The 144,179-nt window shown below is 41.3% G+C and overlaps 4 protein-coding genes across 7 annotated transcripts; 2 read left to right on the plus strand and 2 right to left on the minus strand.

Moving 5' to 3' along the window:
- The first annotated feature begins 26,624 nt into the window (after nt 1-26,624).
- Nucleotides 26,625-33,874, plus strand: SGK1 (serum/glucocorticoid regulated kinase 1). 2 transcript variants are annotated; one of them, XM_065733600.1, is made up of 12 exons: nt 26,625-26,896; nt 28,585-28,660; nt 29,281-29,356; nt 29,789-29,893; nt 30,299-30,382; nt 30,495-30,626; nt 30,910-31,022; nt 31,197-31,320; nt 31,622-31,717; nt 31,832-31,987; nt 32,099-32,188; nt 32,652-33,874. In XM_065733600.1, exons 1-12 carry the CDS (start codon nt 26,863-26,865, stop codon nt 32,817-32,819), a joined length of 1,254 nt encoding a protein of 417 aa, XP_065589672.1. In that variant the 5' UTR covers nt 26,625-26,862; the 3' UTR covers nt 32,820-33,874. The 2 variants fall into 2 exon arrangements, with proteins under 2 accessions (XP_065589672.1, XP_065589665.1); XM_065733593.1 differs by lacking the exon at nt 26,625-26,896 and adding an exon at nt 28,332-28,473.
- Nucleotides 33,875-60,619: 26,745 nt separating this feature from the next.
- SLC2A12 (solute carrier family 2 member 12) lies at nt 60,620-89,454 on the plus strand. Of its 2 annotated transcripts, XM_065733614.1 has the most exons (5): nt 60,620-60,869; nt 68,769-70,088; nt 85,141-85,263; nt 87,333-87,465; nt 88,270-89,454. In XM_065733614.1, the coding sequence occupies exons 1-5, from the start codon at nt 60,752-60,754 to the stop codon at nt 88,364-88,366; spliced, it is 1,791 nt and encodes a 596-aa protein (XP_065589686.1). In that variant the 5' UTR covers nt 60,620-60,751; the 3' UTR covers nt 88,367-89,454. The 2 variants fall into 2 exon arrangements, with proteins under 2 accessions (XP_065589686.1, XP_065589694.1); XM_065733622.1 differs by lacking the exon at nt 85,141-85,263.
- Nucleotides 89,455-94,593: 5,139 nt separating this feature from the next.
- On the minus strand, nt 94,594-108,117 carry TBPL1 (TATA-box binding protein like 1). Of its 2 annotated transcripts, XM_065733635.1 has the most exons (7): nt 107,867-108,117; nt 101,575-101,761; nt 100,926-101,008; nt 99,759-99,822; nt 98,162-98,265; nt 97,981-98,075; nt 94,594-95,909 (listed from the first exon to the last, which is right to left on the minus strand). In XM_065733635.1, the coding sequence occupies exons 2-7, from the start codon at nt 101,707-101,709 to the stop codon at nt 95,839-95,841; spliced, it is 552 nt and encodes a 183-aa protein (XP_065589707.1). In that variant the 5' UTR covers nt 101,710-101,761; nt 107,867-108,117; the 3' UTR covers nt 94,594-95,838. The 2 variants fall into 2 exon arrangements, with proteins under 2 accessions (XP_065589707.1, XP_065589715.1); XM_065733643.1 differs by lacking the exon at nt 107,867-108,117 and having other exon boundaries at nt 101,575-102,421.
- A 9,792-nt stretch (nt 108,118-117,909) lies between these two features.
- TCF21 (transcription factor 21) lies at nt 117,910-120,151 on the minus strand. The gene is made up of 2 exons (XM_065733656.1): nt 119,455-120,151; nt 117,910-118,445 (listed from the first exon to the last, which is right to left on the minus strand). The coding sequence occupies exons 1-2, from the start codon at nt 119,902-119,904 to the stop codon at nt 118,356-118,358; spliced, it is 540 nt and encodes a 179-aa protein (XP_065589728.1). The 5' UTR covers nt 119,905-120,151; the 3' UTR covers nt 117,910-118,355.
- Between the last annotated feature and the right edge of the window lie 24,028 nt (nt 120,152-144,179).

Here is a 144,179-nt window from a genome sequence, read left to right on the forward strand (position 1 = left end):
AAATTAGTTTTTAATCTGATCTAAGGAAGGTTCCAGCCAAACTGGATGTTGCTGCATGGCTGGCCAGCATAAACAACATCAATACAGATAAGAACTATGTTTATACAGAGTTTTACAGCTTGAGTCTCGCAATTTATTTATTGGGTAGAATACTGTTTCACAGTTTATCTTTACCAGCAGTATCATGTTTTTATACCAACATGTGCATTTACATTAACATATGTATGTGTTGTGCTGGAACCAGGGTGGCTGACAGCAAGAGCAAGTTGGGATAGAATGTGAGGTAATTTGCCTGGCAAAGCAAACTGAAAAAGGTGTTGGAAACCAATGCCAGTACATGCCAGTAGTGTGTGAGACTGTACTGAAGTCACTCAAAGGACGTCACCAGCTGTATCTGATGCAGTGGATGTAAACTGCATATGAAGTTTATCTAACTCTAATCCACATGAGTGACCCAGCAACTTTTGTCATGAGAGCTAGAAGAAACACCTTGATAATAGCTAATCACATTTCTGACGTAGCCATTGTCCACTTTTATTTGCTCAAGTTATTTCAGTTTCTGTTCCTGTTTTTAAATAGCAAACAACAATCACTGCCCTCCTTACCAAGCCAGTATCACTCCTGCTCCATGATCTCCTGCAAAATGTGGGTGTAGGATAACATGGTCTTGTAATAGTTGTTTACAATTCTATCTCAGATTTTGTACACAGCAGACTGCATTGGCATTATGTAGACATCTATTAATATCCTATATACAGCTTGACTGCAATGACAGAAATAAAGCTTTACTTCATTTCTTTCTCTGCACATACATACTACTAACACTGCAACCTGAAATGAACCCAAGCGTAAAAAAGGACACTTTTTGCTAGTTTGCTTTCTTTCTCTGCAGATGTTTGTAACAGAGGTCCACCAGCTAAAATGTCAATTGATTTTTCACATTTAACATGAATAAAGGTATAGCTCATGCCAGCTAGAATGTGTTCTTTCATTTTTCTTTTCCCCAAGAGATCAACTTTCTGTCCTGTAAATCTGAGTGGTATTTTCCATTGTCTTAAACAGAGAACAGAATCAGTTCTTTGCTATGTCCTTGAGCTGTCAGAAATTAATGAAAATATGATTTAAAGTACAGCACAGGTAGACAGTCATCCTCCAAAAACTCATTGCTTCTAACCAGTTTCATTTCCTTTTTTATTTTCAGGTCAAATTTGCCTTAGCAGGAAAAGTGAAGGGAAGATCAAGTACTAAGAAAAAAGGACCAGATATAACTATGGTCTGTTAATTCATGCACAGCAGACAGACTTTTGTTATGAAAATACTTGCTTTAACTTGTCATTGCACTGAATTAGAGCTTTATGAATACAAATATTTCAAAATTAATAGAACATTTAAGATGTCCATACAGCAAAGTACTATATGTTTCGTCAGAATAGGTACAACTCTGTTGATATAAATGGAAGTCTGGATCCAGCAGGACAGTCAACGGGTGCACTGCACTCTTGCTCCTGAGGGCTAAAGTATGTGTCTGTCCCCCTACTCTACCCAGCTTTCGTACTTCACTTTCTGTAAAAGGACATGATTTCCATGAAGATTATAGGATTTTCTCCCTTCTGAAGAAGACAGTGTCTTTGTACTCAGGGATGTCTACAGAGAGCTCTCTACCTTTGCTCATGTAGGCACTGCACAGGGCTAAGTGTCCTTAGGTTGTGATGGCATACAGGGCCAGAATTAAAAACGTAGCCACTACCAGCCTAAGGAAGACTCATATAACCCACAGCACTCCTCAGATAAGTTGCTTCTGTTTATCCCAACAGCTGCAAACCACAGCTGTCTCAGTGTGGGTCCGGCACACAATTGGAGCTGTTATCTTTCACCTCTTCTCACTAAGCAGAAAAGACCTGGAGATGTGCTGCAACAGAAGTAATCATTCAGAGACAAATTTAGCTCTGTTTCTGAGTAATTCACTACAGTTTCTGAACAAACTCCATACACATAAAGAGTTTTTTAGTCATTTTAGGAAGATTTATGAGAGTCACTGTCTCTCTAAACTGAATTCCGTTTCATGTTATCTGAACACATGGCAGAAGCACAGACCTTGAAAAAAAGGATTCCCGTGTGCTTGATGAGCATCAAGAAAACTTGCAGAAGAAATAGAGTTTCTCCATTGGCATAAAACACAATGTATGTATAAGCTGATTGTCATACTTACAAAACAATGAATTATAGGGTTTAATTGTGAAAATTAGTTGGAGAATTGGGAAATAGAGTCTATTCCAGGTCCTTTGAACAGAGATTTAAATTGAAACAAGTTTTCAACCTCTTTGTTATTTAGATTTTCCATCCATAAAATGCTGCTAATAATTATACAATTATTCTGTGGGCATAATGCTTGTGGAGGCATCCTCCACCACACAAGTGGACACTTGTGTTTCCCTTGTGCTAAATTTCAAGATTGTTCTACTCCCAGTAAAAGATTTCCAATTCATCTATGATTTCCAATTCCATCAGTAGTTACTTGTATTGCATAGCTCTTCAAAGAAGCAACTTAAGTAAAAACAATCAGTAATAAAAAAAGTTAAAAAAATTCTTAAATAACTCATGTAAGGAAGGGTACATTTTCCATCACTTGAAATCCTGAACACAAGATCAACTATGAAATGATGCAAGAGATTGGGGGGGAGGGGGGTGATTTAGCAATTAACCCATAGCTGCATCAAACTAATCATTATACTGATTACTTCTGTCTTTACAGCAGTTGTGATTGTAACTCTGAAATCACATAATGTACCTGAATTTCCACCAAATTCAGAATGAACCTCTGTTTCTCCTTTCTCTGATAATTATAGGAGGAAAAAACTTTGTAACAAATAAGATCTCCCAAAATTTGACAATTGCCAGTGTGAAGCCAATATATTTATTGGAAATGAAATTTGCAGCCTGAATAAAAGATTTCTTTTTATGAACGAAGGACATTTTTCAATAAGAAGCACCTGTGCCAAATGCTTCTTTGTTATATAGCAAAGACATGATGGGAAATGACTGAGTAAATAAGTGATGCAGCTGAAGAACATTATTCTTGCTATTGTTGGTGCTTCTCCTTGGAAAAGAATCCTTCAGATCTGTATGATAGCTATTCTGAAGAAGAAAAGGTATTTTGCAAAGCTAGGTAACTTGCTTCTTCTCAGACATAAACAATTTCACCTCCTGTGTATGCTGCAGTAGTCCAGACTTCTTCCCATCTTACTAACGGAGTCCTTTTTCACATGGGCCAATGCAATCTCATCTCCAGCTCTTGAAAAAGTACACTTCCCATAAAAGAAAGTTCAGCTTCTGCAAAACCATTCAGCAGGAGAGAATTTGACCGCTGGGGGTGAGAGAACCAAAATAAATTCATGCTCTTTTAATCTCTTAAACATTAGCAGGGCAGAGAGACTTCTGATTTGTCACTTTGGCTATATGGCTCTTCAGAAATTATGATTTCCACCAGGACATAAGGAGAAGCGTATCTAAAAAGCATGTATTTTCTGACCTTTACAACACAAGCATGGGACTTTGTGTAGGCTTGAATCCTTCTGAGGGCTGGAAAAGGAGAATAGGATTGTAGATAGGTGTCTTAATCAGCATATGTGTTGTGTATTTATGGTTGTAACAGTCTGGAAAGCTGTGTTAAGCCTATTTCCATTGGGCTTAGGGCAGGTGCCCCATGTAGAGATGCAGAGTAAGCCTGCAGAATGCTGTGTGGAGAAACATAGTGGCTGGAGAAACAGTATTTTAACACCTGGAATAGAGACAATGGGCTTCTCTACTCTGCAACTCACTTAATTATGCCTCTTGAAGCTGGTTTGATCTCAACATAAACAATCCCAAAGCAAGTTACAGTTTTTTTATGGAAATCCACCTTGGTGTTTCTTCCACCCACAGGCAGAGCTCCACCTATGTAAACCTCTGCACATGCCTGGGAACACCTGCTGGAAAGATGGTACAATAGCCATATTCTAATCTAACAAGCAAGATTTCAGACTCACCTAGGGTTCCTACTTTGAACAACAGCACAAAGCAGTCCAGGCCACTCTTCATTTCAGATGCTATGGCTGACTGCAGTTACTTGAAGTGGTGGTAGCCCTTCCTGGGCACTGGGCGCAGTGGTGGTGTTTTCGTTGCTGCTTAGGCAATATGTGGCAACATGGCTTGGCTATGGAGATGGCAATTTTTTAGGAGAATGACACTGCTGAGACCTCAGCAGTGCTGAAGAGTTGCACTCCTTCAAGAGAAATGTGGATGGCTTCCATTCATTTTAATGGCTAATTAGCTGTAAAGATTGATTAGAGACATTTTAGTGTCACAAACATTATGAATCTTTTCACTTCAGGCTAGCATTTCACAAGCACAACATACAGAGATAATATATGCTCAGCTCTGTCACTTCCTGTCATTCTCCGTATTTGAAGGGATTGTCTCTGGAATGAAGCTGTAAATCTCGTTATATTAAATGCCATCCAGAACTCAGTGGCTTATTTGAATAAGTGAGAACCTCCAGTGAAAACATTGTGATCCCACTGGTAGAAATGTTCTGGATCCCAAGACTGTGTATTGCTCAGTAGGGCAGATTTTCCACAGCCCTCCACAAAGCACCAACGAAGGCAGATAACTTTAATTAAGGAATATCATTTGGTATCTGTGAGAAAAATTTTCCCTTTGTAATACAAAGTGGCTGTGGTGTCTAGTCTAGATAATGTATTCGGCTTTCATTGTTGGTATTGATGTCCTTTCAAGTATACAGAATATGTAGCCATTAATGAGCTCTTCCTATTAAGATGTTCAGCAATGAAATAATTAACAATGTTGATGCGTAAATTAGGCTTCAGATTTGTAATTGACATTTAGGATGAATAAGGCTGATCACGTTTCTCTAACTGTTCAGCAGAGGAGATGAGGACTGGCTGTATGCTAAATACAGCAGTACTCCCAGTAAAAGCACATGCAAGAACAGGCAATCTCTGCCTACCTTGTCTCTCTTCCCATCTTTCTTTTCCAGGAAGCCTCCAGACTTAGGAAATACCAAAAGATACTGCAGTCAGCTACAAAACAAAACAAAACAAAACAAAACAGAATTTTGTAATTAACATCATGTTTGCACCAAATATATGAAACACTGAAAATTGTTTTATATTTTTCAGCAAAAGCAGTCAAGTGTTGCTTGCACTGGCGTATAAACTTCTGACCTCCACTTCTCTTTATCTTCTTCCAGTGGCACTGAGATCACAGTAATCCCGAAACTTAGATTAGCACCTTTAAACTCTGCTTCAGAGACAGATCCTCTAACATGGTTTACCCCTAACAAATGAGTGGCTGCAGTTTTCCATAGCTGACTCCTATGGCACGGTCATTCATCAGGGAGATTGGCTTTTCATGGTCACATTCTCTGAGAACAAGAAAAGTGGGAAGGGAGAAGTTCCACTTCATGAGATGAAAGAATACGCTGTTTTCTACAGTTAGTCACTATTGTATAGATATATTTTTTAAAATATTTGATCTGTTTAGATCTTATCTACTGTGGCTTAAGTGTACTTATCTGGCACAAAGGCTTGGCCACTACGTCTCCTCTACACTGCGTCTCCTCTAGAACTACAGGCTTGAGCAAGGTCACCTGGAAAGTAGGCAATCTAGCATTTTTCAAATGCCATGATAAGCATATTCATAGTTATTAAAAAGTAATAATAAAATTTTAAACAGACCCAAACTAATAATCTGCAAATAATATTAAGGAGAAAAATAATAAAAATCAAGCACTTGATATTTTTTCATTCTATAGATGCGGTGAACTTGCACATTTCATCCTGCTAATATGTAAGAATCAGCAATGCTTATACTTCATATGAAATATTTAGAGAATGGTGACTACTTCCCTACCTCTAGGGCCTCTCTATATATGCAATATATTTTTTGCATATATTGTTTTGCACGTATGTAAAGGTGTACATCTGTCTGTAGGGACAGGTTTCTCTTAAATGATTTTCACTGAGTTTTCTGAACCGGTGTTCTTCTAGTCATAATCACAGTTCTGCCTGGAATATGTCAAATCAATCTCTTTGTCTATCCCTTCATCCTACACTTTCTATTCCCATGCAGCTTCAGTCCTATTGTCCCTCTGGTTCTTAACCACAGAGCTTTACAGTGGCAACAACATAAGCTGTCTCAAATGCCTACTTCTTCCTTGTTATTCATAAAGTGATTAATCTCCAGAATAGAGGTAGTCAGAAATATGTAATCAGAAAAGTGAGCCACCTCTTCAATACTTCGCAACCGTGGGCACCTTCCTTCCAGCTTCATTTTTGGAGTGTGTGTAACAGTAGTTGAAGCTGCCATTTGAGCTGGGAATCTTTTGAATGAAAACATTTCTTAAACTAAAAATGTAAAGAATATCAGAGTTGAAAAGTCTACTTGAGTGACTCACCTTAGCCCCAGATTCATACTGACTATCTCTTTAATCCTTCAGCACTGCAGACTTAGAGAACATTATGTCTGTATGAAGATACATCTAAGGTTTTGTGTTAGCAAGAAAAAATACACTGTCTTTGGATACTAGAAGTGTGACCTATGATCATAGTGAAAATTCGTTACCTTGTTTTTCTGTAGGAAATTATTTGCTGTTTGGCTTCTGCTTTCCATCTTGACACTGGATGCAGCATTTCAGTGGGGTAGAGAACCTGTGAGTCATTTTGGGATAGACAGAGTTAAGAAATGAATGGTCCTACTGGCTATCTCTACACTCAGTCTGTTTCCAAGAAGCTGGAGTGCTGAGGTCAATGGCCAGTGCCCTTGTAAAGGTGTTACTATAGGACAACCCAATTATCCCCAAATCTTGTGCAGTATGAGCAAGGGAAGTGCAGAGGACAAGCAATTTGATCTACCATACTAGCAGGGATGAGGATGAGGTGAGCACATGTTAATTAGGAAAGGAACAGTGGCCTGTAGATTCCAGGCTGAACATACTCAAGAGTATGTGGACCTGTCCCCACTGAGGTCATCCCAGCTCTGTGTAATAGAGCAGTTCTCTGCAAGCAATGCCATGTCAGAAAACAACCTCGTGTCAGAAAACAAACCCTTCAAGACCTGCCATTTCCTTACCCGTTCCCCACCTCAGCAGAACCAACACAGGAGAGTGGGGCCACCTGCCTGGTCCACAGAGATAAGATTCACATGCATGCTTTGTGTGGAAAATGCAATTCAAATCATAGTAAAGAAAAGAGCCTTTCTCTTTTCTGGAAGATCTTAGTACCTGGCACCTCATAAGTATGCCCCTCATTGCCGGAACAGACAGAGTAGGACCTTGCACTACCAGCTGAAACACTTTCTTGGTACGGAAATTAACTTCGTTCTTCAGTGCTGTAAAACAACAACCCAGTGTAAAAGGCAGCTCTGGTGACTCATGTGGTCCTCCTGTTTTGTAGGTGAAGGAGCCCCATGGAAGAGGAGAGCCGCTGCCCAGGCCTGAGCCTCTGCCCCTCTGGAATGGCGATGACGCAGGTAGGGGACGAGCTGCATGCAGGTGCTGTGGGGGCAGTTTTGGCCACAGCACCATTTTGGGTTGTAGTGCTTTGTCCCAAAGCCAGGCTTCACTAGAGGGTGTTTTTCTTGTTGAAATGAGAAATGGGCTATCACTCACTGTTTACCAGAGAACAGCAGCAACAACAGCAACCACTGCTTGTGCGTAGGATGGCTGAAGTGCACAATATGCTGCACAAGAGCTCCGGTAGAATTACGCCATGGCATGAGGAGAAACAAAAGTATTATATAAAATCCCTTGAGTAAGCCATCAATCATGTTTCATCATCAACCTGCTGTGTGGGCAGAGCTCACATAGCTGCTTGGCAGGTGCAAAGGGGCCAGGGACATGGGCACTGTGCTTGGAGGGGCAGCATTACCTTTTACTCATTTCTGTTTTGGGGATTTTTTTTGGAGGGAGTGTTGGTTTTGTTTGTTTGGTTCTTGTGATTTTTTAAACATTTCTCTTTGCCTTATCATAAGCCTAGATATTATTTAGAAGTTAAAAGTGCAGCAGATTAATGTAGATTCGGTATAGTGGTTGAGTGGTATGTCAGAACTTTAGAACTGCATTGAAGCCAAGGAAAAGATGCTGTGACTACAGACTGCAAATGTCCTGATAAACAAGCACTGCCCCAGCATGATGAGTATCTGTCAGATTCTGAGGCAGATTTCATTTGAACTGTTTGGGCATTTTCTTCCTGTTCTCTCTGCCATTTTTGCAACTGTCCTCCTGGGAAACATCCCAGGAGCCTTTGTCCCCATCAGAAGGATATATTTCACTTCTTCATTCTGATTTCCAGTGCTTAATGGTCCTGGGTAATTCCCTTGACCTATAACCAGTCGAGGCTCATGTGTGTACAAAAGAAATGTCAATCTAGATTATATATTTTATGAAACAAGTTTAGAAATATATTTAAGTAAGCACTCTTTCCTGTGTGTGTTGTTATTGTGGTGTGTGAATGTTGCAGGCTGTATTGATTCCCGGCCAGATTTAGCTATAGTCATAACACTTTCTAAAATATGCGAGCCCACATCAGATAGCCTACTGATTTCACTAAACTGGATGGTGTATTCTTCTGTCTGAACAGTAGCAAAGCAGTGGCCCACTTGACTTCTCTGTCAGCAGCATGATCAGTGCAAGGGCTGCCAATGCCCCTCTCAGTTGCTCCTAGTCACTCTTCTCTGACAGAATCTGTGCCTTCAGATCAAGCTCTGGATACACATTAAATTGACTAGGTTAAAAATACAATATTTAGGGGAATTTCTTGGCAGTGTGGGGTACTGTTCTTTTTATTACCTGGATTGTTTAAGCGTCTAAGATAAATTCAGTTGAAGTAGAAATAGCACTCATGGTTTACTACTCTAGAAACTAGTCTCAGGGAATTTTAAGAACCTTTCTACCATGACCCAGCTCCCCTAAACTGCTCCTTCAATGTTAGCTTGCACTAACTGAGTGGCTGGGGGCACTTGGTACAGTACATTGATTCACCTTTGATTTTTAATGTTTTCAAATGCTTCTACTTAAGAAGCATTTAACACATACCTCACCATATCAATCAAATAAACTTGATTAAAACCCAACTGCTTCACCATAACAAACCTTATAGCCAAACCTTAGGCACATGCAAGAATGACATTAGGGGATCGTAGCAGTATTTCTTTCAAGGCTTCTACAAGAACATTCTACAGTAATCTTGCTGACCATGATCCCCTTGGTTAGGACTGAAGTTGAGTGTTTTTACTCTGCATCCATCCTGGTTCTTGGTTATGCTAGAGGACTTAAACTCCTCTGAAGCAAAAAGTGTGAATTCTCAGGTTCTAAGCCCAAAGTGCAGTGTCTTATGAGTTGGTCATTTTGTGCTGTGTTCACATGGTAAAGTTTGAGGTCTCTGGGAATGACTGCAACAGGTAAAGTAATTCTTTGGTCAGAGGATGAGGAGCAAAGAACAACAATATGTAACCATGAGATTTTGTAATTTCTCAAAATGATCTTAAAAAGCTTTACGGAAGATATATCTGTCTTAATGAAATAGCAGTTCTAAGACTACTGTGGCCCTTGAAAGAAGAGTGTGAATTGTCTACAGATTCAAACCACAGTTAACATTTACTGTATTCTCCCATTATTTATCTTATAAAAGCATATGTATCTCTTGAGCTTTCAAAGGAAATGGAAACAGAAACAAAGATCTACCAACTATGCTTTCCACCACTAGATAATCTGGAATTGTTGTGCGTAACATCAAACAGTAGCACAGCAAAGAAGACATTGCCTCACTGATGTCTTTGCCTCCATCAGCTCTTAAACCATAGAGGGCAAATGCCCTCCCCATATCACCACCAATGTGACAGGAAAACTGCAGGAGCTGAGAGATCATTCCTGCAATATCTTGCATTTCCACCCATATTCATCAAGCTCAAACATATGCTTGTTAGCAAGAAGCAGCTCTTAGTTTTCCAAATCATTTATCTCAAATTGTTCTTAATAATTTGGATCTGAAGTGCCCAGTAAATAAAGCTAAAAAAATGTGTGATATTTAATGCTTCTAGTTTGTATTTCCAAGCTTACAGAAGTCTTGCCAATTCTTGCAACTTGATGATGAGTCTCATGATATTTCAAGTTTCTTTTGCATATCCCTACCTGCTTATGTTTAGGTATTTAATACTTGTGGCTGAAAAGAAGAATGTGAGATATTGAGGCACCTGGAAGCTCTGAAAACAGAGAGCATGAAAAACAAACTTACCTCTTGTTATTTTTTATTAAAAAGTGATGTTTAATCCAGTTTTATTACCTGGGGAGAGTATATGGACTCATGATTTTGGAATGCTTTATATTGGCAGCACCATTCCCATATTGACCATTTCATTTAAAGTTCTCTGCTCCTGTCTACTCAATTCAATTCATTGCATTTTGCAACTGAGCTGGGAGTGCCACTTGCACATCTAGCACAGGTTTGCTGTAGTCTGAAAAGTGAACACTTACTTGTGTCACAAACAAGAAGAAATCAGCTGTTCCTGGACCAAAATAACACAGTTCATGAACTCAGCTCAGGAAGATGGAAGGAGGCAGGCAGGGAGGGAGGAAAGGAGGAAGAAAGAAAGGGAGGAAGGGAGGAAGGAAGGAAGGAAGGAAGGAAAAGAGATTTTAATGAGACTTTCATATCTATTTACAGCTCCTGGGCCTGATTCTCTGCTGATTAGCCCAAAGATCTGCAGAATGCTAATGTTAAGATTTGAAAACATTTTGCACACACCTTGATGTTCAGTCTGGCAGTTATCAGTGCATGTCCAAGAAGCAAAGCAACATATAATGTCTGTTTGGTTAATGCACTTGGTAACATTGCTAACTTTATGCTCTCAAATACACTTTGAAGTTAATATTCCCTTGAACAGAGTGGGAAGACAGGTATAAGCAGCTGAAGTGTAGTTCCCATGTTTGTCAGTTTATCTACAGTGGAGATCTGCATTTGCCATAGAGATGGATGGACTGTTCCCTACTGTAATGAAAACATATGGCACCTCTAGGGAACTGCAGCCAGAGAGACAGAGACATAATAATTGGAGTATTTGATGGAAATTTTCCCAAGTGCTACACCTCATCTTGCAGCTCCATCTTACATTTCTGCAGATTGCACTGCAGAACATGATCTGCAGTATCCACAAAGAGTAGATTCAATAAATAATCAAACCAACCATTGAACAAATGAGGTCAAAGAGTAGACTAAATAAATAAATAAGTACTTAAATTAGTAATTCTACTTCTGTGCACACAAAATCCAGAAGGGACAGTAAAAGCCATTGTTTCTCCTCTCTTCCCCTTGAGAAGTTAAAAATCCCTCCACCAAGGTCGTTGTTTACTTGACCTGCACAATGCTATTCTATGATACAGTGTAGATTTTGAGCACAAAAACAGTCCTCTGAAGACCCCTGTCAATATTCTTGTCTGGAAATACCCAAAGATTCACTTCACACTTGTGGAGTTTGCACTTATGAAAACAGGGCTTCTACCTCCATTTGGGAGTTCATAACCATTATTCTTTGCTGCCCATGAGGACTGGCATTAGAGGCCTAATTCCTAAATGAAACTGTGTTCATAATGGAGAAGCACAGCATTTTTCCCCATTCTCATCATATGAAGCTCCCTGATCTCACCTGAATAAGAGGACGAGGAGCACTCACCAACCCAGCTCCACTCTTTCTCCCTCTTGGCACTCTGCTATAGCTGCCCTTTGTGTGCAATAAAACCCCTGCTTCTCTGCAATAAATCCTCAGTGTTATTCAGGTCATTCTGGAAACTAATTGTTTTTCAGTCTGATTATCAGGATGGTCATTTTTGTCTCAGTTTCCAACATCAGCTGACCATCATACGTGTTTAACTCTGTCCTTTCAGAACAGCATCCTAAAAAATCGATCTTCAAATGGGCCTTGATATTGTTCTTGACAATATGTGTCTCTTTGAGAAAAGTAAGATTTCACTTCCTCAAAACCAGCAGTTGAGAAATTTGATTTCTTAATTCAAAAGTTGTGAAGATTACAATTTCAAGCTCATAGCATCTCTCAGCTTAATGAAACATCAGCTTTTTGTTCTATTTTCCCCTCATCTGTTCCAATAAAGCTCTTTACCCTGACACAAATGCTAGAATAATTAAAAATGTGATGAAACTGATCTAAAAGCATGGCTTGAAATTCAGCTCTGCAACTTAAGAAGATAATTATTTCACATTTTCTTTTCCTTTAATGTATTTATTTAGACACTACAACATGGTAGCAGATCAAAGGTCTAATAGAGTTTAATTGCAGTTAATATAAAAGTCTCCCTGTGCATCACACTGAACTGGCACCAACAAAGAAATGTAACAGTCCAGGTTGAAGGCATATGAAGTCATTTTAGATTTACCTGCAGGATAGCCTCATGCCAATCAGCAGCCACCAGCAGCAGGTAGGAAGAAGAGCTCTGTGGCGGCTTGAGAACACTCCAATTTGGAGTATATGTGGTGACTGCCCATCTGAAATTTTTGGTGAATAAATAGTGTTCCCAGTACTCATAGCTCTGAAGAATTATTCACGAATACAAACCAAAACCATTTCACCACCAGTCTTCAGGCTTCTGCAAAGTGATGTTCTGATGTCACAGGTTGCTTCTCTGTCTTTTATGGCCAAGTATGAAGAACAGCCATAGTTTTTCTGACCTGCAAGAGATTTTCTGTCTGAGGAGAAAATGAATCAGCCCCCATCTGTGTCCTTTTCTCTCCTCTCACAATGAAGGAAGGATAGACAAGCTGGGTTTAGCTTCTTAAAATGCATCAGGGGTAGGGATTCCCTAATCCTACTCCTTTTCTTTCCTATTGCAAGTATTGTTATTGTACTTGAAGTCCCGTTTTCTTGGGAAATTTGTGCAGATGTAATACAGAATTAAGCATTTACATTTTTATCCTTTTTTTTTTTTCCCAAAACTTCTTATTCTATTGAGTTGTAAATCTGGGGCTGATTTACCAGAGAATACAGTGAAGGAAATGAAACTCAAATTACCCAGAATAGGGCCCTTCCAGACTGTGGCAGAGATTTCTAGAGAAACTATTGTATTGGCACAATAGTATGGGACAAAGGTGAAGAAAAGCAGGAGGATAGAAAAGGGGCCACCAGAGAAAATAGCAGAGTGACAAGGAGACAGCACCTCCACCTCTCTCCCACAAAGCAGCAGGATATCCAGATCTGACCTTTCCTCTTGCCCTAACATTTCCCTCACCATGTTGAGTTTTCCAACCACTATCTAAACTGCAGCTCTCTCCTGCCTGAGATCCTGTTAATCCTGCAGGGATCCACATGTTGGCTGGCAAGACCTCATGGAAAGCATTTTGTCTGGAGTCTTGCCAGTGAAAAAAACCCAGGCCATGTACAAAAGTGTTACATTTTTTAAGAGCAATGAGGGGCATCATCCACAAACCTGTTGTGTAGTTACGCAGCTAAGCAATAAATCACACAGAAACATGGATTATTGCAAGAGTAATAGAGAATAATAGCAGTAGAAAACTGTGGCACAGAAGAGAAGCTGACTATCAGGAGTCTCCTGCGTATTTATTTGGATTGCTTGGCTCCTGCTCAAAGAGAATTATTGTTATGTATTTTATAGACATTGAAGGATACTTCAAAAACAAAAATCATAAAAAGGCCATATTGAATGATACCCCCACAGAAAAATGAAAATAATCAGTTGTTCTATTTTTTTCTGTATTTTTGTTGTTGTTTCTAAAGGTGACTTTGAAATCGGGAATGTGCCCAAGTTTCTTCCTTACAATAGAAATTGTATTTGTAGTACAAGTGTCAGAACTTTATGTATTGTATTTCTCTGCAACATATTTTTCAAGGTAAATCTGTGCAACCACACTTCATAAAGTGTGAGGATTTTTTGAGAGGAGGAACATAACTAAGGTTGGACACTGCATAACAGCATGTTGGTAATCATCAACCATCATGAAGCAGAATTGGATGTTTCAACAGAAAAAAACCTGACAGGATCATTTAACTCTTTTCCTACAGTTGCAAAGATTCTGAGGTAAAAATATTTTAGAAGAGAGAAGGGCTAACTAAGGTTTGCTGTTTGTCATTCCCTAGTACCTGTGAAGGCCTTGTGCAGAGAGTTGGCTGCACCCAGACCGACTGATGCCTTCCTCAAAGGAACCTGCTACTTTCCCTGTTCCGACATAGAAAGTCATCTTCAGGAGATGGAATGCTTTGTTCATTTGATGAGGACACTGTGTTGTCAACTTTTTAACTTAAAAAGTAACATTGATTGGCATCTTTAGTGGTAACTTCCCACTTCTTAGAACTAGGGGAGAAGGAAGTGATCACTGCAGCCAATTTGAAAAATGATTTACTTTAAATGATGTCAACAATCATAAGTTCATAAGTTCATAAGTTCATAAGGTTGGAAAGGACCTATAAGATCATCTAGTCCAACCATCCTCCTATCACTATCTCTACCCAACTACTAAATTAAGTCCTTTAGCACCTCATCTAAACGCTTCTTGAACAGCATCATTTTCTTTCTTGACATCCTGTCATGAGAAGATATTAATATCCACATTACAGTCACTGTACACTTGAGAATGCCAATTAGTAAATACCATTTCAGTGGTTAGGGAAATTAATTCAAAACCTTTCGTTATAATCAGGCTTTAATATTTTAGAACAAAATTGCTTAGTTTACCTGAGATACACTATCATTTTCATTTAGCCTATCACATCATTCAACCAGCATTGTCTGGAGATAATTACTGAAGAAGACAAGCTCCATTGTCGGCCTAAAACAAAGCAGCATGGACTTATTTGCTGCAAATTAAAATAGATGAAAAATTGTTACTGCCTTCAGTACAGTTGCACAAAAATAATTAGTTGTACTAGTATGTTAAAAGTAATTGCAGCAAATGCAAGAATGTGGCTTACAACCTATATTCTGAACAAATATTTAAGGCATCTCAGTTAAAATAAGTGGATTTATACATAAGAAGAAATCAGAAACTTTAAAACAAGTACCTCCCCACAGGAGGCATTGGATACCTGTGGGCAATCCCAGAAAACAAATGAACAAGCACAATTTTTGAATACAGATTTTCTGAGAATAATTTTGAGAAAAATCATAAATACTGAAACAACAAAGAAGTTTTACTCTATAAGCACGCATGTATTATCACATGGATAATACATCACACTAAAACTGAGGTCACTACTTGCCTCCTTAAAAATAAAGGCACCAGTTTCTAGAACTGAGAGTAGGTAAGTTCTAATACAGGGTGACCTACTGAGAACTGAGATCTATACATATCTTCTAATATGAAGTGTGACATCATCTGCAATACCACGTTTACAGACAGAAGCAGAAGCCTGACTGAGAGACAGAATTGTCTATGTTCACACAATCTTTTTGCTCTTACGTTTACTGATGATTACATTTTCTCTTACATTTACATGACAGATCCATTAGAATTTCAAGACAGTTTTAACCACAAAAACTACAGGTTCTGTTCTGCTGGCACTTGTTTGCTGGGCTCTCAGCATTGCTCTATGTTTGAACATCTTTTAACACATTAAAAGTTCTGAAAGGAAGTGAAAACTAAAAGGACAATACTTGTATGAAGTACATTCAGTTTAAAAAAAGAGATAGAAGTATTTGTAAGTATTCCACTAATCCCAGAATTAACAAAACTGTTTAGATCAGATTACTTTCCCTTCAAAAGAAAATAAAATCCCTCCTCTTCCAGATAAAAGACCTACCTGTAGCTCAGAAGGGACTGGCTAGATGAGAGAGAGCATGGTAGACTCTACACTAAGTGTTCTGAGAGGGTAAGTACAACATTTTGCAGTTATAGTGCTGTTTAAAGCAGCCATCCCATCCTATCTAAGGCGAGCCTATGACCAACATTGGAGCAGATCAGCATGAATTTGCCTAGCTGAGGTTTGGAAATGTGTTTGGATATTTCATTTCCTAATGTCCAGACTGTTGCCATTACCCCTTTTTGCACCTTTTGTTACCACTGAGATTTTGGCTCTGATGTCATTGTAGTTCTTCTTAAAGAACTTGTAGGCATAGGCTGCTGTTCAACACCCTTTAACTTCCTCCTTATCAGATTAAACAAAGCCAGCTCTTTAGCCTCTCCTTGGTGGTACCATGCAGTAGACAAGTGGACCATTCTGGTAGCCCTTCACTGAAGTATCTCCATTTTCTTGACACCCTTCTTGATCTGGAAGCAGTTTTCATATTATAATTCTCATCTTATGGCACACGTAAAAATTATCTTTTTCACTTGAAATTATTTTGAAAATGACTTTGAGATAACAATGTTATTGCAAGGTAAATGTACTTTCAGAGTCCTGTTTTCAAATAGAAGTAGGAAAGAAAGAAGGGTCTGAGAAAGGAGATAAAGTGAAATACAGGAACAAATTAGGGAAGAAATATCACTTGGAGGAGGAGGTAGGGGCTGCCCATCTGGCAGATGGCTTGGCAGATGAGGACAAAGTTGAACATAAGTCAAGAATGTGCCCTTGTGGAAGAGAAGGCCAATGATAGCCTGGCCTGCATTAGGAAAAATATTGTCAGCAGGCTGAGATCACTGATCAGATTCTGGGTTCCCCAGTACAAAAGAGACATGTGCATACTGGAAAGAGTACCGAAGCATTTAATTTCTGCCATGTCACTACTGTTACATTGTGATCCAAGACATAGATTAATGCGATCTACTCAGCAGATAGGGATGGACCATATTTGAAATCATTTAAGCTAGTATGGTTCATTCTCTTGAGAGAGGAAAGCCAGTGGAAAAAGAATCCTCAGAATAACTGCATCACTCCATATTTCACTGAATATGTTGCCCAGGAGCTTTACTATGACAGTCATTTAAATATACCCTTTCTTTACTTCAATTACTGTATAATTCTGTAAGAACATAACACCTCCAAATACCCTTCTATTAGGGATTTTGTCTCAGCTTCCTGTGCTGCCCATTCTCATCAGCATATCCAAGCTGGGCTGAGGAATGTCTGAATAGGAAGAACCAGGTCTGGAATAGGAATTGGTCCTGCCACTGGAAATGGCACTTAGAATTATCCAAAGCAATTAATAAATTGTCCATAAAAGGACTTTCCCTAGAAATGACATCATCATGTTGAGGGCAGTATGCTAACTTCCCTACAACTTTGCAAAGACCTGTTGAATAACAACTAGCTTTAGAACAATTTCAGCCTCGGCAGAACTTCACAAGAAAAATGATCATATCGTTGGACTCAACTCCTGTGAAAAAAACAATCTTATGACAAAATTGAAGGAACAAATAGGCCTAACACCACAGGGCTTCAGACTCCAGACCAGCCAACAGCCAATGTTTGTGGAAGTAGAAAGGCTACACTTCCCTCCTATCAAATCTGCAACTGGTAGAGAAGAGCTTTGCCAGTCAGGGTCAGAAAGTGCTTTCATCATGTTCAAACCTTGCTGCTGCCTTGCAGTTTTTGTAGTGCAGATGGGGATGCACTGCAGCATTTATAGAGGCAGAATGAAGCAGTTCCAGTCAGAAAAGGCAGCCTGGGAGACAGCTTTCTCTTTATATAGAAACCAGTGGGCTGTTTATGCTTGATGGCAGTTCAGAGTAGCTCTACAATAATCATCAGTTTCTATGGGATGTTGTGTTTTGGATGTCCAGCTTTCAGCTGTTGTGTGGTATTGCTATGCGTTAATGCTGACAGCTGCTGTGCTGCACTCCAAATTAGTGCCTTCCTCTTGAAGTGAGTAATACCTATGCACAGGGCCAATTTCCAGTTCACTATGGAAATACCCCCAAACAAGTGAAAATACTACCAACACAGACGTTTTGTGCCTGTTTCCTAATCAACAATGTGATACTTCCTGTTTCTATATGGAGTTTCCCATTCACTCCCACACAAGTTCTTTTTTTCTTTTTAAAAAAAAATCCTTTCTTTCTATTCTTCTTTTTTTTTTTTTTTTTTCCAGCAGTCCAAATATTTTGGGTTGTGAAAAGAATTCAGTATCTCAGTAGTTCCACATTTCTTACAAGTCGGCCACACAGAACTGTCAGGATGCTGAGCCATGCTGGTAAATGATGGCATACAGCCTGGAAGCCTGTTTTTCCTCCTGCAGAGCCAATTCAAAGTAAAATTCAATTTTGAATGCTGTTTGAAAATCTTCGGAGAAAATGATTGTGAGTGATGAAAGAGGGATTTTTGCAAGTCAATAGCCATAATATATTGATAAAGGGGAAAACAAAAAATATTTTAACTGCTTTAGCGTTCTTAAATTGCTTTGAAAACATTTGAATTACTGCTTTGATCCAATTGAAGTCCCACTTGGCTCAGGATCTATCTCCAGTCATGCCACTGGCAGGTGTTTCTCAGCCTGTGGCCTGTGCAGTCCTGGCAGTCTGTTAAACATCAGATGGTGACCTGAAAAGTAGTCACTCTTTTTTTTTTTTTTTTTCTAAGTAATCAGTCAAGCAAAGGTAAGAAGAATATCAAAGTAATAATATCTTCAAAACTTTTTTTAAAAAATAATTGGAGTGAACACTTAAAGTGTAGCTTAATTGTAACTGTATTAAAATGCTACAGATTTATCATGCAAATAGCTTTCCCAAAACCTAAGTGACCCATGAACTAAGAGACTGCAGAGACACTGCTAAAAGAAAAAATGTAAGAAATTCAGAAACACTCAGAAGCTTTTTCCTGTCCTGGCAGCCAGAAATAGCTGTATACAACAAAACTGGACCTGGTGCCTCAGTCTCATAACATTCTTTTACATTTAAAAACACCACATCTGAGGATAAATGTGTGAATTAAGAAAAAAAAAAACCTCATTATATTAATGAATCAATGTTGGTTCCCACTGTTTCTAACACTGTAACAGCTACACCCCAAGAACAAATCACATTTTCCTATTAAGCAGCCTTCAACAAACTCATTCATTTGTTCATTAGTCATTACTGTATATACAAGTACTTTTCAGGGAACACGAATAAAAGTCCTTTCATATTATTCTATGACTCAGGTCACACAGCCTAAGCAACTTGAAAGTTTGCTAGTTGTGGTTGCAGCACCAAAGACAAATACTTGGAACAGCTAGGGTGACTGCTCTAGGGCTTGAATGATTACAGATCTTTCATCACGGTGACCCGAAACTAGATGAAAGAGTTAGAAGTTCTGTGTTTATTCTATCTTAAACAAGACAGGATAAATATATATTAATTGAAAAGTATGGTCACAGAAATAACATAATACATAAAACTAAAGATGTGAAGAATGTATTCTGTAAAAAATAGCTTAGAATGCTGTCTCCATACAAAACTGAGCATATTTTACTATGATGTACTATCTAATTTGAAGTAGATAAAATAAAATCAAAAAAGGATTATGCGGATACAGAATTACTATTTGGTTGAACCCAACGTATGCAGCTCTGTGTATTTTATACTTTCATGTCTCAAACAGTGGTAGAAATACATTTTCTTCCTGAGAAACCAGCTTACTTTCTTTGCTCTTTCCTGTATGGCAAGTCTGTGAAAAGCACTAAGAATCCCAAAGTAAGGGGAAGAGACAAAGCTAGAGCATTATTTGTAAACTTAGGGAAAGTGGGCGAGGACAGCATTTAATTGATTCAGAGTTCAATAATTTGGATTTCACTGACTGTTTTGAGTCAGTCAGGCTGAGTCAGTCACTAAATGAGCAAAACCACTGCCAGTCTAGTTCTGCATCTAGCACAAGGTGGGCTCTATGCATAAAGAATGGAGCATAGGACCAAAAGTCACATGCCCCACAAGATGCTTATTCTATTTTGGGATCATCATATGACAGTGACCCAAGTAATCCAACTTCCCCATGTCTTCATGCTTTGAAACATCACTGTTAATGCTTGTTTATGTGAGATCTTAAAGATCTTAAGATAAAAACATGCATAAGTGAATATAATTGCAATGTAAAAATCGGCACTAGCAGCACAATTTCATGTAACTGTAGAAAACTCCTCAGTGCTATACTTTGGAAGTAAATGAATCTTCCAGTGGTAGCTACGTTGGGCATAGCCTTTCTGTATTTAAACTGTGTATTCGTCGTTAGTTGTGAACTTGTGAATACAAGTGGTAGAATACTGAAGGCTAAAAGTCTTGCTTTCAATCCCCTTTCTCAGTGGACAGTAATTTGCTTAGCATTTTTATTTTTTCAGTTTCCTCACCTGTAGCCTTATCTGTACTTCTAATGTCTACAAAATAGGAACTGCTGGATAATATTTCCTATATTGCAGTAGACTGAGACACGTCTGGAACTTCCTTGAGTTCCAGAGGTTAATTTTCTAATGCCCTGTTAAAAATACAAGGACACATTTGTTTCTCCTTTTTCCTTCCCTTCCCTTTTGTTTATTATACCGGTCTTGTATGGAAGATCAATATGTGAAATTATTCAGCTAGGCAGAACAGGGAAAGGCTGTGTTCACCTCACTGCAGGTATACAGCTCAGTGTCATGCTGAGAATTATGTACCAATCACACTACATTTGGCAGTAATTCTCTCTTCCAGACATGTTCTTCCTTGTTCCTATATGCAAATATTTTCCAAAAAAAGTGCTATGAGTGTCTGATAGGAATTGTTACAGAAGTATCAGTAAACATTTGGAGCAGCACGCTTCCAATCTGCATCCTTTTTTAATGAAGCTAAAGTGACAGCACAGCCGACATGCTGAAGATCAGTGGATTTATGCTCCCTGCTTGTGTCACGCACTGGCTAAGCAGGCTGGGATGCAGGCTTGCCTCCAGCTCCAGCTGTGCCAGCTGAAGCGGCTGTACCCAGGTGTTTATCATCTGGCTGACTCAGGTGTTTTTCATCTGGCTGATTCAGGCACCTGAGTGGGAGCTTGCACTTGGAGACCTGCCAGCTGATCCACCCAGCACCTGGGTGCCGACGAGCAGCTGCAGGTTTGCTGGCGTGAGGAAGACTCTGGTGAGGGCTGAAAGGGTCATGTACTCACAGCTTGGGGTCGATTGCATGATTATGCATGGGTTAGTGTCTATGCTTGTCAAAACCTCCTGATTATTATCCTGGAACTGGAAGAAAATTTTGAGATAGTCAAGCTTGCATTAAGGGGAATTGGCAAGAAACTTGGACATAAAGTTGCTGATAGACATAGGAGCAAACACAAGCCAGCATTACGTAGACAGCAAATCCTTTTGGTCCTGAAGGGTAGTAAACTCACAACCAAAACATTCAAGCTCAGCTGCCTGAAGTTAAGCTCTGCTTGGTGGAGTCATGTAAAGTACTTAACAAAAACAAAAGCAGCTTCTATCAAAGAATGAAACCAATATCAAAGCTTCCCTACTTACTTCAGGGCTTAAGGTGTTAAAAAGATTTGGACTAATTGGAATACTACAAAATGATTCACAGTGTAGTGAATGATTGAGCAGGTTTAAAAACAGCATCTGGAAGTTAAAAAAAAATTAAAGAAAGCTGCAGATGTTTGTGGCCTGTTTCTTTCTGTGAAATGGCTGTGGGACTTATGTCTTTGTCTTATGATAATATTCTTTGCGGTGATCCTGTGCTGCAGAAAAAGTGCTTCCCCAACATTTCTGACGCAGTGAACAGTGACAGGTGATGTTACCATTTGCCAGTTGAGTGTATATATTCTTATGAAGGATTCTCTTCCCCACAAATTGGGGTTCAAGTCATTTCCTGAATAACAAGAAAAGTTTTTAAGTGTTTCTAAGTCCTACCTATTTATTTGTTGTCAGTTTTCTTGCTGGGATGGGAACCAGAGCTACAGTAATTCTAGACAGATATCTAAGCAGGATCCACAAAGGTGCCCACAGTACCTGCTCTGGCTGAAGGTGATCTTGCTATCCTAAATTGTCTATTTACAATATGTGTAAATGAGCAAATGAGGTGGGCAGGTGTGGAATAGATATTGCTGCATAGTAATCACAGAATTATTTAGGTTGGAAGAGACCTCTGGAAGTCATCAGGCCCAATCTTAATTTGTTTATTAGAGTGGGGTAAAGTTAAATTTGCACTTAATTTTTGGTTCTGCCACAGACTTCCCTGCAATGAGGCATTTGTCTTCCCTGTGGTTTAATCCCTGCTTATATAAAATAGTACGAATGCTTTCAGATTTCACTGAGATGTTATCAGGAACAGCACAAGGCAAGATATGTCAATTAACTTCAGGAGAGCTGGTATGTCTTGCCTACCCGGCACAATACAGAAATACACACAGGGATACTAACTTGAAACCAAGGTGTATAATTGATCCTCGAGGAGCACTGCAGAGTGTTATACTCTTGTTACAAGGCTTCTTCCAGGTCCATAGCTAGACTGAACATGTCAGGAATTTATCATGTATGGTATTTAAACTTGCCCTAAGCTTTCATCTTTTTATATAAATACACATAAAATAGGGAAAAAAATGGCCAGAGTTTCAGCTCTCTCCTGGTATGCTGAAAAAAACGATTCCCTAAAGTAATTGCATATCTTTTACTTCTGAAGCTTCAGAAATAACAAAAATATTGCTATGATTAAAAAGTACTTCTACCTACCTGTTGGTTTCAGGCTCAGATTCCTTCAACTAAACATTAGACATTGCCTGAGTCAGGCCATAGACTCACCAAGTCACCTCTGGGGAGTTTATTTCTCTCTTTTGACCAAGGAGGGTACCTTTGGTGACCTATATGCCTGCTTAAAATGCCAAAATTTAAGAAAGATAAATGTGCAGTAAATGATTATATAAGCATATATTTTGACTCTACTTTGGACCACTTGTCTAGGGCAATACTAACACTTCTTCTCTAATACTAGTTTAAACTAACTGCCCTACTCTCAGAAATACTGTAATTACTCCACTAAAAGCAACGAAACCAGGTAACCAGGTAGTAACTATGTCCTGAAACTATAGATCAGTGGAGATAAATCCCCACAGATAAAGGCCTGTTTAACATACATGTTGAACACCCTCCTGCCCAGGAAGCCTCTTACACTTTCTGAAATAAAATCTCACAGAAATAGCAATGAATATGAAAGTGGTTGACATGATGGCAACAGATACAGCAGTATCGACAAGAAAAAAAGCATTAATACCTGACAGTGTAGACCTGCCTTTAGCATGCCTCTGTTTGCATGTTCAGCTCACCTCCGAGAATCCACGTTGCTGCTTCAAGTTATCAGCCAAGTGAGCCTCTCTTGCAAAAATTCCTCTCTTTGACTAATTTGCTCACTATTTATGGTTCCTAAACTCCGAGGCTCCTGGAGGGCTTACAGGCCTGAAGAGATCTTTCTTTTAAGATAATGAATGACAATGGTGATGATGGGGGGTTGTATACACATAAAAGGGATTGAGATATCAGGGTAGAAAACACCTCATAGAACACGAGATGAAGAGATAGGGGAAAGGCAGATGATCTGATCTCTAGGTTAGACTGGATATAATTCGTATTTTAGCACAGATGTTTAAGTGAGGGATATAGGAAAACTTGTTCAATTTGCCTTCTCAAAAGAAAATGCATAAATCCATCTTTACTATCATCAGTAGATGAAATTTTCAAGGGAAAATCTCTCAGAGTAAGCAGACAGTGCATGCTTATACTCTTTGTTCTGGAGCATGCACCAGCTGCTCACACCAGCCTGTCTTGTGACCAAAGGAGAGCAGCAGCACTAAGAATCTTAATCTTCCTCAAAAGCCTTTTTGTATCACCTTTCCATCTTATGTTTTCATCTCAACTACCATACTGGCATTGTTCATTTCTGTTAAGACCATCACAGCAAGTTATTTTAAGTTCATAATGACAACAATGACAACCTGTTTTTAGGAGGACTCTGAACCAGAGAAGCTGCACAATAACACAAGGATTTACACTAATCTGGGCTGAGGGGGCACACTCTGAGGAACAAAGTGGCAACATTGGCTCATAAAGTTGCAGGGACATCTACGTTAGATTGAAATCAGTGTGCTGAAGTTAAAATAGAAGCTAGGGGCATCATTTATCAGCTATTTTAGTCAGAGGTCAGTGCATCTAGAGGATGCTGTAATTTTCCACTGCTTTCTACAAAGATGGGAATTACTTTTTTCTCAGTACAGCTCTGCTCTACTCCGTGATCCTGTGAGCATAATCCCTTGGCACTAAAGCCTCTTATTGACAATGCAGTAAACCTGCTCTACAAGCATCAGAAGAGTGAAATAAAAGATGTTCCCAATTTGGGTTTGGCAAAACATGACATCGAAATCAACTAGATATTTCCAGATCAATAGGGCCTTCAGTCAATAACTCTCTTTGCAAAATAACGCCAGCAGACCTGTTGACGGCACTCAGAACCTGTATTTGGGTTATTATTAAAGCTGTTATTCAATTCTTATCTATTTGTTGCCACTCAGAGACACCATTTGTGGGGACAGTTTGAAGGTCTTGTCTGAATGTTTTGGCTGTTATGCATGAATCTTAATCACAAGGTCAGAGGCTCATTTGTTGGGGATTTACAGGAGGAAAGTGAAAGCTCTTGAGGATTTGGTTCAGAACTCAGATACTGTCAGGAGCACAACCTCCTTTTGCATCTGGGGCAGTGTCATTCCAGCAGTCCAAGGCCTGAATTCCATCTTTGTTTAATTAACCTGAACTCGACTGTCGCTGAAAATATTTGCAGAATTTTGGGAAGCTTCCGCTCAGAGTCAGCCAAGAAATTCTAGGAACAGCTCAACCTGCCACATCCTAAAGTCAAGATCCAGTAAGATAAGATGCAGGAATTCATTCCCTTAGCACTGAACTCTGTGCCAAACTGAAATTCAGAAGCTATCTGAGAATCTAATTCCTGAAGGATGGAGGCATGAAGGACAGGCATAAATCATTCCACAGCACACAATGAGCACTGGGACATAATCAGAGGAAGAGAGCTCACGGATTCCAACTACTGAATGGGCTATGGGAGCATCTGACCTTCATGAAGGACAAGAGGGAAAAGTTTCTGTGCATCCATGAACACAGCTGGGCAGGATGAGCATCCATTCACTGCAGATGAGATTCTCCCAGTGAGACTTCTCCAGGGAAACACATTTCCACAGGCAGCATCTGCTGAAGGTGCTTCCAACACAGGACCATGCCTTATGTCTAATGAAGTGCGGCTGAGGGAATTGGAATTGTTCAGTCTGGAGTACAGGCTCAGGGGAGGTCTTACTGCTCCCTGTAACAGCACGAAAGGAGGCTGTGGCAAGGTAGGGCTGTTTCTCCCAGATAACAGATAGGATGAGAGGTAATGGCCAGGGGAAGTTCAGGTTGGATACTAGGAAATACTTCTTCCCTGAAGGAATGGTGAGGCACTGGCACAGTCTGCCCAGGGAGGTGGTAGTCACCCTTCCAGAAGTGTTCAAGAAACGTGTGGATGTGGCTTGTAAGGACGTAGTTAGAGGGCATGGTGGTGATGGGCTGATGGTTGGACTAGATAATCTTAGAGGCCTCTTCCAATCTTAACGATTCTATGATTCTAAGAACAGGCAACTGCTCAGTGATGTGCCTCTGAAGCACCCCTGGCTCCCAGGAGTTTGTGGTTCAAGAACACTCTGGGTCAGACACGCTGCCTTGGCAGTCTAGAGTGCTCAAGTCGTTTTTTTCCATTACTTTGTGCAGCCACTCTTGAACCTATCCTCACTTCTGGAGTTCCATAACTTCTCACCTTCCATTTCCTTTTTTCATTTTGAACATTCTCCTTGAACTTTTATTTTAGAACTTCAGGAAGATTTGCCAAAATTTCAGTCCCAGAGAGAAAAGGAGCGTGAAACATCATTGTATTTGTTGGATTCTTCCCTTGTGTGTACTTATCAGTGCACTTCTGACCCACCGCCTGCATAAGTCATTGGTGGTGCAAACCGTTGCAGTTTATTGAGGCTCCTGATGCTTTTCCAGGCAGAGTAACGGGATATCTCTTGGCTACCATTTGCTCCCCCGCGCTCTATCTTCCATTTCAACTGTATTTTTCTGCCACCGCTGTAGAGAAAAACTTCAGAACGCAGCCTCGGGGCACTGGGGCTTCTGAGAACCCAGTTCACGGTTTCAGAGAAATAACACTAACGCGCTCCATGCGAAGGAATCGCTTTAAACGCACCCGCGAGGCGACGCACGGGCCGCTTCCCGCCGGCGGGGAGGGGGCGAGGGGCGGGTACCCAGACTCATCCCTCGGAGCCGCGCAGGTGGGCGCCGGCACGGGCGGGCGGACAGCGGCTTCCCGCAGCGGGGCGCGACCGGGGTGCACGGCGCCGGGCCGGGCGGGCGGGGGGCGCCGCCGGGGCGCTGCCGGCGGAAGGCGCTGGGTGCCAGCTGGGAGCGGAGCCCGGCCCGCCTCGGCGCTATCCGGCCGCGGCCCCCCCGCAGGAGGAGCGCCCGCCCCACCGCTGCCTGCGCTGGCTCCCTGCCTTTTTTTATTATTATTATTCGGTGGGGGTCGGGGGAGTAGCGCCCGCTTCCGTAGGTCTGGGAGGGCAGGGCCACCCCCCCCGGCGCTGCCTGGGTGTGTGGGTGTGTGTGTGTGCGCGTCGCGGACTCCAGCTGATGGCAGTAATTTTGACGGCGATGTTGCAATGGGGCAGAGTGTGCGGGGCGGCCCGTGAACTTTATAACGCTGCCGCATGTAAATCGCCCTCGGCGCTGCGCTCATAAGCGGGGCAGCACGAACGGTGCTGGCCCCCCCCTCCCCGCTCGTCGCCTCCCTCCTCCTGCCCCGGGGCCGGCCAGGCAGGGCGCGCAGTCGGGATTACGGCAGCCCGCACGCAGCTGCAGCGCAGTGCACAGCCCGCATCCCCGCGGCGATGAGGGGCAAAGAGGAGAAATCTTCGTTGAAAGGTGGGCTGGGCTCCGCTCCGCGGGGGCTTTTCGTAAAGCGTTGTCGCTGGGGAAATAAAACCCAGCGCTGTGTGCGGGGCTGGAGCGTGGGAAGGGGCCAGCAACAAGCACAAGGAGGCCGCGGGGGAGGGGGGAGTAAGGGGAGGGGGCACAGGTTGTGCGGTGAAGCGGGTGTAGTGCCTGGGGGCTGCGGAACGGCGGCCGCCCGAACGGCAGTGGTGTAGAGCGTTGGTCTCATCGCAGCCTCGAGAGGGCAGAGGAAGGGGAGTGCTCCCGCCGTGGTCCACCCGGCGATTTTTTTTTGTTTGTAGTTTTGTTTGTTGCCCGTTACCGAAAGTGGCGGTTTTAGCAACAGAGAGGGAGGAAAGCAACAAGCGGGAGAAGACAGAGCCCCGCCGGCTGCACGCAGCCTTCCGCACTGCTCCGTCGCCCCTTCCTGCTCTGGCGCCGGCTTTCCTCCATCCCCCGGAGCGCGACTGCCGCCCCCCCCACCTCCCCCCGGCTCTGCTAGCCCTTTCCTCTGTCGCTGTAAAGCTCTTTGAGAGAGCCGCGACCACCCCGCGGGGTCCTCCCCATTGCGGGCCGTGTCTGTCACTGCTCGGAGTGAGCCCGGTGCTGTGCCGGGGTGCTCCCCGCTCCCGGCCCCAAGGAAGCAGCCAAAGGATGCCGCCCAGCGGCCGTCTGGGGTTTTGGGACGGGGGGTTGGGGGGAGGGAAAGAAGAGAGCCCAGGCAGAGGGTGGGGGATGTGGGGGTACGGTACAGCTCAATCACTCTAAGATGCGAAGTGCGGGCGTGCGTAGCGTCCGCCGTGCGGAGAGTATCCACGGGGCCGCGGGTGCGCGGCGTTCGGTGCAAGGGGAAACAAACTGTGGACGGACGGTCCCCCACTTCTCTTATTTTTTTGGCTTGTGCGGTGCGATGTCCTCCGTAATTTCCCCGGCTTTTCCAGCAGTAGAGCTCGGCCCTCTCCTCCTCTCAAGTTCAGGGAACGGATTATTTCTTCCCCTACGTTTCCCTTTCTGGCATGAAAAAAAATGAAGTGTTTTTTATTCTTTTCCTTTTTCCCTTTAGTAATGTCCCAACCGAGCAACCGGGCTTAGGGCCATTTGTTTGTTTTATTGAAAACCCGGGGCAGGAAATCTCCTTCTGACTCACTGCGGCTCCTTCAAGGAAACGCCAAAACGCCGCGTTTATCGCAGCTCCCCGGAGCCGGCGACTTTCCCAAGTGCCTCTTTAGGGCTCCTGCACCCAGCCAGGGAGGGCAATAAGGACGGGGCGGTTACGCTCGATTTCTCCCCCCCGCCCCAAGCGACGTTATCGGAGGCCGGCAGTCTCCGAGGACGTCGCGGAGGAGGGGGGGGGAGGGGCGCGATCTGAGTTGCCCCGCCCCGATCCCGCCCCGCTCCGCCGGCACTTAAGCGCTGTCGGGTGCCGCTCCTGGGCAGTGCGGTGTTGGCAGCGGAGCGATCCGTGGTAGTGCAGCCCCATCCCAGCGCAATGACAGTGAAGGCGGCCGAAGCTTCGGGTCCCGCTTTGACTTACTCGAAGATGAGGGGAATGGTGGCCATCCTCATCGGTGAGCGGGAGGAAGGATGCTCGCGGATCGCGATTTTTTTTTCGGCAGAGCAAGCGGATCGCTAAATGCTTTTTTTTTTTTTTAACAGTCTTTTTTGTTGTTGTTTTATAGCTTTCATGAAACAGAGAAGAATGGGGCTTAATGATTTCATTCAGAAGATAGCCACCAACTCCTATGCATGCAAGCAGTAAGTATCAGCATTTTCAGATGGGTTTCAGTGATGAGGGAGGGTCAGACTGGGTATCAGGAAGAGGCTCTTCATTAGAGGGTGGTCGAGCACTGGAAGCTTGTCAAATTCAGAAAGCTTTTGGACAGTGCTCTCAGACATATGATCTGATTTTCGGGTGGTCCTGTGTGGAGCCAGGAGTTGTATTCTGTGATCCTGATGGGTCCCTTCCAACTCAGGATTTTCTATGATCCTAACAAATACCACTATTGGTTAAAAAAAAAAAAGTTTACTGTAATGCCTCTGACGTGACAATTACGGAAGAGTTAATTGCCTTTCTTTAGGTATTACTCATCTTGTGGCAAATCTTGGCGAGCAGGGTTTGGGTGAAATCAGTTGGATGGGATTTCTAGGGCCCCATCTGTGTTTTAATCTGCATGTACAGTATAAATGCATTTCTTTGTATGTCAGAATTCTCATTCTGTAGATGAGTTTTCCTCCTTAAGCCAAATAGATCGTTGCTTTCAGTAATAGCTCGAGCCCGAACTCATCTTTCCCCAGCGCAATCCTTGCTTGCCCTCTAGTGGAAAGATACGCCTGATGTTTATGGTAATGATTAACGCATGCTCTTTTCGTTGCAGCCCTGAAGTGCAGTCTATCTTGAAAATCTCCCAGCCCCAAGAGCCTGAACTTATGAACGCTAATCCTTCTCCTCCGGTAAGCAGATTTCATGCTCTGTGAAGCATTTTTAGAACACTAAATGAGCTGATAATAGAAGTGTAGCAAAATTAGCATTGTGAGTGTTACTTCTGTTTATGGCATACTGATGTAGTTGGGGAAATAGTAATCAAATTAGACTGGAACTTGTTCTCAATGTGGAGAAGATTTTTAAAATAACCTGTATTAGTTGCAGCTTTGTTATGGAATATGACTAAGACTTTGGAAAGAATTCTTAGATCAGCTACTGCTGTTGTACTTTTACTGAGTAGTACGAGAGAGTGTAAGCCATCTGGTAGAAGTTTAGATTAAAATTCTAGCGATAAGCAGAGTGTTTATCTTCACTTTCAAAGTTACTTTATCTATATTAAAAAAAAAAAGTTTTTCTCGCTGTTTTAATAAATCTGTTTTCTGTGTGTTTTGTTTTTCTAGCCCAGTCCATCACAGCAGATAAATCTTGGTCCATCATCCAATCCACATGCCAAGCCATCAGACTTTCATTTCTTGAAAGTTATTGGAAAAGGAAGCTTTGGAAAAGTAAGCTTAACTTCTTTTTACTGTAGTTGAAGTACTCCTTAGCTCATATATGTGATGCCTGAGGGCTGTGTTTGTGCTTTCTTTGGTGAATGGCAGCGCTGCTGATGCTGCCCAGTGCCTGGCTCTGCTGGGCTGCAGGGAAGGGAAGCAGGGTGCTGCATTTCTGTGAGTCACAGTAGAGCAAGGGAGGGAGTGGGGGTGGGAGGGTATGTGTTTCCCTTTTGGAAGGGAAGGACACTAAGAGTAAAAACTAGACATTTAGGCACTGCCAGCACAGAATTTGCATGTTTAGCCAGTGGAGTGGAGCAGTGCTCAATCCTTAGCAGAAGGGATTGTTTCCTGTTGTGTTTACTCTTCATTCTGTAGTTCAGTGTTGCTCACTTCTGGGAATTTGTCTTCTTTCAGGTTCTTCTTGCACGGCATAAGGCAGAAGAGCAGTTTTATGCTGTTAAAGTCCTACAGAAAAAAGCAATCCTGAAGAAGAAGGAGGTAAGCAACTAACAACTTCTTAGTTGCTGCTGTTGTGGTGTTTGTCCAATCAATTTTTACTGCTATTGCTTAGAAAATAGTGTTGCTAAACATTGATTTCCTGTGTGTTCAGGAAAAGCACATCATGTCAGAGCGCAATGTCCTGTTGAAAAATGTGAAACACCCCTTCCTGGTCGGACTTCACTTCTCCTTTCAAACTGCAGACAAACTGTATTTTGTCCTGGACTACATCAATGGTGGAGAGGTAAGCAGTAAGAAAATCGAATAGTATTTCCTATCATGTGCACTGTGGTAGGGTAGGCTTTTTCACCCTTCCTTTTAAATAGAAAGAGTTCCAAAGGGAAAAACCATGGGGAAAAATTCCTAGAATTAATGTTTCCGGCCTGCCAAGGTTTGGACTACCAAAGGATCGTTAGGCCATTTCCTGCCATTGTTCTCCCTAGCTATATATGTTGAGTCTAATTAAACTCATTGTTAACAGGCTCTGGCGCCACTTACAGAACTTTGTTCTTTCTTGTCTCCTGCAGTTGTTCTACCATCTCCAGAGGGAGCGTTGCTTCCTGGAACCAAGAGCTCGATTTTATGCTGCTGAAATTGCCAGTGCGCTGGGCTACCTGCACTCCCTGAACATTGTTTATCGGTAAGCAGTGCTGTTGGACTAAAAGAAACCACATCTATTCCTTAATAAGCATTAAAAAGTTCACCTCAATATTAGCTCAGAATTGATTTTAATCATTTTTTATGACTTGAAGAGTAAAAACTCTTCTGATCCAGCTTTTCTAATGAACGTTTCTACTTCTGTCTTTTCCTACAGTGACTTGAAGCCAGAGAATATTCTGCTTGATTCACAGGGGCACATTGTCTTGACTGACTTTGGACTCTGCAAGGAAAACATAGAGCACAATGGCACAACCTCCACCTTCTGTGGCACACCTGAGGTAAGTCTAGTCCTCAGCATGCAGTCACAGCATATTCCTATGCGCTTTTGTGTTGGATGAGAGTGTGGGAGTCAGTATGAGTCTTGTGATATCAGACTGCGGTGAGGACCTGTGGCACACAAAGAGCTTATTGATGAAGAGAGAATGGCTTTAAAGCCTGCTGCTGTTTTCAGAAGTACTCACATCTTCTTGGTAGTTTAGATACTGTTAAGATTCAGTAAGATGTTTTCATTCAGGAATGAGGGAAATGTCAGGACTATAAAGATCCCTTTGGCTAATGTCTCTCTTCCATCTCTTCCAGTATCTCGCTCCTGAAGTTCTTCACAAGCAGCCCTATGACAGGACTGTGGACTGGTGGTGCCTTGGAGCAGTCTTGTATGAGATGCTTTATGGCTTGGTAAGCAATGAATCCTCGTTGACAGATAAAATGAGCTCACTCCTGCACTCTGAGAAGCCTCATACTCACGTGTCAGCCCCAGTAACCATGATCTCTCTACTGTTGTTCCTACAGCCGCCTTTCTACAGCAGGAACACGGCAGAAATGTATGATAACATCTTGAACAAACCTTTGCAGTTGAAGCCAAATATTACCAACTCTGCTAGACATCTCCTGGAAGGCCTTCTGCAGAAGGACAGGACAAAGAGGCTTGGTGCCAAGGAGGACTTTGTAAGTGCCAACTGGGCAGTTCTTAGTGTGCATAGTACAGGAAGATGACTAGGTCATATTACTTGCATTAGCTGGGGCCTGAATTAATCTATTTTTTTCTCTCCCTAACAGACGGAGATTAAGAATCACATCTTCTTCTCCCCAATTAACTGGGATGATCTCATTAATAAGAAGATTACCCCCCCTTTTAACCCAAATGTGGTACGTATCATTTCTAATTATAGAATGTAAGGAATTGTCTTCCCACATCTCTCTGTGGGGTGCCCAGGACATAGAGAAAACTGGTCACTTGTAGATGTGTTTGGGCAACACTTCTTTCTTCGTAGCTGTCCAGGCAAGATTAAAAATAAGCAGTAGCTGACTTTTTGCTGATGGATTGTCTAAATTTAGATTTCTTTTTTTTGGCTCCTGACAAATACTTCATTTGTGTGGCTATTTTAAAATAATCCCCACCATCCCCATATTACCAAAGGGGAAGGTAAGGTGCAGAAAGTTTGTAGCTTCCCATGCATAGATTACAATTGTTTTGTTAGTAACTAAGAGCAGGTATCTGGTTATGGAGGTTGTTCTCTTTTACTGTTAGAGCACTTCTTCCTCTTTTTCTGGGGAAAAAAATGTGGTCTAAATACTGTATTTTTTTTTTTTCTTCTCTCTCCTTCCCCAGAGTGGCCCCAGTGACCTGCGACACTTTGATCCTGAGTTTACAGATGAGCCAGTCCCCAACTCTATTGGCCAGTCTCCAGACAGCATCCTCATCACCGCCAGCGTCAAAGAAGCTGCTGAGGCTTTTTTGGGCTTCTCATATGCCCCACCTGTGGACTCTTTCTTGTGAACATTTTTTTCTTACTTTTTTTTTTAATAATAATAACTATTATTTTTATTTTTGTTTGGCCTTCTGGTGGAATTGCCAGTTGAGCAGTCATCTTGAAACAGAACTTGCACATTTCCACCATGGCAGCTTTGCAGCCTTACTTTCAACTACACTGTTTGCTGGAAGCTTTTTTGAAGAGCACATCACTCTCTGGATGAGCTTTGCAGGCTTTTCATCTCTGTTTTTATTTTTTCTTCCCCCAAAGTGGTGCTGTCTCCTTGGGAAAGAAAAACAAAAGTGACTGCTGCGATGGACTGCTATGGCAGATTGTAGAGTAAGAACATGCAGTTTTGAAATCGTGCTCTGAAAAGCCTTGCCTGAAGATCTTTCTAAACGTGATAAGGATTTTATGAAATGTGCCTTTTTCTGATGAGATCTTGTTAGCTCCAAAGCTTTCCTTGTTGCAGAGTGTGTTTCTCAGTTCATTTATGTGGGTTTACTATGTGAACAAATGGTATGCGTGTGGTCTGCGTACTACAGATGGACTTAGTGTAAAGCATCAATGTGACACTTGCAGGATACCACAATGTGGGGCATTGTTTGTTTCTTCCATATTTGGAAGATAAATTAAGTGTAATTTTGAATTTTTTTTTGTAAATCTATACAGTCAACTGAAATTATTGAAATGGGCTCTCAATTACTTGTATCCAAATGCTTGAAGAAAGCATTGCTGCTATGAGAAGATTTCTATTTTTAGAAAGGGTTTTTATGGACCAAAATGCCCCAGCTGCAGTCAGTCAAAGCTGTTGGTTTCTTTTTTTTTTTTCTTTGTTTAAAAATGTCATCTGTAAAATGGGCATTATTTATGGTTTTGGGGGTTTTTCATTCCTGGTTGTATGTATTGTAAAAAAAAATAAGATCTGTACATTCAGTTGTAACTCTAGATGTATATTTAAACTCAAAGACTTAACTTGTAATGTATACCATCCTTGTAATGTAATATAATTAACATGGTTATATGTATCATATTTTTTTGTGACCAAACCCATTGGTTTGCAGTAAAATCTTGAAAAATACTTCCATGAATTGTTTCCTGATGTAGACAAAGCATAACTGCACTACACTGCAAGAACCAAGTCAAGTCACTAAGTCAATTTTATAGCAAGGACTAGACTTATTTTACTGCTGTCCTGCAGTCCTATGCTAAAGCAGATTTTTCTAAGGCCAGTGGAAATTCCCCATCTGGCCCTCTATCATGGAGCGTTGAATATTGCTGCAGAATGTGGTAGGGTACAAAGCACCTTCAGCTTATCAGTGGTGCAAAAAAACTATCAGGAGGACAGATTTCATCACTTGACTGTATGCTTACTTGAATGGGCTTTATCTTAATTTAAAACAGCTGTTAAGTATGAACTTTTATTACTGACTACTGCTGGGTGGCTTGCAAGAGGGACTTGCTATGAACTTTCAGCCAAGAATTAAGATGGATCACTCCAAAAGCTCATTCAATTTTATTTTTATTTTTTTCTGTGTGGGTTGAGTGCCTGCAGCTTGTTGACAGCTTCTGTTATCCTCAGGTTACTGCAGTTGGTGGTCTTTGCAGTTTGGAGAATCAAAATGAGCAGTTGCTCAGAAAAACCTGGATAGAACCTGCTGTAGCTCAGGTCATTGCAATAAACTTTCACAGGGATGGAAATTCTGTTAGCATGTTTCTGAAATACAAGCATGCAGTAACTTTCCATCTTTCGTTATCTGTTGGATATAGAAGGGGAAAAAAGGGCATGTCTTAAGCTATAAGCCATGTCTTTGGGAAACCACACTCACAGTTGAAAATGCTAATGTATAGCAGCCAAGAAACCCCTCCCCTTACAGAGCGTGTTAGGATAGGAAAGAGATGCAACCACCTCCCCCTTAAATTTCAGCAACTCTTGAATTCATGACATCATTAACTCTTTGAATAATGTCCTGACAGGCCTTGCAAAGTCTTCCACAGGTATAATGTGCCTGAGTCATCTTTTTTTGTTGGCTCCTAGGCCTCTTAAAATATGTGTGCTATTTATGAAGTGCTAATTTTCTCCTATAGAAAATGAAACTGGACTTGCTAAGCCATGAAGTTATATGATATGTTCTATCTTTGCCTTCCATTTTCCTCTCACTAGCAAGGTGCTGTATGTAGATAAGTAAGCAGAGAAGTGCAGCCCTCACGTAACAAAACAGAACATGCTTTCTACCATATTCAAGAAAAAAAGAAATAACTGGAGGCATTAATAATGAAGAAAGGAACTTCAGTGACTCAGAGGTGTACCCAGAGTGCATTTAATCTCTGCCAAGCACATAGTATAATTTTAATAGGTTACATTTTAAAGACAGTATGATGGTAATTTTAATGATTCTACCATGTATAAGGTCATTACGCTGCTACTGCTTTGTGCAACAGTCTGCAGCTGTTAGCAATGAATATTCAACGCAGTGCCTCCATTTTTTAAGTGTAGAAAGTGTGAGTAATTTGTCTGCGTTTTCAGTGTGCCTGAACTTAACATATTAAAAGCATGCCTGATGGGAGATAGTCTGTAAGCATCAGCTGTGTTTTAACTGCCACCAACTTGGGAAGCTTTAGTTAGCAGAGTAATTGAGCCAATGAACCTGAAACCAGTCATTATCATGTAGTGAGCATGGTATGTTCCTTCTACACCCATTGGATGGCTTGCATTGACTGTACATACAAACATTCAAATGTCCAAGTTCAGGCATTTCATGTGGTTCATTCTGTATCACTTATCCTTACACATCATAAGCCATGTATTATTTCATGAACCTAAGGGAGTTAATTGAAACTTACTGGTGACGAGGGCACTCATGTTCCCTCTAAAATCAACAGTGGCAGGAACTTCTGGTAGGCCATCTTTATCTTAAGCAGGAGATGCCCCTACATGCTCCAAAGGTCTTTAAAAAGTAGTCTGTGACCATCATTTATTTTGAAGATCCTCCAGAAAATAATTAAGAACAAGACTTCTGTACAGCTTTGCACCTGAAGTGAAAAATTGTTAACAGAAAAAAAAGGAAAAAAAAACCAAAACCCGAGAAAAAAGAGAGGATATGGCTCAGAATATAGCTTTGGGGTGGCCCTAATTAAGATACTTAAAGCATGATGAGATGGATTGTGACCAATCTGCACTCTTCTACGAAGTGAAATCAAATATTCAACAACATTACTCTCCTATTTTACTATAGAAGTAGCTCTATAGATGTTTTTGTGGTACCATGTGGCTACAGTTATCCCCAGTAGAGATGGCAAGATAGCTTATATTAATTATGGTTTCTGACACTCCCCATATCTACTATTTCTGATGTCAAAGCCAACATATGAAGACTGGAATAAACATTTCCAGGTTGGCTGGAACTGTCTCTGGAAAGTTTTTGCAAAAATGTTTCCAAAACTCCTCTTAAAAGAAAACAAACAAACAAAACAACACAGAAGGCAGATAAGTACAATTTTGAATTAGAGGCAAAATCTGGACAGCAGATTCTTTTATTGTCAGGTAAGGCACTAGATGGAAGTTGTTTTTTTTTGTTTGTTTGTTTGTTTGTTTTCCTATGGGAGACTGAAGCTTAGCAGTTTATGTTTTCTCTGTAAAGGTAGGTTATTATAATAATTTTATATGATGACTACACATTTCCATTTAGTCACCTCCAGTTGAGAAATAAGTTTTCCAGCTTTGCAGTCTGGAAACCCTGAAGAGAGATGGGGCCTACTGTTTATTCAGGAGTTTCCTCCCATGTGTCTGAATATTTAAAAGTGATGAGAGGGAAAAAAAAAGAAGTGTGGAGCTCTGTTCTCTACAGGGTAAACACAGTCTAAAGAGCTCAACCTGAGCCCACCTTGTGCTGCACTGCCAAAGGACCTTTGTACTGATATCAAAGGGTCACAGCCAGGTCTGGAGAAGGCATTCAACATCCACATCCACTCAGTATACGGTCTTTGCATGAGGCGCCACAAGAGCCATGCTGCCCTGCTATGGGCTCCTTGAGTCTCCGTGCAGGATGAAGGCCTGGGCTCAACGTAAGCCTGGACCAAGGGTGACATCGTGTGGTCAGACCTTGCAGCGTCCAGCTTCAGCGTGGTAATTCACACGGTAGTAAAAAGATCTTTTAGCTTGTGTATCTGGAGGATGTTGTCATTCTGTACCTGGCTTTAACTTGCTATTAGGAGACAAGAGTGGTCTCAGAACTCCAGTCCTTGTTCCACACAGGCTTCACCTCCTGATGACAGGCGGTTTTCTTTTCTGAAGCTAGGTAGGATGCGGCCAGCCTAGACAAATACTCCCTTCAATCAGGTACAGTCCCCTTTGTAACACCCCTAGCTAGATCCACCAGCCTCTGCAATGCACCCAGCTGATACAAGTGTTCCCTCCATGTTTTTAATCACTCACAAGAATTTCCAGCATTTTAGTGTTTTGGTACATAGACTGCTACAAAAAATAGTGTCCCTACCTGTCCTCTACCAGGTAGGCCCAAGCTGTGACAACAAAACATACATTAGGCTCTTCCAGCAGCTCCTGTCTGGGACAACTGAACTGTTCAGTGAATGGGCTACAGACTGCACTGGTTTGTTCAGGGAGGGTCTGTTCACTGACTCAGCCCTCTCCTTTGTGCAGGGGAATGTGAGAAACACAGTGGTTTGTGCAAGGTCTCATTTATGAAGAGAAGATATCCCATTGCTCAACCATCTTTTATTAATATAACATATGAAGCACACGAATAAGTGGTTAATAGGATAAGACCTAAGCCTACTTAAACTTCATCTTTCTTTTTCAGTACTCATAAACATCCCTCCTGCTTCTTCTAGTCTCTAATCATGACAATTCTCTATTAGTTTGATATTGAGATTTTCTGTACTGCTCTTCCTTTGAGTCAGAAAACACAAAATTAACATTAGTGTACTGAAGTAGAGATGTAATACAGAGATCAAACTGTTTAAAAATATATTTTAAGTCAGTTACCTTTTTTTGCTGTTCCCAGAGAGATCAGTTCATTAGTTCAGGAAAATGAATAAGTTGCTCTGAAGACAGCTGTGCAGCTCACCTATCTCCAAGTACAAAGTATATGCTATTTAGTGCAGTTTCCTGCTGAGAACTGTGCTGTACCAATTCAGTTTTATATGCTAAAAATAGCCCTTAAGTGGATTTGAACAGAAGTAATAGATGCCATACAGCCATAGTTAAAGACTGACCATGCTAAGGCACACTGAAATAAAAAATAGAGATTACGTATGACTCTACTTTTCCAAACGGATAAAATAACATGTTGACTTCTTTTAATTGATGGGCACCCAACATTCTATGGGAGATGCTTCAGTGGACAACGGTAAAGAGGGTCTTAGATGTGTCATGTATCCAGCTTTGGGTACAGAGTTGCTCAGTGCTCCAGGATCACTTGCCTTCAGGGTTGGAAGCACACTGCATATCCTGGGATATATGCCATCCTTAAACTCAACAACCAGAAAAGGGTGGTGTAATTATAAGCAATTTATCCACTATAGTTGGAGCCTAGAGGCTGTAGGTAGACTGATATAAAAAAGATGCAGAACTGGAAATCATGCAGCTCACTAGGGAGCTGAAGTACTTCATAGTCTCAGTTGCTGGTAAGTATTGTAAGAAATTGAAACAAAATTAGCAAAGACAAGCTATATTTATTTAAAACATCACTGCAAGCCAGTGGAAGGCTTATCAAATGTGACTATTAGCATACTTGCAAAGCATGGATTTTTAAGTTGTGGTTAATAGGTAACTAGTGATATATTACTCCTTATTCTGTGATCACTAAAATGAAATATCAGCAGTTGAGAACCAGGAGAGAAGGAAAACAGGCATTCTATAAAATGAAAAATCCTGGAGAATAAGAAATATGAAAACACAGGAAAAATGTATTTTTAAACTTTCTAAAGCATATTGGCAGCCTGCCCTGAAATGTATGTTATATATAAAAATTAATAATGTGACACTGAATCTCTTAGCATGTTTCCATCATGCAAAATATTGTGACAGATAATGGTAGAGTGCTGGAAATAGGTAAGATGCTGGAAATAAATAAAATACTGGGACACTTCTTTAGACAATCATGTGCAGAGCTTTCCATGGAAAAGTGAAATTATGTCAGAAAGTGTGTAAACAGTTAAACCTCTTCCTGCTATTTTTTCATGCAACATGACAGCATTGTTAGAGAAGCCATATTGCTATACCAATCAAACTAATCAATCCAAACATTTGATGAGGGTGTGTTATTACCATCTGGGTCAAAAATAATTCACCAGCTGTTCATAATAAAATGCTTTGGTTAATTACTACAAGCCAGATTATAGAGGCTGCTAGTGTACCACATACACAAAGCACTCGCTCCAGTTCTGCCTTTGCTTTCAGTGAAACTGTTTACATGAACAGAAGTTAACATCAGTGAGTACCTGCTCCACCTCTGAATGTTTGATGGCTCTTGCTGATGTATTTAAATAAGCATTTTTTGTGTGATTCAGTGTTTTTCCTTCGTTCCACCTCAATAATGGACAGGCTGGACAGCCATTGATTTTCATGTCATTTTGATTATCGCTGATTGATAGGAAACATTTGATGGGAACCTGCAAATTACTTTGCCTTAATGAGGTAACGCCTATCAGAAGTGTAGTGGTAGCCTCCACTTTGTCCTTGACAGAAGCTGCATAGTTATCTTTACAGGGTTCATTAATGGTTCATTTACCCAAAATGTGAGGGCCTCATAAGTCCTCTCTTCTGCCCTACTCTGGGGCCAGCAATGTGGAAGGGAAGCTGTAAAGCAGGGGCTGGGCTCCACTTTGGCAAAAGGAAGACTTTAGTTTGGCTCACCATTCTCATGAGCATACCACAAGTGATTTTCCATAAGCTACAGAAAACTGATCCTTTTGAATAGCATGACTGTGACTGCAGATTATAGATGGCAGCTAGAGAGTTTGGGTGTGTTGCCAGCTGTGGGCAGCAGCAGACCCTTCCTTGTTTCATGTGTCACTCCACATATCAGGCCCAGGGCTGCGGACCACAAAAGCAATGTTGCAGCACATATTCACAATTCTGATGAACTTTGCAATATTTTAAGGGGTTCCCATGTTTGAGCTGTAGTCCTCACATGAAGGCCCTTAGGGAAACCATATGATCTTCTAAATAAATATAAACTGAATTTAGATAACCTCTTAAGAGTGTCCATGCATCTGAGTTTTTCTTCTTACCATTACACAGTCAGGCCTCAGGTCACTCCAGAAATCTAGGAAAGCTCAAATGAAGTGTTGGAATGCATTTCAATTTGCCAAAATTATTTTGGAAACTTCATTGATAGTGAAATAAGGAGAAGAAAAACAACATTTTTGCCTCTTTCTGACAGTTTGATTCTGGCACAGCAAGGGTGACTATTCTAAAATTAATCTGAGATTCTGCTGTGAAATAAAAAATAGGCCTACAATTCTTTTAAAACTATGTGCAGGTTGTTATAGTGAGAATAAAATTTGACAAGATATACTTACCTTTTTCTGCTAGAGACAATTTTATGTGACAGATCATAGTTTTAAAGGAGACAGATTCCAAACCTCTATGAAGTGTGAGGAATTGCAAACGGGCTACTTGCATCTATTTTATGAGTGGATATGAACCAAGTAGTTCTTTTTTTTTTTTTTCTCACATGTAGCAAAGTATCTATTCTCTATGTGTTTCTTCCATTTTAGTTAAACTCCTTCATCTGTTGCAGCAAGTACACCTTCATATTATCGTGTCATTTTATGGGTCCTCATCAAGTGAAAAACAAACAAAAAAAAACCCACAAGTGAACAGGTTCCAGAATTTCCTTTCTGAAGATACCATTTAAAAACAGACATCAATACCCCTCTGCGGATGAGACTTCAAGAGCTCAATTTTCACTGCTGTTATACTCCTGACACAGTGCTCGTGGCTGATGGATGACACTCACCTACACTGCATTATTCACGCAAGCACACACAAAAGCTGTTACATGTGGAGATAAAATACACGTTGTCTATAATTAAAAATCCAACAGCTATCTATTTAACCACATATTAAAACCAGGATCTATTTTACCTCCCTACTTATCCAGCACTGAGTAGTGAATGAGTCAATGAAACTGCAATTGCAATTTGGTTTCACAAAGGTTACAACTAAAAACCCATTATCCCAGCTGCCTGTGACCCTCTGTATGGTCTTAGGTGTGTCAGACCCCTGTGTGTCTCTCAGATTCAGAGAAGGGTATGTTCTGTGGTGCCAGGAAATCTCACGTTTTCTTGTAGGTAGTGTCTTATTTTCTTACCAAAGGCATTACAGTGTACTGCAGACAGCTTTTTTTTTGTGAGGTTTTTGATTCAGGTCATGTGTTGATCATGCATGGCATAGCAGACCTAACAGCCTGGTATTTTGTTTTTCTTTTCTTTAAATTGCAGACAACATTTTTAACAATATGCTGTTGGCTATAAAAAATAGGAATCCATGTATTTCCATGGCCACAACAGTTTTTCCAACATCCTTCTTCCGCTTATTACTTATTGGAAAGCTTTTATCCTGTCTGAAATCTCACAGAACTTGTAGATACTTGCTGTAGAACCATTAAGTTTCACATTAGCCCTGGAAGCTCTAAATTAAAAAAGGAATTTATTCCTATTTGAAAGAATACAAACTTTGTTTCAGTCATTTTTTAATTGACCAGTTTCCAGAAAGGTAGACATTAAAAAAGAAAAAGAAAAAAGAAAAAAAAAAAAGGGGAAAAATCTTCTTTTGTGTATGTCCACATAAATTACAGTGACCCCAATGAGTCATAAGAGATTACCTGGGGTTACACAGCAAAAACTGAAAGCAAGATTTAGCCATCATGGTCACTGCTACTTAATGGGTGAGTCCTGCTGAAGAACAAAATAGCTCAACAGTAATCTGTTCCCACGATGCTACTGATTTTGTTTTTAGCTCTAAGTACATTGCTTTCCATTATCCTTCCTTAATTTAGAATATCTCCCTTTATAGGTTTAGAGTCTTTTCTTACACTTGCCATAGATCAGGAATGTTTTGCAACAGCCCTAAATAGAGGGAGGCTCTAATGCTAAATTACTCACTGCCTAAGGACAAAAATATACCAATTACATGATCAGGATATAAAAAGGATGTTAAGATGTAAAGATTGCAAGTGTGGTATTTCCAGGAAGCTAAGTTGTCTATTATGTGTCCTCTTTTTGATTTGTTACTGAAATCTGCACCCTGAAAAAGCAGCTGGAAGATTGTTCCTAAAATGAAAAATCACTTCAGAAGCTATCAGATGACATCATCTACTTTCTTCCTTTGCACACAGTATTAGCCTGCCAATATATTCCTGAACAAGAATTATTGATTTTTCACACTATGAATTCTTCATCAAAAAAGCATTTTAATTCCGTTTGTTTAAAATACTGCATTTTGACTTTTCCAAATAAAAGCCCTTTAATGACATCTTCATAATAACTGGAATGACAAGTTAATTCATGTTCCTAATTTGATAAAAGAGAATTTTTCATTGCAAACACAATTACTGCAGATGCATCTGAAATTAACAGAGATGTACTCTAAACTTTTCTCACTCTGTGCATAAGAGTTTAGTCTTCAGAATTCCTATCTCAGCAATGTTCAGAGCCACACAACAAAACAGGTTTTTTCTACTCCAAGTAATTGAGATGAAAAGCTCTTACTTTGTGAGTTCACCCAACACTACATGACAAAACTCTCAGTTACTGATTTAGGAGGAGGCATAGTATTACATCTTGGAAGCAGGAATTCCTATCTTCTTACTTGAGCCTGACTCTGGAAGCATGTATACCCTGCAGCTGGGATGTGACTGCATGAGCATGTAGGCATCCTTGAACTAGATTTAGGATACCTGCAGGCTGCTCTCCCTGGTAGCAGGCTTCTTGGCTGCTCAAATACATATTCTCCTTCCAAGCTGTGTTGAAGTCTGAATTAAATTCTGCCATTGGAACATTGCTAGCTTGATCAGTTCTTCTACAGAACTAACAGGTACAGCAATCAAGGCATGACAGTCTGGCTTTCACTGTAGGTTCACCAAACCTACACGGGAGATATAGTACTCTCTTCAGTGATGAGCTTGTGCAGAAAACACGTGTTGTTTCTCATTACTGTTTACATTCAGGTTCACTAGATGAAGTTTTGACCAAGTGAATTTCACTGTCCTGCTGTCATACCTCCAAATGGCAGCAGATTTCTCAGCTTCTTTGCTGATTCATAAGAAAAAGGGCTGTCAGGTCATATGCCACAGCTCATGTCTTGCTGCCAGTTCCTGCCACGAGAGGACAGCATGGGAGTTGGATTGTGGCCATGTTCTGCCTCTACTCCTAGACCTCCCTTCTATCTCTCATCTCCTTAATGACCTTAGTTATCACTTTAAGGAAATAGTGAATGCTCAGTCTCTGCTCACCCTCTCAGTGTCACTTGTGATTTATAGGCAAGCAGCTAAAGGTGAGGAAAAGCAATTACCAAGGGAGTGAACAACCACAGTTCAGTGAAAGGCCAATTTTTCTCCATCCTGGCATCTTTAACCATCTACAATGCCTTGTTTTTTTTGTTTTTTTTTTTTTGTTTGTTTCTATTGCCTCTGCAGCTGGGGTAAAATGTTGTTGGCAAGGACTGAGAGAATGAGAGGAGCATCATGTTCTTTTGCAGGTTTTTCCTGAACTACATAGACTTCACTGCAGAGATACTGCTGCTGAGAGGTGTCAGCTGCCATGGGTCAAAAGCAACTGATATCTGTCAAGTGCTGTAAATAACAAAGCTGTTCACATTCATAGTGGCTTAGCTGTTCTGTCTGAAAATGTGGTGCACAGTGCAGCATTGAAAAGAGTCTGCTACAATTCCTTCTTGAGCTGTTCCAAACATGAGTGGCCCAGCAAAGCAGGTGGGGGTTTTGCTGACCCTGTCAACTCTGAATGACTGCTGCCAGAAATGCCTTGGAAGTCTTGCAGCTAACTTCTTTAGTTTCTTGCCATGCTCCCCTCAGAGCTGCAGCCTGGAGGCAGAGAGATTTTCTACATTCTGGAGAACAGTCTACATAGAGGCAATACACTCAGCACATTCGGTGCTGTATCATGACCCCCTATAACTTGACACTTCCACTTCCTTGCAGGCAGATGCTCAACTGCTGCACAATCACAGGATCTATGGTGACCCCCAGTTTTAGGCAGAGACATGAACCCTTATCTCCTTCCCTCCTTGCTGGAGCACAGGTCAGGGCAATGCCCCATGGAAGGGATGAAGATGAGAGGGCTGGTAGACCCCAAAGTGAACTAACAGACAAGAAGATAACTGGGGTAAGGCTTTGAAAAGGGTTGAAGGCAATTCTTGGAAGAGGGAAATATCAGCAATGATGCTTATGAACTCATTAAATGGTTTGTGCAAGCCATCACTCCTGGAGCTGTACAGAGTTTGGCAGCAGTGTTTTCTGCTGATATCAAGTGATGCATGAGCGACACAGTTTCTGGGAAAAGACTCATTTTGTTTCCCATTGCTTGGCCCGTGACACAGTCCAGCAGCAAAGGTGAGTTTCCCCGTGGTGTGCTCAGGGCTGTGGACCAGGACTGTGGGATATTGTATGTCATTATCTCCTGCTGCAGCAGGATGTGTGGTGTCCTGCTCCCCCCAGAAAAGCACGCAAGGCCTGAAATTTCATTGTGAGTGGAAAAATACAAGCTGCGTGTAACCAAACCAACCTACATAGCCTGTGTTTCTGCATAATGACCTGATCCTTTTAAAGGATGAGGTGTCAAGGTGAGGCCATGCTAAGGTCTTGAGATAACAGGTTAAATCAGGCTTGAACCTGACACAGTTACAACACCAGAAGAGATAGCTGCACCATACAGCTATGAAGGGGGGAAGAGCACTGCAATATTTCTGTGTTGCAACATGAGGAGAACTGTGGGTGGCTTCAGGCTGCTGCAGGGAAAATGCAGGTCAGATTTGTTGCTCCTGTTGCTAGATTTGAACAGCTGTTCCAGAATGGTTTCTTGGTCAAAACCATGATCATTCAAAGTCATCTCTACTCAACTGCATCAATGACTTGATATTAAGAATGATTTTCCAATACCAAACTCAGTTTTTACATTTTATGCCTGTATTCTCTTACAAGTTTTCTTGTTTATTTTTTTTAATAAGCACTTCTTAACAAGCTTGGATTTTAGTGAAACTGTTGAGGGTATGTTCTCAGTAGCCAAGGTCTGATGATTTGGAGCCAGTGTGGTCATAGCTGCTGCAATGGGTCTCAAGGTACCTAGGGGTTTCAGCCATTTTCCATTCCCTGGAGAAGCCAAGGAGAGGAGGGTGACCTGGAAGCAGGAGATAGCTCACCAAACATGCACCCAGTGCTGTAAATAGAGGGAATAGAGGGAATACTGGCTGTGTAACTGTTAAATGTGTGTGCTATAGAAATGTTACCTGTGGAATTTCATTCCCTGCTTAAACTAATCCTGTCTTGCTGGGGTACATTAGTTAAGGCTCTTGCCCAGGGAATTCAGTGTTCCCGTGCCCTGGGGAAGTAGGCAGGCTCCATTATTCAGCAAAAAACACAAAAGATTTTAACTCAAAAGCTAATACCAGCAAAGATAAACTGTTGTTAAGGAACAAAGAGTGTCTATAGACATTCAGAAAATGACCTCTCTGGGTTGTATTTTAGCTCACTGTCTCATGGCTGGTGAGCCAGGGGAGACACTGAATAAGAAACAGGGAACATAAATTAAGTAAGGGGACCAGTTTTTAAAAGTAAGTATTCTAATCCTGGGTGTTTGTAGAAGAACTGTATTGTTTGGGTTTTGAAGGAAGTGGGACCAACTGTTTTGATGGTATATAGAAGTGTTATTGTTGATGGTACAGAAGAGTTAATGGCATGTGGAAGTGTAATTGAGGGAACGAATTGTGGGAAAAAAAGCAAAAAGAAAAACAGTGTGTTTGAGATACTAGAGCTTGTGATTTGCACCAACCAAAGCAGAAGTGTCCTGGCACTTCAACAACTCCCCACACCACATAAGCAAAACTCTTGGTGTGAGAGGCAGAGCCAGGGCCAGAGACTCCTGCTATAGCACCGTGTTGCTCATGAATGGGTGCGGATGGGATGGGACACTGGAAGCAAGAATAGCCATAATCTGCAGAGATCTAGGAAACCCAGTGTCCCAGTGACAGCACTGCAAGCCTTCGGGGGAAGTAAAACTTAAATATAATGTTAGTAGTTTTTGTAATTATGGAAGTTTGAAAAGTGAAAAAGGTTTGGGAAAGACAGAGGCTGAGGAAGGCAAAGATGAGCAAGGCCTGACTGGAATGAAGAAAAGGGATCTGGAAAAATTGAATGAGGAACAGAAATAGTGAGTAAACTGGGAAGAACGGCAGCAGCTACTACTGTTGGTGCACTAGAGCAGGGCTCAGGGAGAGATTCCTTTGGGAAGAGGTAGGAGGGGGCTGGAAGTGCCCAGGGAAAGTTCTTCCCTCACTGGACTGAAAGCAGTGTGCAAACTGCAGGAAAATGGGACATTGGTGGAGAAATTGTCCCAGGCTGAGGGTCAGGGAACTGTCTCTGATCACAAAAGCCGAATCATGGGAGCCTGGGAAGTTAATCCCCTTGCAGCTGGGGGAGCAGAGTGAAGAGGCTAACTTTCTGGTGGATATGGGTGTCTCTCACTCTGTGCTATATCAAAAAATTATTACCCATAGATGCTGATTTTGTAACAGTCGTAGAAGCTACTGGCCAACAATAAAAGGCTTACTTTTTGAGACCAATTAAATAGAGGCTGGGAAAACAGCACTTTATTAACCAAATTGAGGAATGAGTAGGTGGGGTTTGCCATTCTGGATCTGAAGGATGCCTATTTCTGCCTGGGTTTTAAAAGTTTTAAAGTTATTTGTCATTGAATAGGAAAACCCCAATACAGGGAGAAAAGACTCAGTTAATCTGAACAGTGTTATCCAGAGTTATAAGAACAGCCCAATGATTTTGAGAATCAGACAGCTCATGAGCTTGAGACTTTGTTTTCTCCATCCCAAGATGAAACTTTACTGCAGTACATGGATGCCACAGTAACAAAAGAGGTCTGTGTACAATGGACTGTGAGTTTGCTGAATTTTCTTGGTTTAAATGGTTATCAAGTTTCTCAACAAAGCTCAACTGATCAAAGAAAAGGAAGGAAGCAATTTGCCAAATACCCAGAACACTGACGCAGAGCTACCTCCGAGCCAGCAGTGTGTGACTGCTTAGAGACTGTCTGTGCCAGTTGGCCACACCTACAGGAGGAACCATTGGATGATGCTGAGGATTCCTGGATTCATCAACGGATGCAGTTTTGTGAGACAAGGAAACCATAAGGCGGGATGTGCAGTAACTATTACTAACAAGGTAATCAAAGCAGTCATTACCTGTGGGGACTTCCACTCAGAAAGCTGAAACAGTTGCCTTGCCAAGAGTTTTAAATGCATGGACAGATTCTAAGTATGCATTTGGGGTGGTGCACGCTCATAGTACCGCCTAGAAAGAGCAGGGATTTGTCACACACAAGGAAAACAAATTCAGCATGGTGTAAGTCTACCAAAAAGTGTGGCTATTACATACTGTGAAGGACATCAGAAAGGTAATATTGTGCAGGAAACAAAATAAAATGGTAGATCAGGTGGCAAAACAGGCAGCTGAAGGCAAAGAGATTGGTGAACTGGCTTTAATTCCAGATGGTAAACTTCATATCTCTGAATCTGAGTCAGAACCTGTAAAGTATTCTAGAGAGGATAGGAATCTAATTAATGATTTAAAAGGAAAGAGAGGAAGCTGACAGATGGGTGCGTACCCAGATGGATGCATTGTTGTGCCTTTTAGTATCTTATGGATATTGGTTCTAATCAAACATAATAAAATATATTGAGGGAATAAACACTTTTATAAGTATTTGAACAAAGTAGTTGTACAATCCTAGTACCTGGAACAGGGTACAAGTTGGGCCTGTTGGAAAAGGGAACCTTACAGGACAACAATGATAAACAGATCATAATCCCCTATGAAAGGGGAGTATTGGTACTTACTGGTGCTGACAGACACTGTTTCAGGTTTGCCAGAAGCCTTTCCTTGAAGAAAGGGAGATTTCATGGATAGTACTGAATGAAATAATACCTAGGTTTGGGGTGCCTGACATGACATCAAAGGATAAGGAAACTCATTTTGTGTATGGGTATAACAACAAGTTAGTAAGTCCCTGAGAATCAGCTGTCAATTACACGCCCCTTATAGACCCTAAGCAAACAGTCAGGTAGAGAAGATGAACCATCTATTTAAAGAACAATTTTCCCTCCTGTGAATAAGGGTCAAGACTCTGACTTGAGGCAGGGGACTAGATCGTCTGATCCATTCTATTAATCCAGCTGATTGGGTGCAAGTTAAGAATTTTTCAGGTGATCTACTGGAAGGAATCTGATAAGTGAAAGACCAACAACTTTTCAAAGTTTTGTGAGATAGTGTTTACCCTCCCTTGTGGTTAGCGAATTGGAGAAGGCAATTTTCAGTATTTTGGCCACCATGGAAGAAATAGAGAATGTGACTGCAAGAGCCCTAGAAAATCTGCAAGAAGTTTCGTCTCTAAGCAAGGTAGTGTTACAGAACCGAGTAGTCCTAGACATACTAGCAGCTAAATAAGGAAGTGTATGTGCACTAATTAATATTAGTTGTTGTGCCTGTATCAATAAAGAAAAAAGAGGCAAAGACTGATATACAAGCATTCTGTTGGGTTTACAGACACATGGCTGGCTCCCTAAGTTTGCTTGGCAAAAGCAGCTGTAACAATAGTTATACTAATTATCTTCATAATGTTAACTTGCATACTTGTACAGTGCTCTCTCTGGTGCTGTCAGAAAGGTCTAGAAGATCATACCACTTGGAAGAGACATCATATGAACCACCAGGTGGAAACAGGAAAATACTTCAAGAATGGACAATAGGGTACTGCAGGCAAAAGATTTTGCTAGGATATGGGAAAGGAGGAATTGAGTCATGAGAATATTATGAGAACAACTTGAGCAGATACAAGGTGAAGGACAGGAGGCTCCAGAATGAAATGTAGAGTCTGCAAAACTTATTGTCAAGTGAAGATAAGAACATAGATGTCCTGTTTTTGAAGATAAGATGGCAAAACAGATGCTTCAGCTCAATGTAACATCAGTGGGAATTAGTTTGAGCTACCTCCACTTAAAGGTTGAAAATATACAGTGAAATGGCTTTTAGCTTTAATCCCACGACCACCAGAGATGTCAGTCATTTCTTGGAATTTCTGTCCATGTCCTTGGAATGTAATGAATATGTATGTGCTATGCTTTTAAATATGTAGTTGTTTCACTTTGGTGTGCGTGTTTTGGTGAGAGATCCCGATACACCCAGTACTGCAAACAAAGTGACATAACTCATTGGCGTGTCAAGTTACTTGGTTGGTTTTCTCAGCTTAAGCTGTAAGCAGATCTTAAATGCTGTGTCCATACTGATCAGCAGGGTTTCAGCTGTGCAGAGTTCTCAGTCAGGGGGAAGAGACGCCAAAGACTGGAGAAGGTGAGTGCTGCTCCAGGCTGTCACTCTGCCCAGGAAACTTGAAAAAGACCTGTGCAGGCAAACATGTAGCCCGGACAGGATGCTCAGTCAGAAGAAAACACAGTAGGAACAGAAAGTCACTGTTCAAAGGCCTCAAACAACACTAAGCAGAGTTGCACACTTAAAAATAGCATTTATAATAGCTGTAGGCAACGAGACTGCCTCATTATTAATGGAGGGAAAAAGGCAATCTCTAATTCTTCTGTTAAGTATATTAATTGGGTTGCCAGAAGCCTTACAGTGTGTTCTTGCAGCAGCTAAGCCGTTTGCAGTGCCCTTCCTGCTGTCGGCATGAGAGGGAAACCCTGACTTCTCTACCCTCTTGCCATATAGAGGAACAACAGCAAGCACTAGGCTTCAAATAAGGCTTTGAGGGAATCATCGCTGCAGGTTCCTTCTTTTCATGCACAGTCTTCGGTTAAATGTGCTTTATAAATGTCACATACCCTCTTTGTGTTAATAATAACACCATATCTTCACACAAACACAAATCACTTGGGACTGTGAGCTCCCAAGAGCAGGTTTCATAGCACTGATTTGAGTTCCTTCAACATAAAAGAAGTGAAATAAATTCCCATTTTATAGAGATCAGATTAATGAAGCTTGAAAAAAAAATCACTGATTTTAATAGGGATTTAAGGGTCTGTCTTAAAAGAAAAGGTGCTTATTTTTTTATTCCACTAGATGTCATCAGCACCATATTTTTCCAAAGAAGGCCGTGGGAAAGACAGGAATTATGTCAGTTCAAGAAATTCACTTATAAGACTATATAATGAATTTGTCCAACAAATTAATCTGGAACATCCATTGAACAGCTCTGAGTTTATCCCCAGGGTCACTCCAAGGCCTGCAGGCTGGCATTGCCCCTGCCTGCAGCAGTGCAGTGATGTCTCAATAACCTGACCCCAAGGGGCAAACTTGATCAGGCATTGCTTTTGCTGTTGTGACTTCTCTGTGGGGCTTGGGGACTGTGCTCAGCTAATGGTCATCACATCGCTATTGTCAGTGTTTTTGCAGATGGTTAATAGCAATTTTACTGCAATATGCTATGCAACGCGGATGATCAGAGCAAGGGTTGGCAGCAGCAGCTGTTAAATCGGCCCATGTCTCTAACACATCCAGCAATAAGAGCATCCCACTGGGAACACCAAACCTGACCTGCCTTTTCCCTGCAGCAGCCTGAAGCCACCCACAGTTCTCCTCGTGTTGCAACACAGAAATATTGCAGTGCTCTTCCCCCCTTCATAGCTGTATGGTGCAGCTATCTCTTCTGGTGTTGTAACTGTGTCAGGTTCAAGCCTGATTTAACCTGTTATCTCAAGACCTTAGCATGGCCTCACCTTGACACCTCATCCTTTAAAAGGATCAGGTCATTATGCAGAAACACAGGCTATGTAGGTTGGTTTGGTTACACGCAGCTTGTATTTTTCCACTCACAATGAAATTTCAGGCCTTGCGTGCTTTTCTGGGGGGAGCAGGACACCACACATCCTGCTGCAGCAGGAGATAATGACATACAATATCCCACAGTCCTGGTCCACAGCCCTGAGCACACCACGGGGAAACTCACCTTTGCTGCCGGACTGTGTCACGGGCCAAGCAATGGGAAACAAAATGAGTCTTTTCCCAGAAACTGTGTCGCTCATGCATCACTTGATATCAGCAGAAAACACTGCTGCCAAACTTTGTACAGCTCCAGGAGTGATGGCTTGCACAAACCATTTAATGAGTTCATAAGCATCATTGCTGATATTTCCCTCTTCCAAGAATTACCTTCAACCCTTTTCAAAGCCTTACCCCAGTTATCTTCTTGTCTGTTAGTTCACTTTGGGGTCTACCAGCCCTCTCATCTTCATCCCTTCCATGGGGCATTGCCCTGACCTGTGCTCCAGCAAGGAGGGAAGGAGACAAGGGTTCATGTCTCTGCCTAAAACTAGGGGGTCACCTATGACTATGCAGCAGTTGAGCATCTGCCTGCAAGGAAGTGGAAGTGTCAAGTTATAGGGGGTCATGATACAGCACCGAATGTGCTGAGTGTGTTGCCTCTATGTAGACTGTTCTCCAGAACATAGAAATTCTCACTGCCCCCAGGCTGCAGCTCTGAGGGGAGTGTGGCAAGAAACTAAAGAAGTTAGCTGCAAGACTTCCAAGGCATTTCTGGCAGCAAGCAGTCATTCAGAGTTGACAGGGACAGCAAAACTGTCTTCTCCTTCTCTTTCCTTTTTTCTGTTCCACCATTCTTCAAGTGGATCATGATCACGGACAGAATCATTTTTGTTTCTGGAAGAGAAAGGAGAGGGAAGATTACAGAAGTGTTCGTAGCAGATGATGGGACATATACACAGTATCAGAATCAAGAAGTCATTTTTCCAATATCAGTTATTCTGAGGGAGAGTTCTTTTGCCAAAAAAAAAAAAAAAAGATACATTATATGAAGTACAGTCTCCTTTGTCCCTAAGGTGGACAACAATCCAGTCTCTTTCCTTCTTTTAATATAGTTTTCCCTCCTCAAAATTTTCATGGCATTTTAATAGTTACCTATTGCACCCTTCATTTAAAATTTTAATCCAAAATCTAGTGCATAAAAAAAGATGAATCTATTTGCTCAATTAATGACCCCTGAGAGTACAGCATCTTTCACTTTTTTTAGAGGAAACAAGCCTACATAAAAAACACTTTCGTAGTTGTAGTCATGGTTGCAAGACTTCCAAGGCATTTCTGGCAGCAAGCAGTCATTCAGAGTTGACAGGGTCAGCAAAACCCCCACCTGCTTTGCTGGGCCACTCATGTTTGGAACAGCTCAAGAAGGAATTGTAGCAGACTCTTTTCAATGCTGCACTGTGCACCACATTTTCAGACAGAACAGCTAAGCCACTATGAATGTGAACAGCTTTGTTATTTACAGCACTTGACAGATATCAGTTGCTTTTGACCCATGGCAGCTGACACCTCTCAGCAGCAGTATCTCTGCAGTGAAGTCTATGTAGTTCAGGAAAAACCTGCAAAAGAACATGATGCTCCTCTCATTCTCTCAGTCCTTGCCAACAACATTTTACTCCTTGTGCAGAGGCAATAGAAACAAAAAAAACAACAAAGCATTGTAGATGGTTAAAGACACCAGGATGGAGAAAAATTGGCCTTTCACTGAACTGTGATTGTTCACTCCCTTGGTAATTGCTTTTTCTCACCTTTAGCTGCTTTTTTATATATCTCAGAAAGATTTGATGAAGAAGGCAGAGCTTAAGGGCAACGTTCAAAGCTCCTTTCCTAGCAGGGGAGAGTGTGAAGGCATTACCAAAACTGATCACAGGCATCCCTAGAAGTCATAAAGATTTGTGTAATCTCTCTGTGATGGTACTGGAGAAGGAAAAGGGTTCTTCTGCTTTTCCAAAGAAGCTAGGAAAAGCCTCTCGTGTTCCTGTGGTCTCATAAAGTCACTTACAAGTAGCCACCCTGGTGCTACACTGGTTGATGATTTCTTCTCATAATAAGAAAATAACCTTTGGCTAAATCAAGTAATCCCTGCCTACTGACTCCACGTGAACAGCACAAAAGCTTTCTGTAGCCTTATGTCTGTACAAAGCACCACACAGCATGTGTAATGTGCTTTACCACTGACAGTGTGTTGGCTTTTGACAATGTGCATTTCTTCCATGTTAATTTAGACAATTAATGATTAATTCTCAGTGATTAACCTGAAACAGGGATCCTTTGGCCAAATTTAGCAGCACAGAGTCTGAATCTGAACAAGAAGGGAGAGAGAAAGGTCTCTTACAGATGAGGTTGGTCACAGGCAGACAGTCCAAGACAAGGAGAAGTCAAAGGGGTGTACCAAGACTGCTGCAGTCTGAGGGGAAGTTCAAACCTCTCCTCACATAATCCTTGGGCCCAACTATGTGCTTACTGGGGGAGGGAGGGGAGCAGTGCCTCAGTGCCTGAGTGGAAGCGCACAGCACCTCAGGGGCACTGTTTGTAAAAGTCACACTGTTAAAACAAAGGGACACAGCTTGCTTCTACCCCAGAGTTAACTAAATCGGCTGCCTTAGGGGTGACATGGGCCTGCAGGTTTTAGAAAAGCAAATAAAGTGCAAGCTCCTGAGCAACAAACACCAGCTCCCCATCCGCAGCGAGCCACAACTAGTCTGGTGCTGCAGGTGGGCTCGCAGGACCTGTACTGAGCATGTCACAGGGCTGGGTATTAGATCTTCTTTATTTCTTGCAACTACCAAGAGGAATCTTTGTATTTTCAAAGTGGGAAATGAGCTCACAGTTTCCCTGCTCATCGCAGGCCAGTCAAACATATGCCTAGTACAGGGGCTGGGCAGCTGGGACAGGAATCCTTCATGGGGCCACCCTGTCAAAGCCCTGACAGCCTCTTGTCTCCTGCACTGGTACTGAAAAGACCAAATGTCAGTGGATGCAGAAGCAAAGGAGGATATTGGGGCAGAAGCCCTCAGTTAGTTCTCAGTTGCCTCTGGTTTGTTGTCCTGGCAGATAGGGCTGTCAGCCCATTTGCTGAGCTCTAAGTTTCTCCTGCTGTGGGAGATGCTAAAAGTCAAACCCACAGCAACTTTCTTCATCAGCCACACATCCATAAGAACTGCCAAAGCTGTTTTCTTTTTGTGTGGTGATGACAATACCCCAGGAACTCAACTTCTTCAAAGCACAGACACATCATGGTAACATCTTGGCATAGCACAATGGGAGATGGTCTCATTCCCCATCTGCCTGCGATGGTCTGAGTGTTTTGCTGTGCTTTGGAAAGCTTTACTTTGACATTTGGTATTAATGAACGCCTGTAAGACTTCCTTCGGGTTGCCAACTGTGGTCAAAAAACAGCGAGACATTAAAAAATTGAGGCGTTAATGACATTTAGTTGTTTATTTTTGCAACAACAAGATTTGCAGGAGAAAACAACATTTTCTCAGCAGAAATAATGAAAACCATGAATATGACTGCATTTCCTGTGTGACTGACATAGATTATGCGGGATAAAATGCTTCTCAGCAAACAAAAATACATTATAGGGGCTCACATTTCTCATTACACATCCTTTTCCCTAACCAGAGCAAGCAAATTGAACTACAGGCTGCACATTGTTAACAATTCCTCACATGAGGAAGCAGCAATACCCTTTTTCCATAGAGCAGGAATCTAAAAGGCTACTATTCTGGGGACACCTTACTTTCATTTCCTAAAAACTTCCTCATGTCAGGCAGCAGGTGATATTGTTAGCTCACTGATATGAGCCCAGCCATTGCCATGGTGCTGTACCAAATATGTCCTGGCCCAGGCCCTGACACATGAAACGATACTCTGGCCATTCCTATAGGTTACCCAGAAGCTAACAGACCTTGCAGATCTGTTACCTAAAGAATGTATTCATGGTGGATAATCTTCACTGCTATGAAAGTGAAAAAAAGGGAAAAAAAAGTAAAAATCTGTTTTTATTTCTCCTCTCCTCTCCTCTCCTCTCCTCTCCTCTCCTCTCCTCTCCTCTCCTCTCCTCTCCTCTCCTCTCCTCTCCTCTCCTCTCCTCTCCTCTCCTCTCCTCTCCTCTCCTCTCCTCTCCTCTCCTCTCCTCTCCTCTCCTCTCCTCTCCTCTCCTCTCCTCTCCTCTCCTCTCCTCTCCTCTCCTCTCCTCTCCTCTCCTCTCCTCTCCTCTCCTCTCCTCTCCTCTCCTCTCCTCTCCTCTCCTCTCCTCTCCTCTCCTCTCCTCTCCTCTCCTCTCCTCTCCTCTCCTCTCCTCTCCTCTCCTCTCCTCTCCTCTCCTCTCCTCTCCTCTCCTCTCCTCTCCTCTCCTCTCCTCTCCCCTCCCCTCCCCTCCCCTCCCCTCCCCTCCCCTCCCCTCCCCTCCCCTCCCCTCCCCTCCCCTCCCCCTTTCCCTCTCTTCTTTTTCCAGCTCACTTCTGTTTGTATTGTACTTTTCAACCTCGTACTCATAACTTCAGTTTTATTTTAAGCCTTTGCCAAAACAAAATTTTTTAAGTTGCTGGCCCTGACATGCTGCACTTTTTATTAATGAGTACTTTTATAGAAGATGTTGACAGAAGAACAGCAGAAATAAATAATAATAGTGACAATACTTATCTTTTCTGTATTCAAAGCATCTTAATTATGGATCATTTCATATTCTGAAGATAGTTCTCACTGTCTTGTTAATCAGTTTTCCCTTTCTCTGTGACTGGAATGTTGGTAATTTTTCTCCCTTGTGTGTATGTCCACATGTCAATGCAACTAATGTAACTTTTAGATTGGTACTTTCTTTTTTATTTCAGGAATAAATAGTGTGCTTTCCTTGGCTTTGTTGCTCTGCTTCCTTTTTATTTTTCCTATATGTCTTTTTCCTCCTGTCTTTCTCACAGCTTCTCTCATGTTGTCACTTGCTGGCTAACTTAGGCAGCTCATTTGTAAACAGTGAACAATCTATCCTGAGAGCAAAGCCCAGAACCACAGATTCAGGAAACATAACTTCAGCTGATATATCAACTAAATCTCTTTCATAATTTTGCTTCTAGTCTGTATTTCCATATTTTAGAAGAAATGAATTGGGAGACTTCCATTATTTTCTTTCCATGAGTCATAAAATCTTTAGGGAACTAAGATGATCTTCTTTATTCCACCTCTTACAAAAACAGCCTGAGAAAATTGATTCAGAAAGCTGTTCAGCTCTTGATACATTCCTATTGGCTTAACGCTGACATTTCCATCTCTCCACTGTCCCAAATTTGAGGTATTAATTGACTGGAAATGCAGACAAACACAAATTAGGACCAGAGAATTTAGAAAAAATGCAGACCTTAACCCCATAGATATTCCAGGAAGATTATTCAGCAATTTAATGAGAATATCTTATATTCTTTTTCCAGCTTTTTCATGTTTCTAATTATAAATTTTTAATCAGTTTTGAAAGCAAGGAATTGTAGGAATATCAGAAAGACAATTCCTTGCCAAATGCATTTGGACAAAACAAACAGTGGAATTGCATGGCAGTGGTACACTCACATTTCTGGACTGTCCCCTGATTCTCTCCGGTTTTTGGCTGTTTTATCTTTTCCACTTATTTTTTTTCCTGAACAGTGTGGCCCTCTCAGCCTCAAATTGTGCATTTGTGGAACAGCTGCTTATGTATTGCTTGGAGTGTCGTGGTTTGTCTCTCCTGGTGTTTGGAATCTTTCTGGAGTATTCCCCACTCCCTGTTTCATCAGGACTCCTTATCCATGTAGCAGCAAGAGGGACAGAGTGGTGTCAACACATTCCCACTTTGTAAATCTTCTGGCAGCCCCTTGCCACCTTATTCTGTTTGTAGCTTTTGTACTAGACTTATGCTTGGCTGTTTGCTTATTTGTTTCTGCTTGAAAACACTGGGGGAATAGGGCTCAAGGACCAGGATGCTGGAGCCTGCCAGGAAGTGTTTCACCGTTGCTGTGCCTTGAGATTCCTGTGCTTGGCTACAGGACCAGCACAAGCTGTTTGCTTTCCTTCCCTCTGTCCACTTTTGTTGGCTACAACCAGCCTATTTATGGGATGCCAGTTTACACCAAAAATATTAATGTCTCAGTTTTCCAGGCACAGCTGTGAAACTGGACTCATGGACCTGCTGAGCTGTGGCCCTTCATTATCAGAGGGCTACCAATAATGTCTCAAAAAATCCCTCCTGCCAATTCCACACATCGGATCTCAAAATAAATTATTTCACATTTCTACTTGGTGTGTACATTTTCCCTAAAGACCTCTTGATAGGGAACTGTTTATCATCCTCACATGATGTGTTTTGAATGGGGTATAGCTGAGGGAACAAGTCAAAGGGACCCACAAGGATCCAATTCTAGCTCCACACAGCACCACCCAAAATTCAAACCCTATGTCTGGGAGTGGTGTTCAAAGGCTGCTCCAACTCCAGCACTTGGGAGTCACACACACTGCCCTGAAGAATTTGTTCCAGGGCCTGACCACCCTGTGGTGAAGAACTTTTTCCCAGTCTCCAGTGTGACCTTCCCATGACACAGCTCCATGTCATTCTCTCAGGTCCTATTGCTATCACCAGAGAGCAGAGATCAGCACTTGTCGCTATTTTCCAGCCTTCCAATTTGTCAAGATCTCTCTTCAGAGGGAGTCAACAGCTTCTCACAATTTAGTGTTGTCTGCAAACATAGTATACCTTCAAGTTCTGTATCCAAGTCGTTGAAAGCATTGAAGAGAAACAGCCCTTGCACAGCCCCTCTAGTGACCCATCACTTGCAGGAAAGGCTCTGCATGGTGAGTGTGCACTGCCCTGGGTGGCCAGGCTCAAAATGTCTGCAGAGTCCTTAGCCCTTTCAACACTCCCAACCCACCAGTACCTTCCTTCATTTCTGGCTGGACATTGTACTTTGTGCTCTCTACTGGCTTCTTGATACATAAGAGCTCACTGCATCCTGAGTTTACCACAGGAGGAAAAGTTTACCACTTGCTGTGTGGCAGCTGTCACAAGTATCATGAAATAAAGGCAGAGTTAGGAAGGAAAGATAGAGTATGAGATGTTAATTTTGAGGAGAAGAACAGTCTCCCAGCTATCTGAGTAAACACAGAGGTGAACATTTCAAAATCAGTCAAGCCTCTGTTTTCTGAGGGGAATGTAGATAGCACCGAACTCCAGGTTGAAATGCAGTTGAAACAAATCCCACTGTTTGTCTAAAATATCTTTTTTTCCCCCTATATCATTCAAAAAGTGAATGGAATGTACTGTGTATTTACTTAACATTCATCACTTGAAGTTTGCTCATCACAAGATCTGGAAATCTAATGAAGAGCAAACTTTACTTTGTATTACTCTCTCACAGGAGTAGTATATCTTTGATGATAAACTTTAAGCTCTCCCAAAGTATATAGGGGCTGGCAACTGTAAATAATCAGTATATATTTATTTGGAGAACTACACGTAAAGTTGAAGCTTTGAACATTTAGGGGGCTGCAGTCACATTAGACCTCTCACTTCTGTAAAAATTAGTAACAGCCTCAAGCTGATGAATTTGATTCAGCTCACAGCTGAAGGATGTGATGTGATGGAAATGAAGACATTATGCACAGGCAATACTAAACTTTTTCAGGACCATTTCTGGGTAAAACAGGGGAGTAAGAGGACAAAGGGAGGCTGTAGATCTTCACAGATGTGAGGCCTGGTAGATACTTCCAGTTCTACAGATGCTATTCTCCAAACTTTTCTAGATAATTTCACACAACAGTTCCAATTTCCAGCAAAGCAGCCTCTCATCAGCCAAAAACTAATAGTAGAAGTAAATAGTCAGTTCTGCATATCTGATTATCTGAGAATGGGGTATATTATGGAAATACATCTGTTCAGGCTGTTTAGGATGCCTAACATCCCATTGGATGTTTCTCCATTCATTTTGCAAGAGCTCACCTTTCACCACTTCTCTGTGAAGCTGAACCTGCCATTAATCTCAACACCTATCTGAACTCTCCTGCTGGCTCCTTGGTAAGCAGTGGGAATCACAGCCCAGGGTGATCCCTTCCTGGGCAGCGGCTCTGGGCAGGGGAGTGTGCATTCTCCTTGCAAAGCATCCTCTAAGGGCAAGCACCTGAGAGGATATGACAGTTCTCTTGACTTCTCCAGGACCAATATATAGAAAGACCCCTGGGAGGTTGGAACAACTGGAGATACGATGTTAAATGAGTTTCCAGGGAACAGGCACTTAAGTCGAACTATGGGTTTCATGAGGTATGGGCCATATGAGGAGATTGATCACAAATCAGTTCATAACAGAGGATTCTTGTCATAGATAAATTTAGTTCTTGGAAAGACTTCCTCTCCTTCCCCAGTCTGAACAGCCTCTCAGAATATACTCTTTAAATGTTGACATCGTTTATTTCTGTGTAGCACATGATGAAGCAACATCTTTCCAGAGGAGGCAAGAAGTTGTTACCAGCCCTGATAGCATCCTGTCCTATCTGGCAGGTGGGCATTTTACATAGAAAATACATTGCACATTAGAGCAGAGCTAGCCTGACTCATTTATCTCTGTGCCAAAGGTGCTACCAATACCAAACCCCCTGGAATCCACACTCCTGTGGCATCACTGCTTCACCAGTGTCTGAAGCTGACAGCAGCATAGCTAACAGAAGGGGAAGTATCAGTGTCTTTTGTCACATTTCCGTGTTAAGCAAACACTGATAAGGATGTGTCATGTCTACTCTAGGAAAAAAAATGTTTAGGACTCCTTCTTAGAAACACTGTCAAAGCAACCAACTTTCCACATCTGCCCTCCCTCCCACACTGCCTGCATACATGAGTGTGTTAAAACAAAACCAACCAAGACAAAACAGCGAGTCATGAAAGAAAGAGAACAAACAAAGAGCCTGCAGTGCTGCCAAATTATAAAACAGCAGTTCCCACTGGGGTTAACTTGGACAATTCGCCATGCTGAGCCCAATGGGTTTGCTGAGAGCGTGCAAAGGCTTCTGCACCACAAGCAGGGCCAGCACCAGGATGAAGCGGGCAGCCCACATAGATGGTTCACGTGCCCCTGCTGTAGCCTTCCTTGCTGATGTGGTCCACCCCTGGCTACTGCCTCTGCTGAAGCTGGTAGTCATGGAGCAACACCATTAGCTCTCAAAATCCAGCCTTTGTCTACATGTAACTGAGACAATCTCGACTTTTCCATAAATGCTACAGGAGAGATATTGGCTTGCCCTTGTATTTGGTTGTATAATAGCAGGTGCATCTATGCCATGAAAAAGTCCTGCCTCTTACTTTCCTGGAGTGCAGAGGAATGACATAGATTTCTTTCCTCTCTGCTGTTTCTCAGCACAACTTGCTTACGCCTCACAAGAATGAAGTGTCACTGCATGTGTGTGTGCTCTGTGCTTACAATTCAGCTGACACAGCACACACTCCAAATCCTCCCCTCCATGTGCCTTCTCTGCTAAAAAAACATGTGTAGGAGCATGAGGGAGAAAAGAAAAAGAGAGATCCCTTAAGCTAGTGGGTAAGGAATGCGCACCGTGCTGTGCATGAACGTTTGATGTCTCCAACTATTTGTTAAGAGGCAACAGCAATGCTTCCGACAGATGTCCCTCCCCTCGCCTGCAATAGGCTCCCAAGAATAGCAACAGCCTGTGTCACTGGAAAGGGCAAAGCCTTCTGAAATAGCAACAAAGTTGTGCACAAACCACTTTGCGGTCTGCATTTGGTTTCAGCCAGCTTCAACAACTTGTTGCAATGAGTAAAATCAGCTGGGCTTTCCTGGCCCTCCTGGAGTGGACAGCCACCCTGTGAGGGGCTCACAGCTGAGGCGACGATGGCACCCGGGCAGAGTGCAGAGGAGCTGGGCCAGCAGTGCCAGGCGATGAGAGCAGGGGAGGATGAGGAGGGAGGCAGAGGCAGCGGGCAACTCCACCAGCTGCCGGCTGCAGCAGGTAAGGTGGCGGGGCCGGGTGCCAGCTGTTGCTGTTCAGCAGCATGTGTGCAGCTTGCAGGGTTGTGGGAAGCCTGCAGCAGCATCCGTGGATTTGGGCACACGCTGGCCCAGTGGGGGAAGAACAAGTGAGGAGGGAAACACTGCAGTTTTGATTGGTGGCATATGCAATACTTTTCCCTCAAGTGCTATTGTTTGTGCATGAGTTGTCTGCTGTGTAAATCCCTTTCTTTTATGAGGATCAGTTATCTGAGTAATCAGGGGACCCACTGCATTCAAGATAGGAGTGGTGCTCCAACCCATGCATTCTTGATGCATCCCCAGGAGCAGAAGTCCAGGAAAGATATGTAAGAATCTCACTTGCTCATGCAGGGGAAGTTCTTGGGATAGGGTGCCAGGGGCTCCCTCCTGTCTCTTATACCCAAGTATTTCATGGTGAAGCAGCATTTCCATGCTGACACCCAGGGAAATTAACTGCAGAATTTCTTCTGAAAAAGATTTTCAAGTGCTGTAGATGAATTTCATAGGTCTTCATCTTTGCTGTCCCACCTAGCCTGTGTTTATAAGGCACACATGGTTTTGCATCTCAAATCTCTAGTGAAAATGGTCCACAAATGTGACTTTTCTCATACACAAGGCAGCTATGTCCAAATGGAAAAGCACCACTGCAAGCCAGAAATGACTTTTTTTGTTCACTTAAAAGTGAATGAGCTGAGTGACCCATGCATTCTCATATACCACAGGCACAAATGCTTTGTTGGAGCACAGCAACAGTCAGTTGAGCAGCTTCTATTGACAGCTGGGCGCAGAGGAAATAGAGGTTAATGAGGAACAGAAAGCCAGTCGGCAGGCAGATGTATTTAACATTACCCTAGGGTATGGGGGAGCAATACACATTGTTACAGTATGGCATTATCAAAGGGAAGCACAGCAGTTATAATAAGCTGAGACTGAAGCCATTACAGCATGAGAGCTATATTTAAAAGTGTATGAGTAAACTACACGCTTGGCCTTTCCCTCAGAAATTAAAGCAGTAACCTGAGAAATTCACAATCACCTTGCTAGGAATTAAAATTTCTGATTCTTACTAGAATATAACAAAACACCAGATCTCATTTAATGTAATGAAGAGCCAGGCTGCCTGTTGGCATAATGAAAATGCATGTCAGAGCACTAAGAAAGGTGTCCAGGCTCTGCATTGCACTCTTTCCATTGATTCCAGGATGATTTGTTCATGAAATATCAATATTACTCACACAATACATTAACCAAGCTTACAATGTATAAAGCACACAATACTTCCTACCATTGTAGGAATGAAGATGCATGAAAATGTGCAGTACAATTGCTTCCTTCTCCCTCCTTTTTTACTTTAATTTACAAAAAAAAAAAAATATTAAAAATTGCTCTGAGTTTGTTTTTCATACTCAGGTGGCAAGAGTTGTTTGTGAAAGGGTTACGACACTACCTGGCCCTGATGCTATTTTAGGGTAAAACTAATATTTTATGAGATTGTCTGGCTCTGCTTGTAACAACATAACTTCGTCCCAAAGCAGCAGTTTATTTCTTCCCATAGGGTTTTGTAGGGTAATGATTTCACATCTCATGCCAAACTTCTAGATAGATGGTTAGTTCCAAGTTATCTGACATGCTCATACAAGTAGTGTACCTATTGGGCAAGCACTGATTCTAAAGAAATTTCAGGCATTAAAACACATCAGTGGGGTAAAAGATATCTCTTTATACTGCGTGTCTATATGAGACAGAAAATAACTATGACAGTGCAGTAAAGATCATGTTGGCATGAAAATGGGGTAGTCATCTTTGACAAGAAACAAAACGATTTAATTATGCAGTGATTCCCAACATATGCTATCAAATATTTATGCTACAGAACCACGTGCTCCATATGCTACATGCTAGCAAAATGCTGCTCTGATGACAATTTGGGGAACTCTGAACAATATTTCATCATCAAGGCAAAAATGCCAATCAGCACCCAGATGAAGAAAGAAAAAAAAAAACAGTTCTTAAAAATTGCTTAAAATATTCAGATACAAAAACTGTAGTTTTAAGATTTATCATGTATAAAAGTAGATGTCCTTGGCTCGGGTCATTTATCCATGATGCCAATGAAATACATGAATAGACTGAGTATTTTGCTTTTGGAAAGTGTATTTTCCCAAGTTTGTGCTTGAATATAAGTAGTATGGGGCACACCCTTACTAACTTGGCCCCATCCTGTCCAATCAGCTGCACGCTCAGCTAAACTGCAACTGTTCTCAGTCTCTTTTTCAGGAACAAAGTGTAAGCAGTTCCAGAAAATGTTCTTGAAGATAAGTTTGTTTGCCAAGTAGTGCTGCTTTTGACCTAAGTAACAGTTATGAAAAAGCATTTTGTTTATATGGGAAAACTAAACAAGAGACTTTCTAATCACTTGTCACATACCAGCCACACACTGGTTAGCCACAGGGCTTGATGCAAGCAGGAGAAGAAACTTCTCTCTTCTCTGGAAGCAATCAGTAAAGCAGATTTTCCCCTGGGTTGCGTTTTGCAGGCATCTCCTAAAATGAGAGGAATAAACATTTTAGGAATAAAGGAATAAAGCTCTCTTAGCAGCGAAAAATATCCTTTCCTTCACTACTGCACCTTATTCATGTCATTGCTTTTTGGCAGCATGCACATTTGTGAAAAAATTGTCAAAAAAAATCTGCTGAAGTATAGGAAGAATAAAATTTCAACACAGTTCTTTGTTGTTCACCCTGAGAGCTTACTAAGAATTTTAACCATTGATCCAGAATGATGCATTAGTTTTCATTAGTTCTGTGTTTTGGTTTCTCTCTTTTCTAATGTTTTGAGAAAAATATTAAAAATTAAACTGTTTTATTACTTATATATTAACAGTATTGTACATTTTAGGAGGGCTGCTCTGAAAGTAATGCCTCCTATTTTATTTTGTTGGCCCACAAAATCAGAAGTGGATGTTGGTGGTATTGCAGTAGAGATTGAATCTTTCCAACCAGTATTCCATTGCATTTTGTTGCCGTGTGACAGATGGCCGCAGAGGAACAGTCTGACAAAATGTTTTCTGACATGGAAGCACTTATGAAGGTGTGTCATCGAATTCCCCCTTGCAGCAGAAATGGCACCCACTGACGTTCGTTGCTGCTTACTGAAAATTGATGGAGACCAAACAGTGAATGTGAACACAGTGAGGTGGTGGGGGTGCATTTCTGCAGTGATGACAGTGCATCATCTCTGCTGTTGCAGATATTTATGAACGCAGCATGCACGCTCTTGTTCACCGTTGGTAAAAATGCATAGCTAATGGTGGTGACTGTGGAAAAATAATTTTTTTTTGTAGCTGAGTACTTGCTCTATCAGGTAGTGTTACTGTGTACTTTGTATCTATTACTGTTTCCATAGAAACAAATAGGAGGCATTACTTTCAGAGCAAATTATGTATATCCAGACCAAGACAATTCCTCTTTACTCAGTGCAGTCCAGGCAAGCTAAAAGGTTGGAAATCCATGCATTAGAACCTTCTTTCTACCCAGAGGTCTGCTTTAGATGCATCCTACAGCTAACTCTAAACTACCGCAGGCATTTGTCACCAGCAGGCCAGCGAGGGTGCCAGCTGACACAGTGAAAAACAAATGTGGATACTTTTATGATGCTGCTTTACTTGGGGATACAAAACATGTATATGATCTAGAGTCATTCATATATTTCTTCTCTAGCAACTTCCAAGTGTCCAAGCTCCATCTTCAGATTATGCAGTTTCTCTGATTTAAAAAAAAATATCCACCTCCATTGCACTGCTCTAAGGGACCAGGGGTTGAGGAGAGGATAGTCTGGGATGTGAAGAACAGTGCTAGTGGCAGACTCCTTTAAGATATTTGTCTTGGCACTGCCATTTTGAATAAGAAACTGGAACCATACCAAAGAGACGTTTGTACATTTAAATAATTAAAAGCTGTGCAGAACACATTGTTCAAAGCATAAATACGAGACACTGCCCAGGCTGCTTTGTTTCTGCTGGAGATCCTTAAACTCAGTTTCTGTTCCAGTTGCTTAACACTTTTCTCAGTTGCCTGGAAAAAGATAATAACATTTGTGGGTGATAAAGGTGATGGGTAATTAATAAATGGGATATATCATTGATTTAAGGAAATTTGGGTGGCCTGGCCTGTTGTCTGCAAGTGAATATCATGTCCAGGGCTCCTCACAGACAGCTTTAGGGATCTGCATCTGAGCAAGCAACACAGACTCCTTTTATAGTTAGTGGAGAGAAATAGGCATCTTACCTATTTCAAACATCTAGAAGTGCCTATTTTTCATTAATAACAGAAGAAATCTAGAGATACTGTTAATTTCTCACAGTTAGGGAACTTGAACCCATACTGTGTCCTTTAACTCAGCCAAATGTAATAGTTAGGATGGAAGACATCAAGCCATGTGTAAAGGAAAGGCACTGAGTGCCTCAGAGAGAACTCGATCAGTAAAGAAATGGGTTGTGCTGGAGAGTAACCAGCTGAAGACGAGTTCCTGTACACCACTGTGACAATCATTTGATAGGCACAGAGAGAAATCTGCATTGGGCAGCACAGTTATAGAGGACTCCCTTTTGTCACAGTGCAACCACTACAGAAGTACTAGGTCCTGTTCACAATTTATTAAAGAAGTTGACAATCTGGAGAGAGTTCAATGAACTGGGCTTTGAATGCTTTAGAGACTGGGAAACTTTTAAAGACTCACAGGCTAAGTAGATTATCCAGGAGATATCTGTTGGATGACTTGATGACAGGATATACTTTTGTACTTACTGAACAAGGCTAAGTGAAGGCAAATGGAGAATGAGATCTGATGGCTCTAAGCTGAAGAAGCAGAAATTATGGCTAGAAATAAATTACATATAATTATAATTAAAGCAATTAACCGTAGGAACAATGTATGACTTAAAGACTTTGATTTTCAACCACTAGCAATTGTTAAACCAAAGCTTAATATCTCAATGATCTAATTAAAATAAGAAGTCATTTAATTGTGTCTAAAGTGGTATGTTTCATGGTTCCTGTTAGACCACAGTGATTCCTTTTGGCTTCAAACTATATAAATAAACCAAAATCTTAGATTAAATCTTCATGGGCCAATGTTGTAAAATACAGGGTTATCGAAGCAAACACAAATGTCAGCACTGAGAAGTAGTCTGGGCAGAGCACTGTGAAAAAATTAACAGTCTACTTCTGATACCCAACCTCATTCATTCAGCACAACAGTGTTGTATCATCAGCCCTGATTTTCAGTCAAGATTTATTGAAAGGGTATGTTTTCCAGAGCTAGTAATATATAAAGTCAGCAAGCAAGACAAAACTGGAAAAGAGCAGGGAGGAATGGAGAGATAAGGTTTTGCAACAATAAAATGAATATTTCATGCATAACTTTACACAACTCATGTACGTGACCCATTGCCCAGAGAGGCTGTGGATGCCCATCCCTCAAGGTGTTCAAGGCCAGGCTGAGATGGGGCTCTGAGCAGCCTGATTTAGTGATTGGGTACCCTGCCTGTGGCAGAGGGTTTGGAACTAGATGATCTTTGAGGTCCTTTCCAGCCTAAATCATTCTATCATTCTATGTTTCTAACTCTGCAATCAGTGCGCATGCACAACCATGCAGTTTTTGCTTGTCTCTTTACTAGCTGACTTGTATCAGAAAATAGTGTTGCCAGCAGGAGCAGGGAAATAATCATCCCTCTGTACTCAGCTCTGGTGAGTTCACATCTTGAGTACTGTGTTCAATTTTGGGTCCCTCACTACAAGAAAGACACTGGAAAGCCTTGGAGCATGTTCTGAGAGGGGCGACAAAGCTGGTGAAGGGTCTGGAGCACAAGTCTTATGAGGAGAGGCTGAGGGAGATGTGATTGTTCATTCTGCAGAAGAGGAGGCTCAGGGGTGACCTTTTTGCTCTCTACATCTACCTGAAGGGAGGTTGTACTGAGGTGGGAGTCAACCTCTTTTCCCACGTAACTAGGGATAGGACAGGAGGGAATGGCCTCAAGTTGTGCCAGGGGACATTCAGGCTGAATGTTGGGAAATACTTCTCCAGAAGAGTGGTCAGGTACTGAAACAGACTGCCCAGGGAGGTGGAGTCACTGATCCTGGAGGCGTGCAAGAAACATTTAGAGGTTATCCTAAGGGACATGATTTAGTGGGAAATACTGGTGACAGGTGGATGGAGGTAATTTCCAACCTTGGTGATTCTGTTATTCTACCTGCAGCCTGCCAGCATGCTGTGAAGAGCAGGCTAAGGTGCACTGGGTATGTTCATTGGTATGGAGCTGCTGCCTCTGAGCTTCTGCATGGCAGAAAGGAAAGGAAACCAGTGGCCAGGGAGGAGAACTGACACACAGTAGCTGTTTTAACACATTTAACAGGCTTACACGTATCTCCTGGCCCTGGCGGCATGGCTTGTACTCGGACACCTAAACTATTCTACACTCTTAAATAACTAAGACTCCTGTGGGCTGGCTGCAGGGTGTGATGCTGGCTTTGTGCCGCCAGGCCACATCCAGGAATTGTTAGCAACGTTCAAGGTGGCATAGGGCAAAACTATGCCAGAGTCTGTGCCAGCAATTTAATAGGATCCATGGCCCCCTTCCAGCGTTGGGGCCTGGGCTCTGGCATTATTTGTTTTAGTAGAGCAAACATCCTGCTGGGGCTGCTCTCCTCCTCCACTCACCTGATTTTCCTCAGAAATGTAATAAACCCTGTCAATTGAGGCTAATTCTCACCAATGCATTCAAAATTATTGGCAAAGAACTTCAGGCAGTCAGCATGAACAGAGAACCTTAACGCCTTAGAAAAATAAGCTAAAAATAAACAGTCTGTGTATAATTTTAAGTTAGGCCATGTAGCAGGAGAATTAACTAAAATACGGACTCCATTATGCTGCAAAAACTACTTCTCCTCAGGCACATGCAATTTCTTGAGCTAAGCAGGAAATCAGAAGTCAATTTACTCTTTTCCTAGTGTTACAGCCAACATCATGGTGAGGGGAAAATCATGCTGGGAGAATAAACAAGACCAACAACAGCAAACTGAAACATTCCTCAAAGTCTAGGGTGCAAAAGGCTTCACAGTTAGCAGAACACGATCAATGAAATCTATCTTGCAACAATAAACAATGAATCGTAGTTGCATAAAATGAGTTTATTTTAAAGAGGAGGTTCAAAGGCATATGATCTCCACTTGGTTTATGTTTTTGCCATCTGTTTTTTATTCCTAACATTGAGGTTGTCCTAAATATGTGAAATATCTGTTCCTGATATTCCAAAGAAATGATGAGCAAAGCCCTTAAAGTCTGTTAATTTATACCTCAGAGGCTGGTTTCCCTCGAATATACTAGCTGTGTGCATTAAGCTTCATATGGGAAAGAAAAAACACTGACGCCAGCAGCTGTCATTGCATCTCTAGGTGAAACAAAGGAATGGAAAAGTGGTGAGGGTTTATTTTATTACTTATTCAAATCAAGGTTGAAACGATTTGCCTGGACTGTTATTACTTTCCTCATCTTGAGAGTGTCACAAAGCAAAAATTGTTTTCCCATCAAAAGGATGTGCCTTTTGCAAAGGTATTCTGCAGAAAGTTAGATTATTTAGGGCTCAATCAGAGTAGGGATATCAGAAACCCAAAAGCACTGAAATTGAAGGAAGTGAATTACAAATTACACACGCACATATATATAGCATTGTGTACAACTACTGCTTCTGGGTTTGTTTGTACCTAATTGTTTTGGCTAAAAGTTATAAAATAAAAATGTTTAGTACTGGTTATATCTTATGAGCTTATTACTGGTTGTGAGTGTTGCAGAAATCACACTTTCTTTTTCCCTCTTATTTCAGGCTGTGGAACATTTACTTTACTATCTTCTGCCATTGCTGCTGTAAGTGGACTTCTAATGGGTTATGAGTTGGGCCTTATCTCTGGAGCTCTTCTTCAGATGAGTAGTGTATTAGCGCTCTCTTGCAAAGAACAGGAAATTGTTGTGAGTTCCCTTCTTTTTGGGGCCTTGTTTGCATCACTTACTGGTGGATTCCTGATAGATCGTTTTGGAAGGAGATTTGCTATTATTATTGCATCATCTCTACTTGTGTTGGGAAGTCTAATTCTACTGCCCCATGAATCCTATGGAATACTTATTGTGGGACGAATTGCCATAGGTATTTCCATATCATTGTCATCGATTGCAACGTGTGTGTATATTGCTGAGATTGCCCCACAGCACAGAAGAGGCCTTCTCGTTTCGTTAAATGAACTCATGATTGTGATAGGCATTCTCTTTGCCTATATTTCAAATTATGCATTTGCCAGCGTATCTCATGGCTGGAAGTATATGTTTGGCCTTGTAATTCCGTTAGGTGCCTTGCAGGCTATTGCCATGTATTTCCTTCCTCCAAGTCCTCGTTTTCTTGTCATGAAAAATAATGACGAAGCTGCAAGAAAAATACTGGAGAGGTTACGGGAAACTTCAGATGCTACCAAAGAACTCACTGTGATCAAGTCTTCCCTGAAAGATGAACATCAGTATAGTTTCATGGACCTGTTTCGTTCAAAGAACAACATGAGGGCCCGAATGCTGGTAGGGCTCACACTTGTCTTTTTTGTGCAAACAACTGGGCAACCCAACATTTTATTTTATGCATCAACTGTTTTGAAGTCAGTTGGATTTCAGAGCAATGAAGCCGCCAGCTTGGCTTCTACTGGAGTTGGAGTGGTTAAAGTGGTCAGCACAGTTCCAGCCACAGTTTTTGTGGATAAAGTTGGAAGTAAAACTTTTCTGTGTATTGGCTCTTCTGTTATGGCAGTATCACTGGTCACTATGGGCTTAGTGAACCGTAACATACACATGAATTTCACCAACATCTGTAGAAGCCAGTCTCCAGAGGATACCTATCAGAGACCAGGAAACCTCACTGGTGTCACCAATGGGAGTCTCAAGGATCTCTTTTCTAGTATGACTTTACCAGAAAGACTCTTATTTGACTTACAAAGGAACCTTGATGTCACCAGGACAGGAGAACTGAACAGGACTACCCCAGCAGTAGGCAAAAGCATGATGGGGTCTCACATAGAGAGTGGGGATGTTCCAGCTGTCCTGAAATGGATCTCTCTGGCCAGCCTGCTTGCTTATGTTGCTGCATTTTCCATAGGTCTTGGACCAAGTAAGTGTTTCTTTTCTCTGATTCTTTGTTATTATTTATTTACAAGCAAATTAAGTGCTTGAATGACAAGCCCACAGGCAGTTTCCCATGTAAGCAAAACAGTGTTTTCTGCTAACATTCATTGGTATTGTTACGCACTGCTCTGATGGGCCTACAGTATACCCTTTACAAAGAGGTTTCACCCATTTGAAATTATTGGATTTATCTTCCTTCAATTCAGTGAAATTAATTGTTCATCTTCAGTGAAGCTAGGAACTGATATAAACCTTGTACAGAAAAGTTGCAGGGCTCCCTTCATGTTCTGATGTTTCTTTATACTGGGAAGGTTGATATGTAGTTATTTGCTGCTGCTAACCCATACATACAGCGAATAGCTCTCGGCATCTGCATGATCAGGCACCACCAAATCAATGAAAAGGCAACATGCCTTAGTCCAATTGAGGATCTGTCCTCCTGACTGCTTAACAGTCTTCAGAGATAGTGAAGAAATTCAAAGCATCATAGTGAGCACACTTTAGCAGAATCACCATTACTGCCCATACTGAAACAGCACAAATGGAGGAACATGAAGGGAGGTTACCTTACAACCTTCTCCTGAGGAGAACATTTCTGCCAGTCCCAGGTACCAGGATCCACATCTCTTTATTCTGTTTTATTTTAATTTGTTTCAATAGCACTTGCATATTACTGTATTTGAAAGGGCTGATTTTTTAAAGCCATGCTGCAGAAAACACATACACAGAGTTCATTGTTTATTAACTGACTCTGTGTGCTCCTGTGCTCTGGCTCAAACCTGACTTGCAAACACACTGTACTTCTTCTGCACTGAATAAAGCCTAACAATTACAGTAACAGCAGCTCCCCTGCAGTATTTATTTATTTTAAACATTGCTCACTGGGAGAGCCATGTGAGATAAATATTCATTGCCAGGGCAGCGAGCTTGGCCTTGTTATTGTAGTGCTGTTCCCTCTCTTACAGACTCTGTGAGGGCTAGACTCTGTGTTCAGTGACACAAGTTCAAAACCAGGGCTGCAGTCCTGAAAAGAAATGTTACTTGAGCTTTTTCTCAGGTGTTTCAAACACAGAGTTAACGATCCTTAGGGCAGTGATACAGATTCAGGCTTGAACTGCTGCTGTAAGCTACTTTCCTGTTGACCTGGCTGTTACTGGGTTCCTGGTCATTTGGGCTGGTCTGGCGTGACACTATTGATAACAATGCCCACTTTCCTGATGGTTATGGAAACTGAGGTGTGTTGCCAGGCTAATCTGAGAAGCCTATGAGGCTATTGTTTGTTTCCTGACCTCTTTCTTTACTCAGAAGGTGCTCTCAAACAGCAAACAGGGAAAAGCAGGCACCAAGTGAAGCAAAGCAAGGTGAAGCAAAATGAAGTGAAGGTCCAGGAAAGATACAGACATTTCTAAGTGCAGGCACACAAAAATACAGTGCTCATTCTAAACTAGCTATGTATAGAAAATGCAATGGTAAGGCAGTCAAGAAGTTGGAATTTGCAGCGGTTCTCTTGTGGTTGCATAGGCTGGGTTGGGGAGGAGGCTATGATTTCTATCTCATATGCGGCCTTCAACATCTGCTTTGAGTCCAAATGCCAGGATATATTTTAAAAGCCTAGATTTCTTATCTTTAGTGTGTCTTTCTTAGTTTAAAGAAAAAGTGGGTCTGTTAGCCTCTATAAAGTTAACAAGTTTTAACATGTTTTTTTTTTATTAATCTCAGCCTGATTTGTGGCTTAGACCAGATTGTTTGCCATCACCTGTTCTGCAGAAGGAAGAGGCATCAAGGCTGTGGCACTGCTTCCACTGCTCATTGAGCCTCAGCTGGATGCTGACTCTTTGTAGGCAGAATTACTGCCAACCCACACCTCTGGATTTTCTGTGTTATGGTCTCTTATACATGCTGGCTGTACTAGGGATGTGTGATCCCATCAGGCTGTTTTGGACAAATACCAGGGAGGTCTTGCGCTCTTTCTCCACCCTGTTTCAATTTCTGAAACAAAATCAGCCACTTTGTATCCTTGCTGTGCTACCTTCTGCAGGGATCTTAGGTGCTCCTCAGGGGTTGGTGCTGTGTCCAGTCCTACTCAACATCTTCATCAATGACCTTGATGAGAAGATAGAGTCCACCCTCAGCAAGTTTGCTGATGATACAAAGCTGGGACGAATGGCTGACATGCCAGAAGGCTGTGCTGCCATTCAGCGAGACCTGGACAGGCTGGAGAGCTGGGCAGAAAGGAACCAGATGTGGTTTAACAAGAGCAAGTGTAGAGTCTTGCACTTAGGGAGGAATAACCACATGCACCAGTACAGGCTGGGGCATGACCTGCTGGGGAGGAGCTCTGAGGAGAGAGACCTGGGTGTCCTGGTGGATGACAGGCTGGCCATGAGCCAGCAGTGTGCCCTGGTGGCCAAGAAGGACAACGGGATCCTGGGGTGCATTGAAAAGAGTGTGGCCAGAAGGTCAAGGAAGGTGATTCTCCCCCTCTACTCTGCCCTGGTGAGGCCTCACCTGGAGTATTGTGTCCATTTTCTGGGCTCCCTGGTACAAAAAAGACAGGGATCTCCTAGAAAGAGTTCAGTGGAGGGCTACAAAGATGATAAAGGGTGTGGAGCACCTTTCTTACAAGGAAAGGCTGGGTCTGTTCAGCCTTGAAAAAAGAAGACTCACAAGGGATCTGATCCACGTCTACAGATATCTGAGGTGCAGGAGACAAAGGGACGAGGCTGGACTCTTCTCTGCAGTGTGTAGTGATAGGATGAGGGGAAATGGCCAAAAACTGATGCATAGGAATTTCTGCACAAATGTGCATGCAAACTTCTTCACAGTGCAGTGACGGAGCACTGGCACAGGCTGCACAGAGAGGTGGTGGAGTCTCCTTCTCTGGAGATGTTCAAGACCCACCTGGATGCCTACCTGTGCAACCTGGGCTAGGGAGCTGCTTTGGCAGGGGGTTGGACTTGATGATCCCTAGAGGTCCCTTCCAACACCTATAGTTCTGTGATTCTGTGATTAAAGGAGAATCTGTGTAGTGCCACTAGGAAAATGGTACACCCTTCTTATGTCAGATCATACAACCTGAGCTCTATAATCTTTTTATAAATTATTTTTCCATTTTACTTTTCTGGGATTCTAGTCAAAGAGCTAGTTACTGTTCAAATGTGCACAGCAAACATTTCTAAATGCTGCTGTATTTTTCCATTAGTTCTCATTTATTCTCAAATTACATGAAGTAGATGGATTTTTAATGAATGAAACATACACTAAATGTATTCATTGCCATTTACCAAAGCACTCAGGCAACACACTGATGAGTACTCATAAGTAGAGAGTGAGAGATAAAAGCCATTTTTGCATTATAAAAGAATTCACAGATTAGTGCACATCTGCATCATCACTTTTTTGTTTCCGGGGTGTTCTGTGTTTGTACCACTAACCCTTAGGCAAGATGAAAAGGGAATTTCTGGTGCTCTGTTTTGGATTTATTATGCTTGATGGAATGGGATCTGCTGCTTGTTCACACTCAATTTCACACCATCATAAGGCTGTTTTGTAGGTGCAACAAATGAGTGTTCTGTCGTGCTGCAGAGCAGCACATGCTGTCTCTTCAGGGGTGTTTGCAGAGGCATTTACAGGCAGTTACTAGCAAAGAGATCTTATTTGCCAAGTAGCCTTGTCTGAGTTGACTTTTTCTGCACACTGAAAAGATCATATGAAGATGGAAGATACTTACAGAGACTAGGAGAAATCTCCATCTACATGATGAGTGAGGAACATGAAGGTCTGTCTCTGCACTGCATTCCATTCCATGACTATTTGCAGAGGCTGCTGGCACCACTGGAAATCTGAGCCTCAAAGAAATAGTCTTGCCATACCTTGCACAGGGAGCTGTGAGTGCAAGCAACTGAGATGAGTGCAGTGCGGAGGTAGATCACCAATTTGTCACTGAAGCTAACAGCTAGGTGTGACCCTCAAAATGATTTTAACACAAGGAAAACACTGAGGACTTCTAGTCAGGGCCAGGCCCACATACAACACAGATTAAACTGGAAGAGCTGTAGGAATCAGGAAAGCCAAACTCCTGGAGTAGCAATCTTGCTTTCCAAAACAAAGAAGCAGTGAATGTGGGACTGTTGGAGTTGGATGGAGCACATGCAAGAGAGTTTTCAATCTTAATAATTGTAGAGCACCTCTGGTCCTTCTGAAACAGAAAGTGTCAAGAATCCTTCTGCTTCTCTCACTGACCTAACAAACAATATCCAGGTTTGGGTGTTGGATGGCACTTGTTTACTAAAGATCTGGTCCTCTGTCTTCATCTACTCCTTTTGCATCATCCAGGATCAAAAGCTAAATATCACACATGTGTGGACAACTTGCCTCCACATTTTTTCATATATCCACAGGGATCTTTGAAAGCATACGCCCATGTCTTTTCACTGGGTGGTCTCACCAGTAAGTAGGTGAAAGTATGATTGTAGCACCATGCACGCTAATACAGAAATGCATGCGCCCTGGAGCTAATCCTCTTCATCCTGCAAAATCCAGACAGGTTCCAGCAAGCCCTGGGCTGAGAAGAAAGTAACATTAACTAGGTCTGCACATAAATGGCATCTGTTTCCTAGGCCTAAATTTGTTATGGCACGTGAAAAGTAAAAGTAAAACAGGACTTGGGCAGCATCTCTTATGTGTAACACAGGAGCCCTGCATGCAGTTCAAGAGATGAGGCCCAGTGCTATGCACAGGATTTTTTAATTTTTTTTCTATGGATTGGGTAATGATTTAATTGAGAGACAGGTGTTGGATGCATGTATTTGGATTGGGTGTACAGCACTGGTGTCTTGCTCAAAAGAGCTCTTTCCTCCTCCTCTGCTAGTCCTTGTAACAGTTTCCTGTACAACTGAGAAGTCTTTTAGGCAGTTGGGCAATGAACTTCAGGACAATGAGTTGGTGCAAACTGCATCATCTGTGTGGGAGATGTGAATGCAAATCAATGGAAATATCTATCAGTGAGGCCTGAGAGGCATTTTCTTGAGAAGATCCATCCTCAAAACCATGTAAATGCATAATATCCATAGGTATTTATCTCTCTGTGGAACTGGAAGACAAAATGTTCTATTACTACATATCTGTGAGCTGTGGTAAGATTTGTACAGCACTCCAGAGCCCAGGGCTGAACTTGCAGAGCTTTGATCTTGAGTGCCATCACACAATCCTCTCCTGGGAGACTTCTTGGAGCTACTGGGGTGCCCTGACCCTGAGCATTCAAAACCCAAGTAGCATACACACAATGCTCCCAGAGTAGGCCAGTGCCTACATTTGAAGGAATGTCTTCTGGGTCTCAGGGCTTGGCACAAAGGATAATCCCATACATAGATAGATATAAAATATAGAAGTGTTTTTTACATTTTTTGTAGTGGACAAATAAATGCATAAAGAGGCCAAGGAGGAGATTCAGAGCTTACAATAAAGCCATAAACATGGCTTTTATAGCCTCATCAAAGCTCCTGTAAGTAGGTGCTTGTAGAACTATCAGTACTTTGGTGTTAAGATCTGTTAAAGAGTGGAATAAGTTAAATATGAGATGTGTGGGACCCAGAGTTGGACACCCATCTAATCTTCGAGCAGGGAAAGATGGCAGGCTACCAAGATGCTCTTGGGTTTCTAGTTTTACATTGTTGTAATTCCTCCCATACGAGACACTGCAGTTTCCTGTCCCCTGGTACATGTGCTCCCAAGAGTGAACAGTGACCCCACTTTTCAGCAAGCCCTGTTGAGATGCACTATCTCAATGCAGCTTTCTGTGTGGGGCTCTCAGCCCCATGAGGAACATCAGTGAAGACATGCTCCTGCTGAGGGCAAATCTTAAGAGCAAATTTTTACAGATGAAACCCTAATTTGAGTTGAGAGATGCTGTTCCTAGTTTAAAGCTGGGAAGCTTTGCTGTGTTGAGTGTATCAGAGTTTAATTTATATCAGTTGAATGGATGCTTTAAAACTGAGCTAATAGTTTCCTGAAGGGGAATTTCCAACTTGCTTGGACATTTAATTGATATCTGAGCTGGATTCCAAAGATGATTAGCAGAGGGAAATATTTTCTTCATCTATGGGAAGAACTTTCAGATCCCTGCTCCCTGTCCTCTCTGGAGTAGCCCTCCTTTCCTCAGTGGTTATTGAGGGATTTTAGGGTGGTCAGCTACACTAGACTGTGAAATTACATTCCCATGTGAAACCCACCTGTTTTGTCTACATTTTTTCTGTGAAATGTTGGCGTCATTCAAATGCAAAGTTTTATGCCTGTGCTGGGGACAATAGGGAAGATGGAAGAATCATGAAAGGATTCTCAAGAAAAGTGAAATCTGTGGCAGTAATGAAGGAAATAAGACTCTTTTTCAAACTATCACTATCCTTATTCAATGTTATGTGGTGGTCTTTCTTTATATATTTTATTGGATTAGATGAGACAAAACCCAGACCTAGAGCATGGAAGTCCTGAGAATCATGCTGGAAACAAATTTACACCACTGGACTTTACTTCTGTGATTTTCAGATGAATTGGCTACCGAAGTGAAGACATGATTAATTAGCATGTTGAAATGCAAAACCTTTTCTGTCTTTCTACTAAATGTGTCTCTAAAAAAAACCCAGAACAGCTAGTTTTAACACATGATACTGAACAGCCCAGAGATCTGACCACAGATGTCACGTCTCCTGTCATGTTTATGATCCAGACTGCATAGGGCTGCTTTATTTCTCCATAACAAAATGCTCCTGAACCAAAACTAGGCTACTAAATGCCCCAACAGAAACAAGAAGTCCTTGTAGGAAATAGAGCCATCACAAAGTAAATGCTATCTCTCAGTGGATTTAGTCAGTTACCCCTATGTTTTGGAAGCCATATGGCCTTGCACTTGGAAAACAAACTGATGAAAGACAGGGGTGCCTAGAATTCACATCAGTATCTTTGTAAGAGTAGTATTTCAGCCTTCTACAAAACATGTAGCTATTGTATTAATTTATAGTGCACATAAATTTGACGTTAACAGGCATTCGTGCTCAGCATTGCCTCGCATCATATTTGTTTGCAGTGCTTTATTTTTGAGCTTCTGCATTTTGCACAGCATCTGTGGCTCAGCCTTACGCTTCACAGAAGTGACAGCATTGGTTTCATATTGTTTTGTCATTAGTTCTGGAAAAGGAGATAGCAGTGGCTATTAGATCAAGTGCTCAAAAATAAGCAGATGCTTAAATGCTTTCTTGGATTTGAACCAGAATAATAAACCTGGGAAATGGCAATGTTTCACTGTGAATCAGTATGGAAAGTCTTATTTTACTTAGTTAAAAATGGTCTCAGATTCTTTATTTTAAGACAAAATTCCTAGCACTCTGCATTTGTACTGAATCGTAGTTTAATGCATGCATACATGTGGTTTGAATATGAAACCTCTAGAATTCATCTGGTTAATTATTCTTGTGTTATTCAAACACAACTTTGTGTGGCCTTTATTTCACACTGTTTTCACCAAGCTGCAGCAGTAAGACAGGCATGCCAAAATGAAAAATAAAGGAAGAATTGTGAATTACCTACTCACCTTATTGCCCTTCCCTGGATGAGCTTCATCTGCTTCTTGTTAACATGTCACTTCATTGAAAAATCAGTTTGTGTCTTCATTATATGATTAATAGAAGTTCACAAGAAAGTTTTGGATAGCTCAATGTTGAATTAACAAACTTCAAATTGCAAGGTTGAGGGTTCTTTAAAGTACCATCCAAATAGGTTAGTTTTATATAACTTAATGGGATCTACAATTTTGGGAGGCCTTTCACATTTAATGTGAAAAATGTCATTAGGCAAGGATGTTTTTGCAGTACTGAGGCATGGCAAAGACAGCAAGAGCTCCTCCTTAGCAATTTTAGAGCTCCATTTTTCAAGGAGCAGAGCAATCTTGTTTAACCATGACACTGAAATTTGGCTGTACATCGAGGTGCACAATTGAAACCTGGAAGTAATTTTCACTGGTGTTCATAGACTTTGTTCTGTTCATAAGTGTACTTTCAAGAAGGTGAGGGAATGTCTTTTAGAAGATCAGAGCAAGAGCTTTACATTCTGAAAGACAGAATTTTCAGAATGGGTGACAACACTACACCCCAGCATGGCATATTCTTATGCCTCCTCAGTGACGGTGCTTCCATTTGCACTTGCGAAGCGCAAAATCTGGCCTTAAGAGAATTGTCTAGAAAAGATAGGTGGCTACATATCTTATCATATGTTCCAGTGAGATCTGTGGCATAGTTCATAAGGGTATATGTCAAGCTTTGTAATATCCAGTCTCCATGGGGAGAGGGGGCTGAGAGGAATTTTTCAGAAGCAACCTGATCCTGGGCAAGATTTGTGAAAAGACTAGAACTGTAAGAAGGATTTTGAATGTGAAGACAACATTTTATTTCACTTGTAGAGACCATCAAACTAAAGCATGCATTATAAAGTATGAAAAATTACATACCAAAAAAGTAAAAATGGCAACCACATAACCTACAGGCAGTGCTGAGGAAGGTGGAGACTAGCAGATGAAGTGCAGAGGATGGCCTGGTGGGTAAGGCACTGCATGGAGTTAGGGGATGTTTTATCTCTTAGGCATCTGTGTTCCTGAATTTCTGGGAGGAAATCATGGAAAATTTCCTGAGAAGGAAGGGGAGCACAAGAAGTCATCTAGTTTTTGTTTTCTTTGAAAATCTTCTCTTATGAGTGAAGGAGCACTGAAAGGTGTCTTGTGTGATGGGTGAACCCAAAGTCTTAAAAATTCCTCCTTGTTGCCTCCCTCTGCCCCAAAGGAAAGCAAAGCATGAGCAGCAGTGAATGGTAAGGGACTGAAAAAATGGACCACTGTGGCCCTCTCAGTAAACGAGTCTCTGTTTTAGAACACTTCTTACCCCTGCCAATGAGAGCTTTCTGAATTGTGTACACAAATATCTGTTTTACAAGAACAAAACCATAAATTTCCCCATCAATAGTTATGTACCAACAACACTTCTCTGTTGCACACCTCCCAAGGCCCAATATAGGTTTTTGGATACTAGAAGAACAAGTTCATTTACCCCACCCAGTTGGGTAATTTCTCCCCTCCATACTTTTCTGAAGTGAGATATGTGAAAATATGAACCAATCCATGCACAATTTCCTTGTGGATTAGGGCCTCTGGCTTCTACAGTCATTCCTCTGAAAATGCCTTAGAGGATTATCCTGGATTCAATATTCTGAACAAACAAACACCTACAAACAGGAATACACATTTCAGTTTTTAATTAAAAGGCCATTTTGAATGACTGTATGTGATTCATTATAATCAAGGATGTTATCTCTTGAAAGACTGTTTTCATGTTTTTCTCTCTTTTTTTTTCTTTCTGCTTGCTCTTCAAGCTATTCTGACTTGATGGGTAAGTATGAGTGCACAACAGAGGATGAGAGACAGAGATGCTGGATGTGAAATCCATTTGCTAACAGAATTGTCATCTAATATACCATCTTAAAGCTTCTTCTATTAGAGGACTTGAAAAGAGATGTAGATAATGATATGCCTGTCTACACTAAATCTACGATGTAGCCTTCTGATGCACTGTTACTGAGCAAGATGGGCCCCAAATCACATTAACTGAGACAGTTCTTTCACTCTTATATCCTCTTGACTAGTAATCATTTGGGTACAAATCATTGATATAAGAAAACTCTTCTTGTTTTTGACATCTTTGAAACTGCAAGCAGATGGAAGGTATCACTGAAAATAGACCTAAGAAAATACTGAACTGCTTCACGAAACAGGAAAACTCATGCCGAGCAATATGTACTTTTTGAAGTGCACAGAGATTAAAATTGCAATAGTAAAATAAAAATATGTGTTGAAATGCAAGTTTAAGTGCAGGATCACAATGGTGATAAACAGTTTAGGGGAGAAAGACACTACGAAAAAATCAGAGGTGATGCACATCTTGCATCCCTCCTCAAATAGTCCAGGCAGTAGGAGATGAACCAGTGTACTGGTCTTATGGTCCCTTCCCCAAAACCTTCCTACAGTTTGAACATGAACTAGAAGAGGCAAGAGTGAAAGGTGAATTCCCTCAAACACTGTGAAAACTGTTTGGGCTGTATATTAGTGATGTGAATATTTTGAACTGTGGACCATTATTTTTATGTACTCTACTACAGCCTGAGAGATAAAGTCCCACTTGTATTAACATACGATACTTGAGTCAACCTGAAGGGTTAACCGTTAGAAATAGAAATGTACTATACCAGAAGAAACGATAAAGAATCTAAGCTCTGTCACACCATGCCAGCTGCTTTTGTATCAACAGAAGTGTTAGGCCTCTTGCAACCAGCGGTTATAAAATTGCTTGGAGAGAAGCAATAGTTGAACTTTCCAACACCTCAAAGGCCGTGGAATGAGGCACATGTCATCTTTAGCAGCAGAGGTGGGATCCAGCCAGAGTCATGAGATCAGCTGAGGCTTCTCCTGGCTCCCTAGTTCCACAGTAGTAGAAGCATTCAGCTCCTTTCCATGTGCACACAGAGACTGATGGCTGCTCACCCACTCTCTGAAAGGAATACAGCCTTGTGTTTACTCCATATTTGCCAGCTATTAATTTTGAGCAGCCACTTCAGTCTCACGTTATGGGGCAGTGCCACAGAGACAAATAGCTTTCATTAAATGGATGCAATGTCCATCTGCTTTGGTCTCAGGCAAAAAAAAAAAAAAAAAAAAAAAAAAGAACAAACGTGGGCAGAATTTCAGTCCAGAAACCAGGTATGTGAAAATCTCAGGGAGGGTCATGAGCCTGGAAAAACAAGTAGTCTTGGTGAAGCCATGTCATTTGAATTCCTTCTTCTTATGGCAGATCCACAGTTGCTTGCTTGCATTCTTGCTTAATTTTGTTAATTTGTTACATATTCTTGGAGAGTCTGCCTGCCTTGCTGGTGGGATAATCCTGTCCTCCTCTTCCCTTTCCTTGAACCTCTGGTTTCTGCGCTCTTTCCAGAGCCTTATGTACTTCTGCTTACCTCCCTCCTAAGCTGTACTCAATCTCTTTTCAGAGTTTGTACCTCATCAACTTGAATTCTTTCAACAATTCCAACAGCTGCTTCTACATTTCACCACATAGAACTTGATGTCACACAATACAGGTAGAGGAAAGGAAAAAAAAAGCTAAGCAGCAAATGAATAACAATGGATCTAATATTTCATTAATGTGAACTGCTGAGCAGTTTCCAATTTGCTTCTGCCTCCTGGCAGGAATAAGGTCAAAACAAGGACATTTTTCGTTCATGTACCATGAATGTTGAGTACACACAACCTCACAGCATTGCTTAGATGTCCTTAGACATTTCTGCTTCTCTGATGTAAGTCTGAGGTTTTTTTTATTAATACTGTTTTTTACATAGGTAGAATAAGGGAGAAAAGGCACCTCTTTACTTACAGCCCTAATGAAAAGCTCATTATATTGTCTACACTGGTTCAAATAAAGGGGTCCTCAATCCATTATGCATTTCCAGCTACAGCCAGTAGCAGGTGCTGAGGGAACATACATTAAGAGAAGGCACATGCAACATGCACAGCAAGTCCTGGCTAGTTTTGAGGATTCGAGAATGATGCTGGGGATTTGTTTCTACTGTTGTTAGATAGTCCTGACGGATCCTTTTCCATATGTATAGAGAAAAATTGTTTTAATATCCAGCATTTCGTCATCTTAACTCAGTAATATTTTTCACATCCTGTGCAAGTCAGCTCTGTAGATAAAATAAGCATCGCCTGGAGAAACATACTCCTGTCTCCCTTAATAGCTGTCCCTGTCAACTTCACTCAGCTTTTCCTGGTTTGTGACTTCTAAAAAGCAATGTAAACCTCTCTCCTGTCCGCATTCATAATGTTATAAGCTTCAGGTCTATTGCCCTCCACTGTACCTTTTCTAAGCTGGAGTCCTCATCTGCCTAATTGCCCTGTTCAGGGCTAATTTCACAACTTTCTATGTGGCACATAATAGCTCTGAGCTGAACAAACCTGCACATAGCACGTCCAAATCAGGGGCACAACATGTGTGGGAGACACTACTGTATTTCTAACACCTCTCTTCACTCAGTCGCTTTACTGTGCTATTTATTTTAATTTTATTTTGTTGTATCTATATTTTAAACATCTAATCAGGTAACAAACATTCTCCATACCACCACTAAAGCATTCACTGCAATTGCCCTGCTAATTTGTTTTCCTTACAAAAGTCATACTTATTCTAATATTTTTCTCCTTTTGAGACAAAATATTATGATAAGCTCCTTTCATTTCTACAGTAATTTTGATTTTGAAATGTTACAGCCAATAAAACAGAGCATCTTTGACACAGTTACACCTTGAGCAACTGCTCAGGTTTAAAGCATGATACATTTTTATTCTCTCATTAATTATCAGGCATATCACTAAAAGAAACCATAATCTATGCCAGATAAAATGTAGGCCTGTCAAAGTACCCCATCTTGCACTTTATACAGTCTGAATGGGAGTAGCTGAAATCTCCCATCACCATCGTCATTATTATTGTGATTCCTTTACAGTCTCTCATCCTTTGTACAGAGATGGATCCTTTGTACAGAGATTGCCATCTATTCCACCAATAGCAGCTGGGATTGTCGAAGCAGTCACTGAAAACTGTTGTGTGTGTGCAGTATGATTCCTACTGTGATGTCTTTCTACAGTAATGTTGGACTCCCTAGCAGAGAGAGAAGAGTATTGAAGATTGTGAGGGGGTGGGGGTGTGGGGGGGCATTATTTGGACCCTGGTTTCAAGCAAGTGCTGTTTTCCCCTGTGCACTGCAGCTCAGTGGAGGCACAGCAGCCAGTTCTGTGTGGAGACTATGGGAGTGCACAGGTTATATTTCTGCAGGGCTGTGTGCACAAGGTAGCAGCAGCCATTGTGAAGGAAGCAGAGCCTAGATCCTGGTTCCCTGGGAGAAAGCCACATCCCTCTGTACCTACAGCATCTGCTGCTTTTTGGCAGCAGTACAAATAGTAAAAACAGTCCCAGAGAGGTGCTAAAAGCAAAGAATTGATCGTTATCGCTGCCTCAGTTGGGGAAGGGGATAAACAGAATGTAATAAGTGTCAGATTTCTACAATTGCTATTTCTCTTGGGGAAATTAACTTCTTCATGCCTAGCCAGCTAAGCAGAAGTCAGAGGCATGTCAGAGGAAGCAGCTACCATTAGCAGACATGAAGAACAGATTTGCTGTGACTACTGGTTGAAATAATAATGGCTAAGCACTACTCTAGCTAGTGCAAATGCTCATGAATTTTGGTTTCTTAACAGGAAAACACAGTGTTTTAGCCCCATAGATGTTTCACATTAAGACAGAAAGGGCCAGCCTATCCTTGCAAAAATGCATGGCATTGGAGCTGCAGAAACATCACAGTTTCAGCTGTGGTACATGCAGCCCCTCATGCCCACCCAGCTCAGGGCTTGCTCCATTAGCAGAAATGAAACAATGTCCATCTTCTTCAGGGCCTCTTCAAGCAGGCACTGCCAAGTGCTTGAATGAAAGAAAGCCCTTGAATGAGCAAAAATAGAGGAAAATACTCAGAGAAAAAGTTTATTCCTAACCCTGACATCTAGAGGTTGTCTTGTCCCCTGCAGAAAACAAATCTGAATTCTTTCAGAGTCTATTTTAACCCTGCACTATGAATATTCTCTTTGCCAGTCTTGATGTATAATCATTTCTCCAGCATTGCTCAGCTTCTGGCTGTAAGGATTCCCTGTGGTAATGAAGCCCACAGGCTGGATACCTACTGCTAGAAACAGTGTATTTGCATCCCAATTGCTCTCTGTATTGCTCTGGGGCTGGCACTTCCTACAGTGACATGCTGTACCGCTGTGGCTAACAATCTGTGCTTCAGCAGCCCTGATGCTGAAGAGGGGGCAGAACACAGCAACAAGGTTCTCATGCACTGCTAAGGCTTGGCTTTGCTCAGGAGCCAGGCAAGCTGGCCTGACAGTGAAGAATACCTGCTTCAGATGCAAGGTTTCTTTTCACTTGCTCCCCCCCCCCCCCTCCATTATTTGTAGAAACTACACAAACTTTAGATTAAGCCATTTATTTAGATGAAAGTTTGCTTCCTCAGCAGAACATATTGAATTTGCTGTGATCTAAGTCAGCAAAATAGAAGTCTCTCTACAGCTTTCACTGTATGATGCTCTTGTGTCTCTGTAACAGTATCAGGCTCTTATACATTGCAGTCTTGATTCCTGTTCCTACTCCTGGGCTATCATCACCACTGTGCCAGGTGTATCTCAGCATGGGAGGAAAGCTCGCTGTAATTCTCCGTAAAACTAACTAAATAAATAAATCTGGGTCAGCTCCAAAAACTGTTACTGAATTTGAATCTGTAGTAGAAAGAGATCTAAATTTGAGACTGCTGGAATCTGCTCTGCTGAGTCAAGGCCCAGGTTTCTTTGTCTTTCAGTTTGTCCTTCATAGTCTTTTCCACAGCATTTTTCCTTTCATACCTTCAGCACTTCAGTCTCATAGGAATCCTGCAAACATCCAAAGGGCCAGCACAGTGTAATACAAGCCCAAAAATCAGGACATCTGCCTTCATTTATCTCTCAGTGAACTCACTGATTCATGGCAGAGAACTGGAACAGCAGACCTCCCTCAGCAAGATGGGCTGATTTATAAGGAGGCAGAAACACCCAGTACTGCTCTGAGGCCCAGGATTACTTTGGTTTGCTGCCCCAGCTGTATCAGCATTATGTCACCGAGTTGTTTATAGAGCTCCGTTTCATTAACAGATGTGCTGTCAGAGCTCACCTCCAGCTTTTCCTATTTCCCAGGTGATGGCTGGAAGGTGACAAAGTTCCCACTGCTGGCACTGCTCAGGGTGGGCCCTCAAGGGGCTGGGCCCATGCACACATAACATCCCCATTCAGGTGGCTCCAACTGAAGCCACCTGAAGTTACAGCAAGTCATCATTTCAAACATGTTTTACATTGTTTTATTCCATTTCAGTGTCCTGGCTGGTCCTGAGTGAAATTTTCCCTGGTGGGATCAGGGGACGGGCCATGGCTTTGACATCTAGCATGAACTGGGGTATAAACCTCCTCATCTCCTTGACGTTTTTGACTGTCACTGGTAAGATTTCTCTGTGTCCTCCTGAGCTGATATTCTTCTCATGGGGATGTAAAAAACCTCTCCTATGCAAACAATGCTGCTGAAATTGCACCCACTGTGTCCCAGGAGCCAAACTCAGGAACTCACTTGGGTGATCTATGTTGATGTCACTTTAGTTTCCTTCATACCTTTCTGAATCTGCCTGTTGCAATTCTGAGTCTCCCATGGACCACTTCAAAAAAGCCATTTCTAAAGTAAGATGAAAATAGCTGACGTTTAGGATTTAGTCCTGCTCCTTCTGAAGCCACTGAAACTTTTGTTCTATATTAGATCACACCTTTTTGGGAAAAACATAGCTTTCCTCAGGAAAGAAAAAAAAAAAGACCATTCTAAGACCATTCCATAGAAATCAGTCTTTCTTTTTGCAGGATTATCCTGTCTTTGAGCAAATTTCATTTAGGAAAAAAAAAAAGTGTATTTGGAAGGTAAAAGTGTTTCATGTTTTAATACAGGAAAGTAGACTATCAGTACAGTATATAATCAAGAGAAAAGCTTAAATGCCAGCTTTGAAATTCATTGATTGGCAAATATTTTTCCTAATTTTATTTCATAGGATGTTTTGCAAATTTTGGTTTACAGTCTTTCTCTGAAGAAAATGTGTACTGAAAGTCAAACTATACAAGAGAACTGAGATTCCAAATTAACTTTAACTCTACATTACTCAGCAACAGATGAAGAGACAGGCAAGCAACTGTTATCAGACCCACAAAAAGTTGAGGTGATTTCATCCTGTTATATATATATTTAAACTGAATATTTAAATTGAGTGTGATCTCTATGACCAAAATGAGTTTTACAATGGCATTTTCTGAGAGAGAGAGAGGGAGAGAGAATTCTTTTTTGATCAAAATGAGGACAAAATATACCAGCTTAAATGTACTGTTTCTACACTAGCACATTAGCTCCTTCAGAAGCAATTTTTCCAGTTGTCTACACTTCTGACACTTTGGTTTCCATCACAGAGCAGTCCCGAACTGCTTTTTGACAAAACCAGATGGGAAAATGTACTATAGATGGAAATCAAACAGTGCACATCTCGGATTCTGGTTGACCTGGAAGTACTCTCCTGTCATGCAGCATTGCTTGTTAATATACACCTATCCATTGCTCTGGGCTCAGTTACAGAGAATGCCGATCTACAGTAACTCAACTGTTTTAGCAGATATGATCTGGATTTCTCAAAGTGTAACTATAATCAATTACAAATTTCTAGTCTGAGGTGGAAAGGCGGAATTGGAAAATCTATCTTCAGACAAATTTATGTGGAGGTCACTATGGCCAACAAGTATCTGATGTGTAAGATAGCAGTGGGAACAGAAGTTTCAGCTGCAATTTTTAGCTCAACTGACAAATGTCTCAACATTCTGGTTTAGTTTTAGCAGGAAAGTACACTAAGGGCCTGCCTATACAGCAGCTTGTATGTGAGCTTTCCAAGAACATAACAGCAGTTGCAGAGTCCATCCCTTCAGTGTGAGGACCTATCTGCCCCCTTGAGCTCAGAAAAAATGTCAACAACCCTGAGCTCTTGGCTGGCCCCATTAGGAATTAGCTCTTTGGTCTTTTTTTGATGCAGAACTCACAGCTTACAGCAGAAATACTTGGAACTGACAGCCTGGTGGGATTAACTGAGTCAACTGCCACAGTGTGAAAAATGCTCTTATTACTCCATGAAAGAATTTGCAATAAAAACAGACATGGGTGGAATTTCAAGGCACTTGTGACCCCCAGTGCCCTACCATGAAACAGCAACAGTAGTTGCTCGCTGTTTCTATCCAAAGTGACAGCAAACAAAATAAATCAATGGGTTTATGCTAAATGGGTCAATATGGGCTCCTTAGGTTTTTTTTCATGAAGACTGAAATAGCAAAAACATTTCAAATTATAGTCTGGCACAAATGATAGGGCCAAGAATAACAGCCTAACTGCTTTCTAACTTCTGTGTGTTTGGGGCTGTATTCTATAGAAACATGGCAGCAGAAAAAGAAATATTTGAAAATTAAGGAGTTCTTTTCTCTGTTCTCCCTCTACAGAGCTTATTGGCTTGTCCTGGGTGTGTTTCATTTACACAGTAATGAGCCTAGCATCCCTGGCTTTTGTTATTGTGTTTATACCAGAGACGAAAGGATGCTCGTTGGAGCAAATATCCATGGAACTGGCTAAAGAGTAAGTACAAAGAATGACTGCATCCCCATGATGCATGAGAGACAAAGCTTTTTGTTGCTGTGTACTAACAAAAAGGGAATCCAAGCTGATATTTTTTGGAACAGTCATTTTTTTTTTCAAAGCTTGAGTTTGCACGTGCTAATCTCTCTGGCAAAGCAAACACTTTATTGTTGCTGGAGGACTGGCCCAGAAGGGATGGTGGCTTCCAGCAGCACTAATGACTGCCAGACTCCCCAGCACAGTTGCTGAGTGGTCTTTCAAGAAGGAAGGAGCCCTGCTCTCCCATTTGAGCTATGTGCCTTGGCTTGCAGACAGGAAAAGGGAAGGAGAATGATCCCATCTCCAGTACTTCAAGCCTCCATGTGAGTTTTGATAGCTTTTTTTGATGGGGAATTTTGTGTGTGTTTACTAAGTCTGTTGGCTTTCTGGACTCAATTTTTATTATCAGTGTGATGTTGATAATCCCCCCATCCTTTTTATTTATTTTTAGCTATTGAATATATATATATATGTGTGTGTGTGTGTGTATGTATATTTATAAATATATAACAAAGCAGACTCTCCTAATGTGTCCAAAGAGGATGTGTACTTTGTGTAGCTGCTATTTTTACCAGCCCAAAATCAAAAGGCAGCATGGCTTCCACACTCTTCTGGTGGAGGCCTGGGATCTGGGCCTTGCAAGGCCTTTGAGGATGGTGGGGGCAGCCCTCCTGTGCAACATGTCCTACTGATATAGTAGGACTCAATAGCAATTATTTATTTATTTATTTATTTATCTATTTGTTTATTTATCTTATTCTCCAGCAAATACATGAAGACTCCCTTGTGCTGGATGAGCCAGCGCAGGGAGAAGCTGGTGCCGGTGGAACTTCCCAACATGGAGAAAGAACAGTTCTACTAGAGCTAGGGCAACCAACGCACCCTTTGCCAAAAGACTGACTCTGGAAAAAAATAACACTAACACTACGATGGGACACATGGTATCTTTGTCATACACAAGATATTCTCTCTTATTTTTTAGTAGATCTTCTTTCAGTGGTAGTTTATGGCCAACATTAAAGATTGCTGTAGTCTGTAACTCATAGAACACTAGGCTCCATCTGTTTCAAACCAGAATCCCTCACCTCCCTTAGGTTACTCTGACACACAGAAGGTGCATGGAAGCCAGAATGCTGTGTACAGTCCTGTTATCTATACTCAGCAAGAGCTCAGAGCTGCGAAAAGTTACTGGAGTGCCAAGAAGAAGGAAGAATCTGTCTCACAGGAGGAGACTGACAAAGACAGGTCAGGCTGCCCAACACAGGGCACGCTGGACTTCAGAGTGGCACAAAGGGATTTCTGAAACAGTCATTGCTGCAAAACAAATTTTTGTCACTCCAGCTCTTGGTTATTGCTTACCACATGTATCCTAAATTACTGAACCAGCCTGATAAAGGGTTAGCTATATGGCTCCCATAAAATAACTTTAGCCTATTTTTCCCTAAAAGGTTAATGAACTGTGGTGAAATGATGAGTAGGTTAATACTTATTAGCAAATAAGTAAATGGCCCAAGAACCTGCAAAGACTTTAAAAGCATGCTGATTGTCTTGGCAGCCACACAGTGGCATTTCTCTCAGCATTTAATAGAGGAAGTAAGACTGACATGGTCAGCTGGCATACTGATACTACTTTGGACTACGCAACTGATCCCACTTTATTTGCAGTCTCATAGCATTAAAGCCATCTGACCACATTCTGCACTAAAGGAACTTACTGGTCAATGTAAAGTTCTACTCCTGGACAGAATGAATCAGTTCTGATCAGATTCTGAGGCTGTCACACATTTACACACTGACTTTGTAATTTTGGAGGAAAACATCTGTTAGCACAATTAGTACATGTTCAAAACCCAAAAAGAAACTATTGATGCCAAGGTCATGATTTACCAGATGTCACTGGAAATTTAGCTAACCTCGGGACTTTAGTTATCTACTTAGCCGAAACTATGCCACAACTTTCTTACATTGTAAGCTTTTTAGGAACTAGTGTCAAAATTTTGTTGGACTTCTTGTCCTAAGGTCAGGCAAGTTGTCATCACAACACAGAATTTTTAACTATGCAGATCCTTTGTCATCTAAAACAACCAAAACTCCTGAAGAAGCTCTTCCACCAAACTTCTAGGTGGTTGGTGAGTTGGTTGGCTTATGGCTGCCTTATTTCTGACGTGCTGATCCAAGAGCCATCAGTGCTCACAGCAACATCATGAGTGTCACAAGACTCATCTACTTTGGGAATACTTTAGGAATGCATAAAATAGTGCACATAAGGCTCAGGAAGATACAGATTAGGGAACACATAATATATCAAAGATTAGGTAAAATCTTCTGATAAAGGTATATGTAAGCACTATTGACTAAGTCCATAAGAAGCAAGAAGAGAACAAGCATAAACAGGCTACACAAAAAGTGGGGCCATGCACCTAAGCTTCAGGTGACTCAGAGTGAAGACCCCTCCAGAAGGAGTAAGCTCAAGGGCCTCAGGTACCCACTGCTGAAAGGACTAACCAAGCTGGGGATAATGTGCAGGATTCCCATCCCAAGTTCAAATCCCACTCTGGACCTGATGTACATCCAGCTTTCCCATAGACATGGAAAACTTGGTTTCCTTTACGTTGAATTTTCCAATAAAAAATGAAGACCTGCCTAGAATTTTGTCTGAGCACTACAGTTCCAATAAATGTTAAGTGGTTAGAAGAGGCCTCTTTGCCACAGCATGGAAGAGATCCCCCCAGCAAGCAGTGTCCTTGCATTTTCCCAGCTGCACCAGTAACAGTTTACTCAACACTGCAGCAGTGACAAAGGTAAGTGCATTCCTGTAATTGCTACAAGTAGTCATGAAAAGGGTGAAAAATGTGTGAAAGCACAGTCAGAGAATAGCAATGCAAGGATAGCTAGGTTGGAGCCATGGATGGGGAGGGTACACAGAAACACAGGAGAGCTTTTGCAATGCAAGTGGAGTGGAAGCCAGAAATGAACAATGGAAGTAGAGGGAAAGGGGCAGCAAAGTTTTTAATTGTAGGTGAGTATTCACCGAAGGCTGAATTTTTACTTGAATATTTCACACATACCTCAAAGCTCTGTCTGATTCAAGAACCAGAAAGTAGCCAAAACATACAAGATTTTTTTTTAATGCTAGGTTCAGCATCCTGAGTCAGTCTTTACTTGTTTCTTTAGATCTAAATGAAGAATAGTTTTGACAAATGTCAGTGCCTTATTACTGGAGAAAAACAACAACAAAACATTCTATTATCAAACTGGAAAAGATACTAAAATATTGGTCAAACTGATGATGCCATGTAGTGTCTAATGAGTGTGTGCAAAGCCTACTAAGCACTAGTAAAAAGCAAAAGATCCAGAAAACATTTCCAAGCACTTGCAAAGAGCTACTGCAGGTTGGGCCTGCTAATACTGTAATGCTTTTTTTTTTTACATCAACGCTGGCATTTTTTTAAATTATTATTATTAAAATCTAGGAGTTACACTATCTGTTCTAAACTCTCGGGAAGTCTTGTCACAAAAACACTGGGTCCACCATTTTTTTTAATTCTGAGAGCTGTTCAGCACTGATGTCTACTGAAACCTCTCCACCTGCTGGTGATTGCATTTCATTCACATGCATAGCACTGAACCAGCTTCACAAGACATCTTCAGCTGACTCTGGGTAGTCTTTCAAATATGCTGCAAGTTTATCACAGTCATTCCTATACTAACAAATGTCTTAGATTAAGGAATAAGATATACTTTCAGTGGCAGCACAGTGCAGGAAATTCACACGTTTCCTGATCTGTGACTTGACAGTGACTGCCAACATTTTCAATAGCATTAATTGCTCTGGTTGGTACTGCTTTTGGATAGCTAAACATACTTTTGCATGTATAATCCAAGCCCATACTGACTTACAATTTCTACTACATCACACTGAATGCAACGGGCTTCTGTAAATTCCTGCTGAGCATCACAGTTTCCAAAATAAGTCTCTGCTGTAATAAATTCTGTAAGTGTTCACACAAAAATAAATTTAACTTGGAAAACACCATGGGAATTATCTTTCCAGAGACAGAGATTTTGGCTTCTTGGTGAGCTTTTCTGAACTTTCCCCACACACAAACTTTTAGTGCAGAAATAAATAAGTAAAGAATCTAGTATTTTTTGAAGATGGCACAGTTCCAACACTGTTAATTGCAGAGACTCAATCAGTTTCAGGTACCTCTAAAGGTGAGTGTATTGGAAATGCTAAACCTGAACCAGTGACTGAGCACCTGGTGGGAAGGCAGGGCCAAACCAGGGGAGCTCAGGAGTATATAATGTGTGATGGAAGGGGTGGAGCCAGGATCTACCCCTTCGCAGACCTCATTTAAGAGTTGGCAGTGGAGGTGAGGGCATCTCTTGCTGCAGATCCCTGCCTACCAGAGGGCAGCTTCTTTCTTCCTTGTCTGCATTTGCTGCTCTTAGGCTCATTCTCATTTGCTGTAGCTGAAGGCTTTGTCACCCTGCTATTATTGTGGTACTTTCCATCACATTATGGCAGTACAGTGATATTCCAAGGGCTTTTTTTATTCCTTATAGCTTTAGTCTTATTTGTAGACCTGTATAGCCTTGTAAACATAGTCCTAATTGTACCTCTCTTTTATAACAAACTGCATATCTGATGACACACAGCTAGGAGTTACAGCTTCCCACAAGCTATTAAAATACAGGGTGAGAAGAGACATCTGATGTATCACATCCCTCTGAAGGACTACCCAAAAAGTTTAAGATGTAAAATTATTCACTGGCTTCGTTAACAGTCTGGATTACAAAACAGAACAAGTGTGCTTATTAAATTTACAGGTGGTGTTAAAGCAAGAGGGACTGTGCTAGAACTCCAGAGCTTAGCAAGTTTCTAAGATGGGTATGAAAAAACAATATAATTGCAGAATGGTAAATGCAAATTTCTCTGGTTACGCTGTCTAACTGCAAGTCAGAGAATGACAAAATGGAGATTGGAACATACAGTTAAAGATCTAGTGGCTATGACAACTCTAAAGCTAGCAATGAGTCAGTTCTCATTCTGCTGCAAAAATGAGTCCTTAGTAGGTAGTATAAATAGAACTAGATGTTCTCTTGAAGGAATGTGAAATAGAATTCTTATGGCACAGCTAGTGTCACAGCTGAGCACTGTGCAGAAATCTGTATGTGATCCAGCTGGAGAATCTAGGAGAAAATAGGCAGAACTATGGAATCCGAGGTCACTGAGGAAGAGGTGAATGATTGACAGGTTTAATCTTAACGTGAAGAGAGGCTGTGTGTGTACAGAAATAAACAGCAGCAGCAAGGCTTATTGCAACTCAAGGCTGGGACCTGCAGTTTTCCAGCATTGATGGGAAGCCCAGCAATATCCGAGGATGAGTGTACACCACCAACTACATCACCTGTGATTTTAAAATGTATTTGTCACAAACTGACTGAGTCTCCTTTGGAGTTAGGAGTATACACTTCTAGAAATCTTTTATTTATTATTATTCCCTTTCTCAGTGCTGCTTTGTCTGCAAGTTTGGTAAGGTGCTTTTTGTCTCACTTACTGATTGTCTCTAACAAAACTAAATCTAGCATGAGTCTAAGAAACACTCTGAAAGAAGTTGTTCCTATTTTAGAATAGGTCCTTCAGTTGGAAGGGACCTGCAAAAATCAAACTCCAACTGTTCAACCACCTCAGGGCTAACCAAAAGCTAAAGCATGATACCAAGGGCATTATCCAAATGCATGTTGAACATTAACAGGCATGGGGCATCAACCACCTCCCTGCCTGTTTACCCTCCTCAGGCAGCTGCAGAGAGCAATGAGGTTGCCACTGAGCCTCCTCTTCTCCAGACTGGACAACTCAAGTGCCACCTGCGTGTCCTTATAGGATGTGCCTTCCAGATCTGTCACCTGCTTTCCCGCTCTCCACTGAATGATTTCAAGGATCTTACCATCATTTCTGTACTGCAGAGTCTAGAGCTGAATGCAATATTCAGGATGGGGCTGTGCCCATGCTAAACATTGCAAGAGAATGATCTCTATTAATTGTGCGGCAATACTGTTTAATGTACCCCAAAACGTAGATTGTCCTCTTGGCTTGCATTCAGCCTGCTGTCACCAGCACCCTCAGGTCCCTTCCCCGAGCTGCTCTCCAGCCACTCCTCCCCCAGTCTGTCCCTGTAGCCAACATTGCTGTGTCTGAGCTACAGATAATCCACACATAGCCCATGAAGAGCTCAAACCCACCACCCTGACATTATTCACACCACACTGAACTAACCAGGCCAGCTGGACAGCAATACATTGCAGGCTGTTAACCTGTTTTTTTTTCTTCCTATAAGAGGTGGATTTCATACCCCATGATGGTGTTAATTAGAAAAAAGTTCTTTCATCCCTAGATAAATGCTTCAAAAAAGCTCCTGAATTTCCCTGGTATCATTGAAGTGTCAATGGATTTGATCAGAAAGAAAATGAGCCAAGCCTCACTCACTGTAGTTACAATGGTCAAATTCTCATACATCAGTATAGCACTACATTTTGTTACTGAACACCTCATACAATGTTGTTAATTGTTCAAATGCTTTTTTTTCCTACATAATAATACAAGTGGAGTATTCTCTAATAGACATTTGGCCACTGCTATGATATTTCACCAAAATACTGTCAGGAGTATGTGGTCCACACTATCTTCTGTGGTAACTGCACATACATAACAAGCTTTCCTTTACACGTACTTTAAAAAGTTCTGTGACAGTGGAACTCTACCTATTACTTCATAGTTATAGATCCATTACTTCATAGTTATAAATCCCTTACTCTCTTACCTTCACTGATCTAAAAAAGGCTTTTCTGAGTCCATCACTCTTGTTCTGAAGGGTTTGATTGAGCACTTCATACACAATTCCTTCTGTTACTTTCTGCAAGGAACACTGCAGATACCCAACTTCTATATTCCCCCCACCCCCAACAGACAGATAACAAACATTATACTAGGCATTTACTTTTTCAGGATATTCTGCCACTTTCCTTCCACAAGAGGTGACTTTAGTACAGTGAGTTCACTGTTCAGTTTTCAGGACCCACGTGACTGCGTATTACCTGCAGCACACAGCTGTAGCATTAAACTTGTCTTCATTCAGGGAAAAAAGACATACATACATTTATACATATTTATTTCAATTTTTTAAAAGTAGCATTTGCAGTTACTTTTAGGCATTCACCTCTCTTCTGCTTCAAATGTGCACCTATTGAGAGAAACATCTACTGGCTTCAAAGTCCAAGATTCATACCAATAATAATACATGCCAGCATCAAGCTTCATTGCTTGTTGGCAACTCCTGTCATGAAAACATTATACAGTAACATGGGTGTAGAAAAGACATGTGTTTGTCATTCAGCAATAGGCCGGGACTGGATCAGCCAGACCATCCGTCCTCTTGAGTTGAAGCGTAACAACGTGTTCCTGAACACCGAAGCTCACATAGTAACTTCTGTTTCCTTTTGCATCCAGTAGGAGGACAAGGTGGTTGATTTTTCTATGGTAGCTTCTTCAGTTGGAAAGATTTCCTCATAATCTGAAGCAAAACACCTGTTGTGGACTTCTCCACTTAGAAATGTCTTCTTTTAACAGCAAGAAAACACTTGAAGTCTGGCATGTAGTTAAGCAAATGGGGAACAAACCAAATTTCATCCTCAGATAAACATACGTAACTACTATAGATTTCAATCTAACCCACACACAAAATTTTACACATACTACAAATAGAAACAGAAGCTATCAGCAAAAGACTATTCTTACATGGTTTCAAATTAATTTGCAACTATACAATTTTAATGTAATAGAAAAAGGGAAAGGAATATAACGGAACAGGTATGAAGAGAAATATTTTCCAAACTTTTTATTTGTGCACATTCATCAGGTGAAAAAGATAACTTTTACAGCTTCTTTGGTGCCCAATATTCAGCATACAAAAATGTAAAAGACTATTCACAAATAAAACACGATCTCAAACTAAAAAAAAAAATGTTTTTAAGGTAGTGCACATCGTGACAGCTTTGCTTATGAATACACAGAAATTACTGCAAAAATAAATAGAATGTCTTTTTAAAAGCAGCAATTTCATATCTTGTAAACTTCCGTTTTTACAATACAGCACTGTTAAGAGTAAAATCCAAAAGGACTGGAGTTTATACTGTGGCCATGAACAAGAAAATAAGTCTGTATTCCTCTGCTATAGTTGGTCCAGTTTTCCTTTTTGCTTTTAGTCCAATGTGCAGCAGTCTTTAAAGGTGCTCGGTTAGGGAACCTAACCATCAAGTGGTGAATTACAAAATTTATTTTCTGCTTTCAAACACGAACGGGTAAATCTGCTCCACAGCACTGGCGACAGCTTTTACGTTTGGCCCTGAGATGTATTGAAGAGAAAAGAGGAAAAGAAAAAAAAAAAGAAAAAAGCAATAGGAAGAGAAAAAATAAGTAAATCAGACCATCATAAATTAAAACAGCAATTCTCTTTAAAATAATAATTCTAGCTCCCACAGCTTTATTCTGTAGACAAGTATAATTTCTCCGAGATTAAGAATGACTTCCTCCCGTCCCTTCCACTTACAAGAAAAAGACTCTATAGCAGAATCTGTAAGATGTTCCACTCAGGCCAGTGACCAGACTACAGCTAAACACTGTTATTAATTTCCTTGCCACTTTCACATTTCTTAGTCTGTCAGCCCAGAGAAGACTGTAGCAGCTGAGTGTCAGAAATAAAGAAAATAATTTTACTGATACCGCTCTTCCAGGAATTTGTACTGCCTGGATTTGTAAGAGCTGGTCACATTTAACTCTTCTTTTAAATAGCCATAAACAAAAATTTCTGCTAAATAATGCTGGATTTAAATTAAGTGTGTTTCAAAAAGTTTATTTTTGAAGACTTTTCAGTCTTGATTTTGCAAACAGGTTCAATCATTCATCTCTGGACAATACCTGCAAGCCAGGGAGCAATTACCATCTCAGGAAGAAGCAGCTGATGGTTATCTAATACAATTTATCAACACTTGAGGAAAGAAAAGGAAAAATGAACTACCAATGCTTTTTAACAGTACTGGACTCCCTTCCACAATGAATAATTGAGGTCCTAAATGAGCAAGCAATGATCATGCCAAAAGAGACTCATCCTGGATAGAAGTTTGCTGATGCAGATAAATGAAACCAGCTATTTATCACATGATTCAACGCTTATGGACTCAATTTCTTTTTACTGCACTTTAAGTGAACCTCAGGAACAGAGAACTGTTCCACATGGCTCCCAAAAATCAGAAATAACCTACTTACTGGCATGTCTTACATAGTAATTTGGGAAATAATGTTTTAACTCACATGCTCAATTAGAAAGAAAATGGAATAAACTAGCATTATTCTTGCGCTTTCAAACAAAGCAAACTGAGTTGAATGCTCACTTAAGCCTAGATGAAAGCCTAGAACATTCTTCACCTTCTAGACAGATGCTGCACCTTTCTACCATTTGTCTGCTGTTGTAGAAACACAAGCACAATAGACCACCTTCAGAAAGCAGGAATATGAGTAGGCACAAACTTACAGAAAGGCTAAATCACATTAAGAAGATGACGTGATGCACTGAGAGTCTTGTAGGATTTCAGGGACACTCAAGCTTCCAATTTATTTCAAATTTCTAATTCTAGCTAGACCAGTTGCTCTGTTCAGATCACATGCTGCAATCTTGAAATATATTTTAGATGTACGTTTTCAGATTACTAAGTTTGATGGAGCTTGTCTTCTTAAAAATACAATTCTCCTGAAATCTTGTGCTAAGTATTTCCCACAACGTCTGGGTATTTGTTAAGAAATCAAGATGTAAAAATAAAAACCTCTATGCAATTTCTGATAGCTGTGCTCTAACAACCACAAGACAGAACCCAGCTGAAGTGGAATACTGAATTTTTTGGTTCTGTGCTACTTTAATGAGTATTCCTTAAAAATCTGATTTTTCCCATCTGGAAGCCTGTAGTAGACTCCTCACAAGTAAACACAGTAAAGAGTGGAAAATAGAAAATTAGAGAAGAAAGCAGAGCACAGCCTTTCCAAGACTCAGGACAACCAAGGCTTGGAATATAAATCTCAAGTTTGGAAACATACTGTTATGAATGGGCTGTCAATGCTGTGTATGGTGTAGCCTACAATATTATGAGGATTAAAAAGAAAAGGAAAATAATAAAATACAAATAAAGCCCCCAGACCATGTCCACGGTCATGTCCAAGGTTATTTTTAAGCCTGACAATAACATTTTCTACGTAACTCCTCTGGCAATTTGACTCAAAAACAATTTAGGTGAAAGCACTGGGAAACAAAATCCACTCAATTCACTCAGCATACCTTCTGACTGTACTGAATGTCATCTTCCTAAACTAACTATCCCTGAAGTTAAGTATTCCCAACAAGTTAAATATTTATGGCATCAAAATACCTGTAACTGTGATACTGCCGGTTGAAAAAATCTGTAAGGTAGCTCTGAGAGTTTTTATTCTGTAGCACACAGCAGGATGAAGTTCTGGTTCATAACTAGAAAACAAAACAAAGGGCGAGAACTCAAAAAGAAAAGCTTAAGAAGCATACAATCACCATCACTCTTTAAAATCCTACCGTACCTCGCATGAGGTCTGTTATTCTTCGTAAATTCTGGCAATCTGATCTCAAAGGGCATGTTGCACACTGCTAAAACATTCACAACTTTAAAATCTGTGAAAATTACCTTTTTAAAAAGAGAGGAAAAAAAGTCATTAAAAATTCAGTTCATAAAGAAGCAGAGATGTACGCATTGCAATAAAATGTCAAGAGTATTATAAGAATACTAGTTACAGTATTTCGACGATCGGTGTGATTAATGAATTTCTAACAGCAATCTAAAGGAGTACTTAATGGATTCAAATCATTTACTTTATCCCTCTATAGTACAGTACTTGTTGGACTAGATATTTCACAGTTGCACTATGTGGTTTTAGTACAATTTAAGAATGAGATTCAGTAACAGCTCATAGCTATACTAAACACATCAGATTTGAAAATAAACTAAATTAAATAATTCATGAGACATCACAGTAAGCAAAAAAAGTGTTTTGTTGTTACAAGAAATGTAATGTATGAAAAAGTGTCCTTAATGTTTGGCTGCTGTACATGATTTTTTTAAAGCTTGGAATAAGAAAGAAGGCAAAAACTTTTTTTATTCTTTACAGTCCTTAGCCTTCTGAAGCCTACCACAGACTACTGATGTTGGGTTATTCTCTGTCCATGGCTATTTTACATTAAAGTAGCCAACAAGTTAAGTGCACTGATCTGAGCTCAGTGTCAGTAAGATCAAAGAAGAATATTTCCTTCAATTTCTGAAACAAATGAAACAAAGTGACCATTCCTCCAGTCAAAACTTTTAAGAAGTGAGCGGAAGCAACAAAACCTTACAAAACGGTCAACTATTACTTTAATCCTTAAGATACATTCTACTTAAGCCACTCACTTTATAATAAAACTTTGTGCATCTACACTGGAGGCACTGTTCATCTCCCAATTATCCAATGTTCCGCTCCAACTTTTAGAGCCTGGGTCTAACGCATACATTTTTAGCAATTAAAGTGCCTAACTTCTGCTTGGGTCGAATACAGCCTTAGTGGGATAGCCTGCTGGTAAACACAAATTGTGGATAAACAGCACAGCTGACTACCAGGAAGTTTTAAAACACATTTTAGTACTCTGAGTCATTCATAACCCTTGTGACACAGTTCAAGCAGTGCTTTTGACTGGTAACTGTAACCCAAATCCAGAAAGAGACCAGCTTCATGCCCTGACTTTTTTTATTTGACTTACTTGCAGCTGTGCAACCTCACAACACAACAGCACTTCCCCATGTTCAAATGACAGTTCAGTTTATACATTTCATTACTTCGTCCAAATGAATAGAAAAATACATTTTTAAGATTCAAGAAACAATTGTGGGTTGTTCACTTAAATACTGATCATTAGCCAGGGAAAAAGCACAATTCTAAGCTGCCAAATGAAACTCAAATGCATGAAGTAAGACAGACTCTCTTCGACTAGCATCTGGAAAATGTATTCTGTCACAAAAGGGGCATCAGAGTGAAAACATGCTGGTTGCTGAATTGCTAGGCTCCCTCATCTTTTCTTTCTGAAAAAAAAAAAAAAATGACCACCAGCATTGCTTAAGTCATACAACTCCATTTGCATTAGAATTACCTGAAAACCTAGTTTCTGTAGACAACGAGCTAATCGTCTGGCACCAAATTTAGCTTCTTCTTCACTGTAAAGCAGGAAGACAATAATCTAGCATTAATAAAGTATATATTTACATGCACACATACTGAACAGGTACTCAGACTATAAAATAAACCATTATGTAAGCATGAACAGCCTTTATTTCACCCAAGCTGTACATATTACATTTTATTTTCACTGTCTAGATACTCAAATAGATTCCTTCATACCCTATTTGAAGACTACCTCAGCACTCAGCCCAAGTCAGTAGGAGCTGCAGTGGAAGCCATACTTTGATCACACATGATAATAAATGCTCTTAAGAGACAAACATGACCACAAACAGCTTGAAGTTGGCCATCCTGACTTGGTGGTTATTTTTCATCCCACTCTCCTTTACAGCGGGCATGCTAACTTCCTTGGAGGTATAGAAAAGAACACAACGTTTAACATTCCTACTGGTAGGAAAGCACAACATAAAGCCTGGGAGAAAAACCCACTGTACACTGAATGCAGGGGCCAGAAGAAAAAAATGCAACAGCTCAACCATTTAGATGCTAGCATTCACTAAACACTGGCCATTTTGAGATGGAGATTATATACAAAAAGCATGCAAATCTAGCAGTTATCCACACTGTGGACACATCTTAAAAGAACTTAGCCATTAAGAGTTGAGTAAGTTCCTGTACCAGAACTGAGTTTGCTCTTGTTTCTTTCCAGACCCTCAACTGTGTAAAATCTGATTAAATTCAGGTGAGTTTTCATGTAGTAATAAAAGAGACATCCCTTAAAAAAAATGTCATCCCTCTCCAGATTTCAAGTCCTAGCTTAAAAAAAATAAAGTAAAACATATTTCTTAGAGAGTTTTCAAGTGAAATCTATAGGATATTTTTTTTCCAAAAGTAGTTTTTCCTGCTGTTTGTCCAGAAGGCTGTAATGATGTTTCTCAAGATTTCAACTTGGTTCAAGGCAGACACTTTGCATAGAAAAATTCCACTCAAATCCTTGGTTTTGGCAAGGATTTAAGTGTGATACAATGCGAGGGAATCTTAGCAGCAGCAAACACTGCCTCTTGCTAACTTCCTCATCTGTAACACTATGTTCTAAAATACTCAATTTCATCCACAGAAAGGATCTTCATGAACTCACCTTGTGGCTCCTGTGCAAATAACTTTTCCTGAGGACCAAATTGTGGCTGTAATCCTAGGTTTTCTGAGTTTCATTAATACTTTCTAAAAAGGAAAATGAAAGTGAAGCATTGGAAATTAGTTCATCTTCCTACTAGGAAAAAAAAATCAACCATTACACTAAAAAAAAAAAAAAGGAAAGGAAAGGAAATGTTAAGTCTTGAACTATTTCTTTCATCTCTTTCAGCAATTACAAAGATCTTGAGAAGAGCAAAATAAACATGCACTGATTAGCTGGTCAGTTTTAACACAACAGATTAAAAGTTATTTTCCCCTAAAAACAATCAAACAACACTGAAAGCCACAGTACTGTGTAACTATTTATTTATTTATTTTTGTTATTACTACAACTCTCACACTGTTAATTCCTTATCAGGATGTGTTCTGGAAAAACCACATTTGTTGGAGACAAACTAGACCCCGAGGCATAGGAGTTCTCATCAGATATCTCATACTTAATAGGCTTAGCATTTGACACAACTTGTTAGGCATTCTGCCTAACTACAGAAATAAAATTTCTCTACCTACCATATGCAGATATCAGATGCAAGAAATTTTAGCTTAAAGGACATATGTAAAAACAGATAACTGTGTTATGTTAAATCTCTTACCCCAACGTCACGCTTGTATATCACATTTGCTCCCTCTAATGCAATCTTCCTCAAGTTTAAATGACATCTTGTTCTAAAAACACACACTACATTTGTGATTAAAATGTCCAATGCAACATCACTGTCCGCATCCATTGGGGTGATTTACAACTCAGTTCTCACACCAGCTCACCATGAAGATCACATCCTGAGAATGAAAATAATAAAGTTAAACATACCAGTAGAAAATTGCCTATTAACACTGTTCTTGTAAACACTCATCCCTTAAATAAGGCAAGAAGCAGAAGTGACTACAGCCTGACTCATTTAAGTTCACTGTGCGTGCGGAGGGGGGGGGGTGACGTCTGCATCCTGCACACTATAAGATAGGAGGCTGCCTTTTTGAAGCCACGTTGCCAGACTTAACAGACATAAAATGTATGTATTTTATTTTTAAATCTACTGGTTAAATATGTTACAGCTCTCAGCAACTATATTAGGATGCTGCAAAGCTTATTAAAACTTTTTCCATCCTTTTTCAAAGGACACATGAGAAACGAGCTGAGGGATGTCATCAGACAGCTCAGGAAAACACATTTCTCTCACTGCTTAAATTGATAACTTTGAACAGCTTATCATTTGTATTGAAATGGATGAGCCTGCTGAATAACTCTGAAACTCAGAGGTTACACAAACTGCAGCCTGTAGACAGTCTGTGACCACTGCTTACCCACTATTCACCCAGCACTCTTGGCCCAACTCTCCAAATATAAGAGCGTAGGGTGAACTATAAAAACTGTCCTGATGGCAGCAGCAGTCCATGCTGAGCCACAGGAGCCTCTCATCTCTTTCTACCCTGCCACAGGAATGACACGGAATGAGCACACTGTATGCACACAGGAAAATCAAATGTTTCTGAGGAACATCATGAATGTTATGTGCTATGGAAGGCACAGAACAAACCAGAGCACACACAGCAAACCTAACACAGGCAGGAACTGCTCAGTCTTCCAGTGCATGTCAGGGGGGATGCTCCTACCAAATGCTTTGACCAGAGGACAACTGTGAGACAGGGAGCAAGCATACTGCTCACTGCCATCCTGTGACTGATGGCACTGCTTCTGTAAGTGAACCAAAGCCAAGATGGCTGGTGCTTCAGAAATATTCCAGATGAAGTATTTGGGGAAAGGTAGGGGGAAAAAAAGATCAAGAACACTGGTATAGAGAGAATAGGACTTATGTAAAAATACCTGAGTTTATTTAGGATATTTTCTTTGTATACAAATGTAAAAATCTTAGTTCTCGTCCAGGAGAATGAGTTTAAGCCTGAGGGATAGAGGCAATAGTATCCAGACCGCTCCTAATCTAAAACATTAGTAATATTTCACCCCAACAGAAAGCAAAGACCAAAATGAAAGAAAAACTGTCAGATATGTAAGATGCTCTACCTGGTCATTGACACAGGAAAAGCAGAAGACTATGTATCAAAAGCATCCATACACATAACACAACGCAGTGCACATTTATAAATTTTTTGGTTTATGTACTGAATCTACAAAACAAAATTAACAACGTTAACATCACTATTTCCACCTGACTATGAATTCCTAACCATCATACCAGCTTCTCATCAAGAATACACTCAAGATGCATCTTTAACTAAAACTCACTGCCAACACAGAGTAACGTACAGTGCAGATGTGCATAATGTACTCAACCAACTGCTGTGACAGTCACCTTTTCTATTGTGCAGGTGGCTCCCATCTAAAATAATTATTTTATAATTGTTGATTTGCCCAATATAAGAAAAGGAAAGGCAGGTGATAACACAGAAATTGACAAAGATATGGCAAAAGAGGTAGAAAGCCAAAGGCAATGCGTGGGGGAGAGAAGGCAGAGAACAAACAGTAACTAATTAGTATTCCCAGATTTTTTTTTAATCCAAAATTATATGAATCCTATGAAGTTACAAATGACTTGTTCCATCTGGTTTTGATGGATTACTGCAGATTGGGTTAGCATTTATGGTACCAGATCCAAAGATAGCACATGTGCATATTCTGAACAGCACATAGGCAGGGCCAGCATCAAGTAATGAGCTGGAAGCCATGGCATCCTGAGGAAGGCATTTGTTTTCCACCCTGGCTTCACTTCCCAGCTCTTCCCAAGGTCACTTATTGGAACCCAGAAACTAATGCTGGGCAAAGGAAGATACCTTCAATAGGCAGCACCTACCAGATTTCACCACATTTTTACTGACATACTCAATCTCCAAATTCTGAAAGAATAATGCCATCATGGAGAAGATCCTCAAAACGTTCCTAACTGCTAAGGAAACCTTAATGCTTTATGAGAATATCCCCATAAAACAGTCAGATTGTCTTAAATAGAACCTGGGAGAAAAGGTTTAAGGACAGAAGAAAAAGCAATTGAGAGACACAAAAATTACATCTTAAAAGGAAAAGATTGATTAAAGGGAAATTTATAGAAAAAAATCTCAGTGTTAAAATGTTGTGGAACTGTCTGTAAGGAGGTTTTCAGAAAATATGATATATTTTGGTTAGGTATACAATTTACTTGAATGAGTTTTAAAGGGAGAAAAATCTTAAGATATTCGGGTACCATACCCCCATTTTCATTAGCCATGTTCTGAAAGCTCAAAACAACACATACACAGAGAGAACATTCTTAACTTTGAAATCTAATTTGAGCTAATATTCTAGATTGTGGTTTGCAACATTTAGGTAAAAAGTGACAGAATTTGTCGTAAAAGCAGTTATATTAATACAACATAAGGATTAAAAAACTGCCTTTTTGTGTAACATTGTGTGTAGCTTTATCTGATCTAACAGAATTAAATCACTGATACACTTCACTCAGATGCTGAACATTTTAAACATTCACAGTACAAATGAGAGAAATTTCATTAAGATGACTGTATTTGCTACTGCTAAATACCACTCAACTTCCTTGAAAATCTGCGTATGAAAAATCCAAGATCCACCACGTCTGTTCTCATTTAGCACAAAAATACAGCACCAACCTCTTCCAAGGCACTGTTTAGAATTATGAGATAAAACAAGCTGCTTCTGTACTTGGATGCTTCTGCCCAACAGTGAGCATAACCTGCTACAGGCTCTGCCTCAGGTGTTCATTTTGATGTCTCGCGCTGTACCAATAACAAAGAAAAAAAGGTTCAGAAGAGATTTCAGGAAGTCTGAAAGAAATCCAAATGCGCAACAACCACTTCCAACAGAAATTAATGATCAAAAAAAACCACTAATGTATGTACCGCATAAAAACATCCAAAATCATCTTTAAAAAAGTAGTGTAAGAAGCTTCATTTAAAAAAAAAATATAAAAATAAAATGATAAAAAAAAAACCAGAAACAAGAAAAAGCTGTTCTTTTTTCTGTTTCTCTCCAGTAGCATGACCAGCTGCAACACCAAGTCGTAACCAATGTCCTGATGCTCCTCTTCTCATCTCTGGCTACTGATGCACTCCACTGCACCCCATTCAAGGCCAGGCTGGATGGGGCCCCAGGCAGCCTGATCCCGTGCCAGCCCTGCACATGGCAGGGGGGTTGGAAGCAGATGATCTCTGAGGTCCCTTCCAAGCCAAGACATTCTATGATCCCTCATGGGTATCTCTAAACTATTCTGTTATTTTCCCAACTCTGCATTTCTACATTTCTGTTTCTTATATGCAAACTGGGAAATATAATGTTGTCATGCTTTTACAAAGGCATTTTCATATTAAGAAACAGCATTACATACATGCCTGTTACTATCCTGTATTTATGCACTTACACTTGCAGAGCAGAGGGACTGAGTAGAAACTAAATACCTGTTTGTTTTGTTTTTTTCTGCTCAGGGTTCACAAATTCCAAGTGGATCTCACGGAGTTCAAATTAGGTTTTTTTGGTCGAGTTTACCCAAAAGTTCTCTCACCGGAACCTTAAAATTTTGGCAGCTTAAATCCCAGTTCAATAAGTATGTTATGCCAGCCACCACTAATTTAGTAACAGGTTAAAACAGAAGATAAAATCATTTATTTTTCTACATACACAGCTTTACTTTTATATTGTCCATTTCATTCAGCTTTTTCCAGAGCAAGACATGAGTTAACTCTGAATTCAAATTCTCTTGTATGAATGTAACAGAACTCATGCCAAGAGAGAAAAGAGATACATAAGTGCATCTTCAAAAAAATTTGTATTATTCTATTTTATAACAGAAATATTAAAAGCTAGTTCTCTCTTTTAAACACAGATGTCAGGGATAACAATGGAAAGTTGTCATTAAGGGAAAAAAAAGAGGAAAAAAGCGGCAAATAGATAAAGCATAGTAAAGAACATGAAAATAAGAACAACAAAAGAACTAATCTCAAGAATATTTGGCTCTAAGAAGCAGTGTATTTTACCCTGATACTACAGAAACTTCCCACTTTAGATTAAGAAGCATTTTGAAGGAAGGAGCGAAAAAGGACTGAGTGCTGCAATTCTTGAACAAAGCATTACCCATACATCCTCAATTAGGACCAAGGCCGTACTATTTTTGAAACTATATAAACACACACAAAGACACACACCCTGCACAGAACTCCTGCAATCTAAAAAAAGCCAGCCTGCTCTGACTTCCAAAAAAAAAATTCCAAAGCAACACCACCGTCAGCATCAAAGAGAAAGGAAAGGCACTTGGGAAAGGGCATATAAACAAAGTATTATTTTAAGCTTTTGGCTACCTGCAAGCTGAGAAAACTCAAGAGTTATGAAGGTAGAAGATGTGTACCTAACAACAACGATGCTAACGTCAGAAAAGCTTTATGAACATCTTTGTCACCACCAGCAGAAGAACAAGTGACTTGTACTGGTTATTTTTAACCTTGCTGCCAAGCACTTTGCCAACTGACTCCAAAACCTGTTCCAAGAGCACAGTAGACAGTGTTCCCAGTGGAACGTACTACTGTTGCTATTGGCAAATAGCTTGAAAAGCATTTTTTATTAAGTTACCAGAAAAATCCAGGTGAGAACGCAGAAAGCAAAACATAAATCCAAGTGGGAACCAGGAGATAATTAATTCCATCCTCTTGCTGAAGGCATTTTTAATCTTATTCCTTTAAGGTTTGCGTTCAGGCCATAGGGAAACAGGATCCTACAAACTTAAGCTGACAGACCTGAGGTCTGCATAAATCCTGGAATACAATATTGTCACAGTGATAGGTGGATGACTCCCAAGAAATGAGGGTAACACCACTACTGTCTGTCTAGGAACCCTCTGACTCAATCAGCTTTCTGAGTGTCAGACACTGGGCCAGAGATGTGTGCTTTCATTTTTTATAGCCTCCAGCGGCAAGTTAAATTGTTCCGAAAGGAAAGAGTTAGACTTAAGGTGACAATCCCAACTTCTGAGATTTACACTCATGTGACTGTTTCCTACAGAAGTAAAGCACATACAGCCTGGAAGAAATTTCCAAATATGTGTAAAAACAGCTGAAGTGGACACTTGTCTGAAAAGGACAATATCAAAAACTATTAAACACACAACACCAGGTACAAGTAGTACACAGATTTCCCATTCTGCTATTGTGTTCTCGTGGGTTAGATTACTGCGTGCCCACAGACCTGGTATCTTCCAACACAAATTCAGCTGCAAAAATAAAGCCAAGCTGCATACAGAGTTAAATGAGAAAGCCTTTTTTTCAGAAAGTAACTTGTAAGAGAGCATTCTCCTCACGTTCTTCCCATCAAAAAGATCTCCTGATAGCCAAAGTGAGAATTGCTTTGCACCCAGCTCTGTGCCACCTCTCCCTTCAAGCATCAAGCCACATCCTAATGCAGGGTATTGAGAACTATCAATTCCATCTCAATTATAGATAAAAAATGGTTCTAAGCGCGATAAAACCCTGACCCAACACGCTCAGTGGCTGTTCCACGTTGACAAAACAGCGAGAAAAACACAAAACCTGAATCTGAAGTCACACGTTCCCTTTCTGCCCGATTCAGCTTGGGTAACTGCTAGCCGTGCTGCTGAGCCCGGCACGAGCCCGCCCCGTGCCACAACACTTAGGGCAGCAATCTCCCTCTCCAACCCATGCCCCGAAGTTCCCAGCCAAGCACAGCACAGACAAAGCACGTTCACAAGGCCTCACGCCCACCCTGCGCCGCACTCCCCGGGCACCCCTCCACACCTCGCCCCTTCGGGGGCCGCTCCGCCAGCGGAGCTGCGGTCCCTCCCTCCCGCTTCCCGCACCCCACCGCCTCCCGCCAGTGAAAGGTGCGGCGGAGGGGAGGCCGAAGACCGCGCTGCCTACCCCCGCAGCAGGAAGGGGCGCGGGCTCCCAGCGGCCGCCCGGTGGGGCCGCGTCCCTCGGGCAGAGGCCGGCGGCGGGGCCGGGCCCGCTAAACAGCGGCCCGCAGGCGGCGGGGAAAAAGGCGGCCCTCGGCAGCCGTTACCGAGCGGGCGGGAGGCGGCTGGCGAGGTTGCTAAGTGCCCCGCTGCTCGCGCCCGACGGCGTTCCGGATGACGGGCCGAGGCACCGCGACAATAAACATCCCCCAGCGCCGCGGGCATAGACGCGGCGCCGGATAGAGCGGCCACCGGAAGTCGTCGCGGCGGGAGGGGAGGAAGGGGGCTGCACCTAGAGCGCACTTCCGGTGTGGTGAGGAGGTGTGGCGGGGCTCGGGCTCGCCCTTGGAGGGCTCTGTGTGCAGGCGTTGTTGTTTGGTGTGCCTACGGAGCTGTAGTGTCAGCCCGTACGGAGCTGACCGTTGGGCCCGAGCTGAGAGCCTCGTTTCTTATTTGAGGGGACTGAGAACCCTGAAAGACCTTACTTGAGACCTCTGGAAGGCTGCCGCCTTTCAGCGCTGTGTTTTTGTGTCTAAATGGCTAAAGTGAGGCTGCTACTTAATCTCTTCCCGTAGGCAGCCTGTGTCATTGCTGAGTAGAGAGTGCATGGGGCCTGCTCTGAGGAGATACCCAGGGGTGCTACGGTGGCAGCTAGGGTGGCACTGACTCTGTCCTGTGCAGCTCTTAGGATGTGGCATGGCCCATCTGTGCTGTCTGTGCCAAGCTGTTGTTTGTCTGTACTTAATGTATTGTTTCTGCTTTGTGTTGTGCTTCACAGAATCATGGAAGGGCTTGGGTTGGAAGGGATCTCAAAGACCACCCAGTTCCAGCCCCGTGCTGTGGGCAGGGCTGCTCCCCATCAGTTCAGGCTGCCCAGCGCTCCATCCAACCTGGCGTTGAGAGCCTCCAGGGATGGGGTGGCCACAACAACTTTAGGCAGCCTGTGCCAATGCCTCACAATTTCAGAGAAAAATGTTCCCATCATCTAATCTAAATTCTCTTTTAGTTTGAAACCCCTTGTTCTATCACTGTCTATCGTGTAATGTTTGGAAACTTGAGAATAATTGGGTGCGGGTACAGAAGGACCAATTGTGGGCACAGTGCCAGAACTGAAGAATGAACAAAAGTGGTCTGTTGACTTCATAAAGACACATCAGTCTTTATGTGAGAAATGTGTAAGTTTGTTTATGTATTTATGGGTGTATGGTGCACTGCATTGACAATTGGATTGACTCTGGATTCATAATTTTCTGAGGATCTTTTACAGTGTGTGGTGAATGTAGAATGGCTTTCATGAGGATAGAGGTAACGGTATGCAAGCCTTTAGAGTAGGAATGTTTTCCCTCTGCTACGTTAAATTTAAAAATTGAAATTCTAAGTTCATTAAAGTTCACCTGACGGAAGTAATTACTTCGATTCTCACAGAAAGTATTGAAGCTGCTGCGCAGATCGTTAACCCAGGCTTTGTCCTCCCGTTAGCGGGCTGTGCTAACACCAACGCGCAGCAGCACTGCCACCCTGTGGCTTTTTGCTGGAACGGATCCGTTTCATTTCAGAGCAGATGGTAAAATGACACTCTTTAGAAAATGGGAAATCGGGATTTAGGCACAGTAATGTTTTTCCTGACGAGGAAATGAGCCTTTACTATGTCACAGTTTCAGCCGCTATTGCGTCTTGAGCTTTCCCCATTTGAGCTCTGATGTGTTCAAGATTTCATCTCTAAATATATGCTTGGAAAACATGCAAACTTTGCAAAGTAGTTGTGATCCTGGTATTATAGTATGTGAATGAGGTGGTTGTGCATTGTCCTGAATTTACGTGTAAGTTAATCAGTTGTGCATACCACTTTATTTCACACTAATATAGTTACAAAGCTGATTATCTTTAACTACCCACTCGGTATAGAATCGCTCAGGTTGGAAAAGACCTTCAAGATCATCAAGTCCAACCAGTAAGCAGTGAGTGAGGGCCAATTTCACCATTCCCTTGTATTTAAGGTCTCCGTCCCCATTTGCAGCTCTCTAGCTTGTTACTGTGGCTGAGTGAGGTGTGGTGTTAGGGACTTCCCACCTACAGAAGCACTGCATGCTCTGACTTCACAGATTCTATACTGACATTGCACAGGGAAGACACTGAGGCCATTTCTGCTACTGCCTTGCTATGTAATTATAAATTCTTCTGTGCTTTTGTTTCTCAGTCAGTTGTTTAGAAAGCAGAGAGGAGATGAAGATGTAAGAAAGCTATTAACTATGCTTGAATGTTCTGTGGTGTGAAATCATGTGTCGCTTGGGACCATCAGTATCAATATGAAGACACTACACATTGTTTTGTTTGGTAATAACCTCAATGGGAGCGAGCAAAATGCAATTTTATGACATTGTTATTCAGATGTAATTGCAGGAAAATGAATGAATAAATAAATAAATAATTCAACAACATGAGGGAGATGTGTGTTTATCTGGATTTCTATATTTTTTCAGGATCCATTTCCAGTCAGATCAAATCCAATGCAAGGTGGACTGCGGGAAATTTGTAGGGTGGGATGAGAGAGCTGGAAGCAGCCCTCAGTGAAGCTAGACTAGGACTGTTACACAGCTGTATAGGACGGTGAGCTCGATGCAGAAGACTACATTCAAGTATTTGTGTTTGAAGAGGAGATACCTAGCAGCAGTCCATATTCTTGCACATTCCACAGAAATGACATTTTGTGGTATGACTGTGAGCTACATGCATATGGTATTGCAGGTTCATTATGAGAAATCTGCCAAGCTGGCACACAGCAGGACATGAGCTTAAACCTGTGGCAAGAGATCAGTCAGCGAAGGAATCCTTTGCTCTAGGACTTCATTTATCAGATGAAATTATAAACTGTGTTTTCTCACACTTCTCTGATGATGGGGCCCATGTACAGTAGGAAAACTCATGCTAGTACTGTACTATGTTACAGTGTTACCTCCCTGGCATAAGCAGCACTAAAAGCAACTCCACAATACTCAAATGTTCTGTCAAGTTTTATAATACATATGATTTTGTATTTTTGTATTTATTTTATACTGAAGAAACATTTGGTGTATGAGTGTATATACTAAGTAACATAGATATGCTTCTTGATAGAATAATATGGAAAAAAATTGTAGAATTGAAGGAAGTGCACATTGCCCAGATTGGGATCCTGAGAACGCCTCCCAGGAGCTTGAGCACGTATTCCTTCCTGCTCTTGTATGAGAGAACTCCTTTCTGAGCTGTTATGCAATGCTTCTTCCTTTATTGAGTGTCTGTCTTTCTAATGTTGGTTTATTGGGATTTTCAGGAATAATGATGAATTTTCTTTACAGGCATATGGCAATGTACAGCTCTCAGGAGTCAGGCTTATACAAGACGCAGAAACTTCACCCATATTGTGATCTCTTTTCTGTGAGGGCTGGCAATGCTGGGAGACCAAATACAAAGGAATATCACATGTTACTGACTCAACCCAAAGCATTACTTTGGCCCTTCTGACTTGTATCCTTCCCCAGCAGAAGAATGTTAACACCAGCTGACTGTTTCAAGCCTTTTGCCACACTTAAACTGGTGATTGTCTCAGTTCTAGACCATGACATGAAGTGTATGTGAAGCTGTTTGGCAGTGGCATGAAAGAGGTTCCTTGAGGGTATACGTCAGGTTTTGTCATCTGTGAACATACAACCTGACTGGAAAGGGTACTGTAGTTGAGCAAAAAAATGAACAGGAGTTTTCAATGTGATAATTTTGGGTATAATTTTGTTTAAATCTCATGCTTTGTCCTTGAACTTGGCTTCTTTCTTCTGGTAACCCCTAGCTTACCTACTATGTTAATACTAGGTACGAGACTCAAATAGAAGAGGGTCTTCACTAAGAATTTCTAGCTCATATGAGAAGATAGCAGGCTGATCTAGAAACCAAGTTAGAAGAGTATGGAGATTCAAGGATTTTTATCACTCTATCTTCTGAGGGTGCAATAACATGGATCAATAAAACAAGGTGAAGGCACGGGACTTATTTTTAATAGTGCTTCATTGTTAGCATGGTCCTTGGCATGCTTTTGGCCTGACTAACTTTCTCCCAGAAAGTGTCAAAGCATGTTTTGGGAATAGTTTGTGCCAGGGACTGTGCTCACCTTTTGCTGAGAGTGGAATAAAATTTTGGTGTGTGTAGATGTGACCTGCGCCTCACCCTCTGTTTTTGGAGCCCAAGAATGGTCCATGGCTTGTTTTACTTGCTGGTACAAATACAATCTATACATGATAATATAACCTGACAGCCCTTCCCATTTCTATATTTACACTGATTTCAAAAAGCAAAGATACCCGGTGATTTCAGAGTGCCTAAAACAGCTCATAAGTTTGTGCACCATAAGTGTTGCTTCTAAGCCTGTACCAAGCTTACATACAACCTTCAGCCAGCCTCTTATCTGCTTTTTTTTTTTTTTTTTTTGCTTTTTTTCCCCCATTCATAGAATGATAGTGACCTCCTACAGAAAAATGTAGGGTCATGAGGTGGTGGCAAACACTCCAAGGTAATTGCTGTCTTCTGCTTAATTTCTGCATTGTCTCTGAGATGCCAGTGGTAAAACGGACCGTATGTGAGAAGGAAACAGGATGTTACCAGTGAGGAAAAGCTATTCCCTTTCTGATGGCCATCGAAAAGTATTGCAAGAAACAGGATGCTGAAGCAAAAATCCATGCTGTCACTTGGACTGCTTGAACGTATCATGATCTTGCTTCATCCCTGCTGGGGGAGGGATGTGCTGCTGGGAAGCCACCCAGTGGGACAACTATCTGTGAGTGCAGCCCTGGGAACTCACTGCTGTGCCCGCTCCTCCTCCCGATGCAGGCTCTGCAGATGTTCCTCCCAGGAAAGGCAGCTGTGGTTCTCAGACTCTCCGCTTCCATCTTCCTGGTGGTCTGGCCCCACCCGGCTGTGGTGAAGCTGCTGATAGTTTCTGCCTTCCCTAGCCCTTCGAGGACTGAGTGGCAGCACCCAGAGGAAGAAGGGTTGTCTGTGCCTTTTTCTTCCCTTACTCCTGTCTCTTGACTGTGCACAGAGGTTACTTCTGCAGTGGATCTGCGCCCTTCCCTTTTTTTTACCCTCATGTTTCTTATCGTTGATTCTCAAGCAGCATATAAACAACAGAGAGAAAACTAGAGTGTGTAGATAATCCATATTTACAGTTGGATATGGTCTTAGAGTTTACATAGCAGCTGGGGATGTAAATAAGGGTTGTTTTCTTCTCCTTGCTTAAGGAAAATGGCCTCTTAAACTGTACAGCAAAGGAAGGGTTTTCATTGTTTTTTATTCTCCTGTTTTTTTGTTTTGTTTTGTTTTGTTTTTTGTTTTGTTTTTTATGATCTTTGTTTTCCTTGCGGGTAGGTTTGGATCTCTCCACTCCCCGCTTGAGGACTGCTCGGCTTGGTTCACACATGCGCATGGACTTGGAAATCCATTTCATCTGTTTACAAAGTTTCAGTTTAAGGGCAAAACCCTGAGGCAAGAAAATGCGTCATTTCAGGACTGTCGTGACCCTAGGGTATGTCCACACCACAGTTGGAAAATGCGCTGACTGCATGCCTAGGTCTCAAAGTAATTTTTGTACAGCTAGCTCAGATTCACCAGTGTCCAAATCGACCTGAATTAAAATCAGATCTTTGCAGAACTTGGCTAGTTGTGGAGTCTGCCGAAAGCAGCCCTCACCAAGGTAACAGATGGGTTTTTCCCATCCCTTCTGGAGCATACATTTTAGATCAGACCTGTGACATCTTCCCAGTGTTACAGGAAGTCAACAAGCCATAGCACAGCAGCTGTTTTCCAGCACAAGGGACGCAAAGTAAGTGTTGCCAGTTGTGCCACTTCCCATCCATAGTGCACACCACGCTGCAGAGCGCAGAAGAACCCATGGTCAAATGGTGAGCACTCAGTTGCTCATTCTCATATGGGGGCGATTTGGATCACAGGTTGTTGGGAGAGATCTGTACATGGACTTTTCTGTGAGAGTATATACGTGGAAATTACATTGTTCTGCTGTTTGCTTATTTCAGTTTGTTTGAAGTTTCTTTTGAAAACCTGTCCCTACTGGGCAGCTGTGAGCGATGATCTACATTCAAGTACCCAGACAGAAATCTGAAATACTCTGTTTTTTTTATCAGCTTGTACTCTCTAACACACCAGGTGCATGTGAGTTTAAGTCTATTAGCCTACTTATTACTTACAATTAATTAGTGTCTTTTGCATATTTTTTACTACAAATAGCGATGAATAACAATGACAGTGGGGTTTAAGAAAAAGTTATCTTTTGAAAATAATAATAATAATAATAATAATAATAATAATAATAATAATAATAATAATAATAATTTACAGGGAAGCATATTTTTCCAGATGGACACAGACATGGAATTACCAATATAACATTACATCCAGGATTATAAACAGCTTTCCTACAGAAAAAAAACTGATTTTCTATATCTTTTGGCTTCCAAGGTGCACTGAGGTTTTTGACCTGCTTGCTCAACGATACTTTAAGGAGTTAGCTCTCTGGTGTATGCTCTTTGTTCACCTTGGGCTGCAGCTATCACTGTGGCCTGACCACTGCGTCAGTGCCCAGAACAGCAAGGCATTATGCTGGGGCTGAAGAGGGGCTTGTGCCATTCTGGAGTATCCTACTGGCAGATTTCCATCACAGTGACAGAAACAGATAAGCCTAAAATGTATTTTTCTGCAAGAGATGGAAAAATGCTTGTTCTAAAAGACCTCATACCAGGCAGTGCAGTGTGAGCACCCAGCCCATCAGCTCGAGCACTGGAGGCAGCTGTGCAAATAAAGGGTTTTTCTAGTTCCTCGCTGAACTGAAAAATGAGTGTGAAGAATTTGCGTGGAACTGGCTTTCTGAAAGAAAGAAAGAAAGAAAGAAAGAAAGAAAGAAAGAAAGAAAGAAAGAAAGAAAGAAAGAAAGAAAGAAAGAAAGAAAGAAAGAAAGAAAGAAAGAAAGAAAGAAAGAAAGAAAGAAAGAAAGAAAGAAAGAAAGAAAGAAAGAAAGAAAGAAAGAAAGAAAGAAAGAAAGAAAGAAGGAAAGAAAGAAAGAAGGAAAGAAAGAAAGAAGGAAAGAAAGAAAGAAGGAAAGAAAGAAAAGAAAGAAAGAAAGAAAGAAAGAAAGAAAGAAAGAAAGAAAGAAAGAAAGAAAGAAAGAAAGAAAGAAAGAAAGAAAGAAAGAAAGAAAGAAAGAAAGAAAGAAAGAAAGAAAGAAAGAAAGAAAGAAAGAAAGAAAGAAAGAAAGAAAGAAAGAAAGAAAAAGAAAGGAAGAAAGAAAGGAATAATAACATTAAAAAATTAAGTGAGACTAAACGGTTTTTAGACAGTTCTTATATGAAAACACACGTGTGCATAAGGAGTACTGCCTGACTGCCCATGGACTTGCAGTGGGTGATGGAAGTGGCAATTGGATCTTCACCTACAGCTGCTGCTCTACTGTGGATGCTCTGGTATCTGATGGGGGTTCATGTCAAAACCTTTCCTTTACTTCCATAATTCAAAGACTTTTTTTTTTCTCTTCTCTATTAGCTGCCTGCTTTCACAAAAAAATTGTAGCAATTTTGTTATCTTTGAGACCTCTGTCAAATTCAGTTGAAATCAGGCAATGAGTTCAAACATTACTAGGAGGGAATGTATACAGACACTCTCGCAGCTGCATGTACATCCATGTAGATACAGAAAGATAAATTGAGTCAGCTTTGTTTCCACATGGAAAAAGGGTATAAATAATTATATTGAACTAAATATTAAAATGCATCACTTTGTACAGAAAAGCAAGCAAAAATAAAAATTTTAAAGTCATTGACCTTAATATTTTTAACCATTCCTTCTCTTCCCTTAACAGATTTGTGAGTTCCTTTAAAAGCTATCAAATGCTTCGGTCAAGCTAAATTTACTTTTTTTTTTTTTTCATTTCAAATAAATTTTTGTAAACCTGCAATCAGTATGGGGAGGATGCTCAACTCACCTAATGAGTGGGGGCTGTTGATAGCAACCACCAATGCACTGGGCTGTGCCCTCACTCACATTCTAAGTCAGGCAGTGATCAGGGACTGCCACCCACTTCCACACCTCTGAAAATTTTTTTTTTTTTGCCTCCAAATTGAACAAAAAGCCATTAAACATTTTACTGTTGGAATGAATCTGGTATTTACCTTTCTGCGCATTGCCAGTCGCATTTGTTTGTTGTTTGCTGTTTTTTCCCCTTTTCTTTGTTGCTGAACTGTTCTTCAGGGGGAAGGACCGAGAAAGGCAGAAGGTGCTTGAGGAATATTTTAATCCCCGGAGTGCTACATAACGTGAGCAGTGACAAGAGAAATAACTGTGCCTACAGCTTCCACTTGCCGCTCTACTTACATTGCCGCTTTTGGTATATGGTTACAGCTGTGTTTCTCACATTGCACGGAGCACTATTGCACTTCTCTCTTTCTCCATGCTGCATTTTAGGTGGCAAATTAGCAGTGAACATGGCTAAGGGTAGGAAGGTTGCTGTCTGAAATTAGTAAGCATTGCTGGGTGGCAGAGAAGTGTGTGTGAGAAAATTTAGAATGTCATTTTAATGTTCTGCATATCCCAGGTCCCTCTCAATTTTTGGTTTCTTGAAGTTAAATAGCAGCTTGCTCTGAGCCCATTGCATGCATTTGTTAGTAGGGATTTAAGTAAAGATTTTGAATGGTTAGATTCAAATATTAATTTTGATTCAGCAGTTAATTTTAGAGGTTCAAACAATGCTTGTACATTTACTATATCAGTCATTTGTGCTGCGCATAATGTCAGAGAGCTCTGTTCTTTTTCCCATTAAGAGAACAGCAGTTCCCCTGACTTTGCCAGTGTCTGACCAGCCCCTCCAGCCGTGCTTGGGAAAACAGAGCTGCTCTTCCCAGAAGCAGGAGCTGTGGCTGTTCAAGGTGATCCCTTTGCTTTAAAGTACGTCAAACCCATGCGTGTCTGCCTGTAACTATGTATCAGCTGGCACAGCCCCATGCTTGATGGTGAAATTGTACATGGCTAGGCTGGTTGAGGATGTCTGCTTTTAATTGTGCAGGCTAGAGATAAAGCTGTGAATAAGCGAAATTAAACAGCCGTCCCTTTAAAACCATTAGGATGATCCTGCAGCCTCCAGCCCTTTCCCTAATGAGGGCCACAATGCTTGCACAGCTCCTGACTCTCAGCTTTAATTCAACATGGCCCACTCGTGAACCCGGCCATTGGATGTGGATTGCCAGGAGGACGCTGCCTTGCCCAGTTGACCTAGGGGAGATGCAGGCCCTGTGGAAAGGGAGCCCCAGATGGCCGCTTGCCGCCTGCCAGCACCCAGGTATCCAACGGAACCAGGGGACGGTATCGAAAGAGCAAGTGAAGCGGAAATTTAAAGCCCCTTTGCTAATAATAACAGTATAAATAACTGAAGACATCTTGTAAACAGTGCGGTCATAACCCCGAAACATTAAACAGCTCGGTGGGATCTGGCCCATCAGCTGCCGACTGCCGTTGCCGGTGCAGGGAGAGCACCCTGCACTCCTGTTTATCTCAACCCGATCTCCTGCAGGCGCCCTGAGCAACGGAGAGGAGATGTTTGCACTAAAACCCCCAGCACCCCAAGCTGGGCAATAATCCTTGGCCCCACGCTGATCCATCAATGAGCCACCACCACACTCCCACGGCAGCCCCTCAGGAAGGCCCACGCTGGTTCCCTGGGAAGGTTAAAACAAGCGGTTTATTTGATTAAAAAAAAAAAAGAGAGGTGAGGCACTTTCTTCCTCTCGCTGCACTCCCGCTCCCTGCTGAGCTCAGAACTGCCACTCCATGGGGGGTTTGGTATGAAGATGTCGCACCAAGTGTTCCCCCCGATCCCAGTTCACCCTGACCCAGGGCTGGACCCCCCCATCCCACCGCAGGGAGCCAGGTGCGGTGCTCCCCCGCTGCCTCCTGAGTTGGAAACGAAAAGTACACTGCTCCGTGTTCAATGGAAAGGAAGGTTTATTCACAGAAACAGAGCAAAAACCTGCTTGAAGAAAATATATCTATATATCTTTAGGGCGAATGAGTTCATAGAGATGACTGTCAAAGTCAGTTTTTGTCTAGGCATCTACATATCCCACAGGTCTCAGACAAAAGATACACGCGTGGTAGGTTTTGTTTGATCTCTGCCTTTCCTCTAGTAGCGCTTGAACCAGCAAGGCTGTTGCTGTAGGACACTCGACTTCACACGCACTCAATAAAGTTAAATAGAGTCTGGCTCTCCCGGGGTGGAGTCTCTGCCTTCGGTCTCCGCCGTGCTGCGCCGGCAGAGCGCTCTCCCATCGCCCTGCCCGGGCCCGGGGCAGCAGCGGGGCAAAGCGGGGCCCTGCCCGCGCCCGTGCCCCCTCCTCGGCCGCACGGGGCCGGTGCTGGCGGGGCCGCGGGGTTCAGGATGCTGTCGGGCCGCACAAGCGGTTTGTGTTCACCACTTCTTTCAGGTCACTCTCGGGTTTGCCGGCTACCATAAAAGGCCAGGTCTGTAGCCAGGAAAAGACACGGGTGGGAAGGGGGTTACACACGTGAAAACTCACATCGCGATGCTCACTGAGCCTCAGCGGCAACCCCGGCAATCCACCGCCTTGATGGGGCACGGCTTCGGCGAGGATCCTGCTCTCTTTCCTTGCCTCCCAGCCGCAGCCAGCTCTCCCCGGGAATCACACTCACCTTGGGAGCAAGGCACCCTGCTTGGTTCAGTCCGAGCCGAGCCACTCTGGGCCGTGCATGTGCTGTTATCAGGTCGTGAACAGCTTAGGGGCTGCTCAGAGCGCTGGGGTTTCCCACAACAGCCGTCCCGTGGGGTGACCCTGGCAGCTGAAGACCACTCCTGTTTTGCAACTCTTGTATATACACCTGGAAACATCTGGGGAGACCTGGGGGCTGCTGGGGAGTGCTTTCAGGGGCAGCCACGCAGCTGAGGACTGCGTTATTAATTTCTTTCTTCTCTGAGTTTTAGGAGACATGTCCTGGACCCAGCAACTCTGAGCGGCTGGGCACAAAGCCGTGAAAGCCCTGTCTTTAAAAGGCTGCGGCTTGAAGATTGTTATGGCAGAAAACTTTATGACAAAGAGGACAGACTGCATAAAGCCTGGGTCTTTTCTTTTCTTGAGCCCTTCCTAAAAGACACCATTCTCTACTCAAATTCTTATACCTTCCCATCTGAAGGTAGAAAACTTCTGTCAACGTGCTAAGTTCCCTCTGGCATTTCAGGCACAGTAAACCTGCTCCTGCCTTTCTGCTGCCACTCTCGGGTGAGACAGCGGAGACCAGTGGAAGGGACTGGGATGTTAAGCACCCAGGGCACAGGAAAGGAGGACAACCGGGAGTCTGTCCCCTTGCTCTGCCACCCCTCGTACCTCATGGCTGGGTACCAGTCTGTCTATGAGAAGGACGCGAAGGGTTCTCTTTGTACATGCCCCGACCCAACTCCTCACCCACCTCCCCATCCACACACACACTTGTGCATGGCTCCAGCAGGCCGTGACTTACCAGGTTGACCGGGTGGATGTAGCCATTTTCATACTTGTCATTGGCCAGGATTTGCCTCAGGTGCGCGATGTAGCTGGAGGCCAGCCTCAAGGTGTCCAGTTTGGAAAGCTTGGTGTCTGGGGGCACCCAGGGCAGGGTGGTCTTAAGCCTGGAGAATGCTTTGCTAAGGACCCTCATCCTCGCCCTCTCCCTGGCGTTGGCAGCGTTTCTCTGGACCTGCTTTCCTTCCTGGCTCACACCATTTAAAGGGCTCTTCTTGGGGGGAGCCTTCTTCCTCTTGCCCGAGGCCCCTCTTCCCTTCTGAGGGGAGCCATTCTCTCCATTGGATCCCTCCTCGTTGCTCTCGTTGGATGCCCCGAACTCTTTGTTAGTATCCATTTTCAGGCCATCACACTCCAGCATTTCCACCTCCTGCAGATCTTCCACATCACTGAGGGACCCAGTGGACATGGTCTGGAAGATGCCAAAGGGCTGGTGGGAAAAGGGGCGGAGGGGAGGAAGGGGATCTCCCCGAACCTAGGCGGAGGCGGTGGAGGAGAGAAGGGGCTCAGCACTTTCCTCCCCTTCTCTCCCCCCTCCCCTCCTGGCACTAAGGCGTGATATAGGTCCAGAGAGGACCCCCGCCCTCCCGCCCCCCAGCCCTGCTCTGCCCGTGTTTGAGGGAGGGAGGGAGCGAGTGTGTGTGAGAGGGAGAGAGAGAAAGCCGAGGAATTTAGTGAGGACACTAGTAATTTATCTGGGGGATAGGAGAGGCGGATCCAGCCCAGGGGAGGGGCCCTGCCCGCTGAGCACACCACATCCCCAATCACAGACCTTTGCACAGGACAGGGAGTTAGGTATCCCAGCAAGCGCTTGCAGAGAGCTCAGGACTGGGATTCAAAATCTTCACAACTGGAGCAAAGCAACTTTCTCCCTTTTTCTCTCCTCCTTGTCTTTCTATCCTCCCCTTTCCTCCTCCTTTTCTCCTTCCCCATTTCCCTTTCCAGCCAGGGCTGCTCTCCTCCTCCCTGCCTCCTCCATGACCCAGGCGGCTGGTGTCACAGTTCTTGACAAAAGCCAAAATGGGTCATGAGCAGAGAAAGCAGCAGATCCACCAGCAAAAGCCTTCCAAGGAGCTTTGCAATGCGTGCTGTCTAAATGCTGTCCTGTAACCTAATCTGAGGGAGATTTGTGGATGATTATACTGAAGAGTGCATCCTGTCCAGCTACTAGTGTGTTCCAGGAAAGGAGCACTTGGACCTCGTTATTGCAGCCTGGGCTCTGGAGGCAGGAGGAGCTGCCTCTTTCCTCCAGGGCATCTCAGTCCTCTCTCATCACCCCAACACCCCCATTGTGCTGGCTGCTGGGGACCCTGCATTGCATGGAGCCAGGCTGGGCACTGTGCCTCTGCTGCTGGGACAGTGAGGCTGTGCGTGCTGGAGGAGAGGGGAAGAGTGGGCTCCTGGAGGGTAGCAGTCATGTCAAGCACCCAGAACTTAGTTGCAGAGCAGAGATACACTCTGTTATATGTGAGCAAAATTCTGCCTGTTGCTTGGTGCACCCACAAACATCAGGGAGTATTGCTGGAGTAAACTGGCAAGATAAGGTCCCTGGTTATGGGGCTACATGAGCAAGCAATCAGGCCTTGCTCTTCAGCTGCTGGAGTTGAAGAGTTTTAGCACAAATGAGAGTGAGCACATTGATGTGCAGCTTGAATGAAGAGTTTCACAAGGCACTTGTGATCAGTACATACACAGACTCTGAACAGTAGGCTTCCTAAAGCATTTAGGCAAGGCTTAGCTCTTCCTCCTTACCATGTTCACCTCGGTAAAATTATTACCAAAGTGTCTTTCCAAATAGCTTCTTCACACACACTGCAGTCCCCTCAGCAGCCAGGATGTTTAATGCAAGAACTGCAGCATTGAGCTGGGCCTGCACATGGCTCCTCTCTCAGTACACATCCATCATGACTGATCTCACTGCAAGGGGAACTTCAACTATTCAGCTGTCCATCTGAGGATTGGCATAGCTCTGGGCAAAAATGTACAGCCCGAGATGTTGCTGTGGCATATTGTGGCTCTGGATTTAATCCAAGGTCACTGAGGCCAGATAAAGGTTTTATACTCATCTGTGGGAGCATTGTGTCACGTCCTCTGCATGTGCAAACAGAAAACAACTTACCGAACAAAAATGGTGGAGGGCCAAATTAGTGTCTGCAAGGTGCTATATCCTCTCATCAGATTAACATTTCAGTAGGAGACAAAGTGTTGTTTTTGACAGCTAGCAAGCATGCCTTTCCTCTCTCTCTATCCATCTTGGTTCCTTAGCTTGGTAATGTAGAAGGAAAAGGGCCAATCTAAATTTTAAACCAGCTCTTTACCGTTTGGCTGGAAGATAACACCTTCCCACTCACAATGGGATAAGTACATTAAGATATCATATCTCCAAGCCCCAGGCCCTTGGGAATTCACTAACCTCTAACGTCATGTTATGCTAACCATGCCCTGTTTGTGTTTTCTCTGTGTATAAACCAAACAGATTGTCAGCATATCATACCTGATTAATGAATTAGATTTTTTTTCCCTTTATAACATCCTTGTTTCAGATACAAATTATTACTAATCACCAGTGTGGAGATTTATGAGCCTTCTTATTTTCTAGGCCTGATTGTTGTTTGTGCAGGTGGAGATTTAAGTGGCTGCATCCACTGCAGAGATTTATTGTCCAAGTGACTGATGTTATAAATGAGCTAGAGGACTCTTACTGAAGCAAGGATGACAGAAAACCAAGTTGAAGTTTCTTGTGTCTCTGAGCATGAATGACCAGAACACGAATGACTAGGGACCACAAAACCCCATCAAAATTTCAGCATCAGAAACTCCAAGAACAACAACAAAATAAATAAAAACATATATTAATATAATATCTATCACTTGTTTTTAACTTTATTTTAGTAATTTTTTATTTTGTTGTAAAAAACAGAAGGAATTGTGTTTTCTTACAAGTACCTTTAGTGTGCTGCTGCACGTGCATTCTGTACACAAACAGGCATACCTGTCTTTGCAAGCCTTCATAAGTGCTGCACTTATGTAATTTTTACTGACTTGGGTGCATTTTGAATCATTAGAACTGGTAAAATTAATCTGATACAGACTACCCATTTTTGTGAAGACAACAATATTTTTTCATTTGTTTTGTGGATATTATAATATGTGTGTGATATACACTCATGCTTGGTCATACGTATATTGTACTTTGATTCCTTTCCACATGCAGGCTATTACAGTCTTTCAACAGCATGAACATTGTCCCTTTTTCTCCCTCAAAGCCAGCTATGTGCAGACCCAAAAAACAGTGCTATATCCTCTGATCTCCAATTAACTCCTTTCCTTATTTATCACATAAACTGAATCTGTCCTTTTTCAACCTTCTTGTTCCTTGTTTCCTTCCAGGCCAAGCCCTAATCTGGCTTGTTTTTAAACCCTTTCCCCTCACCTTATGTTATTTGTCTGGTCATTTGAATTTTGACCCCAGTTTGGGACAGACACCAATTTAATTTTGTGCAAAGGATAAAGATGGGATGTCTGCAGCCACTCTAGGGATGGTGTGGCCTCTTCTCAAGCTCTGTAACAGAGATCATAGACCTGCTAGCAGTAAGAGCTGGCTGGTAAAGACCGGTGGAGCCCAGGTCTTTTCAGCCCTTTCAACTTCTTCAGAAATGCTTTAAGAAAGAAGCTGAAATAGTGGTGTGGGAAACATGAGCACAAATATGTGAATTTGCCTTCTAAATATCTGTCATCTGTCTTGGAAGAGTGTGTATCTTTTACTTCTAATTAAGGCTCACAATGCCATAAGACCATTTAGGACCAGGGTGGCTGGTCCTCTGGACCTCTGGGAGCAGAAGTGTGGTATGCTTGGTCTGAAGCATGTCATATAGGGGACCTATTATGTGCTGGTTATTCAGGGTACAGATTTCCCCTAGAAGTAAAGCTCTGCTTTTTATACCTCCAACCTTCCCTCTCTAGAACTGGAATAACACAGTAATCTGAGAACAGCTTTGGAACTTGAGGCCAAGATTTCTCTAAGTGTCTAGTGATATTGCATGGCATGGCTTTTTTTTTTTTAATTATTTTTTTCTGGTGTTTTGTGCCATTTATTGAGGCACCATATCCTCATTACACAATGTACATTTGCTCAGGGAAAAGCTCAGATCATCCAAAGCTGAGGAAAACAGAATCAGTAGCTGGTTTTGAAATTCTTGGCCCTGGCAAAATACAGGTGTTTTCTTATATTTGGACAACAACCAAGGAGGTTACTCAGAGGTAGCCAGCTGATCATGAATCATTAATAATGCTGGGTTGGGATGACCTCAAGCACAAATACATTCTGGACAAAGAATGGATTGAGAGCAGTCCTGAGGAGAAAGATTCAGGGGTGTTTGTTGATGAGAAACTCAACATGACCTAGCAATGTGTGCTTGCTGCCTAGAAAGCCAACCATAATCCTGGGCTGCATCAAAAGAAACATGAGCAGTAGGTCTGCTGGTTATATACACTCTTGTGAGACAACAACCTGAAGTACTACATTTGGCTATGGGGCCCCTAGTACATGGACATGGGTCTGTTAGAGCGAGTCTAGAGGAGGGCCATGAAGTTGATCAGAGGGGTGGAGCACCTCTCCTATGAAGAAAGGTTGAGGGAGTTGGGGTTCTTCAGTCTTTAGAAGAGAAAGCTCCTGAGGGATCTCATAGCAGCCTTCCAGTACCTACAAGAAAGCTGGGGAGGAACTCTTTATCAGAGTGTAGTGACAAGACAAGGGATAATAGCTTTAAACTGAGGGAGAGTAGATAGATATTAGAAAGAAATTCTTTATAATGAGAGTGATGTGTCACATGCACAAGCTGCCCAGAGTGCCCCATCCCTGGTGGAACTCAAGGCCAGGTTGGATGGGGCCCTGGGCAGACTGAGCTGGTGGATGGCAGCCCTGCCCACAGCAAGGAGTTGGAACTGGATGGTATTTAAGGTCTGTTCCAACCAAAACCACTGTATGATTCTAGGATTCTATGAATTATATTCAGTGAGATTTGAGAACAGTCAGGAAACTATTTGAAATAAGATTATTGTTTTCATGTTGTGATTTTTATAAATCTCTTGTTGAACTGAAATTTCTCTGTCTCTCTCTTGATCTCATCTGGAAACTAACTAAAAAGGTAGAGAGAATTCATAAGGACATCTTTACGTACCTTAAGTAAAACAATATTATTCATCATAATGTGAGTATATGAGATTAAAGATAAAAGAAGACTGAAGCTGCAATTGTAAGTCACAAATAACCAGATTGAAAGCCACTTCAAGTATATTAAGACACAAACCTGTAGTATTTTTTTTTCTAGTGGATTCTATCTTCTCCACTGTGGCAAAGAGGTGACGCTTGGGAAATGAATCAAAGTTGTTTGTGAAAATGGGTTGACTTCATGAGAAGCGCCAGGGCAATGAAACCCTCCCACATTTCCTTCTTAGTGCTCTGTATCTGTTTCTGGTCTTGGTTTTGGTTTGACAGGTAGAAGATGTTGTGATAAATAACATAAATTAATACACCAAGGGAAAAGTAATGTCACTTTCAAGGCATCAAAAAGGCAGTTATGGGGCACCGTTCCAAGAGGAATGTATTTGTATCTGATATCAGCATGACTACCCCTTCCTGAAGAAGCCCCACTTTCTTGGTTCAAAGTTCAGGGAAGTCAGAGCTCTTCTAGAAATGGTTTTCTAGAATAGTTTACCATGAGGGGATGGGAATGAACAATAAAAAAACAAGACACCCAAACCAAATTATTTCCTTATATTCTCATTTAGAAATACCTGAAAGTTTTAGTCATACCTACAATGGAAATCTGTTTGACTGTTTACATACTGGAAGATTCAAAAAGAAGTAACAGTAAAGTGACAGTTTCAAGTTACACAGGAACTATATTTACATTTCATGTGATTTCTTAAATCTTGAAATGTCACAGAACCAAGTAGATTGAAGCTCTAGGAAGTGTGTTTTTTAGTTTTGTTTTCTTTCTTTCTTTCTTTCTTTCTTTCTTTCTTTCTTTCTTTCTTTCTTTCTTTCTTTCTTTCTTTCTTTCTTTCTTTCTTTCTTTCTTTCTTTCTTTCTTTCTTTCTTTCTTTCTTTCTTTCTTTCTTTCTTTCTTTCTTTCCTTCTTTCTTTCTTTCTTTTTCTTTCTTTCTTTCTTTCTTTCTTTCTTTCTTTCTTTCTTTCTTTCTTTCTTTCTTTCTTTCTTTCTTTCTTTCTTTCTTTCTTTCTTTCTTTCTTTCTTTCTTTCTTTCTTTCTTTCTTTCTTTCTTTCTTTCTTTCTTTCTTTCTTTCTTTCTTTTTCTTTCTTTCCTTCTTTCCTTCTTTCCTCCTTTCCTTCTTTCCTTCTTTCTTTCTTTCCTTCTTTCCTTCTTTCCTTCTTTCCTTCTTTCCTTCTTTCTTTCATGAATATTGAAAAAAAAAAGTTGTGAATCTCAAAATATATAATCCCAAGTTTTACACTATAATCCTTTTGGCACACTGATGACAAAATGTCTGACACAGTTTACAAGTACTCTTGTGTATAGCAGGGAGTACCGGTACTCATAGTAACTGCATTATTTCTACCGCTCTGACTTATCCTTTGAGTAACTTCATTAATATCAACAGGGCCTCTCACAGAGCAAAACAACCTATATGGACAAGAACAGCAACAGCAACCTTCATAGAAAAATGTCATAATTAGATATTCTACTGCATCAGAGAGATGCTGATAGCAAGGCCATTATCCTAGCTATCTATATGGGGCTTACACCCCCACTTCTATGGCAGGTCTCTGGTGAGGGTTTTTAGTATTACAGATGTGTTAAGCAATGTTTTGCCAAGTATCTTTCAGCTCAAAGCTGAGTACTACAGAAATCAGAAGCATGTAAGACATAGAAGTTATTGCAGCATAGAAACACAGCCAGTTCCCAACATGAGCACTGAGCCCAAACATTTGAGTACTATTTTCACGGATGTGCAAGTTAATTTCCCTTTTTCTTTGTACTTGCAAGCAGAAACTTAACTGGCTGAGTCATATTTGTGTTTTAATGCGCATTTATTAGTACATAAAAGGAAGCTAACAAACAGTGAGAAGAGGAATCCTCTTTCATTCCTGTTGCGGAGTCTATCAGTATCCTCTGCTTCCAGGATGCATCTCTGAAATATTGCTGGACAGCTGACATTGTAAACTGCAGAGACTTCTGTGAAGTGGTCAAAAGAGAAATATGCAAGAAAGCCAATGTATCTTATGTGAAATTATTGCTGTAGGATTAAAGTGCAGACATAACTGCTTTATTTTGAATATTTCTTTCCATGATGTTTCTTTATTGGCTAATCCTTTGCATTTTTGTGGTTTTAAAACATGATGAAATTTGTTGATAAGAAACGAGTTCTCTTTTGCCCTCCAATCATTAGCACATTGGATAAAGTTTTGGAAAATAAGATTTTTCCTTCAGAGGAAAATTTGGAAAAGAGAAACACTTTGTAGGGGAGGGGGAGGAAGAATGTCAACTATTCCGGTGAGCTTTTATTATTCATATGCTTTGTGGCACAATACACATGCATGTGGACAGAGACAAAGTGCTCACAGCTTCTGGAAGTCAGATCTTTACAGCGTTCATCACTAAATGCAGCAAGTCAGCCTATGTCTTCCATTTTTATCCAAATTAAACATTGCATACTGGGACCATGACTCTTCGTGGGCTGCCTTATATTCTTGCAGATGGCCTCAGTTCATGCTGTTGGACTCCCCACACTCAATCTATTGTGGGAGGTTTGGTTTTTTATCACCTCTCGTAGGGGGCCGCACTGATCTTTGAATATGCATGTCTGACTGCAGTAACATCAAAAGGAATGGCCATAGATAGCTGGAAAAATATTTGGGCCAGAAATACTGAAATAACAACAAACGAGTAATATTCATTTGCCCACATGTATGAATGCCCCTAGGGATTCACTCAACATAGAAGTTAGCTGTAGACAGCATGTGTTGTGGATGCATCTTAAATGGGAACATTAGCTGGCAAGGAAAACAAGAAAGCAGATTATAAGTCCTAGTGAAGTGATATAGAAAATCCGCAGTCACTGTTCATTTATTCTCACTCTGACAGGACTTAAATATGCTTCACACACTGTGACTCTCAAAGTTCCTGGAACATCCCCTAAGTGGGGTCATGGCATTTTGCCACAATGTGGTCCTCTGGTTTTATGGTGCATATCATAGACAAAAAGCTATAATACATATAGAAAATGGAGTTGTTTTAGAAAGTGGTATTACAAAAGCACATAATAAATGTCTATCTAATTAATTTGGAGGAAATAAATAGCATTAAAAATGAGGCACAGCAAGACCATAAAAAGAAGACAATGAGCATGGGTTGTAGTAGAGGCTCATTGGAAAGATCCAAAGAACAGAAATGGCCTAAATGAGGAGAAAAAAGGGGCTTAAACACAGGTGGAGAGTGCAGTCTGGTTCTCTTATTTCCTCCCTCTTTTCCATTATATGTGCAGATCTGAGGTGATGATCAGACTACCTGGTGTTTGATTGCTATGTGCCTAACCCAGAGGAAAGCTGAACATCTGATCTGCTAGTCAGGACCAGCAGGACCTGCTTTATTATGTGGTTCAGTGTGGGAAATTAGAAAATAACATATAGTAGCTGCTCTGAGTCCATCCAAGGATGATAAGCCACAAAAATGATCCAAGGGATGGAACACATCCCCTGCAAGGACAGACTGACTGAGCTGAGGCTGTTCAGTCTGGAGAAGAGAAGGTTCCAGGGATAGATGTAAAGAAGTTTTTTACGATAAGGGTGGTGAGGCTTTGGAACAGGTTGCCCATAGAGATGGTGGAAGCTGAGTCCCTGGAAACATTCAAGGCCAGGCTGGAAGGGGCTCTGAGCAACTTAATTGAGCTGTAAGTTTCCCTGTTCATTGCAGAGAAGTTGGACTGGATGATCTTTAAGTGTCCCTTCCAACTCTAACAATTCTATGATACAAGAAGAAAGTCAAAGTTTTTCATAACTGCTGGCAAGATAAAGTCTCTTTTCCAAGGGATCAATGATTAAAGCAACCCTCTTTCAGAAAATATGGTAGGGAACCCGGGTATGTATATGCTTATGTTTTAAGATCAGATGAGATGATGGCTGAGAGGAGAGATGTTATCCAGAGCCTCTGATTTAAAACAGTAACAAAGGATTCCATGAAAGATACTTTATTTTAATGCCATATCATCTCAGTTTGCTCTGCTTTGTACAATAGACATCGATTAGCCAAACTTTGCACGCTGCACCAAAATACAGAAGATATTTTTAATGTAGGTTATTTGTCTTGCATAGAAAGTTTACCAAACACAATATGTTATTTACCATATATCAAAATTGGGTGGCAGAAATATTCCAATCTGTTCTCTGTAAGGACTGAACAAAGTTGTACCTGTGATTATGCTGAGACCTACTGACTGAAACTTCCATAATGAGGAAAAGATGACATAAATACCTAACATAGTAACCACAAGTTTTCTTTCAGTGATGTGAATGAAGTCCTCAGAAAGCTTAGCACATCTGCAAATATCTCCTTGGGGAGCTGCTCAGTTGATCTGCTTGTGCTCAAGGTCTCAGAGGGGAGCTTCAGTATGAACTTTAATAGTTTGCCAAGGCACAGTGGGTATCTGGAGCCTGCTTGGGCTTTCCTCTATGAGAGCCATGCTTCTGCAGACAGTCTGGTGCAGCATCCATAGCAAGGCACAGCATCACTTTTCTCTTTCTCTTCTCTACCTACCCTGTCTGACTGCATTTTTCCATCTTTTCTTTCCTGTCTGTAGCCAGAACACTTTTTGGGCAAGCCCTGGGGAATTACTGTTTCCAGTTGTTGGTGGAATTAGTTATGTAAGTAGGAGCTCAGCTATGAGTGGAACAGAGATGTGCTGCTTTAGTTTATGGTGCAAATCAATGAAGTGCAAACGGGGCTAATCTAAAGTCTCTACTTTGATTAAGGTGCTAGTCACAGCCCTGGGGACTGTAGATTGAATACCTGCTATGTTACAGGCTTCCTTGAAGATCACAAAAGGGGAATCCTTTGTGCTACAGTTCCTCAGCAGTAAAAAGGGATGAGAACACTTACCTACCCTACAGAAACATTATGAGAGACTTGGACACTATGGTAATGCATACTGAGGGTAGCTAAGATAAATAACCTGAGAGTTGCAAGAAAATGATTGATGTTAGAATACTACAAATATGTTGAAAGCCTAAAATATCTTTGTGATGTCTCCCTATTTCTTGAAATGCCAATTAACATTTTTCACTCAGATACCTGATGTTTACATTGGCGCATTTTTATGCTCACACGTCTTAGAAAATGGATACTTGCCTGACTTTGATTTTAGATGAAAGCATTCATCTCTCAACCTCGTAGTAGTTCTGGAAGATAGAAAAGTTGCTTTTGCAGGAACAAAACCAATGGATTTTGACTGCTGGTGATGAGTGACAAGCTGAAAGTTTAATAAACAGATCAAGAGTACTGTCATTGGTGACACTATAGCACGAGTAGCAAATCACCATTGACTAAATTACTCCAAAGACCCTGAGCTCTCTGTAAAGAAAAAAGTTATTTCAGTTTCCTTCAATCCTTCCTCAGCAAAAACACAGGATTCCCTTAGGAAAGTCAGAATCCATTATGAGGTTTCTTTATGGCTTTTTGTAACTGATTGTTTCTTCCATGAGGGATCATCCTTGAACAATCAGCTAACACACTTTAAAGGGTGAGAAGGGGCTCCAAAGAACTCAGCTTTTGGGCCCACCTCACTTCAACATCCTCTCTTTGGGTTCTTCTGTCCCAGCTTTCAGATTTCTGAAGGCTCCTTCAGTACTCATGGATAGTAGAGTATATACATGGTTATCCTCAGCCCATCAGAGAAGCCTAGTTGTTTCTTTTTACCCAAGGTGCTTCTTTTTCCTACTGACATTTATATCCCAGCTACTTTTGTTTTCTGCCTTTGCATGCCGCCCTTCCTCCTTTCAGTCTGCTTGTCTCTCAGCAGATTAGTAATTTTTGCATTTTTTTCCACGTGGCTGTGTTCCTCAGTGGTTTAAAATGTGTATTTAACTTAGGTTGTCAAAGGAACTTAGTGATATTCTCCTCTTTCCTCAAGAAAATGGTAAAAGCATGTGTTTGCAAATCCACAAGTGGCATCTGAGCTCAGCTTGAGCTCCTCAGTATGAAAAAATGAATGCAAATTTTTATGAATAAATAAATGTATTTAAGATTACAATTGTAAAGATGAAGGTCTTTTGATATTAAACTTCAACATAAAAGGAGTGTAATTATGTTTGTACTGAATATATCAAATATAACAGCAACCAAATGGTTGCTCCATTGATTTGTCTCTTCTGATTTTGAACAATCTTTATTACAAAAAATTGTAAAATACATATCTGTCTACTCGAAACTCTTTGCTTTAGTTTTAAGAAACGGATGAGGAAAGCCAAACAGTTCCAAGATATACAGCCCTATACAAGGTGTTAGAGGGGGAGGGTGTTTCAGTGATGAATGACCAGTCGTTCAATTGTTTTCTTTCTTGCAGAAATCAGAGACAGAGTACAGTTTATCTTACCCTGACTTTTAGCAAGACAGATTGCTGGGCAAAACCCCCAGGTTGAAGTCATCCAACCACCAAGTAGAGGAGAGAGGCCATTTTTGTTACCCATCCAGGACTCATCCCCACCCCCAGCATCTTTCAGAAATCTATGGTGTTTCTTTCTGAGGTTGTAACATGAACTTTAGCTTCTTTCACGCTGATTTTATGCTGAGCAGAACCTGGAATGATTCATTCAGGGCCTGAATCTTCCACTGCTGGACAGGCTGAGAGCACCTCGTCCCCATGTATCCAAAGGGTCTGCTGTAAAAGTCCCTGCTTTGTTTCCCTCCCCTTTCTTTCAGCTGCTACTGAACTTGGTTTCCTCTACTTTGAACGTTTCATGCCTAAACAACCGTACTGGCATCAGCCTAACCTCCCTTTTCCTGTATGTCTGTAAACAGGGGGAGAACTGTGTGTGCTTAGAGGATAAAATCCCTGAGTAACAGCAAACTAACTTCAAGGCTGGCTGTCATTCTCACGGATTTTTCCTTCAGTTCTATTTTCTTCTGCTCACCTCCGTCCAGTCATTTGAAACTTCTAGATGTGTCTTCCTGAATTTACTCCATCTAAATCTGAGAAGCAGCATGCCCCTAATCACACTGAAGGTGCACCTTTCTCTGTGACAGTTGTATGTGGATCAGAAGATGAAGTCAGCTTCAATGAAACTGGGCCAAAGTGCACATTATTGAAATGTTTGATAAAATTCAGACGAGCACAAAAGGCAGGACAGACGTAAAGAGTTAAAAGGGAAAGATAGATGCGCTTGCAGTATCCATTACTTACAAGTGACCATAATGTGTTTATACAGCTCTCAGCCTGACTAGCGGATAATTAAAGGGAAGACCTGACACTAGACACTACCACATCTTATACATTGCAGTGTAGAGAAAGTCATATGAGCGGTATAGTAAGAAAACAGCAGCAAATTCCTCCTACTCTTTTTGTCATGCTCAGTCTCTTCTGTTTTGCATTTAGAGTAATGTTTGACTGCTCTGCAATGCTGGAAGTGAGTTAGTATATACTCATAATGTTAGCATCCAAATGATCTTAAAGCACTGCAGTCAAGTATTTTGTAAATCCTGACAAACACTTTTGCCAAGCTCCAGTTCAAGAGGACATACCCTCCATCTTATGTGTACTTCATTACCTCTTATTCCTACAGCACTGGCTATATATATGTTTGGTTTGTTTTTTTTTTTTTGGCACAGATTTAAGTCTTTGCCTAAGCCATGGATGACCAGATTCTGGGTGGTTAGAAAAGCCTTGGCAACTATGTGATTTCTGTGCATGTTTTTGATCAGAGGGAATGATTACCTGTTCTCTGGCCATGTGAAGGGTCAAAGAAGACCATCCTCCCTCTGAACTTCCCAGACCATTCGACCAATTTGTCAAGAATCCCATAGGATAAATAGCTGTCTCCAGAGACCTTTATAGTGACAAATCCAAATAAATCAGAGTCACTTTTACTGAGCACTTCAGCAGACAGCTCAGATTTAATGAATCAGCCTTCAGACCCCCAAGGAAGATTTTCTTTCCCAAGCCTGAAGGGAAGAAATATGTGTCAAAATTTTCTTTCAGGCTAAAACTCCAACCTGTGACACTTTGAGATTGCAGTTATGACTAACAGTATTTTAAAGAGCCCTGGGAATGCAGAAAATAGCTCTGAGGATCAGCAGTATGATCATTGTGCCCAGTGCAGATGAAAGAAAGCTGCTATAGATCAGATAATTTTCCTCATCTGTGGATAGAGATGGACTTTGCATTTCTATATTAGTGCCCTTCTGCACTTTGGACTGAAACTCCTTGCCAACGCACACACACTTAGAAGAGTAAGAGGAAAAACAACCCTAAAAGCCACCACCACCAAGAGTCATCCTACAGATAAAACCTTTCAGGGCAGTCACTGTGGTCATTCAAACAGTTTAAAGCTTAGCATCTTGATCCCCTCTAAAAACTTCCATCTCCATTTCCTTCCCCCCTTTGGGATCCATCTAGATGCCTGCTCAAATACCTGCTGGCGCCAGAGGAAATTCTCCTGTAACGGACACCCTGCAATGTAAAACCAATATTTTGTTTCCAGGGTCATCTCTTTCACACCCCCACAGATCCTCTTGCTTCCCCAACCTGCCTCTTGGTCAAGCCAAAACATGAGAAATTGTGAATCTGAAGGGTGAGATTCGTGAGCAGTTTAATAGGCTTGGTGATTGCTAACCCACACATTTCCTCAGCTTCCTCCTCCATTTGTAGTAGCCTCATGCAATAATTTATGTCATGTTAACAGGCTGAAGGGCAGACACCTCTACTCATAGTTCAGCAGAGAGAAAGAATGACAGTCATTTAACCAGACCCAGAGTACTGATGGTGACCAGACTGGTGGTACCAATTTAGACAGGCTAATATGTAATATAAAATTGTGAATCCTCCTTCAGTATTATGGTCAGTGGATCAGAATCCATCTCTAGGTAAATCAGTTATTTTAAAAGCAGTGCTTAGTACCACTCATGCAAAGAAAAAGGCAGAACCATTTTATTTGTTATGGTTTCTCATTGCTTTTTTGTGGAATCATTTTCACGATAAGAAGTGATTTGGTGCTTGACATTTGGCCAGGAACTCTTTGGTAAAATGCTTTACCCCACTCTACCACTGATTTTTATTTGGACTTTCTGGCTGTTTGTATGCTTGCCATGATAATTCACAAACTGTTTTATATTACTCCATTGTAGTACAATTAACTTGTCTAATGGTCATATCAGATACATTAAAACAAATTCTTTAGAGAAAAGTGAAAATAATCACTTTTTGTAAGTGACATATTTAGGTGCTTAATTTCTCAAGTATAATTACAATGAATCATATGGATAAAACATTCAGGCTGATAATCTAAAAGTCATGATTATTCACCTATATAAAGTAGATAATCCTGCCTTTTATTTAAATTTAATGTAGCTAAATGCAAGAATAAAATAACAAGAAGTAGCCCTATAATTAAACTGCAACTAAATTTTATTTAGGAAACCTTGTTTTTTAAAATTTTCCTTGTGGGGAAACAAATAGAGTTACTGACTTTTTTTTTTCTTTTAAGCTTTTAAATAAAAAAACAATATGCTGAGAATGTAAAAAAAAAAGGATATTCTTTTGTCAATTATTGAAAAAAATTTTTTGCAAAATGGCTGCAAGTAAGACTTTGTTATGGAGCAGGCAATTTATTACACTAGAAATTTGTCAGCTAAAATCCTGCAGACTTTGGCTGACAGAATATGCCAGAATATGTGTTCTCTTAGAAAGATTTAAAAAAGCCTCTTCCATGACAAAATATATTGCATAAAGTGCAGGAGAACAAGAGTAAAAATGTGTTTTTTTAATGATTAGGGACTGATCTTGTTCCAGTTGAGTCAATGGCAAAACTCCATGGAATTGAACTGAATATATGGGTATAGATAAGCTGTTGTTTTCTGTGCTCTCAATTTTTCAGAGAGGAAAATGTAAATGAAATATATTCTTTGCACAAATTAGATTATCCCAAGTCATGAGCTGATTCCCACTTAAAACAAACCACGAGATCTCTCCAGGTTCTGCAGAAGTTGCAATCCCTTCATAAGCATGTAGCTTTGAGGACATTTTTGCCACTGTGTTAATTGGCTGCTACATAAAAGAAGGAGTTAACACATTCATAGATCAAGAGTTCATGAGATTTTGCTTGAATATAGGAGTTAACATAATGTTTGTATGTTCCTCCAGACTTCTGCAGTTACTTGGTATTTTTAAAGGAGCAACACATACCTTTGAGCAGTCTTACCTGGTTTTAGCATAGGCATGAACAGAGGAGGCAAGGATAAGGTTTTGCTCCATATGTCCTGGCCATATGTGAATTGGGAAATATGACCTTGAGCGAGCATGAGCTGCATAGTGTGTACTGTTGCTCACCTCTCAACAGGTGAACGGGCACTGGGCAAAGAAGAAAACAAACACTGCCTTAAGTTTGATTACACCAGAATCAGACAACTAACAAATGCAGTAGGGATGAACAAAGATTGTGCCTGTTGTGGAAATTATTCCTTCAGCAGAATTATACATAAGAAGAGAAAAGAGCATGTATCTGTAAGTCCTTAATTTTCTGAGCTCTCAGCTGGTCATGTCTCAGAGAGGAGACTCATCCAGTCCCTTGTAAGATGAAAAAAGAATTTGACAAAATTCTTTTTTTTCAAGAAATAAAAACCTTTTGGGTGACAAACAAACAATCTGATAAACTCAAAAGTAAAAAACTGTGCTTCAGTGGCACAAAACATTAGTCAGCTCATACAATACCTTACCAGCAGCGTAGAGTTGAATGAAAAAAATAATTACCTCTGAAACAGGAGGTAGAGAATAGTGCTGTAACTGCTTCACAGCAATGTTATTAGGAAGTGTGAAGGAGTAAAAGGGAGTTGTTTATGATAACATGACCAAATGATTCCTAAGTTGCTGGCCATATAGTTCATCAACCCATCAGGTAAAATGTGCAAGGCTAAGGGAATCAAATATTATCTCCTTTCCTCTCTGGCCCATACTGGTGGGTGATAGAGCATAGCAGTGTTGGTTTTGACATTATTGGGTTATCCTGAAAATAAATCACTTTTGAAAAGGTGAATAATTGGACAGAGCTTAGTGCTGACAAGCAAGAGGTTGGAGGCAGGGGGAACAGCAGTCAGAGGGAGAGGGAAGGGGGGTTGTAGAGCTGGAGAAATACACCCATTCCAGGAGGCCACCAGCATGTGAGGAGTCTCATTCTGGTTTTCACTCTGGCAAATGAGTGAAGTTTTTTGGTCTGATAAATATCAAAATACAGTAATGGTTTCTGAAACTATTTTTGATCCGTCAGAGAAACGAGATGTACCTTGTCACGTTATCTAAACTGTGAAAAGTATACTCCTGCCCAATAAAATTAAAAGGTAGTAAATTTTGCCTTTATAAAAAGGAAATCGGAAATCCCCACTCTTCCCAGCATTTAGCTAATCTGATGTGAATGGTCATCAAGATAATATATTGTGGCTGGACTCCTAAAAGAGATAGATAATTTTATGACCATCAGCAACATCTGTAACTATGCAAACTAAGAGCATGATAGTGGTATTCCAACCTCATATTTTACACTATAGGAAAAATTCCCTTTGGGACTGGGTAATTGACTAGTTATCTGATGGGTATTTTTAATCCTTCTGACACCTGAAAGACAGAGAACCATTAGACACAAGATACCAGACTATTTGTTTGTATCTACTCCCACCAAAGTCAGTGGCAATAGGGTTTGATGCGAGCTGGACCTCTGATGTTTTGGTGCCAATAGCATATTGTAGTTTGTCATTTTTGCAATAATAATATAATAATGTCAATCTGCCATTCCTGAAAAATTATCTTAGTGTGTATGCTGTGGTTCTGGTGATGGATTGGCTCTGAAGGGACACTGGTTAAAATCCTCGACATTTGCAATATGATCAGGTGTAAATTGTGCACAGCTACATTACACATAAGCTTCTACTCTAAAAATGAACATAGTCATATAAATAAATGCTTTCTTTAATCCAGTGTCTTTTTGTCCCTTTGTTCCATCTTAGTTTGTCTAGGTGATGACTGTGAATATTTTTGTCTGAGAGAAAGACACAGCTTGCATTGTGAATTTCTCTGGAGCTTTCCCATGCCAAACTATTGCAATCAGTGAATTCAATTTTGACCTGTACAAGACTTTGAAAGGTAGGCTCAGTCTGCTAGAGTGTGCTGTCAATCTACCAAACATATTCATTGCTCAAGGAGGACATGGTATTAGGGTCCAAAAGACTGATTCTGAAACAATGTTTATGAGCAGTGTAAATTTCCCTATCTTTCTTCTTTCTCACTCTTACTTTCAAACAGACCCAAAAAGGACACTCAGAAATTTGTCTTCCAAAGGTTCCCCCTGCAATAACCCCGTAAATGTCACTGAAGGCCACACAGAAAGCTGTGTGGAGGTGCAAGGCAGAATTGCACATGCCATGATGTGAGCACTTCTCACACCACCCCGCCTGTGAGGTGCTGGGCACACCTCTGCTTCTGGGGAGATCAGGCTCAGCGATTGAAAGGGTGGCTAAAATCTGCTTCCTGCAAGTTTCCCATTGTGCATGGAGCAGTCTGGAGATGGAGACAGGAGTGTCAGAATAAGAGGTTGTCAGGGAGCTGAATGAAACATTCACATTTTTTTCCAAGCTTTTCTAACATTTGTGAGCAAGTCTTTCTCATTTAAAAGATTAATGGAGAATTTATCACAGGAAAACACCAACAAATGAAGCAGGTTATGAGCCATCATTTTTAAAGATCTGCCGAAGTCCAAACTGATCCTCCTCTGAGGGAATGCTTGTGAAGGAGTGCATTTTGCAACCTTGCACGTGGTTCCACATGACTAGCCCTGTGGTGGACCCATTTGAAGAGATCATCATCACTCTCCTTGCCTTCCCAGCTCCTTCCCCTGCTCCTCCCCACCGTGCCAGAGTTCACTGTCTGCCTGATGATTCAACTGTTTGGGTGGCTTTGCTCTGAACCAGATTTGTCATAGTGACTGCTTTCAAAACAACAAAGAAAGATTTCTTATTTCATGTTATTTATTTATTTATAATTTTTTTTTTTTTAAATCAGATCATTCCGCGGATCTGGTTTGAAGTTTATCCACCCAAGCCATTGAATTGGCATGATTGAGGGAATATAATCCCTGTCAAACAAGGAAGGAATCCCCTAACACTTCTCTGCTTCTAAAGAATTCATGCTCTGGAAAAACACTCTCCTGATAGATAAAGAGCAACACAGAAAAGACACCATCCATGAAAAGGGAGGGATATTTCAGTACACACTGTTATTCTAATAGAACTATGCAATTTCATTATCGCTGTATGATACAATCAGCTATATACAGTTATCAGGAGTTGGGGCTGTTTTCTTTTTCCACCACTGACAAATAGGCCAAAGTAAACCAGATCACTGATAAGACGGACCCCTGGGAAGACTTTCTGACACACTTGATGCATGGATGGGGCTTTTTGTTCGTCACTCAGATGATTTTGTCTTGCAGCATCTGTTTATTTTCCTTCTTCTCTCATTGCCTGTGTTCGAAAGCAGCCCAAAATAGAATAGAATTTATGTTACAATCTGCAAGCCTTGAACTTTTTATTTAGGAGACCTAAAGACTATAAGGCTGCTAGAGACCTTTTGTATCATTTTGTGTGACCTCTGCTACAACCCAGGCCATTAGCTTTCTCTAAATTAATTCTTGTTTGGTCTATCTACTGGAAAAACATCCAATCTTGATTTAATAATTGTGAGAGGTGAAGAGAATTCATCACAACTCTCTGTGAACTGTTCTTATGGTCAGTTACCCCATCTGTTAGAAAATTTCCATCATACTTTAGCTCAGATTTGTTCAGTTTCAATTCCCAGCCTTTGGCTCTTGTCTTTGTTGTGGCTTTGTAACCTTAGATATCCATCAAGAGCCACATCAGAGAATGAGTCTGTGATTAGGCACATACATATCTTTTAGAGATGTTTTCAGTCAGGTTGCCTCCTGAGGAGAGATGGTTGGTTATTTTTGTTTGTTTGTTTTGAGAAATCAGTGATAATATGCTGTCATTCCAAATAGAACTGTTTACTTTTTCTGTGATTTGAATTGTAGGTGAATGATTTTCCAATACCTGTTGAAACATAATTTCCACTTTTAAGGAATAGTGAATAAGTTTTTTTAGTAAGAAATGTCCTGTTTCTGAGAAGTGCAGTCTGCTTGGTGAAAAGGTCTAACTCTTATCCAAGTGAAAACAGAAGTAAAAAATTGTACAGTTACCTTTGGGTATCACTCATGTCTTTAGCACTATTTTCTTTTTCAGTGCTACTTGACAACTTAAATAGCCCACAAATTCAAATGTAGCTGATTTGCAATTAAACTCTCTGTTCCAACTAAAGATGCTAGATCACTCAATGAGAAATGCCATATTGCCATTCATGTGACAGAAATGAGAGGGTGGCATATTTTTAAAGTTACAATAGGATAATTTATTTTTTATGTGTTTTTTTCCTCACACACACTGATGCAGTAGGAATTTATACTACATGTGAATGAACAATAATAATTATTATGTTCTGCAGTTAGAAGTTCCAGTGTTTTTTGTTTATTTAATAATTTTCTGGAGTAGTTCAAAGACACTGACTCCCATTGTCCAAATATTTCATTTAGATTCAACTTTATAACTGTCCTGAACTGGTCATCTGGCCAAAACCAGAAGGCAGCCAGTTAAATTCACAGGAAAACATTAATCTGAGCTGAAGAATTCACAGCACATGTGTGCAATCATTTCTTTCTGCTCTGCCCCTGCTCCCACTCTTCCACCTTCCAGCCCCACCTCTTGTTTCACTGGTCGAAGGAGAATGTGCCAACTTGAACAGCACTGTCCAAGGGAGAGGAAAATTAACACCAGCTTTGTTCTTGTGCATTCAGGAGCTGATCCAAGAAGGCCACTAGAGTGAATGTGAGTTTTTCTCCTGCTTTTACCAGACCTGGGATCTGGCCCAAGTGTTGTATTGCTAATACATATCACCACAGGGTGTAAGGATAGAGGAGACAGGAGCCAGGGTGTGGGTGGCAATAAATGTAGGTGGAGGTGTGGGGGAGGGAGGGAGGAAGAAAATGGAAAAGGAGGGCTTTCAAGAACTGGGGAGGAGGAGCAGGGAAGGCAGGAAGCTGGCAGCAGGAGTAGAGGTCTAGAGACCATGAGGGCATGTTCTCTCTTGGGCTGGAAGCTGATCCTAGGCTCCTTATTCCTCTGTTGTCAGAAAACATCTGTGAAAACCCACAGGAAATGTGTGTTTCTTGTCTTCCTCTCTGTTGGTTCATTCTGCAAAAACTCATCTCTGCTGCAAACTTCAGCCAAAGAGAGATGTGCTGTGGCTGCAAGGGGGTCATGTTCTTCAGTGAGCCAAGTCAGTGTCACTCTGGAATTTCAGGACAAAAAAGGGAGGGGATGTTTTTCCGAGGAAGGGATTGCATCAAAATCTAAACAAGTTTATGTTGAAAAGGCATCCAGGTGATGAAGTTGGGCATTTTCCAGATGGGATATACTGGAAAGGATGTTGCTTGTGTTCTTACATCAAAAGATAGTTGTATAGCAGGTGGTGGTAAATGAGTACTAAATAAGGTGGAAGAATATTGGGTATAATGTCATGGTTAAAGAGTGTATTTAACATACATGATTCTACTCATTGCCTGTGTCACAATGCTCCAAAGCAATGCTGGGTCTTAGTTTTCCAAAGAGATGATTCCAGCAAGTAAATGGTTACACATGTATTCCCCATTTCCTGAGGTGCCATAGAGTTCATAGAAAAGACCTGTGCAAATGCACAGCTCTTAGCAGGAGCCCTGTCTGGATTTCAGCTTAGGAGGTGTTATAAAAATGCTCTGCCCACTGAAGAATCAGATCCTGTGTGTTGCGAGGCCTGCAGCTTTCTAGGGATTCATTCTTATATATATATATGCTACATACTATCCTATCACAGAAACGCAGAATCATCATAAAAGTCTGTGGAAAAAAAATGGATTCTACCATAATGATACCACGAGTACATTTGGCACATTTTAACACACTTATTGATGGGCACAAGAAAATTAGACTGAATGCATTATCATCTCAACACCAGAGGGAGCCCATCTGGGATGTCATCCACTTAATGACTAGAAAAGTGACTTTATTCTGAATGTATCCTCGTGATATTTCTCTTTTTCTCTCTGCCATGCATTTGTGTGTGTATATACACACTCACACCGAGGTTATTTGTATCAATCACCACAAGATCCATACCACACACATGCATGTGTGTATGTGTGTGTGTAACCAAAGTTATGTGATGTAGTGTGCTTCATACTTTTTGTTTTGATTTTCTTATTTAATTCATAATTCAGTTGAGATCCAAGATACAATGCTAAGTAGTTTTTTGGCTTGATGTCATACAAAGTTTTAACACAATGCTTTTTCTTATGGCTTCCCGCCAATGTGTGTGTCTTGCACGTCATTTGTGGATGCTCTCAGGAAAGAATGTGCAGAATTGCATTTATTTTTTGGCATTATGGGTTGTATGAAAGCTGCTTTAATGCTTTTCCTAGGCCAGCAATTCAAAAAAATGTAATACTACTTGAGTTTTATAAACAAGAGTTTAAACAGGGCTGTTTTATGTTATTGTTACTTACATTTTATAATGAAGAGGCAACATATTGGCCATCAAAAGTCAAACTCCTATTTGCTTCCTCACAAACAAATGTGTAAGTTACACGTATGCTCAAAGCCTTTCCTGCTGCTGAACCCAACTGTTTCTGACAGAAAGTGCACAACGAGGTAAAGTGTAGTAATAAATGGCATGCAACGCTCATTTGATTAGAAATTTTGCTGTTGGTTTCAAAGGAAGAAGGGTGCAATACAAATGCGAAGGGCCATGCATAAGGTAAAGTCTACCTAGTAAGTGTTTGGGAACATGGTCTTAGTTTTCACTATATAAATATGAAATGCTTGTTAATAACAGCTTTCTGGTAGATACTCTTTGCAGTGTCACAAGGAAAAATATAGGTTCAGCAACCACTCTTATAAAATTGAGTAGTTCCAAAGGAAGATGGCTGGAGGCATAAATGCCTTGGCTGCATGGAGCATAAAGCAAAGTTGATCCATGTGCAAGACCTGACAACTGTTGAGAAGTTTAGACGTGGATCTCAGCCTGAACATACCTTCCTCCTTGCAGAAACTCTTTTCAAATACCACGGTATTTCTTGTTCCTATCACAACTTGTTGCACTGGGAGTGTAATCATTGTTGTGAAACTTCACAGGTGGAATTTTGGGATGAATTTGTTTACTGAAATGTACAAACGTTCAGCCTGAAAGAATGGTGGCTGACATGGAATTGCAAAGGGACGGAACTGAATTCCTCCATGAAGAAAAAATGTCAACTGTGACTGCTTCATCACTAAGTTGAATGCTTGAAATTCCAGAGTCAGGCCAGAGAAGAAGAAAACCTTTCTCTTGCAACATGATAATGCCAGATCCTGTACCAGTTTGAAGACGGTAGATCACTTTGCTAATCTTGACTGGACTGTCCAACCACACCCGCTGTATATTCCGGATTTGGCACCTTCTGACTTCTATGTGTTCATGCCAACACAGCAGCTGTGAAACAGTGGGTCACCTCTGCTGGGGCAGAGATTTATGAGCATGGCATGCAGGCTCTTGTACATTACTGGTGAAAATGCATAGCTCACAGCAGTGACTGTGCTGCAAAATAGTGTTTTGTAGCTGAGAGTTTCCTCCATTAAACAGTATTATTGTGGTCTTTTTGTCTGTTGTAGAAGGCATTACTTTCAGACCATAAAATCATACTGTTACCAACCTCCATTAAACTTTGATACACAAACACAAAGCAGCAACTGTCTTGCTCTCACGCAAGCTTTCCTGCTCCAGGTGCTCACAAGATGGACAGTATAGGACGACAGGCTAAGAAGGCCTGAAAGCCTCTCAATTCTGGATATAGAAGTGGGAATAAAATACAACTTGAGATATTGTTACATGCTGTAGCAGCAGTTGAATGCATAAACACCCTTTCAGGCTTATTCCAGGATGGCTCAATTCATACCAATCAGAGCAGGCCAGCAAGAGAGGATGCACCAACCATTAACAAAAGGGAGTTAACAAGTGATGAAGTCAGGAATGTGCTGATGTTTCTAAGCAGAATGAGGGGGATAAAGTGTGGGAAGCCACAGCTTCGTAGAGATGAAGCCACTGTTGAGTTAATTAATTGGGGTGGGATGTCTGCACACTAAGGGGAGGAAAGGAGCTTCATTTGGTGTGTGCCTTGGTTTTAAGCAGCAGTTACAAGGGACTGTGGAGTTTGGGGAAGGATGGAAGTGTTGGGCACAACTCAAACTGGCAAGGAGTCAAAGAAGCTTGTCAGATATTTGTGAGAATATGCTACAGCTGCTTGGGCTGGAAGTGCTTTACTGTGCAAGCAGCATGCTGGACTTCAGCAAGACCCTGCTCCAACTTCCCCATGTTTTCTAGCAAGGCTCTGTCTGCCAGATCAGTCTTTGCAAGTGGGGACTGGCTTTGATAATATGAGATGCTGTGAGATTCCTGTGGCATAGCATCTCTCCTGTCCTGACATGACAGATGTAGAGGCTTCATGAAATTTCTTTAGACGGCGAGCTCCATGTGCCTGTTGAAATGTGCTTGCAAAATTAGGGAATGCCTTTTGTCCCTGACTGCTAGATGTGCCCCTCTGCACATCTCGAGGTGAGCAGTTTCTATTTAAGGACAAAGCAATGCAGTTAATGTCACCACAAGTGATAATCCCTGATATCAAGAATGAGTAGAGTTGACTGTTTTACCCAAGGTAGGAGTAGTGAGTGTTTGCTTTGCACTCAGATGCAATGTTGAAAGTCTTCTTTGAACATTCTTTCAGTCTCACATTTTTTTTTCCTTCTTCCTTCTCCCTTTCCCTCCTTTTCCCTAACCCTAAACCTTCAGACACTTTGCACTGATACACTATAAACTTTATCCCAGAGCTTAATTTTCCTTGAAAGTTTGGGGGAAGAAAATAATTGCAAGACTGATTTATCTGGAAATATGACTACATATATGTGTATTTCAAAATGACTCTGTCCACAGAACTTCTTGGGTCAACAATTCTAATTGTGTTTTCCATCATTCATCTCTGGAAACCGTATTTTAATATTGGGAGGGAAAGGATAATGTTGGGAGAAAAGACAAAAAGTCATCAAAATCTGTGGTTTTTGTTTGTTTGTTGGTTTCTGGTAAGCTTGAATAATACCTGGAAAGCAAAATAATTACTGTTGACATAACTTTGACTTCTAACAATTTTATATTGTAATATTTCCAACTATTAATGTCTGAGAATTAACATTTTTAGATGTTTTAAGATGGAAATATTATTCTGGAGAAATTCTAATATGTTGTTCTGGCTTCAGATAAGCACCAATAAAGCACAAGTTTTAATCTTATTTCTCTCAAAA

This window comes from Cyrtonyx montezumae, unplaced genomic scaffold, assembly GCF_038088225.1.
Source record: "Cyrtonyx montezumae isolate F1298 unplaced genomic scaffold, pur_monq_1.0 scaffold_0, whole genome shotgun sequence".
Classification (NCBI taxonomy): Eukaryota; Metazoa; Chordata; class Aves; order Galliformes; family Odontophoridae; genus Cyrtonyx; species Cyrtonyx montezumae.

Coding starts and splice junctions, on each gene's coding strand:
- SGK1 (XM_065733593.1), top strand. CDS start 28,395: ATGACAGTGAAGGCGGCCGAAGCTTCGGGTCCCGCTTTGACTTACTCG. Junction 31,023..31,196: donor TCCCTGAACATTGTTTATCG/GTAAGCAGTGCT, acceptor CTTTTCCTACAG/TGACTTGAAGCCAGAGAATA. Junction 31,718..31,831: donor ATGAGATGCTTTATGGCTTG/GTAAGCAATGAA, acceptor TTGTTCCTACAG/CCGCCTTTCTACAGCAGGAA.
- SLC2A12 (XM_065733614.1), top strand. CDS start 60,752: ATGGCACCCGGGCAGAGTGCAGAGGAGCTGGGCCAGCAGTGCCAGGCG. Junction 70,089..85,140: donor TTCCATAGGTCTTGGACCAA/GTAAGTGTTTCT, acceptor ATTCCATTTCAG/TGTCCTGGCTGGTCCTGAGT. Junction 87,466..88,269: donor TCCATGGAACTGGCTAAAGA/GTAAGTACAAAG, acceptor CTTATTCTCCAG/CAAATACATGAAGACTCCCT.
- TBPL1 (XM_065733635.1), bottom strand. CDS start 101,709: ATGGATGCGGACAGTGATGTTGCATTGGACATTTTAATCACAAATGTA. Junction 99,823..100,925: donor ATTTGCACAGGAGCCACAAG/GTGAGTTCATGA, acceptor CCTGCTTTACAG/TGAAGAAGAAGCTAAATTTG. Junction 95,910..97,980: donor CGGCAGTATCACAGTTACAG/GTATTTTGATGC, acceptor AATACATCTCAG/GGCCAAACGTAAAAGCTGTC.
- TCF21 (XM_065733656.1), bottom strand. CDS start 119,904: ATGTCCACTGGGTCCCTCAGTGATGTGGAAGATCTGCAGGAGGTGGAA. Junction 118,446..119,454: donor ACATCCACCCGGTCAACCTG/GTAAGTCACGGC, acceptor TCCTGGCTACAG/ACCTGGCCTTTTATGGTAGC.